This window comes from Drosophila erecta, unplaced genomic scaffold, assembly GCF_003286155.1.
Source record: "Drosophila erecta strain 14021-0224.00,06,07 unplaced genomic scaffold, DereRS2 tig00000000-arrow-pilon, whole genome shotgun sequence".
Lineage (NCBI taxonomy): Eukaryota > Metazoa > Arthropoda > Insecta > Diptera > Drosophilidae > Drosophila > Drosophila erecta.
The window spans coordinates 24,336,585-24,441,357 of record NW_020825194.1 but is presented as its reverse complement, the minus strand read 5'-3'; the positions used below and the strand labels follow the sequence as shown (position 1 = coordinate 24,441,357).

Below are 104,773 nucleotides of genomic sequence, written 5' to 3'. Positions count from 1 at the left end.
TGTTTCAATTAATATTATCTCTTAGATAAGATATTTAATACTTAGTCCTACGGTGATTTTGTCCATAGCCAAGTTTCAGAGGTCAAGTACACATTTACAAGTCAACCACTTCGTGTCCATATTTAATCTAAGCCAACTCCCGTGTGAAGCCCATATAATTACACTATTTTTGATGCTTATGGCTTTAGCCTTCGTTGTTGTCTTACGTCCGAGAACAACTCTAACTGCACTTTGATTGATTGATTGCCCCCGAGTCCAAGTACTTGTTGACTTAACAGCGTGTTTATGGCTGCGCCTGAGTCTTGAACCCATATGAACCCGCCACAAGCCAACCGCAAACACCACCGCCAACTCTGGCCGCTCCACCCACCGGGTTATGGAGTATTATGGAGTGTTTGGGAATCGGAGCTCATTGCCTAACCATAACGGTAATGGTGGACCAACAACCGGAGCGGCCCAAAACTTTGGGTCACCTCCGAGTGGCAGTCGGAGTTGGGGATCTCTTATAATAAAAATCAAAATACCGTCACGTAAACCGATAACAAGGCACAAGACCCGGCGACTGTGGCGGAATCGCAGTTACTGCCAAAACGCAATTAAGACCGACATTTTTATGGTGTTCAAACTATAAAATTCATATAATTAAATTGCAGTTATAACTTTAGCAGCAGCAACAAGAGCCACACCAGCAGCTACATGCAACACCAACATCTAGCGAAACTATCTTAAAGCTCGGATCAAAATCAAATCGCTTCCGAGAGTGAATAATTTTCTAAATGAGAGCATAAAGTGAAAAGCGAAAATCAATGGAATGACGGCTGAGAACAGAAACAAAAATTACGATCGTTGAGCGTTATCGAAAATTTGAAAGAAAAGGAAGAGCAAGATCACGAAGCAGCTAAGTCTGGTGTGTATGAATTGGGTGAGGATTGCGGAAGGATCTGTGGCACACTGGGATTCTTACTACCGATTTTCTAACTATGTATAGTGAATAATAGGGATAATAATTACTGACTCATATTGTTAGTTTTTTAAATGTATTGAACAGGAAAACATTGAACATGAATCGAGTTTAAGCAACAAAGTAAGCAAAATACTCCCTATCGTCACCCTCCCAAAAATATTTTTGGTGTTGGTGAGCAGGTGCAGCAGGTGTCAAAAGCTCCTTTTGCTCTTTTGCTCTCAGCACAGCGAGCTTTTCAAGCCGTCTTCTTGTTTTTGTTTCGCTCCCTCTCTCTCTCTCGACTTACGGTAGCGGGTTTTGTGCCGGTTGTTGTTGTTGTGCTTGCTGTTGCTTTGGAGTTGGTGTTTTCATTGATAAATCCCACGGCTTGAGAGAGTTAGGAAGAAACAAAACCACAGTCGCTTCCAAATCAGATGTCATGGTATTTATACATTTTTACCTCCATATAAATTTGACTATCCGACAAATATATTTGTATATTTATATCTGGGAGATATAAAATGTGTAATGGCAATTTAACGTTTTCCCAATTGCATTCACTTAAACAACAGCGTACTGATATACATATGTACAAACATAAATGATGAAAAACACATTATAAATTGCTAACATTTCCCTCCAGAAAAAATGTGAACACGAAAAAACATGATTATGAAGATATTGCGGCACTTCCTTTCTTATCTCTTCCTTTTCTTTTTCATTTTACATTGTTATTCTGCGATGGGTTGGTTTTCTCCCTTGGAAATTTCGCGAATAACATTTGGCCAACAGCTGAGCGATGTTACTCTCTCTTGCACTCACCAAATGTAACAGGTGCAGCGGCACAAGTGTCGATCGAAGCTTTGGCTCTCCCGTTGGTTAATGTTAACGAATGTAACTTAACATGGCAATAACAGAGCGAACCAAGGTAGTTCAGTTACCGCCTCGCACTCCACAGTCGATAAAAAGCTCTCGTGCGAGACAGACGTGCATAACGCAGTAGCGATTTTTTACTCGAGCCAAAACAAAATCCAAACCAACTGTAACTTTGGCGCGACTTTTCGCGAAGTGAACGAGCTGAAAGCCAAGCGAAATTAAATGTGAAAAACAAGTGTGCATGGCAGGCGGCAGAGAAAGAGAGAAATAAGGTGCATATGTGCAGCAAGTGTAACGATACCCAATACCCGGGCTAAAGCTGTAGCAAAAATAATAAAAAACACAAAAGAAACAACAACAAATAATACCCCTTAGTGGCCAGCAGCCATGTCTACGAAACTGGAGCAGCAGCACTCGAAGCCCATTCTGAGTCCAACTCGATCCCTGGACGAAGGTTTCGAAAGTGATCCGGATCGGGTTTCCACCGATTCGGAGCATCAGACAAGTGGAACCACTAACACCAGCACTTGCAACAACAGCAATGCAGCCATTACGGCCAGCAACAACAATGCCAGCAAGCTGGCGCAGCTTAGTTCGGCGGCCACTGGAGGCGCCACTAAGACGACGTCCGGAGCAACTGCATCCAGCCCTTCAATGGTGAACTCCGGAAATGTCAGGGGCGCACTCACTTTGGCCGCCCCCCAGCTGCAGAGGCGGGAGTTCTTTGCCAAGGATCAGGGGAAACTAAGGCTCCAGGCGCCCCCGCAACAGCCACGCCTCCAGTACCAAAAGCAACGACAACCCTTGGTTCCCAGTGCCGCCTCCAGTGCCCACAATCACCGGCTAACTGCGTCGATGCAGCAAGGATCTTCGGGATTGGGAAATAGCCTGGGCACCGGAACTGGAACTGCTAACTACCGGCGCGGACGTCGGCTCCACATGAATCCCCCTCGAAACGGCATTAGGTCCCATTCGGTGGACGCCATTTCGCGACACAATCGCCACGGCTACGATCCCAGCAGCCTAATCCTGAAGCACGACGGAAATGGCAATATAAGCAGCAGCAACGCCGGTGCCACCACCACCCGCATGCTCAACTACAAGTCGCCGGGCGGAGGTACTGCAGCCGGTGCCCCGGCAGCCGGACAGGCTTTACTCGTCCAGCCGATTTCTAGTGCCACCTTATCTCCACTCGTGGCAGCCGGCGTGGTCGATGTGGTCGAGGGCGGTGGCTCCTCGCCGGTCATCGCCTCGGCCACCCACAGCCTGTACACCTTCTATCCGGCGGAGGGGAATCTCCAGGTGTGGCAGACGGAGTGCGGCGACCTCACCTACAAGTCCTCCCGAAATATGCATCAACTCCACAAGGCGCCCGTGTGCTGGACGCAGTCCATTCCCAGGCAGGCCAGAAGGTGAGTGATCAGAAGCTTATTATTTTAATAGAAATAATTAGGGAATCGAGGACATGTTTCTGAATATTTCAGTATATTTATTAATTCAAAATTTTATTCAATTATAAGTTTGAGCATGTGCATATTTTTATACCAGTTATTCGTTATATTAAAATTGAAGCAAAGTGGGGCTAAAATATTATCTTAATACGTTTTCTCGCAAATAAATATTTCCTTTACTCTTATTAGGAATGTTACACGAAAATAATAATGCGATTTTAAATTTCCAATTATATCCAATTAGTTTAGGCATACCTTAAGAACATAATCCGTAAACTGAAAGATATTAAATATCAGTTATTCCACAATTGAGATATTGTAAATGTTTATTTCTCTTAATATTGTTTAATCTAAATCAGAAAGCCAGGAACAGCGAATTGTATGTCCTTCTTTAAAAGTAAAAATTTTGCTGGCTGTCTTCAAGTTTTCTAATTCCAAAGAAATTATTAAAGTATTATTTTTAGTTAGACGAGCTGCGCTTAAGTCTAGAGCTCAATAAATCGTTCGAAATGTAAGCTAATTAGTTAATGGTTCAGTTTTATTTTTGACCAAAAATGAAGTCAAATGCCATTTCATCTATAGCGCTCGGTCAGAGTGAAAGTCTTTTCAACAGCATCGGCAGCAACAACAACAAGCAGGCCCAGTTACACAGAGACAGGGAGTGAGAGAGAGATAAAATATTGGAGAAGAAAGAGAAAGAGGGCTGGGGCAGGCACATGTGTCATTTAACTTGGCCGCGGGGCAGGTTGCAGTGTTGCAAGTTGCTCTGTGGCAATTAAAATGCCATCGGAGACTAAAACTGCTTCACATTGATTACCCTCAGCACCGTCCCTTGGCACATTGTTAAATTTACCTTTACATAACTTACATTGCCCGGGGTTCGCCCGAAATGTGTGTGACCCCAAATTAAACGCAAATTGCACTCCAAAATTCAGGCACATAAAGTTTGCCAATTTCGCGCTTAACATTTCCCAAAGACATTTTAGGTTTTTGCCTAAATTTGGGTTGGGTTCGGTTTATTTTGTTCGCTTGAAGTCTGTTACAATTTTTGCTCACAAAATGTGTCTGAAATATTTAATAGCTGCGGCAATCGTTTAACTTTTATGACCATGCACAGATGTAGAAACGTCGAGGTTGAAGGGCGTGTCATTGGTTAGAAATGGCTAAATTGTTCCATTTTACAGATATTCGAGAAAATCCAAAGTTTAGTAAAGGCTTCTAATTTAAATGGGAATATCAAATAGGTTATTCCTTAATAAATGTGTATTTCAGGTCATTATTTCTGTCAATTTTCAATATAGTTGCTCGACTATTACTCAGATAGTGGGAGTGCAATGTACAAATGTCATAATTCTTTTGTTATATCTATAGAAATATTTGCATTCGAAATTAAGTTGAATTTAATCTTCAGAAAATACAAAATATTTTTGAAATTAATAGGCGGAACAGATTCGTGCGGCTTGTGGGCGTGGCCTAAATGTAGAAATTGACAAATCATTTAATAACATTAAAACAAGTATAAATATATGAAAAGTGGGGGCGTGAAAATTTCTAATGGTTTGAGGGCTTTAGTTCACGTGGCGATCTAAACGGCGATCTTCAACAGACTTGAGCAACGTAGGCGTCACTGAATCTGAAATTTCTAGCCCTTCTAGTTCCCGATATCTCCACATTCATACGGACAGGCAGACCGACATGACCAAATAAACTTGACTAGTGATCCTGATCAAAAATATATACTTTATAGACCCAGAAACGCTACCTTCTACCTGTTCATTATTTTCAATGTATCTTATATGCTCTTCTACTTTACAAGTAGTGGGCATAATTATTGAATGTCCAAGACTTATGTACTTTCTTCCTCAGTAAGCGAATATTTTTTGATATTAATACATAAGTAATAGGATGATTATTAATTTGTTGCCAAATGGGAAATATTTTGATTTTACTTTCAAATTTCATGTAACGCCTAAACGGTTTTTGATGTACAAATATCAGTCTCAGTTTCATTTGGGGCTTTTATTACATAAGCACACGCAAATATGTTTATTAAAAGCCTTTTACTTTGACTAAGCGCCGCCCACTCCAGAGCCGCAACTACATGCCCGAATGGTTGGTGAGGTACTCCACATAGACGCCGCTAAAAAATGGCAAACATTTCAATCAGCAGCAGCAGACATGCAAAGTGTATCAAATGCGAAAGAAAACTGCCAGCAGACTGCGCAAATGTTGATAAGACTCCCTAGGGGCATTCAACGGAAATGTGAACATTCAATCAAAAGGCTTAGGCAACGAACTTGATTAGTTCAACGCACTACAAGTTGGTTTTATTGGAAATTGTAATTTTCTGTGTAAGCGATTGTTATGCTTTCGGAGTTTTCTCCATTACGTCTGTTGTCGTTGCCGACTTGAGTTGAAGTTCGATTGATATCGCACTCGAAAACACAACTCACATCTCTGTTGCAAATCAAATTGCATGATGCGCAAATATTTCGGCTTCGACGGCTCCTCTAACACCACAAGCAACAATAAAAGTAAAAGTTTTTTATTTCGCATAGGTAAATTTATTTACATAGTTTTGGGTGAATTTTGCTCACCTCTTGGTCGTTTTTACAATGTGTCATTCCCGTGTACACTTTTGCTTTTCATAAGACATTAGTTGGTGCTTGTTTTTTGCCTTTTCTTGGATGCTGTGTGGGGATGGATGGATGGATGGGGATGTGTAGGTGTCCAAGATGCGAGCGTTTGAAAGTGTTTTTTATGTTGCTGTTTTTTTAACTCTTTGATGGGGTGTTGCCGAAGATATGATGTTTTTGCTTTCGGCGTGCGAAAGTTTTTTTGGCTGATGAGCATGGAGTAGCGCTGTTTGATGTCTGCCCGATAGTGCCAAACTTCCGCTTTATGCATATTATGAGAATTTACCACAAAATGTATTTGCATTCGAAATAAAGTTGGTGTTTGCATGCATGAAAGCATTTACAAATTGAACTGTAATTTTGATCGGGTTTGAAAGTAATAAACCTGAAAAGTCTTATATAATCTTAAATTAGAAGATTACTATGGCCCAAACTTATTTCGCACATAATAAAACTTACCTGAAAACATATAGCCTGCATATGAAGATTATAGAATATTTAAATTAATTACGAGTAAATCCAACGACTTAAAAACATGTTATAATGTTCATAAATATCATGGACAGAACCAATAATATAAGAGCCCTTGCCAAGGCTCGGTTTTTGTATGCAAATCTTTAATGACGCCATTAAGGAGCTCATTAATTTGTCACTTAACCATTAATGTGTGCCACTTGGGTCGTGATTCGGTAAACAAATGCCGCTAATTGCTCCTCATCAGCCAATCGGGAGATATCTAACTATAATTGCTCACTATTTTCCATGCCGGAGGTAAGGGCTAAGGTTTTCTTCTGATTCACATTACCTTGCTGCTAGATAATAAACTTGTTGATCGGCATTCACTTTGATTGCTCATCATTGAGCTCATAACTAGCGCCGAAATCGTCGGCAAATATGGTGCCTAATTAAAAGTAATAAAAGCTTAAATAGAACCAATGACGATCTTCCGTATTTGACTTATGAGCTGACTGCGTCTTCTTTTCGCTCGGTTATTTTTTGGCAAAGTAAATACAAATACGAAATTCATCTGTCAATATTTGTGGCGCAGATTGGAGATTTCTGTGAGCTGTGGGCCTAAAAATAGATCAAGTATTGTAGGAAGAGTCTCAAGAGGCAGCCAAATGAGACAAGCAAACTATTTTTTTCCGATTTACATAATGCTGAAATGGGGATTGTTGGGTCCGTCTGTTAAATTGTTGTGTTGACTTTAGGCCAAACACTGTCACACAAACACGAATGACTTAAACAACGAACTTGTCATTTATGCAATAGGATAACTCGCGGTGATTCATTTTCTTGGCTAATCTTTTAAAGGCTTTTCAAGCATTTTCAATGTCAAATTGCTTTGGATAATTGCTTTTTTAAAATACTTCTTTTTGTTGGCACCCACACTTGACAGCGTTGAAACACTTTCAATTTCGAAGCTTTGACGTCTGTTTTAGCACCATTTTTGGCCGAGTCATCAAGACAAAAGAACTATTAAATGGAGATCACATTTTTTGTGGAAACTTTAACTTGAGTGCCCCCACCACACTTCTAACCGCTTGTCGCTGTCAATGACATCAGACACTGTTGAAAATAAATAACCGAAACAAAAACCGAAAAGCAGCCGGAAATGCAGCGCAAAAACTTCCCAAGCCGCTGTGGGGTTTCTCGCTCAACTTCTGTTACATTTTTGCCATTTAGTATTTGCCACATTCGTAATTATGCGAAAATGAAAACCATTCGACCCGGTGAGTCACAGTCACCACCACCAGCGTCAGCTGTCGACACCTGCGGCCGCTTTGGGTCACAGGCCAACCATGTGAACCCACATGTGAACCCACATGTGTGTCGGCGAGAGTCGGGTTCAGTTCAAATGTTCAGCAGGGTCGGTAGCGAGCCGAATTGTAAAATGCAATAAAATTCGTGTGCTCTATGGCTGCGGCTTTTGTTCGAGTGCGAGTCATGGTAATTATCTCTGGCATATGGACAAATGAATTTTTCTACTGCCCCTTGGTATGCAAAACTAAATTATTTTATATGCATTTTTTTGGGCTTACACTAGACAGGGAAAGTCATCAATGTATTGAAATCGCCAACTGTGACTCTGGGGTTGAAGCGGATCCATGGGAATTCAGAAACAATATATAATTAGTCATTTCATTTTCTGCGAAATTACCTATACAAATATTACCATCAGCGATTCGCACAAAAAACATTTTTGGAAGCCCTTACACAATTTTTTTAAATATGGTAGTGATGAATCGGAATTCATATAATGTTTACTCAGTAAACTGTAATTATATTATAATGCTTTTTTTATATTCCATTTATTCATTCATTTATAACTTTGTTGGTTTGGTTGGAGATATGATCTAAATGAATTCATTCAAATTTCATTAGAACTTAAATAAGTTAAATAAAAAAAAGTTTGGAGAAAGATGCTCTCAAGATATAAAAGTCAATGCCACCAACAGAAGCAAGCCCAAGAAAACCGCAGAAACCTCACTTTTAATTTGAAAAGCAAAATGCAATTTAAGCAAGGCCAACGATTTTGATGAACCGCTGAGATGTTGGGCCTGAAGAAAGGCCCCAAGGAATAGAGATCCGGGCAAAAACTAGAGAACTTGGCAAATAAATACAATTTTAACACCTTTTGCTCCACATTCCACTCGGATAGTTCCGTTAGCCAGTTCTGGTATCAATTGTTATTATTATTAATTAGAAAAATATTTTGCTGCCAAGCCATCGCCGAATCCCAGGCCCACCCGTTTCAGAACCCAGTCTAGCCCAACCCAAGTCCAAACATCGCCTGACTGGAGTTATCGGAGCAGAGGCATCAAACCACAGGGAGCGTCAGCTCGCAGCCAGGCGAATAGTTACATATTTGGTCCAGAGTTTTGATTGGAACTCCTAGTGGCCGTGACATGCGAGCTTCGCCGCTTCGTGTCAGCAAATTAGAGAAATATTTTGTTCGCTCAGTAATTGGCAATTGATCCAGAGATCCCCCGGAACGTTTTGGAATGGAACCAGAAACGAAGCTTTACAAATTGCCGAGAAGCTCGTGGAGCACACGCCCCGAAAAATTCGTTGGCGAAATCAATAAACGTCTCATAAATTATGACCACCGATTCCAGTTTTAAGTGGAGAATCTCCGTAGGAAATTTGCATTTTCAAATTTCATAATTAGCATGACAAAGAGCTGATCAACAAAAAAAACATTTGGCTATTAAATTATATTTAGAAAATTATGATCGGCGATTCTTTTAATTTTCGCTTTCAGTAAAGAAAAAAACTAAGAACATTTAAATTCAATAAATTATGCAAGCTGCTGCTTAGAATTCAAGAAAACAATTTTAAAAACAAGCAAGCAAACATTTAAGAAATAACAAGCAGGAAACATTTACTACCCACACGTGTTCCTAAATTGTACTACAAATCGAAATCTACAAAGCAGCCATTTGGATAGTTATATAAATTACAATAATTTTGGCAACTTTCCTTTCCCTAATTTTCTGCGTGATGTTTTGTCGATGATTTAGCGAAATTCTTATAAATTCTGGTCAGGGACTTAATTTGTCAAACTCGCAAAATATGCTAATTAAAGACTTGCAGAAAACTTTTTATTTCGTTTTCGGTTGACTTTTTTTTGGTAAAAGCAGACAAATTTTGAAATATACGAAAATTGGAAATGATAATGAAATATGGAAATTAGTGTAAATCAGTTAAAAAAAACATATTTTTTATAAAAATGAAATCGGAATCGGTCGGTAAAGGTATCAAGAACTGATTGCATTAACATAGTTGCCTTCCAGTTTACTAAACAGCCCATTGAATTTAAGATAAGGTCAACAACGAATTTGTTTCTTTATATAGCAATCGTAACTATTTGAGAGCCTAGCAATTTCAGTAAAAATAATTACAGGCAACGGGCCACTTCATTGAACAAAGCGAATTCTCGAAGCCGAGGAACAAAGATATATAAAATAATCGTAAAAAAACAAACGAGTATCAAATTAAATTAAATAGTTATACAAATGTACCTTTATTTTTTTTTATTGATTTTGAGTGCGTGACAAAAATAATGAAAAGCAGACAAATGGGAACAAAGGGAAATAAATGTTAAAAACTATAAATTAGAGAGGAAACAATCTCCAGGTTCTGGACACCATTTTATGGTTGGTGCGGATTACGCAATGAGAAGCAGTGGAAAGAATGAAAGATGGGAAATTTCATCTTACAACTAATTTATGGAAACGGAAATACCAAAACAGAATCTGGAATTTGAAAGTTAGCCAAGTTCCTTGACTCGCCGACTGAGCGATCCCCTTTCAGATGAGTGCGTAGATCGGCTTAATTGTTTAGCAGCACTCAAAACTCGAATTTGTTTTGTCTTCCACTGTTTTTTTCACACGCTTGCGCTCCTCAAGAAGATCTTTAATAAAGTTGTTCGCCTTAAATTACTATAAACAATTCTAATTCAATTTCGGTGGCCCGGTCTTTGTTTACCCGGCTTTTGATGGATACATTCTTGGGTCTTTTGGCCACAGAGTAGCAAGAGTTTTTCTTGTCATGCAAATGAGCCAAGTGACAGCCCAAATGAGTCTGTTTGCTTTCGAGTGGGTGTAATGCTCGTCAGCAGTTTACGTTATTTTTTTATGTGGTTTTGGCCTAATTGGTTTGGCGATTTAATTGGATATGCTTTTGATTTCTGCATTAGTGGATATAGAAAGGCAAGTGACTAGCAGGCCTTCTTTTAATAAAATACAAATTTAAAAAATGTTTACAAGTAAAAATATTAAATACCAAAGTATAGAGGTTATTCAAATTTCACTTCTATTCACTTCTAATTAAATGAAATATTCCATTTAAGAAGAACCACTGAGACTGTTTAATTTTCCAGCCTATCAACTATTCTCCATCAACGTTAAGAAAGTACCAAAACCTTTTATAGAGTCACAGACGGCGATAAGACAGTTGCAGCCATGTAAGCCGTGTGCCTCATTTGTCTTGGAGCGGTTGTGGCTGCCGCTGGAGATCTTGCTCCTTGTGATGTTGCATACACCCTCACAGAAATGCACTGACAACGGGGACGGCATATTTTCAACACCTGCCTTGCCTCGACTTTGCCCGTCAACCTTTGTGCCACTTTGCCAGTTCCCAAAACTCACTTTTGTGTCATTGCAGCAGTTGCAGCGCTGATGCTGCTGCTGCGGCTGCTGCTGCTGTTGCTGTTGTTGTTCCTCTGGGAGATAAGCGCAAAAACTATTTGCCAGCAAATGGTGTCGTTGTCTCAGCTGCTGGGGATCTGAACCTCGGAACCTCGGAACCTCGGGGCCTCGGAAGAAGTAAGGCGGGGATGTCGGGAACGTGGGGAGCTGGGGAACTCTGCCTGCATGCATTAGAGCAAGTTGCAGGCAGTCAACAAATTAACTTGGCGAAGGAGAAGGAGAAGCCGCCAGGTCGGCTAAGGTAGACGCATCACTGGCTTTTCAGTTCCCCAGGCCCCCACCTCCTTGCAACCTCCTTGCCACCCCTTGTTGTGACTGCAAATATGCGAACTGCGCATCTTATTAAGAAAGAAAGTACTTTCTGTCAGGCAGCTGTTGTTCGTTGCCGCTGACTGTTTTCTACTATATACTCTGCCTAGATGTGATCTACTATTATTATACACTTTCTTGTTTAGCCAATCCGAAAAGCTCAAGCGGTACTGCTAATTATACAAATGGGGATGGTTTAGATAAAGCACAAAAAATCTAATTTACTAGTTAATAACATAAGTCATTTTGAAATCAAATTTTTAAATATTAATTGGAACCTTGGTATCCATTAATATATGCTAAATATGCATTGCTTATAAATGAGATTAATTTTTAAATTACCTTAGTTTTATATCTATTATAAATATAATTGAATACTTCCGATACTTTTGTACCTATTATAAGACTGAATTTAATATTTTTTGAGAAATTTTGCTAAAAAAATGATTTTAATTAGCCACTAAACTTAAATATTTGAGACAATAAAAGTGTATTTGAAATTCATCAATGGTAATTTTTCGAAATTTTTTCTATTATCATCCATACAATATAGCGTTTTTTTCATTCAGTTTGCATTTTCAAGTGCCGTGCGAACTTCAACTTGATGTCTCGTTGTTGTCGAGCCACACAAGATGACTTCCCCAGCCACAATCCAAGTCGAAGTTGCAGTCTTATTACAAATACCCAGCCTAGAGCCCAACTGGTCGGACTTGTTTACTGGGGTTTCCATTCGGAGTTTTTCTATCATAATTCCAAATGCATTTAAATTGGCCCGAAAAAAACTATAAGAGCTAAGAAACCACCAGGTTGCCCAACAAAATTTATTTGTACTTTTTCGCCGGTTGACTTAATTGTTGCTAATGCAATTAAATACGAATATTTTTGTTTTTCGTTGTATTTTTGTCACAGAGCGTAAATATTTTTTGTTTAGGTATGGTTTTTTGCTTTGGCTATTTCCTTAATTAAATTAATTGCAAGTAATAGTGAAGATATGTTGAGCATATGAACGGAATTTTCAGACTGTCAAACGTAACAGAAAAAACAAAAAATTTGTAAAAATATGCGATAAATATTTTGATTGTGGTAATAAATTTAATAAGTTTGGGCATACAGAAAAATAAAAAAGTTTGGAACTTGGTTTTAAATTTATATTTCTATTCTATCTTGAATACTAGGATAGTTACAAGTATTTGTATACCCTGTAACTTCAGATTTCAAACACTATAAATCCAGCAAAACTAGGGAAGATAAAGCGAGACCCGGAAAAGGTTCTTACAAAGTTATGATTCGTTTTATGTTTTCCTATGCTCGTTATAGAGTTATATAACCCGATAGCAATCATAATCACTGACCACACTCAATCCCAGAGCACCGTTCCAGACCCTAAACAAGATGATGGGATAAAAGAAAATACTCGTAGTATAAGAGTTAACTTTCCTCTCCACGAATCCAGACTTGATGTTAATGATGGCCGGGCGATGATGTAATTGGGTTTGAGCTCCTAATTAAGTCACGCAAAACTAAAGCTAATTTGCAGCCTTAGTTCTTCTTTGGCCACTGCTCCTACATACTTCTAATTGGGCTCAGAGTCAAAGTGATTATGCAAACAAGGAAGTAAACGACTTGAGTGCGTAAACAAAACTTTTACTTGGCTGCGGGCGCTATTCGTTGGCTTCCTTTCGACATAAAACGACGGAAACTGCCCAGAAGCACGGCCAAATTGAAAGTGGTAGGCAGTGGGGACTGCAACTGGGCCCAAACTGAAATTTGGAATAAGGTTTCTGATCACTTGCCAGCCACCTAATTGAAAACGAAAGCGCAAATAGGTAGCTGGAAAATGAAAAGTGCAAATGGTACGTAAAGTGCCATTGACAGCCATCGATAATCAAATGACAACAATGGAAACCCTTACCGCCGGCTCTTTCCTTCGCTTTTCTTTGCGCTTAACTAACACTCTTGATTTCCGCATCGGCGCCCTGTCCGCTTTTCATTTCGTTTTTCTTTACGTTTTCCATGTTCATTGGAGCGCCGCCGAGGTAAAGGGAAATCTTTGAGTTGGAGTGTTGACCACGTTTAATTAACAAGAGAAGTGCATAAAACAATCTGAAATGAAGTCAACTCAAATTGTATTCCGTTTAATTTAACAGACCCCTTTTATTTTAAAGCTGCTTTTATTTATGTACAGGTTTTCCGTCGGCCATAAAAGTTATGATTTCACCGATTTCTAAAAACCATAAATATTAAGTTTATGTCCTGGCATGTAGTTACAAGATTATTTTACCTAACCTTGATAAAGAAACATTTCAATGCAATCGTTTATTTAAAAAGACTCTTGTTTTACTTTCATTTGATGTAATGCGAAAAGAAAATTCCTCATAATATATCCCCTGGCTACTCTCTCTTTCATTGGTGATCTTGGCGATCGCCGCGGCAATAACGATAATTTCCAGTTGGAGAAAAATTGCAGCTCTGCTAATTTGCTGTAAATAAGCGACGCGAAAATAATATACAATTAATTGCTATTCCAGCTCGGATTCAAGTTGGCGGTCAGATACAGATGCAATGGCCGGTTGGGGCATTACATTGCTCTGGTATCCCATGATCATCCGCCACCGGCTTCAGCTCCCCGCTGTTTTTAGTTGGCAGATCGAACCCTCCGGAGGGGGCGATGGGCAACGCCCACACGCAAAGATTCTTCGAGGGCAATTTGGAGTTTGGGGCGCTCTGATCGGCAAATTATGAAGTGCCAAGGAAGCCATTTAAACGATTTAATGGCACCCTGCGTTTCTCCGCGTTTCCCGATGATCGTAAATAAACAGAACGTAAAAGAACAGAAAGCAGAGCAAAAGTAGAAGCAGCTCTCCCGCATTTGGGCCTTCCTCTGCAATGATGAAGCCCTCCTGGTGGTCGCTTGGATTAAATCCACATTGGTCGTGGACTGGTGGTTTTCCGAGGCAAATGAATTGATTATTGCTGGGCGAAATGCGACTGGGTGAAATGAATTCATTGGCTTGAGATACGTCAGTTTACCATTCGGTAAAGATCAGCAGGAGCCGCACCTGAAGATTCCATTCATGCGGTCTTCACTCTTGATTCAAGGTTTATTACCGCTTACTCACAGAGCTCCCTGCAGTTTTAAAATTATGTTCATCAATTCAAGACGCTCTTAGACAACAAAAATTTATTTTTGAAACAAAACTTGACCCCTAATGATTTTTGAGATAATCAACAAACATTTTACAAACTACTGGCTTTATTGTTTGCTTTAATCTTGCTTTTCGATATGCTTTATCAAATCTTTTGGTTTCTTAACATGTTTTTTGAATGTAGCAAATTTCTTAGAAACTATATAGGGAAAATCTTATTTAGGTTCATTAAATTTCCATTGCATGGCTGACTAACCAACCCAATTAGAATGTATTTTTCCGCTAAATTTCAAACAGAATTGAAACTCATTTACAAGCAGCAAACGGATTTCACTCAACAACTGAGATTTGCAGGGTCCGAGATCCAATGTGCAGTACCGAGCATCAGACAAAGGCAAAGATAAAAGTAAAACCAAATTGTTACCCTCGGTTCATTCATCACACTGCAGATTTGCAACAATGTTGGCTTGTAGCGGAAGTTGTAGAAGTATCTTGTAGTTTGCTGCGATCTAAGTGTGTTTGTAGTGCGCCTTTCTGGCAAATGACTTGGGAGATGAACTTGAAGCTCGGTTGAGATTGTGACTCGTGGCTACGTCGTCATCATTTGATTAATTTTTCTCTTTGTTGGAAAGTTTTCTTCATTTCATTTGCTTTGTTTTGTTTGTGATATTTTTGTTCATCTGTCTGCAGCGAAGTGAAATCTCCGGCTGGGCTGTGTTTCTCCAATTCCAATTCCGATTCCAATACCTATTCCAACCTAAGAAATTCAATTTTCCACAGGTCTCGGATCGGCTAGGGTCTTCAAAGTCACCTCCATCTCTGATTCCGATTCAGACCGCATGCCAAATCAATTGTGTCTCCTAAAAATAATCACAATAATTCGTTACTTCTTTTGTGTTTCAATTTCGGAGTGCGTCGCCGTCTTTTTCCCCAGGCATCTGTCTTTAGCTCCGAAGATTGTCAAGTGCTGGGCACGTACTATCAGATACTCTTGGCTTTCTTTTCATTTTCATCTTTTTCTCCCCAGTTCGCGTACTGGATTTTTTCTCCACGCTTGACCAAGTCGCTAATTACGCAAGCACATAGTTACCCGAGGCCCTGGTATCGAAATGAAAGCATCAATCCCATCCAGCAGATACAAGATGCTTGCTGCCAGATTCGTTTACAGCCAACTCGTTTAGCGCTCAATACGATCTTCCTATGCATATTAGTTATTAGGCCCGTCGTAATTGAATTAACACCAGTTTCGGGCCCGACTTTTCAGTCTTGACTCGAAAACTTTGTATCTTCTCAGCCGTTGTCCACGATCTCGATCTGTTTTTTTTCCGCGGATGACGCACGATGTTTGGCTCTGTGCCAAGTGCCATTCAAGTGCTAAAAACTTGCAATAAATTGTGAATAAATAACTTAAGTTAAATAAAATATTTGGTTAATTACGTACGGCTTTACGGGTGCATTTATATTGAGGTAAAATTTTCATAAATTTTCATACCATTTGCATACGAAAACTGGTGTCAGAGTTTTAAGCCATGTCAATGAACTAAACTTAATAGCTACTCCCTAAAGTAATTCCACTTTATTTTTAATAATTACATATACAACTTAATAGCACGTGTGGTTAATTTAACTAGTCGTTGATTACTCTTTTAAAGTCGCCAACAATTTCCCATTTCTAGATCTGGCATTAAACTCAATGCTGTGGGAAGCAAGACATAGCTTATTCACTTTATTGTTCCCTTAGTGATACAAATAAAGCCGACTACTTTTAAAGAATATTACACAATCAAATCGGTATCATTCAAAGGTCACTAAACACGTTGTAATTAAACTGCTATCAGAGCTAGACCACAATTCCCAAATTGTCCAAATGGCAATATAAATTAGTATAATAAAAGTTACAGGTTGCTCATCCATTTATCCATGCATCATTATGGCTTACCTAAGCATCCAGCATATATATGATGATAGCCCCAATTTAACTAACCGTTTAACGATCTTGCACATTTCCCCAGCCCGTCGAAACCCAATTTCGGCGGGTTGTATCTCTACCAGCAGTGGGCTACACTTGAGGGGGCGCCACTCGAATGCACGCAGTCTTATTACAGCAGATTTTCGATATTTTCGTTAGTGGCTCAGCAACAGCTTTAGCGGGAAATTGTTGCATGAAAAACAGCTGGATAACAACATCAACAAAACGGAGCCAAAGCCGAAATCCAGCAAACGAACGCGACGCGACGCTTCAACGCTCGTCAAACACTTCAATTACGAATTCAATTTGTTGCTCATTAAGCCGCTGAAATGTTTATCAACATTTTTGCTGCTACTTTTTGTTACTTTTGTTGTTATGCAATTGGCACGCGCTAAGGTCCAAAGGCAACAGCCAGCATTTTATGTTTTTGGGTTATTGTTTGCTCAAGCTATTTCCTGAGTATTAGTTTTTATTTTTGCTAGAAGCTAGGAAGGAAATCGAGTTGATGATTTAATTTAATGGAATCTACTTAAAATGCTTTTTTCCTTTGATGATGAAATAGTTATTGTGAGCTAATATTTAATTGGTATAAACAAACTTAAGAGCGCAACCGTTATGCATCCCGATATTTGCTTATGCAATACACTAATCTTAACAACTTGAAAATCCAGGGTATCAGCGTAACGGCTTCTTCTAACTTGGCCCTTTCGTTATTGTTTCACGGAAGGTTCGTTAAATTTTTCTGTGTGTGGAGATTGCATTTCCTTCACGTTACGTGTTGAGGTTGAGGGCACTTGAAGAGAAGTTTTACGATCACGATGATCATCACGCTGGCGATGATGACGATAGTGTGAAGGCTTTGCCATTGCCCTTTACCGTGTTGTATAACAGGGTAAAAGTTGCAGTGCCCCCCACCAGGAAACCTCCTCCCGCTTTCACCTCCCCCCATAAAATGAGACTTTTCCGGAGGCCATTGCAACCACGACTTAGGACTTGAGACTTCATATTGTGTTTCTCACGCACTTTAACACCATTTAGTTGATAACAATCGCAGAAACGTTGCGCGCCGCTCTTTCATTGCCGCCCATCGCCATATCCCTCCGCGTGCAACGCCACTCTTGCCACTTGCCACTGCCTTAACTCAACTGCAAGCCGAAGATGCTGTTTGGCTTTCCCAAATAAAAACGAGAAAAGGCCCCAGACATAAACAATTCAAGCCGCGATAAGCAAAGTCCACTTACAAACGGACCTGAACCTGAACCTGTGCACCCAACTGGTTGCCAGCCAAAAAACGGAAAAAGATGGATAAAAAAAACGGCAGGGAAAAAAGAAATGCACGTACCAAAAAATAGCAGGAAAAAGTACACATCGAAGGAGAAAGTAAACGTTAACGAAGCTGCCGCAAAACGTTGAAATGTTGCAAAGAAAGCAGTCGACGCCGACATAAAGGCTGAAAAGAAATATTCCTCATCTTTTTTCTCTCATTTTGAGCAAGTGCCTGAAGTTTTTGGCTTTCGAGGAATGATGAGCTTGTGTTGGGCTTGGTAATTTTCAGAGCAAAATGCGAAAGTCAAATGATCCTGATAAGATTATCAGAAAAGTGGAAAAAATTTACTTACTTCTCGGAGATAAGAGTTCACAGTAACTGAATTCAAGCTATTATTTTTTGGTGAAACTGGGGATAATAAAAATTAAAAAAATCGTATTTACATGCAGCTGTGCCAGTATTTGTAAAATGATATATTGTTTAATCTTTGCATTTTCTTTTAAAACGCCTAAATATTCATATGCTGATGTAGATAAACGATCCCTTATTAAACAAATTGAACTAACAAGTTGCGATAAGTCATAAAACGGATCTTAGCTGTACGTGAAACTTGCAAGCAAGTTTTCCCAGCCAAAACGATGAACTTCCGTTCAGTATGTAAATTTTATAAATTTCCCTGAACTCCAACAGATCCAGATCTACCCCCTTTCGTTCGTTTAACTCCATACAACTGTTACTGAAATTCCTCGCAAATGTGCTATGAAATCAATAAAGTATTCGAAGCATTTCAGGCAGCAGCTGGTGATGGTGCTGCTGCTGCTGCTGATTTTCCTGATGCTGCAGCATTCGCCGTTTCGACCACTTTGTAGCTGCCACTTGTTGCACCTTTCTCCTTTGCTCTGGCCCCGCAATTCGATACGAGCCGGGCGATGATAAATTTCTGCAACCATAACGGCCACATTCGAGTATGTGCCGCTATATATGCGATAGACAACACTACAAAAAATGCATCGAGTTTGATGAAATTGTAAGAAAAAAAACGCTTTGATTGCAAATTTGTAGAACAAGAAATGAAGGTGGCTTTGGCATGCTGAAGCTTATATATACACTTGCAGTAATTAGACATATACATGTAATTATAAAAAAAGTTTGTATCAAATAAGATTGGTTTATGATCAAAAACAAGAAAACTGGGATTTCTTGTCTTAGATTTTGTATTAAAATTCCGCCTGTTTCCATATGATATTTTCGTCCGATCTTATACAAAAAACACCGAACCATTTAAGAATAAAAATCACATCCATCGTTTTTCACAGTGTAACTACCCCCACTACGCCTGCCCAACTTGCAACTTATGCGCATAATTTTGACTTGATTTCATTTTTCTCGCATGCGATTTTTGTTTTTTTCTGCTATTCGTTTCGTCCAATTTGAAATTGAAATTCAAATGTGAATGCACCTGAATCTATGAAGGAATGGGGGATCAACGATCGATGGCCCAAGTTAGCCGCTGACCAGCTGGCTATTTATTACCTCACAGTGAATGCAAATTTCCCTGAACTACTCCCCCTCGTTGATTTCCCAACTTCTGGGGAGAAAGACAATAACAATTTCCTCCGAGTTTATCGACCTCAGCTAAGGTTGAGGCTCGACTGATCGGCACGAGATAATAGAGAAACATGGGGAAGTTCGTATGTAGCAGCAGACCCCCATCAGAAACCAGTCCAAAAATCCATTGACAAGGTCACTTCCGTCACATGCCGCCATACCGTGTCGTGGGTGGGTATTCACCTTTTTTGCCAGCCTTAATTGTTTGTCAAGGCGCTTTCGGCCGAGCACCAAACTGGGTCAAGACACGCGGAGACTGGCACCCAATTGAGAGGTAATGTGGCGGGGAGAGGACACCACATTGACCCTAGTTGGGATGAAGAGCGGCAGATACTTTTTCAAGTTTTCAAGTCTAGCTAACTGGAACATTTAGCTCGACTGCCTTGAGACCTTGCTAACGTTTGGCTAATGTTCGGAGACAATTGACAGGTGCCTTGAATTATATTTTTCCTATTTAATGGGCCTCTATGACAGCGCTCCAGTTAAGAGTAATAACGTGTGACTGTTTGGGGCTCGCTAACTGGATTACCGTACTAACTGTTCTAAATTATCAGATTACAGTAGATCTCAACGGATTATAGCTTTAAATAAAGAAATTTCAGAATTAGGGCTACAAGTTGGCTATGACCTTAAAATTGTTTAAAATATGTGTATAAGTTAAATTTACCCTTGAAGCATGTACTCATTTGATACTTTTCTATTACAGGTATGTACAACAATCTAAATGTTCCTAAAAGCCAAAGTCGGTAAGAAATATATAAATCGATATGGGATAAGGGAAATACCAATTCGTATTTGTCAGTAAATGTTTCAAAGTATCCTAAAAACAGAGCTTTTGTTTTCAGCCTCGGGAAATAAAAGAAAAACAAAAAGACCAGATCGACGAAAGAAATGTCATTTTCTTAATTACAAGCCATTTGCAGACACAATTGTATCTACCAGATACAAAGTTCATGAGATCATTTAACATTTTTTTGCGTTATCTTTTGTTTTCCGACATTGTTTTTTAATACTTTTACTGTCGATTCTGTTGAGGTCTACACACATTTTCGGGGAGAAGAAAACCCTTTAATTACAGGTTTTTTATCTTAGAGAGAGTGAAAGGGAGAGGCATATAATTAAAATTGGCAACTGCGGCTTATAGAAATCAAGAGTTTTTGTATTTCTCCCCATTGAAAATCTTTGACGCGGATGTACCGAGCCATCACATTGAACAATTACAAGACGACGTCTTTATAAGTACACCTAAAATATTCAGCAAAGAAGATCAGAAGAGAAATACCATAATAAATAAAACTTTCTCAAGTGCCGGCAGTCGATCAATTGAAACGCTCGACCGAGCAAAACGATTCAATGAAATAATTACAAAGCCAACCGCAAGACACATAGATACAGATGCCCATCCCCGCACTCCATTGCCCCCTGCAGTCTCCCACACTTTGCCACTCGATGTCGCACTAGCAATTTGGAAAGTAAAAGTCGTACTGTCAACGTATTTTTTGTGCGCGAGGTCCAACCTTCCTTCCATTCAATTGAAATCTCTGCCACAAACGATCGTTGTTTTTTTTTTTGTGTAGCCCGTGTACTTTTTTTGCTGCATGTGGATGAGTTGGCTGAGTGTTTGGGCTGGTGTGTCATGTAATCAAAAATCACTCGCACGGATCAGTCGATCAATTACTTTGCTCAATCATGCAGTCATGTGCGAAGACTGACATCTGAGGAAGGAACTCTGCCATGAGTGACAAACGAGTGGAGCCCTCGAGAGCTTTGGTAATACTTGTATATTTGTGGACTAGGAGGTTTCGTAATGCTTCAGATACTTTTTAAATTCTTTCTTGTAATGACGAATGCGTCAGATTTCTTTCGCTTCGCTATGAGGGAGTAAGTAATTAAGTAATAGCATTGAAGCCTCTTATAAAAGTTCTTCAAATAAATGAATTACATCATGTTGTAAACATTTTTCGAGTCTTGAAACACAGACAACTGCTAGTCTTCAAAATTACATTTATAAGTACAATTTCACAAATAAAAAACCACTTAGCCATGAAATACTTTTGCTAAGTAAATGTTTTTTATGAATATTTTCGGTTTTCGGCAATCGAATGCGATTATCAAAAGCACTTAATTGGCAATTAATTTTTGGCCGAGCTTGTGCTCGAAATCTCCAACCTGAAGCGTGGGACTCCCTGCTGAGATTGTTGGGTGTGGGGTGTATGGTGTGGAGCAGTGTCTTTAAGGTTCGGTCAGCCACTCGAGAGGGCTCACTTTCTTCTTTCTCTCTTTCATAGAGACTTGATGTGTGTGTGGTAATAAAATCTGATGAGTGGCACCCGCAATCCACTGCCAGCCGCGTCTCGCCCCCTTTCATCATCCTCATCATCATCTTCTGCATCGACATAAGCATCGCAATCGCCATGTGGCTAACACTTTCATTCGCCGTTGACAGAAGTCGTCAAGTGGTCAAGTGGGGGCACTCAAGTGAATGCAAGGGGGGAGTGGGGGGGCCGAAAACTTGTTGCTGCCTCGTTTGTTTGTTCATCAACGTCATCATCAGCGTCAGAGTCCCAGTATCCAAAAAGCTTGACTCGCCGCCGAGACACGAAGAAATTTCACTTTCAAAACTCACAATAATTCCGGGGGGTATTCATATATTTATGGCGCGGGTGCAGCCAGGAAACGCCAACTTGCAAGCGTAATTGTGTGGCAATTGTATTGAATTTGCATGCCTCGTTTTCCTCCATTGGCGTTTCGAAAATTGATGCTGATCTCGCTCTGTCCCGGTCTCTGTGGCTCTTTTGGTGATTTGTCGACAACATTTTTGCCGCTTAATTGGATTGTGGACGGATCTCTTTGTTGCTTTCTGGTAATCATAATACTTTACTTAAGTTTAATAATTGGCTGGGGCTTTTGTTTTCAATCGATAATCAGAAAATAGTGAAGTCAACTAGAGATCTTGAGCAGAGAAAATATATTAGGATGCTGATTTCCTGTGTATTACTGCCTACTGGTTTCTCTTCACTTTGTGATTTTACATAGACGATAAGGTTTTTATCATCGAACGAATTGGTTGGGTTAGCTAAGGAAAGTTGAATGGCCTAATAAAGGCGGTCTGTATAATTGATTTTGTATTAAAAATTCCTATTGAATGGATTTCCTAATTCAGTCGTTTTGTAAATCGATTTCTTGTAAGAAATAGTTTAAGTACAGCAAGCAGTCAGAATTTATTAGTAGCGAAGCTGAATATTGTTTACCACTTTCCCCTTGGCTCTAACACCATATATATTTAACACACACTTACCTAACCAATCAACTTAAGTCATGACTGTGGAGGCTGTCGTGAATTTCTATGATACCATTAGGGCAATCATACTATTAATTATCCAGCCTGATTTTGATCGCTTCTTTGCTATCTTAGTGCTGACCCGCAAATTCCCTCTCCAATTCAGGGCCACTCTACGCTGGCACTTTCCTTTCATATCCCTTTTCTCCATTCCCCAGCGGGCCATAAACAATTTAAGGTTTTTAGCAGCTTTTGCTTTTACTCGAGTCGTGCGCGAAACCGTGAACTATTTTATCCCCCGAATGAATGACTGCCTGAAAGACTGGCAGACTGACAGACTGCCGCGATGGACTGGGACTCTGCTGGAAAATTATATAGTTTTTCCTCCAGTTTTTGTTCGGTTTTCGTTTCGTTATTGTTGCCTTTCAAGTGAAACAAATAGAACATAACTTTTGCTTTCACCTTTTTCAAGGGGAGCCTCCACAGCAACGTCAGCAGCCACTCAACGACAATTCCGGGCAAAAATCTCCAGTATTTTCTTCCCTTTTTATATCTGTTGTTGTTGGAGGTGTATGCCAAAAGCGGACAGCGAAGTTGGCTTGTAATTGCGTTGGCCTGCACGGTGCGAAATCTTGAATATTGAAGTTTTGAAGCGTGTTTTAATTCGATCTTATTTCCCAGAAAAGATACGATTAACCAAAACATTTAAATGTTCAATCCATTCAACTATATCAGCTAAACAGTTGTTTTGTTTCTATCGAAACTAAATACATTTTTCGATAATCTTCTGCGGTTACTCCGCCCTGTTTCTCTCTCTGCACCCAACAATGGATGGAGGCGGAGTTGTTGTTGGCGGTGTTGCTGAAGTTTCTGTTGGCTGCTGCTGCCGTTGAAGTTGCGTTGGCGTCTGGCGCTCAATTTGCATGCCAACAGCAGCCAAGCGAAGAGCCGGAGGGACGCGGGGGGCGAAACAATTTGTTATTTGCCTTTTGCGGCTCGCGTTCTCTGCCATTTCAATTTTCGCAGGCGACAGGTGGCAGTTGGGAAGGTGGGAAGGTGGGTTGGTGGCCTGGTGGGCTGGTGGCTGGTGGCTGGTGGAAGATGGGTGCTGATCTGGGCCCAAGACCGAGCTAACCCAGTGACCAAATGAACCACATTCTGTCAGCCCTGCAACTGGGAACTACCTAGATGTGTCTGCGGCTGCTTAGATATTCTGAGCGCGGCTGCAGTTGAAACTCGCGCGCGCATCCAAATAGATTTGGAATGCTCGACGCATGGCAAATGGCAAATGGCAATGTTTGGGATCCCAATCCAAGAAAGTTTCTTTTGCTTCTCGGGCAGACTTTCGAAAAGAGAAGATTTGCTAATTTCGCTTGGGCAAGGGAATTTACGAGCTGTGCCAAGGCGCCTGACAGCTTGGAAAGTGCTGAGGAGGGCCAAAAAATTGGAAATTAGAAACCGCACAGCTCCACATGTGATTTCGCACAAAACGCATCTCAATGTCGCTTTAATTAGGCAAAGCAAATGATAATGCCAGCGAATGTCACGAACCACGAATCACAGGGGCTTTCGATCGATAGGACAACCTGGGGTTAACCTTTGCCCAATCTTCGTGCAAGCCATGTAAAGGTTAGAGGTCATGTGTTATGCGGCAGATCGCACACTCACATGTGAACTCTTTTTCTCTACCCTCCTGCAAGGGGCAATGACTAACTGTTATTTGCAACCGGTTATTAAGTTTATTAAGGTTTGCTTACCTTTGCCATAAGTGGATTTATTTTTGGAGCCCTAATAAATTTGAATAGGCGCGATTATAAAACAAAATTTGACAACCAATAAAATGCATATTATTTGCATTTATAATTAATGGCAACCCCATTAACATTATTAAAGTGTAATTTGAGCTCGGAAATACGTTTCCTATCGAGTTTTTGGATACTTATTCAGTCATATATTAAATCGTTGGCCCACTTCGGCTACTTATATTTACTCGCATGTCGTAACACTGCCACTATGTAAAAGTAGGATAATTTCGGCTTAAACTTATATCCCACAACGTATGCAAACCACCTCATCATCTCCACCATTTTCAACCATGTCAAGCAAGCATTCGAAAAAACGCTAATCTTATGCGAAATGTGAAGGTTAAAGCCAGCAACGAGCGATGGCAACTTTTGACTGATTCGCCGTTTTAACTAATTTTTAATTTACGTATTTATATCGAGAGCTTTAATTTACATCATTTTTTTTCGCTGACGAAGATATTTGTTTTCGAAAAGCAAACACGTTTCCAGATCGAAACGAACGGAAACTAGTTTCAGTACAATCTGCATTAAGCTTTTCGGGCAACTTGGCTTAACCTTAGGCAATTTATTACAGCCAGTTTGATGTTTTATATACAAGTTTGTGCAGATCTTTTACTTCAAGCTGCCCATTGATATCGATCAGACTCTAAATATTTATGAAATAGATTTTATGGTCTATTTTTTGTCCACTCAATATTTGGAGACTTGTTTAATGGCTAAATGAATGATTTGTGAGCAGCTTCATTTAAATAATTTTATTTGTGGGTGCAAGTTTCTTAAAGTTAGGAGGCGACAAATGTAAATAATGGACCAGAAAATAAAGTTGAAGTATAGTAATTAATAACATCATAGATAAGCATAGATGGGTCAACAAGTTGCAGGGAGGCAAGTTTTGATATGGTGCTTAGTATACTCTTACTTAAGAGATGCCCTAACCTTTTATTTTTTAATAATAAGGATCCTCTGTAAAACTTTCTCCTTCATACATCTAAATATAGCCCATAACTGATTTCTTTACATTACTCACTGTTACAGCATCCGTATTTACATGATGCGCTGTCACTAAATAAATTATTTAACACAGCCCGCAACAAAATCTCATTAAATGCACTAAAATGATTCGATTTACTTACTTTTTCTTGTCGGCTGAAGTCATAAATTTGTTGCTCATTAAATTGTTGTTTAATGGGTCTTAGCACGCGGCCCCTCACGTAATCGCAAATGACAAAAAACGTTTCAACAAAAGAGTTAACTAAAACTATCTTGAGTTGCAGCTCAACGAACTGTGACGAGACGGCCATAAAGAAAATGAGTTTAAAACCTCCTCGGCTTCGCTTCACCATATATGTTTTATGGACATTGAAGAGCGTTTCAAATTTGTGCAGTAGTGCGATTTGAACTTTAATAAAGATTTTTGCTTTTCCCTTGAGCCGTAATTAAAAACTGTTCACTTCAGCTCATACATCATTTCTGAGGATTTCTTAATTAAATGATGTAAACTGCGGGGAAAGTCGAGGAAAATGTCAATTGAGCTGGGGCTGCTTACTTCGTGACCCAAATTAAAAAATTAATTAAAGTGAACGCCCCAGCATGGTCTTGCCTCCTTTATTTTCTTCTTCATTCCTGGCCACTGGTCCACACCCACCCACATTTTACAAACTAACCGACTAACAATTGACCAGGTTTTCCCCCTTTCCATTCCGTTATTGGGTCTGGTCGATCGACTTGTGCTTGGGTTGGTCCCTGACCGCAAACATGGAGCGTTCCACGATCCCCAATCCTCGAACCCTGTCAGAACACAGCGCTGCCCCGGCAGTTATAATAATATTAAGCATACGCCACCTACAACAGCAAAACAGCAGAGAAAAATTGCAGCTCGAATCTGCCCGGGCCCTGGGTCAACTGCACTTTGCTGTGGCTCCACACAGCTCCTGCGCCAAAAAAGCAAGGCCCAAATAAAAATAAATAATAACAATATTTTTCAAACAACAAAAGAAATCAACAGGAGGAAAAGAAGCGCCCAGAGCAGAAAGCCAAGCTAACCGAAAAACCAAACCCATTTTAACCGTTAAGCACATTTGACTAAATCCGCTACACATGGGCGGCATCCACATTGCGGGGGATCCAGCGACAGTGGCGTCCGCGCAAGGGGGTAGTTAGGGGTGTTCCTCCCAAGAGTAGGCGATCGCTGCAGGAAATGTGCTCGAGCACATCGGAATGAACTGGTATCGTTTGGATGGCGGGGTTTCAGCCGATTCCCTCTAACTTCTTTTTTTCGGCGATAGCAGATCGCGGTACTAACAACCATAGATAACGAGAGTCAAGCCGGCTTTTGGGAGTAACTAGAGCCGCTGAATAAATACTCTTGCTAGGAATAACTAAAGGACATTGCTAAACCTAAACTGTTTTAAATCAAATAGAAACTAAGTAAAATACTTAAAAGTCGAAATTAGCAAAAACTAATAGGTTTACATTAGGTTTAACTAACAACACTTTAACAAGCGTATCAATTCTTTAAAACCATGATTGCTACCTGAAATCTGTTAGCAGTTTATTTTTAATCGTTTAAATGAAACAGTGTCCTTAATCTTTTAATACACAAAGTCAGTCAATTCAAAAGAAAGTTTATTTCCTAAGTTAAACTTCTTTGACTTTAGTATTGAACAAGTAATATATTAGTATTTAGTATTGACAAAGAGATCAAACTTCATTTTAGTCTGGTATTTGTCAACCAGCTTTCGGCATATAGTATCTGCGAAGCCAAATTCGATGCCATCTCCATTTCTGGGTTAGGGCATGCCGAAAGGTAGCCACTTGTTGCAGCAGGAAGCTGAAAGAGCCAGCCCACATGCACAATGCAATCGCACACACTCACTTACATACAGGCATACACACGTCGGCTGGCGGACCGAGTGAAAACAGTTAAGACAACAACAACAACTGCAAAACTGCAAAACTGCGAACTGCCAACTGGCAACTGGCAACAGGAAGACCTTAAACTTGGCCTCAAACGTCAGTGGCAGCGGCAACGTCGTGAAGTCAGTACACAATAACAAAACCAACAACATCGGTTACAACAAAATAAAAACAACTGCAACTGCCGCACAGTCAAACACACAATTCAATTTTATTTCATTTACTTTGTTGTTGGCTGCGGTTGCCATTCGCCAAAGAGCCTGCTGTGGGGCTTTTGGCCCAGCCTCAGCCTGGTGGATTCGCTATTGCCATTTCTGTGTGTGGGCTGCAGCTGCCCCGCCCCCCGGCTCGTTTGGATGGCTCGAATCGTTTGGATCGCTTTCCTGCACTCCACTCCGCTCCACCCCGCTCTGGCGTATTCCATTCCGCTCCTCGAGCGCCAGCAGCTCATGAATGGGAAGTCGTCGCAGCTTCTAACTCATTTTCCTGCCTCCAGTTGTTGAGGCTCTTTTTTTGGTATCTACTTATTTTTTGTTTTTGCGAATTGGCGTAAAAATGTTGTGAGAACAAATGGTTGTTAACTTTTGCACATATTTTTGTTAGCTCTTTGTCGCTCTTTTTTGTATCTCTTTGTTTTGTTGATTTTTAGTCTCTGGCCGTTGTTATTGTGGCTGTTGTTGTTGTTGGCGCGTTAAATTGCGTTTAACTGTTAAACTTTCCGCTGCCCCCGCTGAAAGTTCGTTGCCTAAGTTTTCCGTTTTGCGCGCGATTTTTATTGCCCATACGAAGTCAGTTTTATTTTATACCATTTTCGTTTGCACTCTTGAGGCTTATGAAATCCTGCCGTTGTTGTAATAATAATCATAAGTAAATATGTGGCTTGAGTTGAATGACTAACTGACTGAGTAAGATTGTAAAATTGTGTGTGCGTCTGTCTGAACAACGAAGTTGGCGTAACATGCCGTTAGTAAAAAGACTGCGAGCTGTCCCCTCAGTTTTTTACTTTAAAGTTTTAAAGTTTAGTGTTTATTGTTTTGGGTAGGGCGACAATTCGATTTACCGAAGGTTAGCCGAAAAATTATTATCACTTATGGCTCGGCCTGGGAATTATTAGTTTCCGTCTGGGATTGTGAAATATTAAATCTTTTTTTAATTGTTTGAATAAAATGCAAGTATACCAATTTCTTGAAATTTATAATTTGCTTAATTATTAAATTCTTGTTTTAGATATCAATATGGAATTTTTGTGATTTCATTTGTATGATTAACAGCTTTATTAAAAACATAGAAATAACGCTTCCTACTTTGCTTGACATATTGTCACCTCTGTCGTTCACACTTAAATATCAATACCCCATAAATAAAAGCGAAAACGAACACCATTCATAGTGTACATAAATGACTGCCTCCCCATAACCTTGAAAAAATCGCTTTAAAAACTGACAAGTCAAGTTTCCCAACCAAAAAATTTAAATATTATGACATTCAAAATGAGGAAACTAAATTCCATTCATTAGAAAGACAGACAACACCTAGTGAATTAAAATAGAAACAATCAGAATTGATTGTAGAATGTTCACTTTTGCGTATTTCTGTGTGCTAAGAAAACGTTAAAAATTCGAATGGTGTAAGATGAACGTCGCCGCGTTGAACAAATAAAGCAGAAGAAATCACACAGAAACTTGCTTTCATATGCAAAAGAAATCCATTTACTATTGCGAACAAAAACGAGTTGGGTTTAGTTGGCTGGGCTGGAACCAGATCTGTGAAGGTCAGCTCGTTTAGCACCTCTCCCCGATCTTGGTACCATCTTCTATGGACAAGATGGAGCCGGAGGAATAAAATGAAGTGGGACGGAATAAAATTAAATCAAAGTGCTGCCTCCACTTTGCTGGGTTGACAATTTTAATTGCGTGCCAAGTGCGGTGCTTATAAATCATTGGTGGTAGTAGAAATTTTTACGGCTTTTTCGGGTATCTTTTGCAATTAGCCGCTGAGCTAGCGTTTAATTTATATTATTAGGTGGCTTTTACAGTTATGTGCCGACTGATTTGTGACTGTCTCCTTTCCTTTCCTCGCCCAAGACTCATGGCCATTGTCAGCATTCAGCATGAGGAATCCAACATCTGCATCAGCGTCATCCTCTCCTCATCGTTCGTGGTGTTATTTTCCGGAGTAGGTTAATAGTGCCAAAACGTTGCAGCAACAACTACAATAAATGGCTGCTACAATGACTGCAGCATCAACAATCGGTGCCTCATTTATTTTTCTCTTTTCACCATTTTCCCTGGCTTTGTTTTTCGTCTGTGGCACCGTCAGTTGCACCCTTTCATTCTGTACAGAGTCATGGAATAACATTATTATCCCGAATTTTCCGCCGCACTCCCTTTCCAACGTGCCCATCCCCCGGAAGAAAATGGCATTTCCAAAGTGCTAGGAATATTTATGCAGCATTATTATTTATTTTATTGACAGGCAGACAGAAAGATTTTCCCTCGACTTTCCATACTCTCACCAACAGATGTAGAACTCTGATTTGTATTCCTTTACTACTGGCCATGCCTTGCCAAGCTCGATTTGTTGGCTTATATATGAAGCAAAAGTTAATATTGCATTCGTTGAAAATATCATTACGTAAAAATTAAAATTGTTTATTCTACTATGTTAGGAATATTAGTGTGAGATTTTATATTCAACACTCTGAAAATATGGTTTATTAAAATGGCAGTCTGCGGTATTCGATTCGAGTCTGATTTACTCTAGCCTATGACAGTCACCCATCCCAGGCAAATTGACTTCGATCCCCAGCTGGATGGATGCTTTGACTGCTCCGACAGCCCCGAATGCTGCTCCTGCTGCTGCCAAGTGGCAATAATTTCCCGACTTGCCCAAAAGTCGGACCCCAGAGAAGAGAGTACCGAAAGAAAACCTTTTACTTTGCGCTAATAAATTGCCATTAAACGACTTTGCCACATTGGCATTGCCACAATTGTTGCACCATAATTTCCCATCAAATTTTTCACACTCGTTTCGTTGGTTGGTTTTTGGCGCTGCGAGTGTTCGCGATAATCAAATATTTGACCTCTGTCGCAAATAAATTCCCAATGCAATCGCGGGCCAGGCCATGGAATCGAATCCAGTTGGCCAGAGCGGAGTTGACTAGAAACGTGAAAGCACATTGCCGGTTTGCCGGCATCCGTTGGATGCAGAACGCTGAACGCTGAACGTTGAACGCTGGCTGGCAAAACGTCGACGTTGCGTGTTAAACACAATTCAAAGTCTATAATTATTGTACAATTGCCAGCAGAACCAACAGGCCCAGCCAGGCTTGGCTCTGGCCAGATCCGAACTCCTGCTGCCGACCAAGTCGGAGGCTGGGATTGGGATTGGGATTTCGGATGGAGCTGAAGCTGAAGCTGAAGCTGAAGACGGGACACCAGCAGGCAGCAGGGAACATGAAAATTGTAGCGTGTAAGTTGCAGTGCGCAGGGAAGCAGAAGAGCCGAGCATTCCAGACACACATTCTAATTCCACATTCGCCTCGACTTTGGGTTTGACACACTGCTGGCAGCCACTGACTGTGTGCCAGAGATGCATTCGTGACACGAATTCAAATAATGCCATTTACAAAACGCATTCATTCGGATTTGGCTAGGCGTTATATATTTATATACTATTATATATACACTAGCAGCTGCCAGATATAGTATAGTATTTCCCATACCGATTTCCATACTGTTTTCAATTCCCAATGCGCTCCACACGTGACCACCACCAACGGCGGAGATGTTTATCTGAGTGAATCTGCCGCAGAAGCGCCTGAGAAGCGCGCTCCTCAGCTGCTGAGTCTGCTTCTGCTTTTAACAGTTAACTCTGCTCTGACTTTGGATCTTTTGACTTGCAATTAATGCACCAGACCTTACTATTGTTGCATTTCTGTTGGCATTACCTTTGCGCTGCAGTTTCGGGGAAGCGGAAGCGCTGCTCACGCCCACTTGTCAGTTGGCCAAATATTGGGGGCCAGGGGTGTTGGGGGCTCATGGCGGCGAGTGGGAGTGAGAGTGGGCGGTAGTGGCATTGGGGGGTGTTCTGTGAGCCAGGCACAAAGTCAGCCATCCAGGCATACAACCCGCCCCACGCACACACACACACGGCTAAGAACGGGGTAAGATAGCCGGTGATCTCCGGTGGAGATGGCGGCAATAGTTGAAAGTCTAATTGTAAACTGTTGTTCGCAGTTTCCTAACTGTTGCTTGTTAGGCGCTTGTTTATTAACAATTTAGCGCGGAGAATTCACAGGCAGCGCAGCACCCGAGGATTGGGTGGGAGGTGGAAATTGGGCGGATGCAGGTGAGAGAGATCTCCTTGTGGGCGTTACTTATCTCTCCGACCGAGACCACCGAAAAATTTATGCCCGACGCCGGAGCGAACTCCTCACATACTCGTAAAGTTCGTCAGTTTATGCACTGACCGCCTGACCTTCCCTGCCCCTTCATCACTGCCACATGCTTCTCCACGATCATAACTGTCACTATGTTCGAGGCACGAAAATGGGGCGTGTTGGGTGGCTCGGACTGTTTCTGGTGATGGAAGTTACGGGGGAGTGGATTAGATCACTGAGATCTGCAGGATGTGGGCATCGATGTGGGCGGGGAGGGCGGTACTGACGGTGTTGCAAATGGTCTTGGGGCATCGGTGAACGTAACGGAGGTTAACACATTATGATTTGGCTGTTATGGAGGGAGCTTTTGCCTGGAAAATATGAAAGCACGTGTGAAATATTAAAGTGCTTCTCAGAAGCAATAACTTTACCTATTTGGTTTGGGCATTTACAATAATTGATATAAATATCTTGTTATTAAACTTGATTACTTCGTAGTTTCCATGAGAAGGTATAAATATACTAATTGGGATGGACATTAATTTAATTAGAATTTAACAATCTGAAATATACCAAATGGCTTTTCCTAATATCAAAATTAAAAGAATAAGTAATCAACTTGATAGTTTCCATTTTTAATAAGGAATATTTTATGATAAAATTATATATAATGGAATCCCAAGAAGTATGATATATGGATAGGATTAACCATTTTTGACTACGCACTTATGGGAATGTCTACTCCTAGCCATTTCTCAAGTGCCACAATCCGCAGTTATCTTTTTCCCAGACAACTCAGCCAACTCAGTATAACTCATTGTAACTCCCTTTCTTCTCGTTTCAGGTAAGCTCTTGAAATCCCACTGCACGCTTGTTTGGGTTATTGGGTTATGTAAGTTGGGCCAACTACACAAGTAAGTTAAGCTAATGCAAATAATTGGACAGATCGGAGCGGACCAACGCCCTAGCCATAAAGCTCGGTGAAAACTGAAAAAACCAAAATTATAGCGAAAATCGTAACAATGGGGCACTGACCGTTGCACCCAATTTCGATTCGAAATGTAAACGATTTTCATTTTAGTGGACCGCTGCAGCGCGCTTGCATAAGTTTTGTATGCGCAATTCAGGCTAAATAAGCCAGCGGAATAATAACGGCCAGCATGGGTTAATGATGCGACATGTTAGCCAACGAAACACTGGCAAGCAGAGCAAACGAGACTAAAAAATGCGTCACGCTTACCGTTAGCATGCCAAGGAAAATCGCTCGGCAAAGGGGTGGAAAATGGGGTGGGCTGAGGTGGGGAAAAGTGGGGGCCTGAGCTGCCACGGAGAACGCACACGTATGGCAAACCCCTCCCTGGGGGGTCCAAATGCCAGCCTAGTAGCATCCCATCCCATCATGCATTTCCACTCCCCACGGATCGGCTTGGATTTTCCACCGCCATTTCCCCGCCGCCCAGCATGTGGTGCGCTCCCTTTTTTGGCAAATTTGGTGCAGTGGCAGCAAGGCAGCAAGGCAGAGCGGCAGCGCCTTTCACAAAATCTAATCAGCAGGCGAGGAGCGGTGGCAAGGGAAACGATCAGAGCAATTTACTCAACTGCAAAATTAGCAACGAAAAAATGGGGGAAATTAAGCTAGCCTAGCAGAATCGTATATTCCACCCTTCCAATTAGCATTAAACATTTTTAGGTAAATGCAGTGCAAAATCCTATTTTCTAAGAAATAAGACAAACACCAACTAAATAAGCCAAGATGAAAAACTGCATCTCAAAAGTTTTGCTAGTATTCCCCGCACTTTTAAGAAGTTCTCTGGCCTGGTTAAAAATCTTATTCTATTTAAATATGCCATTTAATTAGCTTAACGGTTACAAAGACCTTACCGAAGCAGTGGTACCCTAAGCTACTGTGTTAAAAACAGAGGAAAACTGGCTGCTCGACTTGACCAAGCCGGCAGTGGGCGTTGTGCCGCAAAGAGAGCGGCACGAGGGGCGGAAAATGGATAAAAGTCATCCAACATGGAAATCTTGTTACGCTCGCATCCATATCATTTTTCTGCCCCACAATTCTACTCTCGAATTCCCCAGGAAAATGGCAAACAGTAGGTGAGGAGGGGAGATATCCGCTTGCATGAGTAAATTTGATGCCATCTGTGTACAATTAGCTGTCAATATTGCGCATGCGCCACTTATGCAAAAGAAGGCGCCGATCTGCGTGGAGGCAGCTATAAGAGGATCGGTAATGGTGGTCAGGGTAAAAACAAAGCAAACAAAACTGACTGGCGACTGACTCATTTGGCCAAAAGATTTTGCAACACGCAGCACAAAGTCCACAGCAGCACACGCAACTTTGGCTGACCGCACACAGTGGTTCGAATTGGGAAAGTCATCAACTACATAGATGAATCAAACGAATGACAATACAAAATCTACAAATTTGGTTGAATACACTGAAGTTTTAATAATTTCAAAATTCATTGTTGATAACATTTTATTAACATGATATGTGTAAAATAAGCAGTTGGTTAAACCACTGTTCCCGCTGGCAAGACATCATTACTCACCTCAAATCGTCACCTCTGCTTCCCCGCAACTAAACCAAATTTATGCCTATTGACTCACACAAGTGGAGACAAGTGCAGCTCGAGTGCCAGACATTTTGCATAAAGACCCCACAGACATCCATATATATGGTTATATAGGTACGCCGGCCAGATCCGTGCCCAGAAAAGATTAGGCGGAGCTGCTAAATAAGTTTTTAAGTCGCTTGCTCCACATTTGGTGCGTTGGGCAATTCGAGAGGTGGATGAAAATCCCGCGGCAACGGCACTCGATGTGTGACACATATATGCAGTTGGAGCTGTTGCTGTAGCTGCACACTCAAAGAAAATTTAAAACAATTTATTCGACATTAGTTCCCATAGCTGAACCCCTGTGATTAAAGACAAACAGGTGGTTTGCCAAAGGCATAGGCACAAGAGCGCGTGAGTCACAGTTCTTTGTTGTCATGGGCTTTTATATTGTAGAATAATCGCTGGACAATGGGGCGTTCCCGTTCACCTCGGTTGCAGGTTGCAACTGTTACGGTCGCCAAAATTCGTGCAGCCTATGTGTCCCGGCAAGCGGCACGCGTTAGGCCAAAGTGAACGTGGCCCAAACCAGGCCCAAGTCCGTTTTCTCGGAAACCTCCCGAAGGCATTTCTCTCGGCTCTCAATGAAGGTAAATCAATGTAAAGTGTGTCAGCAGTGTGTGAGCATGTGTAAAAGTATGTGGCAACTGAATATGGTGCTGGCAATCGGGGTTCTTATAGATAAGGTCACTAGGAAAAACATAGAACCATTTTAATTTAATTAAATGGTAGAGTCTTAGTTTTACCCAAACTGTAAAGAACTTTAGATGGAAACATAGGCGGTTAATGTACAGAATTTAACAAATAGTGACTGAATTTATTATTGGAGAAAGAGTCGATTATCCGTTTTCAAAGCCTGCCCCATGCCAATAAATATCAGAGCCACCAATCTTGGCCAAGACCTTAATGAGAACAAAAGAGTTCTTGAGGCCCCAGGAAAAGCCAAATGGCCCCCACCTCTGGCCCGGCAATTTTCCAATTCACCGCCTTGACAAGAACACTGCCAAAGAGCACGCCTCCGCTGCTTGCCCCACCGAGATTTACAGTTGGGCGGTCTGATGAGTGGCAAATGTCTTAGCCCGGGTGGTCCGCCAAGTATCTTAAGTATCTCCGGCAAATTGTATGATCATAACTCAATAGCCGGCCTCATTAGGGCCCCAAAAAAGTAGGAAAACGCCAAGAACTCCACTGAACCGCAGACAGAACGCTCTAAGGAGTGAAGTGGCAAAGTTCCCTCGATGGCGGCGTCGTGTGCAACAGTAGCCTCAATTTGTTGAGCTTCCCCCGCAGCAGACACACACATGACCGGAGGTATATTAGAAGCATTCTAACTAATAGGCAAAACATTGTTAGGTTGCCTCTCATAAAATGGATCACAATTTCCCTCGTTTTGGGGCAGGTGGAGGAGCCAGGGGCTCCCAAAACACAACACAAACAGAAACCGCTGCCCACGAACCTCGCGTCACCGCCGATGGTCACGTCAAGCCGTGCGCGTAATGAGCGTTAAATTTGTGGCCCGCTTTCCATCGGCCACCTTCTGCCAGTTGTTTTTACTGATTTTTGTTGGCGGTTCTTTTTTGGGCAACTTCTAATCACCACAGAACACGCTTCATTATTGGTTAAATTAGTCACAAAACGGTATCCGAAGATGAGCTTTAATTATTGCAAAAACTACACAGAGAACAGCGATCACAGCTCGACGAACCGATGCCCTGGACTTATTTCCGAGAATAGATTGATACAGGTTGGCATTAGAGCCAAACTGTATAAAGCTACGGATCGTAGACGATCGTGTGGCTGCGGATGAGTTAAAGCCAACATTTTTAAAAGACGTTTAATAAGTGCCACAATCTAAATCTATCAAGTTAATGGTACCCTTCAGAAGTCTACAAATTCCTGAGAAAAAGCTCATTTAACGTTTATTTTGCGGGTTGATCTGCCTGGCTTGATTTTGTGGGGAATGTGGGTCAGAATAAATTATTAATGAAGTGAATTATAATGCTTCAATTGCAGGCCTGGGCTCACTTCGGCTCAACTCCAGTTTAGTTTTCCCAAGCCTTTCACTGCCTATCAATAAATTTCCGTCTGCGATGGCAGGCGGCGATAAAGACAAACGGCCTGCCAATATGAATTAGCTAAGCGAATTGGCCATTTGGCAACTTGGTAAACAACTTCCAGGAGAGAGCATCCGTCTGCCCCCTCCACTCCCCTTCTAGTATCATCATTATCATTAGCACAAGTTTGCGCCCAAGTAAAATGCTTGTAGGGCAGAGGGGCATTAGGAGGGGGCTGGCTAGAAACTGTAGCAGTTGATAAATGTTAATGGTGATAGCAATTTACTTTACAAGATAGGAATTCTGAATACTCTTTAAACTATAGCCCACTCACCTGCAGAGATTCAGTACAAATAATTATAAAAGTTAAAACGTGCAATTTTGTATAGATTTTTTAATGTAAGTCAATGTTCTTGAGATTAAGTTCTAATGAGATTAGCTGACCAGCTTGGAATTCGGTTCACAATTTATAATAAAAGATTGTATTGAATATTTAATATAATTCTTAAAAGGCTTGTTGTTACAAGTAAGATTACTAATTATTGTTTGAACATAAATTAGTAAACAATATTCCATACAATATTACATTTTGGCTATAACATTATTAAGCCGACATCCAGTTGACCAGAACTTCCTAAGAAGTTAGTGTATCCCGTTGAAATGGGCAATTGGCTTCCTGGCTAGCTGGAAAGGTTAGCAAAGTTCAGCGGCTATGCAGCGAAATTCCATTCATTGGCCATTGGAGAAAGAGAAAGACATGGAGGCTGGGAAGCTGGGAAGCTGGAGGAGCAGGAGCGCGAAGAGGCGGGGGAGGAGCAGGAGGGTCTCATTGACGATGTTGTCGTCTCGTCTGCGACTGAAACCGTGGCTTGTGCTTTGGCTTTTCAACACGCTTGGCCAATAAATTGTGGCCAGCACTTGTTGTTACGCTTTTAACGGTTCGGATTCGGATTCGGGTTCGACTTGGAGTTGGAGATGGAGATGGGAGCTGGGAGCTGGGAGCTGGAGTCGGATTCAGGTTCATGTCCAGCTACGGCTTCAGCCCCTCTCACTTTACATTCCTTTTGGCATTGGCCGTGCGGCTGCTGAATGAGAGTTTGGCCAGATCTATTTTTGCTTAACAACAAAATATTTCTCTTGTACAAATTTTTTACAGGAAACTGAAACTGCTTAACCATTAAAGGCTGCCTCTGAATTCCAAAAACCGAAAAAAAAGAGAAACATTTTGCTGCTTGTTTTTTTGCGAGCAACAATAGATTTGGCTCATTCGATTAGACTTGATTTAGCCGGGAAGGGGCTGGGCTGGATCAAAAGATTTAGTTTTCAGCTTTTCCATGGAATTTCCGCTCCATTCGTGATGCTTTTTCTGCTGGCCGGGTCTTTTCTCTGGCGGCTCTCTGCCGTTTTTCCCATTTCGATAGCATCGCATTGTCATGGTCAGCTACCGGGGAAAAAGTTGTAATTTTTTCTATTATTTTATTGGGTCCAATCGGAATTTGTCAAATCATCAGGTGGCGCGTAAGAGACGGCCCAGTGATTTGCATAAACCTTTTCAGCAGAACCAGCCAGATAGTTAGATGCCTTTGTGCCCTGGGCTTTTGTGGGCTATTAGCCTAGAAACCACAGATCTGGCCATTCAGCATCCAACACACATCGTCTTGACCCGTCCGCACTGATGATGTTCATCTTTTTTGGCAGCTTTGAGTCTTGGTTTGTTCGGCTAATTGCCCCGATTGGCCCTCGCCCCGCGGGCCTGCAACTTTGTGCTAATCACTTTAGCATTTGCAACTGCTTTTTGACCCGATTTTCCACTGCCATCGCTTCACAGTTGGCAACCGTTTTGTTTATTTGTAATTATTTTTGTTTATTTCTTGCTGGTTCTTTGCTAGGTCTTGAAGCAAGTATCATATACAGTTTTAGAGGCGTTGCGTGTGGGTAACGATGGGTGATCTATGCAAGTATCCAAATGTGCATTTTGATTGCCTAATAGTCACGCCACAAGTTCTGGCAACCAGAATCTACTCACATTTCTACTCGGCTCTTCGATTGGCCTTGTTAGATATGCAAATTTAATTTTTTTTGCATTGACGAAAGGGTGTTTAAAATAACAACAGTTTATTTGAACAATTTTCTTATGGTTTCATTTAGTTATTATTTTTTTTGTGCTTCTCACAGATATAGATAGTCCCCGTCAGTGTGTAAGAATAATGAAATCATAGCTCCATTGAAATGTAAATATATTACTGAACACAGCTCACATAAACGTTGTCATTAACAATCAGGCGCCTTGCGGTCTGGCATTTTATAATAAATTGCGCAAAAGGTGAGCAGCTAAGCAAATATTAATGTCGGCTTTAAAATCGAGTCACATCAGCTAGTTGGTGCAAACGTGATTCACCATTAGTGCTGAATCAAACGACTTTTCAATTAACTCTAAAAAATCATTTCTTCCTAACATTTTCAATTCAATACAGTGATAAATTATATTTTTTACATTTAACTTTATTTTCCTTTAAAACTACTAGTTACCTACGTGTACCTACCATTTTAGATTTGCATTAAGACTACAAAAGGAATAGAAGGACTACAAAAAGGAATAAAACAAGCTGTTTTAAATACAGAGCTCTCTTGGATTTAATTTTGAGCATGCCAGACCTTCACTAGAAAAAGTTATTAGACTGTTCTTATATTTACAATTTCAGCAGATAAAATCTTAAAGTCCATTTTTAGGTCGTAAGATATATCTATACTTTTGAAACTGTAGGCATACGAACAGGGCTATAAAGTGTGCAAATATTTTTCTAGCAAACTATCAGTTTAACTTCTTTATTGTGGGGTTTCCACAGCTTGAAGACGTGGCTATTTATGTTTAGCCAACTTAAAAAAAATTTGTCTTTGCATATACATTGACAACTATGCAAAGTCTGTCTTTACCACAGTACCACACTACCTGTACTTGGACTAACCCTGACTTTACTCTTCATTGCACTTTTGGCATTGAGTTGTTGCCGTTGCCGTATTCGTTGTTATTGCCACTGCCGACGACGAGTTGCAAGTTGTGTCTATAAAAAAAGAAACCTGCAACTTGGTCAAAGTGTCGCCCTGACATGTTTTTGCAAAAGACGCTTGGTAGGAGGAAGGCGAGGAGCAAGAAAAAACACTTTCCGTCTTAACGCAGAGCTAAAAACCACAAAGTGTCTTTGGGAAAGGCAGTCAGTCTGAATCGGAGAATTGGAGACTCGGGAACTCGGAGTCAAGTCAGTCCATGACATGTTTGGACTTTCTGAGCAGGAAGCCAACCAACGGCAAGTGGCATTGTGTCTCCTCTGTCGCGTCGTCGTTTGTGCCACAGGTTGCACCTATGCACTGCCGTGGGCACCTAGGCACCTTCTTGGGCTGCACTGCAAGAAAGTCTTAAAACCATTTATTGAGACAAAATCCTCTCAAGAGTGGTCTACTAAAGCTTTAGCTAGTGAACTTGTTTAGTTAACCGATTAGTTAGTTAACCGATTAAAACCAAGATGTTACGAATTGCCCATTTACCTGCTCACTACTCTGAAATCAATTTCTTTCCGTGTAGAGAGGGTCCGCTCCAAGGGTAGACAAGAACACTTGAGTGCCTCTGCAGAAAAGTTTTGAGGGCATCGCAACATACTGGTCGCAGTCTGGGTCTAACCCATCTGCAGTTTGTATTTATAGCCTCCTCTCTGGGATCTCAGTTGGTCAAGTGGGCAGCAGAATTGAGTCAGTGTGACAAACAATAATAACTCCCTTATTCGGCTGGGAAGCCCCATAAAAGTTGCCAACTAACCTTGCAAGTGGGGCACACTTTTATGACTGTCCGTCGCAGCTAATTTCATGCAAATTATCCATCTGAATGGATAAACTCTCTTGTGGGCGCTGTACACTTGCATAATTAAAAGTTTCGACAAAAGTTCCCAAACAAATTGGAGCAATTTCGGTTGCTAGATCTGCTTGTAATACACGGTCTCAAGGCACAAAAAACAAAACTATTTGCTTATTCCTCTTGTTTTCGTTCACATTGCGAAACCTCAACTTGAAATGATAAACGAGAGGGACACGCCCCGCTAACGAGTTACAAGCGGCGGAACAGAGTTAGTTTTGCTATTTCTTTGTGAAACATTTAAACAATTGTCTTGTTGGGTGTCTCTAATTGATAGTGTCGTGATTTGGCTTGTGCTGCAGTCGGAATCTGGTTTGCTTCAGTTGAAAAGAAGCCAAAAGAGACGGGAGTTAATAAATAAAGGCGTTGCCGCTGTTGGGAAATGCAAACAAAAGTTTATAAATTATAATTGGAATCGGGCGATTTTCAAACATAACGAAAAAGACTGTGCCAAGTTAGTCACACTAATTACCATCAACAGTTACTCAATTCTTAAGCTGGCTAAATAGTCAATAAGGAAATACATATTTTATACAAGCTTTACTGGAAGATCCACTAGACTCTATATATAACGCAATAAAGAAGATAAAAAGCATTAAATTTACCCAGATGGTAGGTCATCAGCTGCTGCCTGATGCAAATATCGACCATTGCCACAGCAGGCAAATAATCATTCCTGTCTTAATTGATCATAACTCAAGAAGAGAACCTCGCGCTGCAGGTTGACACCTTTCACACTGCCAACGGCAATTGCGTCGACAGTAAAAAGCTTAATAATTGCTTAAGAAATGTCAAGTGGCTAATAAAATACACCCACCCACGCAAAGTGGCTAGCTGAAGAGTCAGCACAATCGGATAAAGTCGGATGGGGAAAGGGGACTTGCTTGACTCGTAAACAAAGCAGAAATTGTCAAAAGGCATAAAAGCTAATTGGTTTTTATAGACTTTTGATTTTTCACCATGAATTTTCATTAGACATGAGAAGAGCTTCCTTAAGTTGCGACTTCCGCATGAACGTATAAAACTATTGACAACTGTCATGCCCTCCCCATCTACATCTAAATCATTGCCAGCGCCTTTGTTGAACTTTCAATTTCGCTGCCGCGCATTTATTTTTTATTTTCTTTCCTTGTACAAATATAATTATGAGCAAAGTGCCTTCAAAACTTTTACTTCTTCCGCTTTCGTTTGACGTTCGAGATGCAACTGTCCAGATATTCATATATTCAGCACAAAACTGGAAACACTCGAGAATGGTGCGATCAACTCGACTGCATCTCAAAATTGCTTTGAGTGTATCCGTTTTTGTTTTTCGGGGTGTGAGGCTGAGACTTTATTTTGAAAAGTGTTAACCACTTGCGGAAGTTGTTATGATGCACTCTTCGATGCTTTTTAATAGCAGTTAGCTGACATAAAGAAAAGTATTTTTAACTACTCGCTGTTGGTCAATCACTGCCACAGGAAAGGCTTTTCATAACCGCTCTGAAATTAAGTGCTGCAGAGAGGCCTTGACTTATATGATTCGATCTTAGGTTTTTGTTTAGACTTGTCATGTTGAAATCTTGAGGTCTTTAACCTAGCTTTTCGATATTAAAGTTAGCTGTTTTGAAATGTAAAGTTTTTAACGTTTGGCTAATTAACTTTTAATTAGGATAATACTTGCACATCTATTGTAATTATCACATTTCGAACTGAAAAACTCCAGCAATTTAGCAAAAATCTATTGCAATCTCTTTGATGACCTCTCCATTAGGTATCGGTAATCTGCTTTAAAAGGCTTCTGCCGCACTTATCTCTAATTTGGGTTAATCTATGCCCCAAAAGAACCATCCATAAGAGCCCGAATAGCCATTGCCACTCGCCCGTCGCTTACCTAATCAACTTTTTTCTCGACAAAGAAATCCTGCCCCATCTCAGGTCGCTTATCTATGCATCTTCAGGCACTGAACAGTAGCCAACTGCCCGAGCTGCAGCATAGGCTCTATGAAGACAAGACTCTTTCGCCGGCGAAGCCTTTTAACGGCATCTAGCACCTGGAAAATTGCCAGCGCTTTGGGGTCAGTAATTAATTCACATCAACCTGCTGTACGACGCCACGGATCCCGACTTTTGGACAATTGGCCAATTCATGCGCTTTAATTACTTCATAAAAGAGTTGCTGCCTTTGACGTCCGATGGTTGCTGGGTGCCCTTAGCTTCAAAGAGTACACTTGCAGAAAAAAGTATGATGTAATATGGGACTTCAGGTGATGATTTATAATGTAATAAATTCGAACTTATTCGAGTTACTTTTCCTTTAAATTGAAAGCAATTGGATCAACTTGCTAGCATACAAAGCTAGAATAATTGATTAGAAGTAGTGATTAAGAACTGCATTCTCAAACTAAAAATTTGATTTTGACATTTTAAAATTCGCCTAACATTTTTAATGTAATATTAAGCAATACATATTTATCAGTGTAGGAAGTAACTGTTTTCCCTTGCTTACAGCCGTTGCTCTTAGAATTTTTGCGCGCCTTTTGTGTTTCCTTTTTACTGCGCTTTGATCGCTGCTTTTTGTTGTTGTAGAGGTAGTTAGTTTTTGTTTTCTTGCTGATCTTCTGTAGTGCTAACCTTAAGGTTTTTTTGTAGACTTTTTTGGAATTTTGTTTTGCTCGCCACACTGCTTTTTGATCACTATTGTGGGCAATCACAATGGTTTAAGTGCTTACTTTTCAAGGTTCGATCAACTTTTTTGCCGATTCGCAAAGAGAGTGAAAATCGGAATATGAGTGAGTTTAGTTCTCTTACCCAGCAATTGGAGTGTAAAACGAGATTGAGTGCTGTCCACGCTTCAATTCCGCAGCACTACGAAAACTGCATTACTCTGCTGGTGTTAATCACTCATTTATCACTTTGCATCAACAACGCCTTCAAGCACCTGGAAACTTTGTTATTCCAAATTTATTAAGATGAAGCTCTATTTATGTAGCTTTCTCCAGTTATGATTCATTGCGCTTATGTGTATTGTTCCATGGAAATTTTTACCTTTCCCATTTCCAATTGAATTGAACATTATTTAATAAAATTAAATTAAAATGTATTATATTTTTGTGTCATATTTACAATACTTTTTAGATCAATGCTTAGACTTAAGCAACGAACCTGAAAATGTTACTTTCTTGGATCACCATAAAGACTTTAATTTAAATTTTAGATGTTCTATTGCTTTCATAGAATTTTAAGAGAAAGAAAATTAAAAAGGTAGAAGAAATTTGTAGAATCTAACAAAACAAAGCGAAAGAAATGGAAAAACACCGTGGAGAACAGAATCTGCTGTCTGGCGAAACAATTTGTAAATTGCTTCCGACAGCAAATTCAATAATAATAACAGCGCCGGCAGCAACTGCGGCAACTGAGGCAACTAATAGTAACTTTCAATCATTCATCATCGATTTCAATAAACAATTTCAATGGTCGGGGCGGAGAGGCGCACAGTAGACGAGGCGGAGTGGGGATTACTCGTACTCCCCTCGAAAGAGCTTTGAACGTGTGAAAGATTTGCCCCACCTCATGTTACCCCTGCCCTTCGGCCTCCGGGATTCTTCTATGCCTTCACTTCTTCGGGGCGATGACTGGCCAAACAAACAGAGATCCATTTGGGCTTTATGATGACCATCTTCTATTCCTTCGGCCACTGTAATTGGAAATTCTCGCCGCTTACAAGTTGCGAAGTCGCAAATGGATATTTAACGAGTGAGCACGAATGTCTTTTGGCACTTGCAGCCTTGACATTTCGCGTCGTTTTTCGCAAAATAAAAGGGAGAACGCCCATGCTGAATATTAGAATATTTCGAGAAGCGATCAAAACGTGTTTCGATTCGATGCGAATGCCAAAAGTCGAGCCACATGATGCGATACATATTTTTATATAGACATTATTTGTGCCCGAGCGGCAGAATAACAGTCAGCGATCTGACAGAACCAGTCAATGCTAATAACAAGTCGGTTAAAGTATGCCAAATAAATTATATTACCAAATAAGCAGGCCAAAACAAAATTGAAGTAAAGCGAAATTTTGTTCGCTTCCTATGAAGCTAAAGTGACTTTAACATGTGGTTTCCAGTTTTGAATGCTTAAAATATGGTAATTATTATTTCTGTTTAAAAGCTTACAAATTCATTTTACAAATTTGTGTGTAATTTTTTTCTTTTTTGCTATTACGCCTTTAATTGGAAAAACTTTAAAGCTGAAACTAATTACATATCCCTGTTTGATGAGCATTCAAATCATTAAAACAGTTACTATCCATTTACTTAAGCGAATTTGTGTACATCAAGCCTGGCGGCTGTAAGTGCACCATATTAAAACACCTTTGCCTCTAGAAATTTCTCCATGGGATCTGTGCAACTTGCGACACTTTCCATACCAACTTCCTCCGACTCTGCTAGATTATTTTTGTGCCGTATGCTAAGCAAAAGACTCAGGCAACGAACTGGAGGCTGGCACTTGCCTCACTTCGCGTTCTGCACCGCCTTTGGCTGTTGCGGATAATTGTGGCATAAAAATTGCTTTTCATTTGCCCCAAAATAAAGCAATTGTTGGACCCATGGACAAGAGGGGAAGGGAAAGGGGAGGAAAGCCATGCGGATGTGAAACTGAGCATGTGCGGCGCTTCTTTTGTTTTCTTTCCTTTCGTTATTATATATTTTCTTTTTGCCATTTTCTGGGCAGCTGCTTAACATACCACACAAGCAGAAAGCTGGGGGAAGCTCCAGACGGGCCGCATAAAGAAGATGCAACTGCAACAGTAAAAATATGTAATTATGTTGGAAGACAGCCGGCAGCTGCCTTAGATCCGCAGCTCTTTCTATGCTGTATCTATGCTCTACAGCTGGTAGCATATTTATAGTATTTCTGGTTTGAAAATGTGTAAATTAAACAACTAGTTTTTTCCGGTTTTTTGTGTTTATTTATGAAAAAATATAATGGTATCTAGAAACATAATTATATTTGAAATTGAATTTCATAACATTTCCTGTTAAGCCATTTATTTTAAAAAAATAAAAGTAGCAAAAGTTTTTTTTTAATTTTAAAAAATATTATTAATAAGAACTTAAGTTCTTAGAGAACTGTGTTATACTTCTGCAGTTTATCCCACTTCCATCCATAAACTTGTGTGTCCCCTCTTCGTTCAAAGTCTTACGATTTTTATGGCTATGCCTTGCTTTTATTTGGATTTATTATGCAATTTGCTTGCTTTTTGCTCCTCTATTGATTCCGTTTGATGGTTTTATGTCGAGAGCATTTGACAAATTATTATGCCAGACATTTGCCTAATGCTTAGCATCGACGAAGCGCGTTGTTTGGCAATCTTGTGAGTACTTGGCCAGAGAAACTTGTTTGGCCATTTGTCAAAAGTTTGACAACTTCGTGACATCAAAATTGAAATATTTGTTTGCATGCACCGATGCTGTGAGATTGCCACATCAAATTAACTTCCAATCGGTATCAATTTCATTGATCTGGCAATTAAATTGCCTCAGCCAAAAATCACACAATTCAGCTGGCCAAAACCGAAATCTCCTTGCGCTTCTCCTTCGATTGGGTTTAAATTTATGCGCTCGCTGAACTTGAACACAGTCGCCGAGCCGCATATCTATAAGTTAAAGGGGGAAGCAAACAAACAACTTGGGCAAGCCAAAATCAGCTATGATTTATTAATTTAACCGGTCTGATCCCCATCAAACCACTTCCTCCTCCACTTCCCCCCTTAAAAGACAGGCGATGAGAATTGGGTCAGAATTAGCAACTCTTTAAGCCAATTTGGATGCGTTTTAATAGCGGGGACAGGGGTGGGAGGTGCATGGAAACTAAGTTATGGGATTAGACAAGTGCTGACGGGCACCAAATTATCTAAAAGAATGCGTTATTGTGAAAAATATACCTCAGATTTTGATCTGCATAAAAATGAATACATTAGCTAACTAAAATGAAATTGAAATCACAAGATAGAAGAGTGCCAATGAAAAGTAGAATGTACCAAATTTAGGAGGTTTATGGTACACCATATTGCCAGAGTGAAAATCTGTTTCAAAAGCCGAACATATTGCTGCGAAAATATCATTTTAGGCATTTCTTAATAACGAAATGAGCAAAGGGGCACACTAATTAAAATTCTTCAGTTTGAAGTGGATCAAAATGCATTCCCGCTGCAACAACTAAGGAGACTATTTTCGTACTTTCCCCTGACATTGCTACAAATACCTTAAAAATAAAAATACCTCAAAACAAAAACACAACGAAAAAACCCCCGTCAACTGTAAATTGTGAGAAAAATGGCGAGCAATTTTCTCACACACTTGCAGATACAGACAGCCGTCATATGTTGATGGGCCAGACAATATGAAGATGTTTATAATATTATAATTAATTATGATTTTCTGAATGCTTCAAAGCCTCAAAGTCAAAGCAAAGTTCAATGCCAAAGCGAAAACAAACACAGACCAAAACAAAAGCCACCGACCAAAATACATTTTGAATGCAACTCCCTGCTTAATTATATACACATAAACCGCAGCCCAAGCAAAATAATAAAAAAAAGAACAATGGCCGCAGAAAAGATGAACAAAATTGTAAAACGAAACCCGAAGATAATTCACACGGTTCGAGCACTTGAGCAAAGGGCATGATAAAGCGAGCAATGAATCCAATAAAATCCTCTGAAAGCTTAGCAAACAAATTTAATGAATGTAATTAAGATTTTGAGCTGCGACTGCGCTCCGACCCACATAGCTATTTTGTTTAGCAGCTGATCGAAATCGCCCTAAAGCCGATAAAGCAAATCGCCGATAATGAAAAGCAACTTTCGGCTTAGAAACTTATAATTGACTTGTATTCTAAGACGATTAGGCAACTACAATGTCATTTTAAGCATGACTTTATTCGGAAGTTCAAACGCAAGGCAATATTATGCTAATTCGGACTAGTTACGATCTAAGTACAAAAGTTGCACTCGAATTGCACTGTAAGGGCAAGCGTGCCTGAGATTGACATCAAGCAAGCGAATTATATTGCCAAAATAATTGCTACAATTAACTCAACAATGTCGAATGCCGAATCTATCGTAAAAAGCGCAGAAAATCTCCGAACCAGGCGTCATTAAGCCAAAAAGCAAGCGGCAATTATATCTTAATGCCTTCAAAATAAATACCTTACAAAAAAGGTTTGTTCTAAATAAAATACTCTTGGAAATCTCTAGTTTTTACATATCAATCACATAAAATTTCGTTGCTTATTTGTTTCCTAAATTAAAGTAAAAAAGGCAACTTCTCCTTTTTATGCTGAAATATCACTTCAACCAAATAACTTTCATTTCCGATTCAAGGGATCGATCGTGCGTCTTCAGTATGTGGAAAAATAACCAATGAATTTGTTATACAATTATGTAAATATTTGCTTCTCATGAACCCAATTACAGAGATCCCTTCAAAACTAGATGAACCACGCCACTTGAATCCCAAGTGGCAGTTACCCATTTTTGTTTTTGGCTTCACTTTCGGCTTACAGTGGATATACCCCTTCAGTGCTCGAGCACTGGGATCTCCTTACTGGCGTATTGATGTCTCATCTGGCATTCATTTTTCATCACACTTTATTTGCCCAACCATTTCAGTTCGCAGCAAAACAATTATCTCGAAAAAAATCGAGGCTGCTGTGTGTAAACTCATTTGCATATATATTTTTGCACGACAGCACAAATAATAAAAACCTTATAAATATATAGATATATATAAACTAAAGTAGCCCAAAGCGAGCTAGTCTCATAAACAAATTGATTAGCGTCTTTAGCGTTGCACCAAGAGCAGCCCCAAACCAACAAAGCCCACTCGGCACACAAATAAACGCTGATGGATGAATAAATTGCTTCGATTTGATAGCGGAAAATGGCTGTTGCCAACCACTGGGATCCAAATCTGGGCATCATCCTTCCAAAGAGTTCGCAGTTGTATGCGACCTGATGGACACACCTCTATACATGGGGTGATCTCTTCACACCCGGCACGTGTATGGCTAGCTTCAGCTCTAAGAAAAATAAATCAATTAGCGTGCTGAGTAATATCACCGCCCAGCCCTTGCCAATCTTCTACTTCCATCCAGGTGGCGATAACAAGATGGGAATGTGTGTTGTTGTTGTTCAACTTGAAGTTGAAGTGGCATTTTTTAGCGGTCGTAAAGAAGCGTAACTATAATAAATATTGTTCATTTTTAAATAAACCTCTTCTTTTTACTTATTGCATTCATTCTTAAGTTAAGGTATTAAAGGTATTTTCGCTTTCTATCTGGACACTAAAAAAAACCAAAATATATCTAGTCGTATGAAAAAGTCTAATTTTGCACTTTTACTTGTATTTCAGATACATAACTCCGGCAGCAGCCGCTAATGCAACAGCAACCTCATCAACCTCAGCGGCAGGAGGCGTGGGCGGCACCAATCTGGCTGTTTATCCCACGGCCACCGCCCAGGTGTATCGCTCGAACAACGGTCTGGATGTTCTGGACTGTGCTGGACTGGAGCACCACGGCACGGCCACCACTTCCGGACACTCAGGCAGCGGCTTCTCCCAGCGCCTCAGGGAACTGGCCGCCTCCGCCGGACTGCTCTCCCTGAAGCCCCGCCAGCCCCTCAAGCCGGTGATCAAGACGCGTGGCTCCCCCGGACCGGAGTTTCCCAAGAAGGTCACCTTTAGTGCCTTCGCCACCGTGCAGGTGGTGTGAGGGGCGTGAACAGTGGGTCTAGCATCTGTAGCATCTGTGCAGGCACAGAGCAAGGTGAGATAAAAGCCATTAAACAACAAAATGTTAATATAAAGTATAGAATGTGAAAGCCTTGACTAGAAATTTAAGAGAATATTTTTTTGAGTATTTCATAAATCATTTGACATTAATAAAAATAAATAATAAACTTTACAAAAAAACGAAAACATTTAAGCAAACAATGTATATAAACATTTAAAAAAAAACTGTAAACTCAAACGCATCTATATTTTGATTTAATATAGTTGCTAATTTCATATAATTGTTTTTGTTTTTATTTGCTGAATTTTGTATTAATTCTTTATATTTTCTTTTCTTTTCAGTTTCGTCTTGCACTTGTTAACGATTATTTGTTGTTGTTTTTATATTTGTTGCTGTTGTTAAATGTTTAGCCAAACTATGGGAACCATATACGGAGAAAAATTCCTTAAAATAAAAAAAACATAATAAATTGTTGTGCCATGTCTGTGGCTTGAAATAAAAATTAAAACCATATAGAAATGACTAACACACCCCATAGCTGAAGAAAATACCTCAAGGATCCAAAATATCTACCCTCCTTTTTCTAATCTTATCTGCTTTTCTGTACATTTTACTTTGGTAGACTGATAATGCAATGCCTTTTCTATAGTTCCTTCACCCTCCACTAAAACAGTATTTTCCATACTTCCTCATCTTTCGAAAACTTCTTCCTCACCAACACACCCGAATATAACTGTAAAATATAACGACTGCAAGCGCAGAAATTCTAAATATTTACTATTAAACTGTAAATATGTATGAATTTTTGCTCATAACATTTAAACAGCAAATATAGTCATAAATATATGTATTCATGTAATATGTAAGTCTGTTTTGTGTATGTGTGTATATATATAAACCATGATTTTGCATTGATAATTATATAGACAATGAGAAACGATTTTCAAATCCACACAAATTTTAAGCGAAATTGCTGTATATTGTATTTAAAGTATAATAAAATGTATTTATATAAGCCTAATATTATGCATGATAAATAAAATACGATTAAAACCAAACAAACTATTGTCTTTTAGTTGGAAAATAAAAACAAGGAAATCTTGTAATAGGGGATCATCTACATGAGAATGTTGTTTTTTTTATGATCCACTGAATTTGACAAGTTTTTGCTCGGAAAATGCTTCAAAAAAAAGTTCCTCAAAGCTAAGTATAGCTTTCAAATGCGTTTTATTATTCTCGAGGAAAGGGCAATATGCAAAATAATTAAGGGACTTGCTCAATTCATTTCAATTATTAAGTTGGATTTCCCGCCAAAATATAACAGTCTTTTTAAATCGCTGTTGGCACACAGTTTCCATGCGAACTGTTAGTGTGAATTGTAGACGAATAGTGCTGACAAATTAGCTAACAGCGCCCAGGGCTAACATGTCTTGACAGCTATCGATATATTCCCACTCAATGAATTCATATAATTATTAGATAAATAATATTGGTTTTGCTTACAAATTAAATGGCAATCGGGATGACGGTTATTAAACGGCTTTTATATTATTTACTTATATTAGCGATAGGGACGAAGGGAAGAACGTACATTATTCTTCTTCTGTGCGATCCTATCGATATTCCATTGCAAAGGTCTGGCAACACTAAACACATCGTTTCTCGCTTATCGATATTTTCCCGCCACTCCCGCTTCAATCAGCGTCCAGCCCTGGTCACAAAATAATTTTACCAAACTGAAGAACAACACGGCGTAATTATAATCAATTACAATGTCCGAATCACCGTGTAAGTTATCGTATTAACTCATTTAAACATCTTCCTTAACGGAATAATATATGTCCAGGTGAACCGCGCGCCAAGCGCCAGAGAGTAGACAAAAATGGTAGGTTCGCCGCCATGGAGCGACTGCGTCAGCTGAAGGGAACCAAGAACAAATGCCAAGTGGAAGACCAGGTGGACGACGTATACGATGTGGTTGACGAGCGGGAATACGCCAAGAGGGCGCAGGAGAAGTACGGTGACGATTGGATCGAAGAGGGTAAGTAAGGGGGTATCTACGTGGTCGATCAAACCGCATGCTCTGAACTGAATTATTTATAATTATAAATTTCGATTTCCAGACGGTACTGGTTACGCAGAGGATCTTCGGGATTTCTTCGAGGACGAAGATGAGTACTCCGATGGTGAGGCGGATCGAAAGCACTCTAAAAAGAAGAAGGGTGTTGCTCCCAACAGCAAAAAGAGACCACGGGAGGCTGAAAAAGCAGTAACAGGAAAAGCGTCCATCAAGAATCTATTCAGCAATGCAGTGCCCAAAAAGATGGACGTGAAGAACAGTGTAAAAGATGATGATATCCTGGCTGATATCTTGGGAGAAATCAAGGAAGAGCCTGCGGCGCCATCAGAAAAGGCGGAAAAAGTAATTGCCCCAGCTAAAGTAGCAGTTACCTCGCGTAAATTCGATGCCGCTGCTGCCAAGGAATACATGAATAGTTTTCTGAACAACATCAAAGTTCAGGAGCAGGAACGTAAGAAAGCGGAGGCCAGTAGCGATAACGAGATGCTGGATCGCATCCTGAAGCCCAAGGCAGCAGTTCCAAACACAAAGGTCGCCTTTTTCTCCAGTCCGACAATCAAAAAAGAGCCGGCGCCGGAAAAGACACCTGCCAAAAAAGCAACCGAAGATGCTTTCTCCGACAATGAAATGGATTTCAGCTGCCTGGATGACGATGAAAATCAGTTCGATGTGGAGAAGACGCAGCTCGAGGAGAAGGTTTTCCCAACGAAAACAACAGCTGTGAAGAAATCCCAAGCTAAAGTCGCCGGGAACGCATCGCCCAAAAAGGAAACAGGTGGTTCCCCAAAGGAATCGGAATCGGAGGACATAAGCAGGCTGCTGAACAATTGGGAGTCCATATGCCAAATGGACGATGACTTTGAAAAATCCGTGCTCACCACGGAGCAGGAATCGACAATCTCCTCCGATCAACAGCTGCGTTTCTGGTACTGGGAGGCCTATGAAGATCCAGTAAAGATGCCCGGCGAGGTCTTCCTCTTCGGGCGGACCGCCGATGGAAAGTCCGTCTGTCTCCGGGTACAGAACATCAACCGTGTGCTCTATCTGCTACCCCGCCAATTCGTGAGTGTTATCCTGAAAATTTAATTAAATCCTCATGTAAAATGTTTTTTGCAAACATATTCTTTAGCTCTTAGACCCCATTTCGAAGGAGCCCACCAAGCAAAAGGTCACAGTCGCAGACATATACAAGGAGTTTGACAGCGAGGTGGCAAACCAACTTAAGCTGGAATTCTTTCGATCCCGCAAGGTCACCAAGAGCTTTGCCCATCACTCCATCGGTATTGAGGTTCCGCAAACTTGCGATTACTTGGAGGTGCACTACGATGGCAAGAAACCACTGCCCAATTTGTCGGCTAACAAGAAATACAACTCCATAGCACATATATTCGGTGCCACCACCAATGCACTCGAAAGATTCCTCCTAGATCGGAAAATCAAGGGGCCCTGTTGGCTGCAGGTGACTGGATTTAAGGTGAACCCCGCTCCCATGAGTTGGTGCAACACCGAAGTCACACTGACAGAGCCCAAAAATGTTGAGTTGGTACAAGATAAGGGAAAACCAGCGCCTCCACCGCCACTTACATTACTAGCGCTTAATGTTCGCACCTCAATGAATCCCAAAACATCGAGAAACGAGATATGCATGATTTCGATGCTGACCCACAATCGTTTTCATATCGACCGTCCTGCTCCTCAGCCCGCTTTCAATCGACACATGTGCGCTTTGACCCGTCCGGCGGTGGTCAGTTGGCCTCTGGATTTGAACTTTGAGATGGCAAAGTATAAGTCCACCACAGTGCACAAACATGACTCAGAAAGAGCCCTATTAAGCTGGTTCTTAGCTCAGTACCAGAAAATAGATGCAGACCTCATAGTAACCTTTGATTCCATGGATTGTCAACTAAACGTGATAACCGATCAAATTGTAGCCCTGAAGATTCCTCAATGGTCCCGCATGGGGCGTCTTAGGCTGAGCCAATCGTTTGGCAAGCGTTTGCTGGAACATTTTGTCGGCAGAATGGTTTGTGATGTAAAGCGGTCTGCCGAGGAGTGTATAAGAGCCAGATCCTATGATCTGCAAACGCTATGCAAGCAAGTTCTGAAGCTTAAGGAATCCGAGAGAATGGAAGTGAATGCAGATGATCTCCTGGAGATGTATGAGAAAGGAGAGAGCATCACTAAGCTCATATCGCTCACCATGCAGGACAATTCATATTTGCTAAGGCTGATGAGTGAGCTCAACATCATGCCGTTGGCGTTACAAATCACCAATATTTGCGGCAATACCATGACCAGGACCCTTCAAGGAGGTCGTTCTGAACGGAATGAGTTTCTATTGCTACATGCTTTCCACGAGAAGAACTACATAGTGCCGGATAAAAAGCCAGTTTCCAAGCGCAGTGCTGCGGGAGATTCGGAGGCCACGTTGTCAGGTGCAGATGCGACGTTGCAAACCAAAAAGAAGGCAGCCTATGCCGGTGGATTGGTGTTGGAGCCCATGCGAGGTCTCTACGAAAAGTACGTTCTCCTTATGGATTTCAACTCCCTGTACCCCAGCATAATACAGGAGTACAACATATGCTTCACCACTGTCCAACAGCCCGTGGATGCAGATGAGTTGCCCACTCTACCGGATTCCAAAACGGAAGCTGGAATACTACCCCTCCAACTAAAACGTTTGGTGGAGTCGCGGAAAGAGGTGAAAAAGCTAATGGCAGCGCCAGACCTTTCGCCGGAACTGCAGATGCAGTACCACATTAGGCAGATGGCCCTGAAGCTAACTGCTAACTCCATGTACGGTTGCTTGGGTTTCGCCCACTCCCGGTTCTTTGCCCAACACTTGGCTGCTTTGGTCACCCACAAAGGCAGAGAAATCCTCACAAGCACACAACAGCTGGTGCAAAAGTTGAACTATGACGTGGTTTATGGAGATACAGATTCCCTGATGATAAATACCAATATAACGGACTACGATCAGGTCTACAAGATTGGTCACAGCATTAAGCAGAGTGTAAATAAGCTGTATAAGCAGCTGGAACTGGATATCGATGGAGTATTTGGCTGTTTGCTCTTGCTGAAGAAAAAGAAGTATGCCGCTGTCAAGTTGAGCAAGGATTCCAAGGGAAACCTGAGGCGTGAACAGGAGCACAAGGGCCTGGATATAGTTCGTCGGGATTGGTCTCAGCTAGCTGTAATGGTGGGAAAAGCCGTTCTCGATGAAGTGCTGTCGGAGAAGCCTTTGGAAGAAAAACTGGATGCAGTGCATGCCCAGCTAGAGAAGATCAAAAATCAAATCGCAGAGGGTGTAGTACCGCTGCCACTGTTTGTCATCACCAAGCAGCTAACTCGGACTCCCCAGGAATATGCCAATAGTGCTTCATTACCCCACGTCCAGGTGGCCCTTCGGATGAATCGAGAGCGTAATAGGCGCTACAAAAAGGGCGATATGGTGGACTATGTGATCTGTTTGGATGGCACCACAAATGCCGCCATGCAGAGGGCGTACCACTTGGATGAGCTCAAGACCAGCGAGGATAAGAAGCTGCAGCTGGACACGAATTACTACCTGGGACACCAGATCCATCCGGTAGTCACGCGAATGGTGGAGGTGCTAGAGGGAACCGACGCGAGTCGCATCGCCGAGTGTCTGGGCATGGATCCAACCAAGTTCCGTCAGAACGCTCAGAGGTATTTACCAATATATTAGTCCATACAAACTCGAACCTAACTAACATTTCGTTTATATAGAACCCAGCGAGAGACCACCGAGCAGTCGGAGGGCGAGTCCCTCCTCAAGACGACGCTCCAGTTGTACCGCCTGTGCGAACCGTTCCGCTTCCAGTGCGTTACCTGTAAGACGGAGCAGCTGATGGCGACTGCTTACCGACCAGGACCAAGCAACTCCCACATAGCCGTGCTCCAGCAATGCGCAAATTCCGAGTGCCAAACAGCACCGATTCAGTACCTGGCCAGCGTCCGCAATCGGCTGCAGCTTTCCATGCGGCAGTATGTGCAACGATTTTATAAAAACTGGCTGGTCTGCGATCACCCCGATTGCAACTTCAACACCCGCACACACTCCTTGAGGATGAAGTCGCACCGCCCGCTGTGCCAAAAGTGCAGGAGCGGCAGCTTACTGCGGCAGTACTCGGAGCGGGACCTGTACAATCAGCTCTGCTACCTGCGATTCATGTTCGACCTCGGAAAGCAAACGCTGCAGCAAAAACGTGAGTAAATCCAAGCATTTATAAACGTTTCCACAAAAATTAAAACCATATTTTGGGTAAATATGTAAGGAACAAGAGAACGCTGAATTTAATAGTGGGAGTATGAGGGAAAAGTTCCAACGTTTGTTTAGAAAGACACCCATTAAAATAAAAACACAATTGAAAAGAATTGGGCGTGACGGCTTTGAGCGGTTTGAAGTTGTTAGAGTGGGCGTAGCTAAAGTATTTGTGGCATCCCGGTATTACAAAATAATGAAGGTATCTGCATCCTTCATCTCTGGCATTTATAGTTTCCGTGATCTGAACGGGAATGGAAAATTTTGAATACAGTGCTAAAAATGCAACTTTACCATTTACCATTTGCTCGCATCCGTACATTCTTATACAATTTTGGTTTAAATATTTATTATTACACATACAAATGCATACAAGTACTTCCCTTAAGATTAATAGCATTAAGTGTCACGGCACTTGATATCCTGAACCTATTTCAACTCTAGATTAATAATGAAATTATATTTCTTCATATTATTTAGCCACCCTCACCCCGGAGCTGGAGCAGGCCTATCAACTCCTATACGAAACGGTGGACCAGCAGCTGCAGAGCTCCTCCTACGTGATCATCTCGCTAAGCAAGCTCTTCGCCCGCTCCCTGGCTCAGATGGCCCTGCAACCGTCCGTGGCGCTGCCCCCGAACGAATCAATCCCGAGTGCTTTGGCAGACGTCGTCTAAGTGTTTAATTAACTAGCCTTTGTTATAAGTTCCATAAAAATACTACAAAACAGATGCAGATGTGGTTAACTAGATGAGGTCACGCGGCGAGGAACTTCTCGAGGGGAAAGTGCCGGAAGGACTCGTTGAATATATCGGTAAATGCCGTGCTGACCAACTCGTTAATCATCGGCTTGATGAAGGGCAATCCCAGCTGCCACATGCTGTTGATGACTCCATCGGCCAGTTGGTTGAGGGGCTGTCCCTGCAGCAAGTTCTCAATGTGCAGCTCCATTCCGCCGATGCGGTCCACCTCCACATGGACTTTGATGAGCGAACCCGGACCCCCGATGCGACGAACGCTGGTGGTTTGACTGAGGAAGGAAATAAAGTGAGCGATAGTTTGTCATCTTGGCGGCAGTGGAGGCAATTTGTAAGCCAAAGCTTTCAACAATACTGGTGCTTGCAACACAGCTTGGGAAATACTTTCATGCAACGCGGTGCCCACCTGTAATCATAGAGGGTGAGGTTCCAGTGGCCTCTTCTGTTCATCTCAGTGCCCAGCATCTTGGCGGCGAACTCGTACTGCCCCTCCAAACTTTTGTCGGGGAAATACTGCGTGTAGACGATGCGTCGGTCCTCTGGATCGGCATGGAACTTGGTCACCTCGGATCGCGACCATCCGTACTCGGATACATTGCGCAATATCAGACGAAAGCTGCCCAGACCCTGTGAATCACCCCGCCGCAGCTCAACATAGCCACAGTAGTGCGGGTCAAAGGGCTTGATGTTGTAGTCGGGTACACCTGAAAGAGTTGCCCCATGATTGCTCGCCCGTAATTCAGATCTCACTCACCTGTTGTGAAGTAGGCCCTCAGGTCGTTGAACACCTGCCTCATGCACTCGTTGAAATCCTCGTCCACCCTGTGGCAGCGACCCAGCAAGTGCTTCAGATCCGCATCCACATCGATCTGGCTGGACGCGTTCGCCAAGTGAGTGGCAAAGGCAATAATCCCCACCAGGTAAACCAGTAGTCTAGCACAGTTTGAGGGCCACTGTTGCGACATGCTCGTCTTAGTTTAACGGCAACTGTTTGTTTAACAGAACTGTTTGTCGACTGTTAATTTCAAAGGTAAATGTACGTTGGGTTTTTATTGCGTTTATTGTTTTAAGTAAATTGACTTTGCGCGCGTGAAGGGCCACCGGTATTTGTTGTTTGAAGTGTCCTTTTCTATTGATTCGTATATTAATTATTTTTGCTATTGATTGATCAACGTGTTACAGTACTTTTTAGGTTCCTTAGCTTCAGTTAAATTTCAAGAAGGAACATGATACGAATTAGGCAATAAAATGAATGGCTTCAAAAATTATTGAATCTTCATAAACGAGGAAAGTGTCTATTATTTAATAATTTCTCTTAAAATACAAAAATTATTGTATTTAATATACAGTCTTTCAAGATACTTTGCGTTCTCTGATAATATTGCTACAATTGTCATCCGAATTTAATATTTGCATGCGATTCAAAAGACTTCCCTATTATAATAATTGCCATCGTAAAGACTTCTCCTAGCACCAAAAATAAAAGACACTTCTCATGGCAAGCCATTCAAACAGCCTCATCTTCAAGTAATTCGTTTTGTAATCTTTTTGTTCCCCGCCTGCACTTGACCCCTTTAACTTAAGCTCACCGATTATTACTGGTCTTAGTACTACAGCAAATAGATAGCGTGAAAAGAAAACTACAAACATGACAAAATCGTGCGGTGGTAACAGTGGTGAACGAAAGACTTCGACAAGACACAAACTTGGGGGTGCGAACAACTTTTATTTCCACTTAGAGGCAACCAGTCATGCAACACGATAGCAACAACGTATGATAATATTTGGCAATTGTTCAGTTTGGCGGTTGCATTTGCAACCAAATTGACCAACGGTCAGTTATTCAACAAAACAAGTTACCTAGCTACCAAGTATAGTTCAGTTTTGGAACTCCAGAGCTTTAGTTTCACTCCGAAGCTATTTACTTCTTCTTGTTCCGAATATACTGTAGCCAAATATGAAATTCTGGAACTCGTACGCAAAGGCGCGCAAATACTCGCGAATAATAATAGCTTTACAGTTATTTGCGCCGAATACGCGACGTGAATCTGGCGAGCTCCCGTAGCCAACTGAACCACTCCAAGACCGAGGAAACCCGAGAAAAAGAGCTTCCACCAAAAGTGGCAACAGCAGCCAAATGAGCCATAATAAAAAGCCACAAAAATAGCAGGAAAATGTTTGAAAGCCGCGGTGTGGCCGGGTACAAAATTGTGCTTTGTCAACTCGGCTTAGAGTTTGACACCCCCAAGTCGCGTTTCCTCATGTTCAACTTACGAAAATGAACAAAACGGTCGTAAATAGCCACCAGAAATCATTCATAAATTCCTTTAGAAATGCGTAGAAGTATTTAACTCAGCGCGATGCGACCTATCGGATACCCATTGCTTAGCAAGCTATTATAGAGATTATGTCATATAAATTTAAATCAACTTTAAAGTTTAGTAATGTACCACAAACAATTTACATACAAAAGAAATTATTTTGAAATTTAATAACATATAATGCATCTTAATATTTAATTAGTTAATATTTCTTAAGCTACAACAAAGAGTTGAACGATCTGGGAAATGAATATTTCCTTCGCCCGTCGTTTCCAAACAATAACCCATCATTGCTGGGCGAAAAGTGATCTGAATTTAATTAGGCAATGTTTATTAGGCAAGCCCATGTCCGACAATGGTTTTTTTTTCAAGTATCGCATCAAGTACTCACCACCAGCTCTCAAGTTCATGAAATTGAATAAATCAAGCGACGTGATTGACAATCAAAACGATTGACGACAAGCTGCCGGTGAGCGAGAAGAAGATTATGTGGACTGTTTTTTGGCAAATGGATCTCACAAGGTTGCAGCTTCAGATGTTATGGCTGATTGCAATTTAATGAAAGGACAAGGTCGCTCTTACAGAAATTCAAAACTGGGCTGAAATATACGCCAGCACTTTGTAGTACCTTAAGTGCGATAACAAATGGTGTGCGTAAACTGGAAATTCTGCTTTAATTTTGCTTGAAATGACTTCATTTTATTTCAATTATAGCCTTTACCACAATTTTTGTATTTTATTCTGTAACATTAACATGGCCGTGGGAAGCATTTTGTTAGTTCTTTATTATTAATTAATAATCATTATTAATAATAAACATTCTTTGAAGAGAGAAAATATAACTACAGAAGTAAAAACACATTTTAATTTAAAATTAAAAACAAAAAACAAATGCTCGTAAGAAAGCATTTACGGTGCTTTTATTATATTTTTGACAATTCTTAAGTCCAAAAGAAACTTGTATACTAATTTTCCAACTTTTCAATAATTTATCTTGTAAAGTTAATGTAATAATACCAAGTCAACAATTTTACACATTTATTACAATTAGCATGTTAACATGTTCTTATTGGAGTGCAGTATTTTCCATGGTGGTAGCGAATCGGTATTTTTCCCCTGCGCACAGAAGGTCATATTGTGCGGTTGCTGGTTTGTTTATAGTTATTTGGCCGCCAATTTCTCGTTAACTGTGGCTATAACCAGCAATAATGGAGGTGGAATTCAGCAAGGAGAACTTTCTGCTGCCGGAGTTGAAGTACGAGTGTGAGTAGCTCTTCGATTTGCATGAGACCCACCTGTTGCTAAATATTTCATCACATGCGTTGCAGACCTGGATCACACGGCGGATGTTCAGTGAGTAAGACAGCAACAACCACAACAACAATAACAAAGCTGCCCGTTGACCATGTGCAGTAGGGTGGTTCGCTATTTGTTGCTGAAAAATACGGATGATCTTATAGCGCAATTCTTATAAGCGCGTTTGTATAGGAATGCGAGATATGTTATGTGTTAGAACAATATTCTAATGACTTTGGTCAAACATTCTAGAAAAGGAAATTATTTTTCATACATATGCCAGGAAAAGAATAATACAGAAGATAGTGCAAATAGGAATTCGAGATATGGCAAACATTCTAAAAAAGGAAATTTTTTTCATACATATGCCAGCAGAAAAATAATATAGAAGCCAAAGAATAGTAACTTTCAAAGGTATCTTATGAAAGGCTTTTAAATTAGTTTTATAGTCTTGGATACGAGTTTGTTCAGAAAATGCAAATGATGTTTGAGCATTTGGAAAAATTGAAGACAGTGTATGAGTCATACCTTATCAAAGATTATGAATAATGGAAATCTTTATTTGGTTGTCTTTTATACTAGCACTCAGTTTTAAACATGTTTTTTAGGCGGCAAGTTTTTTCAGATAACCCTACATCATCCGCAGTTCTTTATTTCAATCAAAGCTTATTTCTTATATTAGAAGATTATGAATATTAATACTACTTCACTGCAAGGCAACAGTTTTTGTTATAAACATATTCTTAGTTTGACCGCATGTTAAGGGAAACAGTCGATTATTCTGATGGCTCCCCTCCCACTTAACAGAATCCACGGATGGGGATCGTCGCTGAAAGAGGCGTTTGAACAATGCGGAGTGGCCATGTTCGGATATATGACCGAACTGGATTACGTGTCCGTGGAGCAGTGCTTTGAAATCGAAGCCCAAGGAGATGATCTGGAGGGCTTACTCTTTCACTTTCTGGACGAGCTGCTGTTCCTGTTCTCCGCGGAACCGTATCTGGTGTGCAAGAAGCTGGAGATCACCAAATTCGATATGGAAACCTTCGAGATTTCCTGCCGCTGTTACGGGGAACCATTTGAGCTGGGAAAACATCCGCAGGGCACCGAGGTGAAGGCAATCACATACTCGGCCATGCAAATCGTTCAGGACGCGGAGGCCAGCAACTACGAGGTGTTTGTGATAATTGACATTTGAGCCAGCAGCGATCGCCGGGAATTAAATGTGACTGTTCTGTTTCAACCCCTTTGCCTGTCTCCATTAATCATAAGTGAAATGCCAAAAAACGATATAAAAACCGCTGCATAAGCCCCGAAAAATTTGCAATCTCTCGTGCTGCGACTGCATCCCTTGTCGATGAGGATGACTTATCAAGAAACCACTCGATTGTGCGGCTGCAAATGCAATTAGGACTGGCTTCCTTCTCACCGGTCTGATTCCGGAATCAAGAGTTACCCTTTTGCCTCCGAATTTTTTGTGTACTATTCACTTTTTTGCCCACGGCTTTGTGAATTGGCAACGTGTTGAATTCCCAGACAAGCGCCGAATTTGTTGTCCTTTCCCAGGCCCAGTTCAATGCACTTTTTATTTGGCAGCCTTCGGGAGTTGCTGAGGCGTTGGGTTTCATTAAGGACTTTGGTTGTCCTTCTTTTTGGGGAGTCATGTCGAATGCAGCAATTAGGAATGCACGTCAAGGCCATAGTCTAAAAGCTATGAATAGCTGATTGGTTTTTAAAAGCAAGTCACTGCTTAAATTATCAATGATACGGGGCCTACAAACGACACAAACTTACTTTTGTTATTTTGATAACTTACAATGTTGATAACAAGAAGTACAATAAAATTCGTTCCAAACTGTGATAAATATTTAGAACAAGTAAAATAACCAATCGTTAATTTCAAATCACAATCCCACGACGAAATCAACAAGTATTTTTATATTTTTAATAAAAAAAAAAACAGATTTCCTTTGAATAACGCGCTTTTTTCAAATTTCGCCGAAAATCGGTATTATTAGGATGATTTTCGCGTGAGCACAGATTATTTAGTGGCCGATGAGCGAAGTCAGCTGGTAACACCGAGCGATTTGTTTTGAAACAGCTGACCGTGCCGTCAAAACCCAAAAAGTAAACAACAAAAAAAACATTTGCCGGGCAACGTCGCCCAACATATGGGCTTGTGTAGCTGTGTGGGTGTGTGCGTGCGAGAGTAGCGGGATTATTCCTTGGAACATCGAGCGTACGGCGAACTGCAAAATATACGCTTTTGCAGCTGATTGATATTAAAAAAGCAACGCTGCGACACGACGAGCGATACGAAAGAGCGTGCGAAAGAACAAACAAAGTATGAAGGCAAATAGCCCGCGCACACACACGCACACACAAACGGCCAGTTGCTCGATTCGCTTTTAGCTTTTAGCTTTTCGAGTACGCCGAAGTGGAAGTGGCTGAAGAAAACCTGGTAAAAGTACCATCTCTGCTTACAAGACGACAGTTATTCGCGGTGATATTATATTCGGCGGAAAGTGGGTGGCGCAAACGTCAGTCGCCCGCCTGCTGTTGCTTTCCAATTCGCCCCGCCAATTCGCCGCACCGCTCATTCTTTCTGCAGCCACCAATTGTCATGGTGTTAAAGTGAAGAGGAAGCAGAAGCCCGTGAGCACATTGTGCGCTAGTTGTTGCCGTTTTACGCCCAGAAATCGGGAAGATATCGCCCTGCAAGCCCTACCAATCGACAGGTGACGTTCTCACCTGCAATTTGCGATCAAAAACAGAAAGCTAACCCAAGGGGAACCCAGTGAAAACGTGGCCGAAAAATCCATACGAAGGCGGAATGGAAAAAATGTGGTAGGTAGTACTAGAAGTAGAGAATGTGACATGTGTGTGTGCTTGGTTGTGTGTGTGGGGTGCTGCGTTGGGCATTTTCTTTATAACAGCGAAACAAAAAACAACTGTTTTCGGGCGTGCGCCCCCAACTGCCGGCTAAAAAGTACATATGCAAAAAATTGCATGCCGGGCCAGCTGACACAGCAGCTGCATTAAGAAGAAGACGTCGTGTTAGGTGAAGGGGCGCGGGGTGGAGCATCTTGGGGAAAAGGCAAGATGATAATGCGCACTTTATATAATTGCAGCTACCTGTGAGCCATCTCTAATGTTTCGTGCTTCTATCTGTATGCGTATGGGTGTGTGTGTGTGTGGATGTGTGGGTGTGAGGGTGTATGGGTGGGAGGCAAATGGCTAACGGATTCCTGTCAGATTCCAATTCATGGGATCTCTGCGCTGACGTCACTCCAATTCCATTTGCATCATTTCAATTTGATTTACCTCAAGTGTAAAGTCGAGCTGCAGACTACAGTGAGCCCCCCAAAAGCCAGAAAAAAGTCAATCATATAGGTATTACTACCTATCGAATTTAAAATGAGTTTTACAGTATAATTTGTAGTTATCGGTTCAATTATTTCACTTCAAAACGATAATATTCTATAAATGTTGGAGTTTTATCCATATTTTCCTGTTTCCAAATATTTGTTGTATTCACAATCGTGGTGTTTATAAAAATGTAAAATGTGACTTCCTACTCTTATGATTATTTCTTAGCATCATTAACTTTATCGTTTACATAAATAAACACAACGCTGATTTAAAAAGAGAACGCGATAGCCGAGTTCCCAGACTATCAGATACCCATTAATCAACTATTGGGAGTGCGAGGAATACATAAATTTTACATTCTCAAAATAAAATAGATTTATAGGCGTTAGAATGGCTGTGGTCAAAATGTATTTGGCATATCAAAAAAATTTTCATATAATTGAATAAATTAAAGGTCGGAAACAATTTCTTCCACTAGTAACTTACTTTTCAACGAATATATCCTTTTACTCTACAATAAGCGGGTTTAAAAATAGCTTGTTTGTTGATTCGTATTACTTTTCTGATAGCCCCAATAAAGTTCCCACTTGTGGAAGACCACTATATATTTGATATTTATATGTTGGCGTGTTGCATGTCCCGAGAATTAATGTTAGCCCCTGGGGAATCGAAATCATTGATTAGATTTCAAATTGGAGCAGCAAAGCTCGTTGAAGCGTTGCCAGATTGCCCATAAGGGATGCTGTGACTGTGCACGCGATCATCTCAGATTGGGGCAGAGACTACGACAGAGGGTGTGGTCTTTATAGTGCCGTATAGTGATGGAATTACCGTCTAAAAGCTGGCGCATGATAGCTGCATACCCTTATCGGCGTATCAATTAACCCAGATATGGACACACGGAGCTTGTTTCGGGCTCGATAAGATCGAGGTTCCAACACTCTCCGTCAGATCCAGGCGTAGGAATCACAAGAACTGCAGGGAAGAATCGCAATCGTCTTGGGTCAGCTTTTGGCGACGTCATAGTTTGATGACCTCCACTCGGCCCGCACACCCAAATACACACCAACACTCGAGCAATTATGCACGTCCGTGTGCACACGCTACATCAGGGCAATGGCGAACGTCGAAGTCGACGCTGTCTCATGGCTTTTTGCCCCATCTCCATGTATTGGGCGACGATATTTCTCGAGTCTGCAGTTTTTTCTTTTCCCATTTTTATACATTTTATTTTGTATTTGGTTACTTTGGATTCGCTTGGCCTTCGGGCGCAGACTTGGTCTCTTGGTCGGGTCTTTTGTGAACCAGTTGCTCTAAGCGCCTCTGTTACCTGTTCGCCCCTGTTTGGTATACACATCGTTTCGTACTGCCACAGTATGCACCAAATCCGATACATCATTACGGAAGCGGTGATTTGTACATTGCGTTCTGTTTTCCCCATGTCGCCAGGGAAATTTTAAATCTTTCAATAAGTGCAATTGCAGCACTGACAGCTTTGATTTGAGGTCGTTATTTTATCTCTTGCTGCGATGATAAGGCCTTCGAAAATTGTGAAATTTGGGTCATTCTTAGTTTCATTAAGTGGAGCAATGATTTTTTTTTATTACAGCATTGCATTTTTAGTTCCTTATACGATTGTTCACTTTTCACTTTGGCATTCAAACCCTGCCCTTTTTAAGTTGGATTGCTGAATTGAATACAGTTGGGACATAGATCTCAAGATAAATCCAGTGCGGGTTACATTAATTTATCTGTAAACCATTTTTATTCGATTACTGACAATAAGACAGCAACTTTTGATAACCTTTATAAAAGCGGAAAAATCGTTCTTAGGCTATAAGTGCTTAACATTAATTTCCTGTACGCATTGATAAGCTTAAGAAGCTAACTATATAAACCCAATTTTCGGACCGTCTGGCAACTCAGACATAAAGCTCATTAGGTGGCTTATTCAATCAGCTCAAAAAATATCACGCACACTCGCTTTAACATCAAATAAAACTTGTGCACTTGCTCCAAGCAATATATACCCAGATTTCGGATGATATATTAAACACTTGAATTCCATTTTTATTACCACTGACTGACCACTTTGGGTCATCACTAGCCCGCCGATCGTATCGTGTTTGTTTTTATCATATGCTGCCTTCTTTTTTTGTTTTTATTACCTCGAGTGACTGTGTGTGTATTAAGTTGTTGTTGCACTTTTATAACACACCAAAAGGGGGCCACATGAGGAGGCATGCCCGAAACACACACGCTCGCACACCCGCTGGCACAAAATACTTAAGCGAAACGAGTTAAAAGCGATTTCATTAATATGTTTTTGTTGCCGATTCCCTCCGAATGACGTGTTGTTAGTGTGCTGGCCGCTGCTGTGGCTGCTCACTTTTTTATTGTTTTTTAATCTCTGCCCTTGCCCTATGATACCCTCGCTTTAATTAGACCGGGAAATTGTTGCTTAGGATATTTCGTGGTCTATTGTTGCGTATGGGGTCAATTCATCACTTCAATTGTCAGTTGCTTACTAGATAAAAATATATAAAATAAAAATAATATAATTTCTTAACAAATTCCTTTACCTACAAATACAGTAATACCACCATTGCATAAAATTGTTACAGTGAAATCACTTTATTATAAAAAATATCGCCGTCATGTATACTTTAACGTTATTTATACTGCTTCCTATCTCGGAAATTCTTTAAATATAAATACTTATCTCCAATATAATTTTATGTCCAACAGAAAAGAGGGTATTAAGAATCGTTGTTGCCAACTCGGCTAGCATCTTAATTTTTTCGTGTTCTCTGCTTTGTTGTTGATTTTTTTTGTCAGTGCTGTTAGCTGGTTTCTGTTGGGCTTTTGGTTGCCTGGCTATTTTTAAAAATTTTGTGCGAAAGCAAAAAAAAGTCAAATTAAAGAGCGAAGTAAAAGAAAGGAAAAGACGAGGCAACGCGAAGTCGGCGCAGTAGCATCAGCAATTGTTGTTGCTGCTGTTACTGTTGCTGCTGCGTTGGCCGCATAAAAAATGTGGAATATGGAATTTCTCTGCGCGGCCCCACATTTACCCACACAGGCGCACCAGAATCACACACAGATACGCAATCCGAGTCGCGACTTTTTGACTTTTTGTGAGCGAGGGGGGAAAAAGAGAAATGGATAGGAGGGAAGCACAGATTCAGATACATTTGCATCTCTTTTGGTATCTGAATGAGAATAGATGCGAAGCAGTCAAATTAAACTTAACATAGTGAATATTTCAAATATCTTTTCAACTGTTGGAACCAAATGTAACCAAAACAACAATACATGTATTTAATCATTGATAACTTTTTAAACATCTTAAAAAAAAACAAGAGCGTTTAAATAAATTCATTTTTTTCATTACCTATACAGATATTCAATTCCATGAGTAGTATGTAACATGTGAATCGAAGCATTTCCGACCCTTTAAAATAAAACTATATATTCATGATCACGATCTCTAGCCACTTCTATCTGTCCGTATGAAAGTTGGGATCTCGGGAACTATAAGAGCTAGAAAGTTAAGACAAAGCATGCTGATTTTAGTGACGGCTACGTTATGCAAGTTTGTTTCAGAACGTTGCCAAACCCACAAACCGCCAAATTGCTGTAGACTTGTTGGACAACATAATTTGTGAATACAAGATTGGTTTAAGTGTATTGTGCTACACTCAGAATTCTGGATATGCTTAATACGATCTGGGCTTCTAAGAGTATGCTTTAGCGTGCCCTGGACCATAGTTTAACTTATGGTTATAATAATTAAGGACTGTCTAGTTCTGTGGGGGAATCCGCTCCGTATCCACTTCCGCGCATGACAACTCATTTATTGTTGGGTGACGCCGTCACTTGATGAAAGCTGCAAAAACGGCAAAAGGAACCATCCATTCTCGAATTCGGATTCAATTAGGTCACATTGGCGTCGTGGCAACTTTTTCATCTCCGCAAATTCGCTTTTTCACTCCCTTTTCGCAAAAGATTTCATCCGTCTGCCTCTTATCTTCAACTCGTGTTTTTTTTTATTTCGCAAAGCAACTTTGCACTTCATTGATAAAATGATTAATCGTTATGATTATGGGGGTTTGAGAGGGAGAATTCACATACCTAAATGTACTGAACAAATTTGTAAAGGGTATGATACTAAACCAATGTGATACAACTTATAGAAACGAATTAGATTTATGTAAATTAATAGTTTAAATTAGTCAGGCTTCAATTTTAGTTATGTGTGTATGTCACCAAGAGGGCGACGCGTACAAGCGGATGTTTAAAGAATTCCCTTTTGGGGCATAATGCGGATTTGATAACCAATTTCGGCCTGGTATAATTTTGTGGATAGAGTATTATTGCATTATGTTTGGGATTCTACACTCGGTATTATGAGGGAATGCTAAACGCAAGTATAAGGGAATTCGGAAATTGCTAAGAAAGCATTCATATATTTGATTGATCTCACGTAATATTTTCATTCTCATTAAATGCTATTAATGTAATAGTATGCAACAAAGAATTAGCCAATTTGTAAAAACAACTAATCCCTCGACTAAAAGTTTCCTTCGTTTATTCAATCATTTGTATAGATTACAATTTCACCCAATGATTTATGCCTGATCACCCAAGAATGAAAAATTCCCATGCCGCGATCGTCAAGCCTTGCCACCCTAGACATAAAAAAAGGCTCACCCTAATCATAATTCCGGTCCAATATTTATACGACATGAAAAATGCAACCCTAGATAATTACACGAAATTGATTTGATTTGATTATGCCATAATGCAGAGCGATCGAGCAGCTGCCCCTGGATATGCACTAATTGCCTAATGCATTTGGAATTATGCGAAGGTAAAAGCATTTCACCCCAGGATCCTAAGAAATCACGAAAGAAACAAGGAACCCACGATCGAGTGAAAGGAAAACTTTGTGAAAATCGATAACGAATGCAATTTATGGGACACGGGGCGATCCTCGAGATACAGCTGCATCACCCAGGACAAAGAAAGTGTGAGTGAAGGACCTCGGCCATTGAGACAATTGCAAAAGTCGCTGGGAGTGGTAATACTAGCAGTAATAGTTGTTCTCCTTTCCAACGGGAAAGGAAGAATGGCAGCTGCCGAATACAAAGGCAAGGTAACTCTGGAGACATTTTGCATCATCTCCTGAATGAAAAGGGAAGCGGACATGCATCTTTGGTCCTCCTTCCCAGCCGCAGCGTCCACCTCCTCCTCCTACTTTTTGTTTGCCTGTGGGATGATCTTTTATAATCCCCGGCATACCGGGATCTCCGTGTACGTGCTCATAATTTATGCTCCGGCATCAGCTTCAATCGCACTCAGATACAGATACAGACACAGATACACACCTGCTCAGCCTCTTCGTTAGCTGTTCCTGTTCTAGGACAGCTGCGCTGCTTGAATTTGTCGATTTTTTGTTTTATAATTAAGCGCCGTCTTCAAACTGTTAGGACGCTTCTTACTCTAGACCTTCGACAATTTGTTCCTTTTGTGTGGATTAACAGGTGGTTTGCTGAACAGTTGCGCTGAGGAAGCCTCTGCAGTCCTGATATGTGTAATGGCTTCCTAAGTGTAATGTTTTAGGACTTCCTCACATTATAAAGGGGTAGCGAACATGTATTTTTGACAAATCGGGTGGACTCTTGCTCCTTTTTAAAGGATAACATAATTCAGTTAACTAAATGTGTAGCACTTTTAGTTAATATAACTCACTATTTGACGTTGACAAAATATACAACCCTATACGTATAATTTCGATCTGCAATGATTTTTCGTGATGATCAGCAACGGGATTGCTATTCCATTCCAGTTCCCTGTTTCCCCTGATTTCATCTTGTTACTAATTTATATTGCCATGTTCCTGGTTGTTTATGGCCTCGCGGCTAAATCGACACACGTTTCGCATTGCCCGATTAGATTATATGGGCCGTATTATCCACACCCATGCCGTATGGTTTATTCCACATCCACGCCGAGGAATGCCAATCCAAGTGCGATCGTACGCACAGTCGGCAGCATCGGTTGGCTATCTACCCCATACTCCCCATACTACCCCGCCCCTATCCCCATCCCCATTCCCATCCTCATCCATATGCACATCAACGGCATCGGCCATATCCTTTCCCTCACCTCCGACGCAGAAGTCGCAAAGTTCAAAGTCAAATGGCTATTTTTACGGCTGCGCTGTTGTTTTGGTTCTTCGCTTCTTGGTGTTCTTTTTGCCACTGCCGATCTTCTTTTTCTGAGGATCTCGTTGGATGCTCTTCGAATGGAATAAATCTGGTCCGGTGGAAGAACTTCTGAATTTTTTAAGAACACTACACCAGTAGTGTATTATCCTATTGAGGATTGTTGTAAAGTATTTAAGTATTTAAAATTTTGTTAAAATCCTGTAAGGACTTCATTTCCAATGCTCGGTTGTTTTGGCAGTTTGTTTCGGAGTCATATCAACTGCAATTTAGTTATGGAAGTTATTCCATATCTATTCAATAAGCTAAAACCACTTTAGCAATTTAATCCCTAAGACTGTCTACTTAGGTGGCAAAACTTTATTGATATATCATTTGAAAAGAGGACCAAGGACTAAAGCTACAAATGTAGTAAGAAGAGGGCATTATTTTTAGAACACTTCTCCCAGAATGTTTCATAACAGTTTTTCGGAATCCGACTTTATGTAGAGTGTGTCAAAAGTTCGGGGCGTTCTTCTCGCATTCCCGTTTTATTTTTTGTTTATTTTCTTGCACTCTCCTCTGCTCCTCCGTCCGGTTGCTGCGCTTTATGTATTTAATTTGCCAGAGAGCCGTTGGCTCTCTTTCGCGGCTTCCTCTTGCACAGCTACTCATCTACTTGCTCCACTCGTTGTCGCCGTTTGTCGTTTATCTACTGTGCTCTGTAATTGCGGTTTCGCCGCATTTTTGTATAATGGAATTTCGAGTCTGCTCTTCGAGTCCGAGACCCGTACTCCCCATACCTTTCTCCCCCGATCCAACTTCCTTCCTTCAAGGGTTATTTACTTTGTTTACGTGATAATGCAACAAACCATTTTATTCGTGGAAACCCCATTAGTTAGACGTACAGTGAAGAAATAGGGTTCTGAATCTACAGGAACTGCCAATTTGATCTTTAATAGAAAGGGCACATCTTACAAAAGTTCTTAACATTTTAGGGCCTAAAAAGGAACATGCATACTTACGATAGGGAAAAATTGTAATTTTTGAATTTTAGTAATCTGCTTAAACTAATTAATGTAATTTTTTCAAGTTAGTAAGCCATACACATTTCAAAATAAAAAATATTATACAACTTAATTGCTGGGACAATTGTGCATTATTACAATTGAAGGTGGTGGAATGTTCTCTTTAAAGGGACTGCACTGTATTAAGCTGGTAAAAGACAGCATATTCTATTTTCATATCTGTTTACACTTTTCCCCTTTAATTATAGTTCTAAATCACTTTTGGTAGTCATGTAATTAGTGCGATACTACAAAAGATTTGAATTAGCTTCTAAGGGGAAGGGGTGGGTGTGGTTTTTTCAACGTCATCAGGCCGTAGCCACAACAATTAAAAACGCATTAGGTTCTCGCCCACCCGTCTCTTCCCCTTCCCCCATCTCCCAATCGCCCACGTTGTTTATGCTTTTTCGTTTGCTGATTAGAGCTAAGAAAAACATTATTTGCCGCATTTGCTGGTGTATTAGAGGTGGAAGAAGAAGACCACAGCTTGCCACAGGCATGCAAAAATGTTCAACGAGCACAAAACCCGTTTCGCAATGAGAAAGGGAGGGGAAGATGAGTAAGGGGTGGGCGGGAGCGAAGTGGAGCTACACAGGAGGTTGGACAACATGCCACATCATTGTTGTTGTCTGCCCCACTTGGGGTCTCGTTTCACATCTCTCTTTCCTTCTCTATTTCCCTCTCTGTCTCCGCACATGATTAGCGCTACAACAACACGAATTGCGAGAGCAGGAGGAAAACGAATCGTTGCAAATGAAAATAAAATTTACAAATTCCATTCATGAAATTTCGCTGCGTCGACGTCCACGCCAAGCTCCACTTCACACAGACACACTGGCACACATACATGTGTGGAGCTGAATCCAGCGCGAGAGAAAGAGAGAGCGCGAGAGGCTGAAGATGCAGATTCTGCCTCCTCTCCACCGGGCTCCATCTCGTTGTCCTGCTCCCCCATCCCCCGTCTCTCTTCCTTTTGCGTTCGTGTGAGGGCTCTGTGTGCATTTGTCTGCGTGTGGCGCTCGCTCTGCTGTGGCACTTGTGTTGGTGTTGCCCGCTTTGCCATTGCAAATACCCTGTATTTGACGGGGTATATGGATGCGGGAGTTCTATAGTACATCGAAATATCTTTAGACTTGTGTTTTGTATTCCACGTTTTTTGTAGAATCACATAAACTTCTTTAATAGTCATTATGAAAACGGTTTTGCTCATGTACATAATCACTAGAAACGAAATTGTAGCCTACATCTAGGGGTTTTGAGGGTTTCTTTTTTATCAATGTTATAAGAGTGCTGTGGTTTTTTAATTTACTTATTTCAAAATGGTTTAATTGTTTTATTAATTTATAGCAATAAAACATATCCTTTTAAAAACTTTGTACACGGTATGCAATAGTTCAGTTGGATATCCTTAGATTTGAATTCCAATTCCTTGTTTTTCTATTTGATGCTCTCGCCGGATGTTTTGTTGTTGCAGCTGATAGGGTTGCTGTTGTTTTTGCTGGCCGACGGGCTTAGCGTCTGACCGTTTCATCTGCCGGCTTACTTCTTGCTGTGCGGCTCACCAACCCACTTCCCCCTCTCTATCTCCCTCGCACTCCAGTTCGTCTGGTGGGGTCTTAAGAAGAAGACTGCGTCTGCGTCTGTTTCTCTGATTCTTCATTCCGATTCTGGGTCTAGAGTTGTGGGGCTGCGTGAGTGCAACTTTGTTGTCGCCACCTCCTGCCACTCCCCCAACTCCCGGCCACACCCCGCCCCCCTCCTCAACCCCTTTTTGTCGTCTGTCTGGGCAATTACAGGCGAAATACGTTGCGGTTGCAATTTTACACACATTTTTATGCGCTCTGGTTTATTATGCGGGTGATGCAGTGCGCCCCCAACTTTTCGTAACTCCTTTTTCCTCCTTTTTTTGCCGCAGCCCATAATGTTCATCCGTTTCCTTTGGCCCGTTGAAAATGCAACTCATATGCTTTGTTATTTTTACACATTTACATATATGTATAAGATGACGAAGGAGTAAGGGCATTCCACACAAAATTATAAAAGTATTTTATGGGACTAAAAAGATAATTATATGATTTAATTCTCAGTTTAATGTTGGGTAACAACAGATTTCGAGGAAATAACAATGTAGTTGAATTTTTTAAAATTACTTGTTGCTTTAAGGAACATGTTTGAATGCGCATACGCTTAGTTGATTACCCACTCTTAAACATGTTATATTGAAAAATATTAGTCATTTGCAATATTTTCGATGTTTTATGTTTTTCTCTGTGCAGAAGACATTGCAACGTCATCATCTGTCGTTTTATTTCTTGATATTGTTGTTGTCGCTGCTCGGCTGGCGTTTATTTATTACAAGAGAGGCGGCAGACGTGTCTACCCCTCCAAGTCCCCACTTTCCCCTTGCACCTCCAACTTGGTCCAGCATGGGGCTCAATTTTCAAACGATTTCAATGGAATTCTCAATGTGAGTGCAAACGAAGGAGTAAAGGATGCTGAGTGGTGGAGAAGCTTCGTCCAAGGAGCAGGGGATGTATGTCTAAAGAGCCAGACACGCATCTTTGTCTGCTCCTTGCATCTTTACACTGAGCGAAAAGCATTGGGTGCATGAAACACTGTATTTTTGTGGAATGATGCTTAAATCCTATCCATGCTTGAATCCTCAAAATTTGCATTATATTTAAAAGTCTTTATAGGTTATGAATTGTCTGGTATAATGAGCTTTGCATTATTCTAAACTATTTCAAATATATTTTTGTTGTGTTTACTGTGTGCTGCACGTTTGCTTTATGGGGCAACTTCCCTCGAGACGGCGCATATTTTGCTGTATCGTTTTTAATTTGGATAAATATTTATTTATTATTATTTATTGAAACATTATTTACTGTTCGCTTTATAGGTAAATATGTTTAAAATAAATAATTTGGCAAATGCCCAAGTATCAACAATCAATATAAATATTATTTTTAAGCTAAATTATTGGGCCTACTTTCAAGTTCTTCATTTGTTTAAAAGGTATCTGTATTTCGAATCCCTCCCTCGAATAAATTAATTTCCCACTCCAATATTTTTGTACTGTTTTGTTTTGTTGTTGTTTTGAATGTAGCCGCCGTTGGCGGTGGCCCCCCCCTTTCCCCTTTCTGGTTAAAATTCTCGGCCCCTGAATCTCAGCCCTCTTGTCTCGAATGCTGGTTGTTATGGCCGATTGTTGTTGTTGTTTTGGGATGTTGTTTACGTTTTTGTGATGCCCTTTTGGAGTTGGCCGCCCAGCACCAGCGAGAAACATCAACAAAAACAGCAGCAACAGCATTGAAAGCTGGTGAATGCTATCGTACAGAACTGGTTACGCGATTGGTTACCTTTCATTATATAGCAATTTATCGGTCGTGTGTGTGCAATATATGCAAAGCATACAGTTTGGGCCTTAGATAAGGCCATTCTCCGCGTGCTAACTTAACAAGTGCTGCCATTTTCGGTCTTGCCTTCTTTTCCTGGCTTATCCTGCGCCTCATCTTTGGGTTTCCACTCAAGTTTATTGCGGTTTCTGCTTTTGCACTGCCTCTTCCTTCTTGTTTCCCTTTTTTACAGCTATTGTTGCATTTGTCACATTTCTGCGGTTGCTCTTGGTCGCTCGAAACGCTCTATCTAAAATACTCTTTAATTTTTGCAAAGTAAAGAAAATATACAAAAACCGCGCAACACGGCGTATGCGTAATATTTTAATATATATTATAATCTGTGAAACATTCTTTTTTGAGTTGAACTGCTTAACTGTAAGTTCTTACAAGTAATTAAGAACGTATTTATCCATACAATTAAATACTTTTTTGTTTATAACCAGAGTGTTAAATTATTCGATGGTCAACAGAAGCTTGTTTTTCACAATTCTTGTGCGAATTCCTTTTTCCCAGCAGGACACACGTTTCGAGTGGTGACCGCAAATAAAAAACATCAACAAAAATAATGAATTCCTTCTTTGGCTTTAACCCCAAATTGGCTTAACTTCATTTATTTCATTGCAATGCAGTCACCATTGGGGTTGGGGCCACAAACGGGTTAAGATAACAAAAACGGGCGAAATTTTTCACTTTTGCGGTTTGTCAAGGGGGATTTAGGGAGTGAAGGGGTGGTAGGGGTGGTAGGGGTGGTAGGGCACCCTTTTGGCCAAGTCGCGAGCCACAGTTAATCGCCTGAGCTTCTTGGCCAGCTAAGCCTGACAAACTGACACCCTTTGAGGGGGGCAGAGGGGCTGGAAGTTCCACTGCTTATAAAGATTCTTTACATTGCCCACATATATAAGGATTCTTGGCAGAGAGGCGGGAGTCGGCTATAATCCTAGCAAAACGGTACCAGTGGTAGGGACGGCTTGGTAAGTCACTTCTGACTGAATATTATTCTGCATAGTTAAATTACTATGAGTATGTACTCATAAAATAGGTTTTGTATATACTATATATACTATAAATTTGGTGTGAGTTATGTTTGACTAAACTTAATCTAAGTATACACGTATATTTCTAAAAAAGAAAAATAAAATAGAAATAGAATGATTTTTTCGGCAATAAAGAAATAGTATACCCGAGCAGTAGGTGCATAAAGACAACTTTCACTTGTGTAGATTTAGGTATGTATATATAAGTATATAAAAATGCTCAAAATAAAAATAAAATTCTGTGGGGCGGTCACGCAGTTTCGGAAGTTTGGGCATGTGGACGCGCTCGAATCGCAGGGAGTGGAGAAACCTTGGGATCGGGTCTGATCAATATTCCGCAATATAATTTCGTGGCCAGTTGGCTGCCACGATCTCGTGGCTTTCGGCAATCCAAGCTCTTGAGCATCCATCGCCAGCACAGACACAAAATGTTGCAGGAGGCCGCTGAAATTACATCAAATTATGCTGAAATGCGAGCTAAATATGCGGCGGCGAATTTCGTTTTCGAGGCTACATAATTCGTTCAACTCTAAAAACTGCATACCCATTGTGCGCTTATCGCCCGGGCAGCCTCAGCATCTCTACGCGTAGTTTCTCTGGGCTCGGCTGCCTCAGTTTTCGGAGCATGTGCAGCAAGGAAGCACGAATGCCGTGCCACAGACCCGGGACTGTGTATTGGGCATGAAATATTTTTAACGCTCCAATGGAGGAAGCGTCAGCGCTCACACAGTCACACGGAATATATTTTATTGCATTTTAATGTGCCACTGAAATGGGATTTAATTGGCATTGTTGCGGTGCACATCGTGGCAACAACGGCTGCACATTGATTCCAATTTGTGTTCACATGTGGAACCCTCGGAACCTAGTACCCCACTTGACTTCCCCAACTAACCGCAAATATGGCTTTTGTTGATAAACCAAATGAGCACTGTGGCACTATCTGCCCTCGACAGGCTTCATTCTCAGCTAGTCTAGCTCCGAACTTGGCAATTTGTGGTACTTAATTACTAATCTGCTTGCGTTTTTGGTGAGTAATGTCTGACATATAGAATTTTCTCTGAAGTTGGGTAATCCACAAAAATAACTTCACATAATTAGTTATTCAAAAATAACTAGATCGCAACATTTTTATCGTCGTTTGTATAAAATTACATTGAATGTTAACTGAGCTGTATTCCGTTTTGTCGTTTGATTAAAAGCGTAAAAGTTATCTGTTGGTTCAATAGTCATATTTGTTTATCAAATTACTCATTTTGATTACTCATTAGTCCGTCTAAAACGTTTCTCCAAGAACTGAACTATAGTGAAACGTATTACTTGTCATAACCAATTCATGTTGGTTGGAAACTCGACGCTACTGCTTCATCGATCTGGCCGCGATCTGGTCCCACGGTTGGCCAAGACTAGACTTTGGACTAGACGCGCTCAGCTGGCTCCGCTGGTGAAGATCTGGATCGGGGTCTGGCTGGTGTCTGGTCGGGTTGTGTGGCGCTCCATTGGTCCCTTGGTCCCTTTTGCTGTGGGACGGATTTGCCTTAATTAAATTCATTCTCACAGTGTGTGCAACATGTGGCCGAGTGAAGCGCTGGAAGTTCGGAGTCGCAGTCGCCAGCGGAATGCAGCAGAGGAGTGCTTGGAGTCTTCTGGCCGCAGTCTCCCGCTTCGATTCCTGCCATCTATTGCGTAGTCACTCCTCCTGCCCCTCCCCTTTGGACCGGGGTCTGGTTTTATTTCTTACCTACACTCGCTCGGGCCCTTTAAACTCTTGCGACTTTGGCTGGGCCTCCTGGCCTTAGCCCCCGTTCTTGGTCGTCAGCAGCAAATCAGGTTTCGCCTGCCTCCGCTGACAGACGCATAAATCGCTAAAGTTCTTTAAATGCCAGCCAGCGAGGAGAAGAACTCTTCAGCAAAAAGTTATAAATGTTTCTCATATTTTTAACACCAAAACCATGGCGATCCAAATCGGGATCTGACAGAGGTTGGATCTCGTTTCTGCTCCTCAAGTCCTCTGTTTGATTTGACAACTTTGTTGGCATTGCCTGTGCGCTGTTTGTTCATTTGTGTTTGCCTCCGAGCCCTTCCAAGTTTCTGCTCTAAATCGGAGCAGATAGCTTTAGCCCGATTTGTTGATTTAGGTTAGGGCCCCTGGCCAAAGGAGGGATGTGTTTTCCCAGCCTCGCATTCTCGTAGATTGATGTAGAATAAACGTGACAATGCATCCACAAACACATGGTTAGAAGATTTTTAAGAAGTTTCAAGAATGTAGCTACGGGTTCGTTAAACTTATTTTATATGTGTGTAGGTACCGGAGAAATCATATTTATTTTAACCAAACTATCATACTTTTCGTGCAGATCGTTTCTTTTCATCATTGAATTATTGGTAAGTTATTATACATTTATATAATATATCGTCATTTGGGTAGTTATTTACATGACTGTATAAAATGAAACGTCGATTAACAGACTTGTTCAAAAAAATATAATTAGGGCATTAGCGTCATCAAAGGGAACCCAGCTCTACAGATCAGATAATCCCATGTTCCTATTTGTAGTTCCCCGGACAAATCGTTTGTGTAAACAAATTATTTAAGCTAAATTGTATGCAAATAAAATTTCCTCACTTCGATCTGCACTTAACCCATGGTGAACCCTTTGCGGGTTCAATCGTCCCAAGGAACCGGAGTCCACTCAACCGTGGACAAGTCGACAGCCAACAACTTTGAAGGACCACAAACAACCGGGCAAACAAAGCCAGGGAACGAGTTAACCCCGAAACGAAATAAGGCGAAACAAACTGGCGGACAGACTCGCGGACAAACATCAAAAGACAAACTTGTAAGTCCGCCGGTGGGCAAGGATCGGCGGATGGTTATTTCAGTATTTCTGTACACCGCCAAATGTCACACGGTTCACAGGAACTGGTTATCTCCTCTTTCTCCTATCTTCATATTAAGCTTACAAATCAATTTGAATTTCCCCACTGGGATGATGATTCCAACAAAAAATAGTTTTCACGGATTTGTTTGACATTCACTTGACACGCTGCTGCCCGCCAAATGCATAAATTTAAATTTTAGTAGGGACAAACGGGCCCGGGGCGAAAATGTTGTCCCGAAACCAAATGCTAATTAATCCCACGGCTTTTCGGAAAGGGACTTAATTCCGCTCTGATGATTTTCACACACGGGCCGTCCGGTTTTCTACCTGGCCCTGATCCTCACCTCTAACCCGCTCTGATTTCCGATTTTCCAATTCTAGGCATGTAATTGCACATTGCATCAGGCATCCCTCCCCATTACTTTGTAGGTAGGCGGCCAACTGTCGCCTTATCCCGGTCTCGCACATAATCTGTATTGATTTCGCACAGTTTCGCCGCTTTCGGGCCAGGATGTTTACCAAGATTTTTCAGGATTTTCTTGACACGCGCGACGTATCCCGAACTGCCCCAGGCAGCCCTAGCACGGCCTCAAAGAAAAACAAGAGCAGAAATAGCATGGAAAATAAAAATAATAGTGACAGCTGTTACTGCGCCGGCGCAACATACCTCTACAAGGGGACCAACTGATTAGTTGTAACCGGCAACCCTCGCCTCTCCATTGCACCCCCTGCCTCCGGCTGGCTCTGCTCTAATTTACAATACCATTTTATTTTTATTGACCCCTTTACCCTCGTCGAGAGCTCGACAGCTTGCCCAGAAGTTTGACACGTTCGGAGCGAATCATCCGACCTTAGATCAACAACCTCGAAAGCATCCTTGTTTTCATTGCCCACTGATCCTTCTCTTAGGGAACGGGTCCGGACTGCATTAATTTATTTAAAAATCCTTGAATTTCTGGCACATCTGTAGTAAAGCAGAATTTAATCGTTCAAAGATCAAAGATGGGAACACGAAATAGTTGAGCTATATTTCACTTAAATTTATTAAACTTAACCTCAATTTAATTTGACAACTAGTACTATCCTATTATGAACTGCACCCGGACGAATAGTTTTGAGGCTTCTAATCCTTCCCTTGGAAGGGTGTTTGCTTGTTCGGCTTGCCAGCTGCCCTCGCTCTACTTTTCCACTATTTTTTTGCACACACCGAAAAGAGGAATGAAAAGCGGTTCACCCTATTCCCACTGCTGGCTGGCAATTCCCGGCTAGGGGTTGCATCTCCCCCCTCCCGCTGACTGCTTTAGTTTAGTTTAATTATTGGCTCAGTGCCGTGAGCGGAGCAGCCCTCGATTTGTCGGTGGTGCTGCTGGTGGTCACCCTCCTCGGCGAGAAGGGGCCATCGACTTTGCGTGGCTATGTGGCCCGGCACATGTCAATGCCTGTAGTGGACTTTGGCTCTAACCAGCTCCCCTCGAAATGTGCGCCCTTGCAGCACACTGGTTCTAAACTGGTGGATGTTCCGGCTAATCTTAAACGAGGAATCTTAAATTTCGGTTGGTGGTGATCCTCTGCAGTTGATTGGAGTCGAGAGCTGCTCCAAGTGTTGCTAGTTCCCTAAATTATTCATGTAATCTTCCAATCGGAATTACTAGGAAGGTATGACTGTATCTTATTCACGAGACTGTATCTTATCTTATCAATAATCCTATTGTGTGATCTTATTAATCAATTAATCAATGACTTACTTATACAAACTATAAATTGGGTTCCTTTAAAGAAATCTTGTTTATCATTTCTGCATGTCACATTAAAATTTGAATTTTCAAACTCAAACCCAAATGCCCCACTGTGCAACCATGCTGGCTTTTGAGCCAAGTTCCCCATCGTACGTCTGCTTCGCAGCAGCAACCACTTTCCGCTTCCTGTTGCAGTTGCAGGAAGCCCTGAAAGAACAACAGAGAGAGCCGAAAACAGTAGGTCCATTCTAATACTAGATCCTTAGGGCGAAGTATCACAAGAGAACTTCTGTTGCATTTCGGCAGCAACAATTACAGAGTGAAAATAAATGGGGTGAGGTGTAATACCATGCAACATGCAACATCTACAGAGCAACCAGAAGGGACCTCTGCCTTTGTGGAGAGTAGAAGACTCGAATACTCTTGCATGGTATTATGAAATTAATTATTATTTATGAGTAGTAAGCAATTACCCTATATAGATAAATAGCAAAACAAAATTACAAGTTTTTAAATTACTGCTCTGTAGGGGCTGACTGAAAATCTTGTAAAATGTTATATTTCATTTGGTTATGAGAAGTGCTTGCTTTCCAATTTTGTGTATCAAGTATTTACTTCGTTTTAAACAGTACTACTTCTCCACTTGGCGTTGCAAGGAAAAGTGTCCTGCATTACCCCTGGGCCTAACAAACCCTCTCAGCAACCGGGACACACGTAAGTGCCCCACAAGACCCTATCAAGAAGGCAAAAAGCGCGACATTTGCAGGCTGCACCCCACGGCGCACCCCTCGCCCATGTTCCACCCCTGGTTCGTTCCACTTTCCTACATTCCAGCAGCGGGAACTGTCTGAAGTGGATGGTGGAAACCGAGGTGGGGAGTGGAAGATGTTGGTTGCTATGGAGGGGTGCTCGAACTACTGCTACTTACTACTATTTTTTTGGTTTTCCTTTTAAGGGTGCTTCTTCCACACCTTCTTTTGCGCAAGAAAAGCGAACCAGGTGTAAAAGTGCGTGTGCGCTACCTTTTGCTTCTCTGCTTCTTTTCCACCTCTCGTTCTTCTCCTTTCCACTTCTTCGTATTTTGCCTATATTGTTTCCTGGTGGGACATCTGCCGCACCATTTGATTTCGTTTGGATTTGGCTTACTTCCGTTCGGGATTTCTTTTCTGCTGGGAAGGAAGAAGCAGCTCCCACGCCCGGTATCCACTTGGAGCCCAATACCCCCATTGTCCCTTCCAGGCTAATTGCACTCTCTTTCTCCCTCCTTCGGACAGTGTCCTTTCCTGATCTTGTCCTGTGTTCCGCTCTCGCTTCGTAGGAAACGCAACAACAAAAGGCGCAAGAGATTTACTGATCGGCAAATTTCCAGGAATTCCGTGAATGGGAAAAACAAAAGCGCAGCGCACACAGAGAGAAAAAGAGAGAAGGAACTCGAGTGGAAAGAGCGGTCTAAGATCCTCTACCTATCTTGTGCGTGCACTGAAAGAAATCGTATACCACGTTTCCGGATTAAGAAAATGAGTTATGGGTCATTACTTGAAAAAGACTAATTAATAAAGCAAATGCCTTGGAAAAAAGCGACGTTTAAAAGTTGTAGTTAGTTTAAGTTTAATTTGGTTTAGGATGTAAAATTAATTTTATATTTTAAACTACACTTTTTAGCTCAGTGCCCTCAACCTGAACCTGAATCTCAACCTGGGACATTTGAGGCCGCCGCTACTCTTATGAATGTACTTGGTACTTGGCCCGAAGGTTTCTGAACAGGCAACGGCAGCTTTTGTTGCCGTACCGCTCCGCGTATTCCCGTCCCGGTCGCACTCCTTGTTATGCCGGCAGCTCCTCTCGTTATTGTTACTTAAAATAGCTGAAATGAACGAAAGCAGAAAACGTGAGGCGAGCATATCCCAAATTTGAAAACCGGTGTAGCCTGAGCCGCAACCTCAGACTCAGCCTCAGGTTCAGATTCAGGTCCAAGTCCCGGCCCAGACCAGACCAGATCTTCTCAGATCAGATGGGCCAAAGGTAGTCCAGGTAGCCACCTCTCTATCTCTTTCGCCTCGTTCTTTCTCCTGTCTCTATGCTTAATGATCCCAACTCCAATCGGTTCTTATTACTAAAAAGTGAGGATATTCAGAACTCAACCGGTGGAAGTAATTACAATGCTAGTAATAGATCAGCAGCTGTTGAATAGTCAGATACACAATTCTCCTACCAATAAACTATTAGTTACATTAAAGAAATATCAGCTTAATCCAGAAATCCAAAAGTATCTTTTGTAGTTTTGTAGAAGAAGCTAGTGGGAAGCTAGTAGAAAATTGCTCAAAAAACCATATGAATCCGATGAAAATAAAAAATACTTTGTTATTAAATTCATATACACTTAAACTTATTTTAAGTTGGTAAACATCGTACTTCATCTATTCAACAGATGTTTGAGTAGCTGAAATGGATCCTGAAGCGACACCAATTGATCGATCGTATGTTCCAGTACTCCTCATGGTTTTTCCAACTCGGAGCCTTTCCAGATCCACAAGAACCCCTCACCATTACAGTTCTTATACGATCCTCGGCCGAGGACGCTGCCCTGTAAGGATCGGCCTGACCCCTGAGAGACCGTCTGCCATCTGTAGGAATGTCTGTAAGATCCTTCGCTGCGTTCCCTTTTTCAACTATGCCAACTCCCCTTTTCTTGTTTGTGGCATGCGCTAAGAAGGTTGGTTTGCATTGGTGATTGGTGATTGTGTGTGTCAGCGGTAGTAAAAGCCGTAGAGCGACAGCTGCAAACTATTCTCCTCTTCCTTCCTCGATGGTTCATGCATATACATCGCAGCAATACGTCAGTCAGACCCTCTGTCAAACCTCATCGAACCCCCTGAGTGCAACACGAGCTCTTCTCTCTCTCCCGTTTGTATGGTTCCCTGCTCCTGCTGCTGCTCCTGCTCTCCGCTCACCTCTCGGCAGTGCAATGTCCTGGGCAGTCTGTACTATCCTTCAGGACCTGACAGTTATGGGATGTACAGTACAGGCATCGCAGCTCTGTGACTTTTATTGTCCGTGGGGTTCGCGTGGCCTCCCAAAAAGCACCTGGGGGAAAATTGGATCCCAGACGGCGACAACTCAATCTCCTGTTTCATAATCTTACTTCCGACGACGTCTGCGGAGACTTTCTTCCGCTCTCCCTTTTTGCAAAATCACCCGTAAACTGATTATATTTCAAAATTGATTGCTCACCCTTTTTTTGTCGGTGTTAGCTCCGTCATTTTTGACTAGCAAATGTAATAAAAATTGCAATTTTATTACCGGAATAATAATTACATTTTTGCGGAAAGTCTGCATATCTGTGTCTATCAACCGAATTGACTTAGCTCAATAGATATACCCTTCTTTTGTTAATTTGATAATCTTAAGATTTTAGATGCATATTTTTTTATGTTACATTCACCAATACATTTATTTAAAAAGCTTTCATAAACATAGTATTGTATGGGACCTAATAAGTTTTAAACGCTTAATTCATTCAGATCTCATGATGTGAAAATAAAATCGCCGAACTTTGATTGCTAATCTCAGAAGTCAGCGAATATTGAAGTGCGTTCTCTGTATAATTTATTTTTTGTGTGCAATCAGAAAAGGGACGTGTCCTGTTCACTCCCTGTTATTAAGTCAGTACCGATCGAGCGATCTTCTGCGATTTTTGTTCACCTCTTCTGCAACTCTGACTTCCGGTTGATTTGGACTTCTTTTGTTGGATTTGCATGACCATAAAAGCGTTATTCCTTCTTGGTCTTCAGTTGGCTTGTGTTGCTCTTAAGTTCTGGTGTCTGGGGTTCAATGGACCTAGACCTAGGCAAGCAATTAGCACCTGTCAACATCATTATCGCCAGAAGAGGCCATTTTCAGGTCGGACAACTTTTACTGGTAGTAAGTAAGTACGATAGGTAACTCTCCATGGTGATTCCCTCGGTGCTGCCTTCCCTTTCACACCGCAGCTTACTCCCTCCTTGCACAGAGAAAAATGCATTGGGTTATTTAAAAAATTATTATTATTTCCGACAATGCACACAAACATATTAAATTACCCCTTTTTAATATATGCAAGAAACAAAAGCTGTTATCATCTTGTAAATTCAAGGTACTGTTTCAAGAAGCTTTTGGATAAAGAGCTACCATTTTTTTGGGTACTATTAATTTTTTAGTTTATCAGGTTGATTTTTTAATTGGAATATGTCATTCTGAGATTTAACACGTTTTGCACAAACGTTATGTGGACTGCGCGAAGGCACATTTTTGGAATTATTATTTCTCCAAGTGCCGCCATCCAAGTTTCCTGCTTCGCGGCTTGCCTCCGTAGTTGGGTCATTTAGTCAATCAAGGATTTGGGAACAAAGGCTGGAAATCCCAGTCCAGACGCCTATTGTTTGATGTCCATGCCACCTCGGAGAAAAGCTCTCCGCACTCCGGTTCCCTCTGCTTCTCCGGAACGCAGCTCTCCCATTTGCTCCTTCCCGAGAGGTCTCTCCGATCCGAATGCATTATCCTCCCTTATGGCTTTGTTACCCTGCTGCATTCCTGCTCATGCGCCCCGTTACGAGCTCTCTCTCCGTTCTCCTGCCACTGGCACTCATGATCCCCTGCAATTGCATTCCTGTTTCGGGTTGCGGGCTCTCCGCTCTCTTTCTGCTTCTTTCTTTTCGCCCGGTTTTTCGGAATTTGTTTTGGCAAGAAAGAAGTACGCAACATTTACGAATCGAACGCAGCAGAAAGTGGAAGTGATCAGCGGATCTCCCTGATCTCTGGATCGCACATCGTTATACGCGCGTTGTTTGTTATTGCCTTGTTATCGCTGACAACATTATTCAAAATAATATCCCAACTCACCCAAGTGAACCCAAAAGAATGTATCTGCAAGATACGAAAAGTAAACGCCCGCTTGCAAAGTGCTGTGTTTTGTTATAACCCACAAACAAACATCACTACCAATGTTTCGGTTTCCGAGGATATTACTCAAAATGCATAAATCACGGTTGTAATACGAACGCATAAAAAATATTATAAAACCCAAAAAAATCAAACACCAAATTTTGTTTCTACCTTAAATCTATGCAATACTCATAATTCTTTCAAGTTTTCTGTTTGTTATTTGTTATTAAAAATCACACGTGTTAACGACAAGTTTTTCTTCAAAATCTCATTACTGTTTAAGTGTTTCTATTCCAAAAGTTTGTTCAAAATTGTTCTGAAACGTAATACGCAAGTTCTTAAAGTTATACACTATTATACACTATTCTTATATTACTTAACAAAAGCCAAATTCTTTTAAAGCAAAGTAACGCTTACTTATTTATTATACACTACTATTACATTTGAATTAAGTTTTTGTAATTACATTAGTATATGTCTAAATTATACAATCTTATAAAATTCAATTCGAAATTGCTGCCAAAAAAAACCCTTTGGATTATACAACAAAATTGTTCATCAAAGCTTCAATTGTGTAAGTATATCAAGAGTAAAAAAAGGAATGTTAAAAGCAAATATTTTTCTTTTATGGATATTATAAATTAACGTAATCTTTAAAATCGGACATCTATAAAGATGCTATGTGGAACAAATTTAAGCTAAGCCCCTTGGTTTTCCGGCCAAGTTTGTTTTATTTCTTACAACAGTCTGTTGGTGTTTCCACTTACATGTAAATGATAATTAAACATAAATAGGAATCCATTCTGTTGGTAGCAGTCTTGTGGCCTAGAGAGCGGAATACAGATAGACATCAAGAGAGAGGGAAGTTCATTGAACGTGGTTCGGTAGAATCGAGAACCCAAACTCAAACCGAAAACCGAGAATGTCTAACCATATATGAAAGTCGGTTGGTCGCTGTGTGCGCTTGCAGAGTATCTGTGAGTTTGTTGAGAAATCGCACTCACAGTTAGGGCGGACAGGTAGTCCACTTTAGGTATTCTCTCTTTGCCCCACATGGGGCTTCAGTCGGCGGAGGAAGTCGGTGCGGAGGGGCGGCGGAGGGGATCTGGTGGAGTCGCACGTCTCAATGTCGATCGTTGAGCAATGTGATTCGTAATTCGTAGTCACTGTTTTGCTTTTTGTACATTTCTGTGCACATGTGTATGAATAAAGTCAACTGATAGAGGGCATTAATGGAAAAAAAACTAAAGTCATTCCCATATTTACCTCATAAACGAAGGTTTGTTATTGTTCACAATTTAAACCGATCTAGTGAAGTGTATTAATTCAATACAGTACAAATAAATAAAAGATGACACGTGAAGCTTTAAGGTTAGATATTTCCAAAAGCCTTCCACTTAACTGATATTAATGCCCGAACGCAAGGTCTGTAAAATAATTAACCTTAAAATCAAATTTATTTCCAATTTCTGTGAAATCGGAAATGGATGCGGCGAAGCATTTAAGCTACTTCGCTATAGGGAAGAAAGGTGCTGCCGTCTGGGAAAATTCAAGGAGTGCAGAGACTTCTACACAACGACACATTCAATTTCGTGGAGAATCCAGGATGTGCCACAAGATGTTCAATAAATGTTCCTTGCAGGCAGCGGTTGAGGTAAAGAGAAAAATCTAAGAACCAGTACAGTGGAAAAAGTCTGGTTCAAGTTTAGTTTTGAATCAAAGAAAGTCTTGTAAAGAAATAATCAAAGATCAATCAGTATCAAGTATATTTTATGTTTTTCTGATAATTTTTTATGTTAAGACCACACAGTGATACTGCAGAGTTTTCTACATTGATCCCTAAAACTCCGGTCAGTAAACACTTTAGATCCTCCAAGTGTACTTCGAATGCTGCTGGCGCTGAATAAAAAACGCCACCCCTGCTCCGAAATTCTGACTGACATTCTGTCAAACAGGCGGCGACGTCGACGTCTACTTCAACATCGTCTCGTTCCACCTACCACCCTTCCCCTCGTCCCCCCGTCCACCCTGTGCACCTCCCCCTTTTTGTTTCACTTTTATTTTCAAATTTGAATATTGCGCCGTGGCCGGAGATTCTCAAGTAGTTTTCTTGTTGATTGCATTCCACGCCGGCGTCGTGGTTTCCTCTTGTGTTTCCCTGCTCCGCCGGCAACTCTCTTTCATTTCCCATATGTCTGGCCCTTCGTGCGGCAGAGGGCGTGGCGGTGGGGGCACAGTACTATAGTACTATATCCGATTTTTGCACCCCACTGAAGGCAAAGGGGTTGCTTCTGCGACGCTGATGAGCAAGGAATTGCAGGGAGCGAGTAGTGACGAGGTTATCGAGGAGCCTGATGAATGCCAGGCGCAGCTCTTCCAGGCTCTCAGACCTGAAATGCTGCCGGCCAAAGGCGTCTGTGCTGGAAATTAACCGAAATGGCTGATAAATGGCTGAGGGGCAAGTTGATAACTTTTTGAATGCTAGCCAGAAATGTGTAGAATTTAACTTATGTCCTTTTCGAATATACAATACAAAAATATACAATACAATACAAAAAAATACTACCAAACATGGGTTTCCTTGGCGTTTTGATACCGTGTAGTAGAGTATTAACGTCAACCTGCTCAGCCTTTGATATTTTCCTAGATTTCCAGTAATGAGCAAAACTGTAGCATACTTTCCAGGGAAACTAAATAAGTGTAATCATTACATGAATTCGTTTCAGGATTGCGACTTGTCGAATAACACATCTAATGATAATGCATGTTTAATACTCCAGATGTATTTATCTCTATTACCCTAAATTTATTCAGCTGCCTAGAAAATGCCTGTATTATTACCAAGGCTTCCTAGCAGAGTGATATTTAAATACAAATTCCTTAAATATATATTATTTTTTCCACGTAATCCAGGTGGTATAAAACCCTCTACCACCGCCCCAATTATTCCCACTCGTTGCAAAAGTGTGACAAGTGTCTAAGTCGAATTTTGGACTAAGAGTTCATTGATCCGGTCCAAAGGAGAAACATCTGCTCAAATATGTGCGCAGCGCTTGTGCTAGTCACATATCTATGGCACCACATTGTCTGCCACCCTACCTCCTTCTCGCCTCACCCACCCGCAAGAGTTTATGATATGACATACGGGAAAAAATCAAGCAAATTATGGTAAATACGCCTCTGGAAACTCACGCCCGCTTTCGGGTATCTGGAACGGACAGAAACGGATACAGAGACACTCACGAGCGGCTGGCAAACACAAAACACAAGAACACAAAAACAGAATAGCAGAAAAAAGAAGCCAGGCAGTCGCACACGCATTTCCAGTTAATTAAAAGTATTTATGACACTGCGCACATAAAATGTCTTCCAAAGTACAAAAGTCCACCCAAGGATCGTGGGAAGTTCCCGCCTGCTCTCCTCTATCTGGCAAGCGAATAAAAAAACCATCTTGCAGAAAATGGTCGGAAAAAATCAAGCATAGATATACTCTAATTGCATATGCCGGGTAAGGGGTGGGAAGGGGCAGGGGCTGGGGAAGGGGCAGGGGCCAAAGTTCCTCTCTTTCTGCGTCCGTGAGGGGTGATTCTCGTCCCTCTTCTTATTCTTATTCTTCCTCTTCTTCTTGTCTGCCGGTCTGGCTTATGGGAAATGCGAAAAAAATAACACTCACGGATCTGTGAGGGTCCTCATATCCCCACCCCACCCAAGAAACGCAAGGATAACAGCCTCGCATCCGCAAAAAATGAATCCCAAAAACTGCCCAAAAAGTTAATAGAAATCGAAAACTGGAAAGGAGATTACATTTCTGAGCTCGTGTAGTGGTGGTGGTGGGGTATATTTCCCAGTTTCTAGGTATGGGAAACACTGCGCAGATCGCCTGGCAAGTTGTACTGATTTACGAGATACATTTGTGTCCACAAAGCCAGGAATGCAAATGGCAGCAGGCATGAGCTGTAAATATTTAATCAGATTGATGTTAAAAAATGGTAACAAGGGAGCGATTTTGGGTTATTTATCAGTACAAACTTCGCATTATTCCACGATGAATGAGTTTTGTTTAGTTGGTACAAAGTGTTTTCGCATTATAGTGGTTAAATGGCGTTTTGGGGAAAAATAAATAATATGTGAATGGAAAGCAAAATGTTTGAACAAGTTTCCTTAATCAGGTCAGAGGCTCAGCAAATAGGTGAATTTGGTGCGATTTCACTCTTTAGTTTTTGTTTACTAGTGTAAACAAATACTAATTAAATAATAATTGCATTAAAAATTTGCAAGTTTTTAAAGTATGTGTATTTACGTGGTATGAAAGATATTATCAAGCTGATATTTTTATTTCCTTCAAACTCAGGCGGCTTTTTCATGATTTTCGTAGAAATGGATAGATTCATGTCCCATTTAATGGCTATTTCCGGCCTTAAAAAATGAACCCCTTGATGGTGGCGCTCTGAAAATCGGCAACGCTGCAGCGCTGCTGCAACTGCAACAATGTCGTCACTGCAACGCAATGCAACACTTGGCACACAACTGATAAAGATAAATAAGATGGGGAAGAGGATGGGAGAGGGGGGAGGGAAAGGTTCTCTGCCGGCGTCGCTGCCGATGTGGGTGCGGTAACAGCGACGTCGCCACTTCCGTCTGAGCGATTTTTAGCCGATTTGTAGCCGGCAAGCCGAAGAGAGCAAAAGGGATGGGGCCAACAGCAAAAGCCGCTCTCACCGAACATTCGAGTCTGGCTTCCACATGCCACATGGCAAGAGTAGGAAGAGGCGCCACTCAGATTCCACACTCTTGCGCTTTCGCTTTCCGCCCCCCTTCCCCTTCTCATCCGCTCTCGTGCTCAGCTGTTGCCGCTAATTCGCTGCAATTAGCGGGGTTCTCTCACTTTCAAGCCTTAGTTGCTATGAGCAACATTTTTGAATTTAAATTTTCAAATAAAAAGTAGAATATTAAAGTTAATATAAGGTAAAATAATAAGACAGTTTAAAATAGCCTTTATAGGCATTTAAAATTATTTAAATTTAGTGTATAACATGAATGAATGAACGAACCTATTAACCTATTAATTTTTTTTTATCATCAAAATCAAATGTATTTATTCATAGCAATAGTTGAATAGCCCAAAACATTAGTTCCCCTTTGATTTGACATCCTATCGTAATATCGAATAGCTATCGTTTGATCAGTTTTTCTCCATTTAACACACGATCCACTCTCTACCGCTCACTCTCTCGTGTCGCGAGCGCTCAGCTGCTGACGCCTCGAATTCGCCGCTACAAGAGACGCCGTCCGTTTTGTGGCTCGTTGCTTGTTCCGTCGATTCGCCGCGTTCAGTGTTGTTGTCGCGTCGTGACGCTGCTGTTGCCGCTGCCGCCCCCACACACATGTGCGAGCAGAAAATACGTTACGAGGGGAAAATCGACGGAAAAATCCGAAAAATAATATAAAATCTAACTGAAAAGAGTACAAGACTGAGGTATTGATAAGCTCATGTGGTTTAATACAATAATTAAGCACAAGTGGCCGGTATTAAATGTGCCATTACGACGGTTCTTACGTTTTCTCCGTCTGACGTAAGACGACTCCCTCTCTCTCTCTCCTCTCTCTCTCTCTCACCCTGTATCTCTCCGATTCTCTTTCTCCGCGTGTGGATTGCGTTTTGCCGGCGACGGCGACTCCAAAAAAGACACGGCACAACACACTTTGTGGCCCAAGTTCAGTTCGCTTTTCGTCGCCAGTCCGCAAAAATGTGAAAATGGAAAACTGAGGGGAAAACCGAAAAGCCGCAAAAGACTGCTACTGCAAGTAAAAGCTGCCAACCGCTGAGAAGCAATAGGAAATGCGCTGAAAAATCAAGAATAAAATAACAGAAAAGTGCGGGCGTGTAACAATTATGTGATATCTACAACAAATGCTCGAACTGCTGACGTCACGCACAGAATCGTAGAATATATAGAGAATAAAGAAGAGAAACGAAAACGTCGCGTAGTAAAGTTAAAAGTTCCCACACACACCGCCGTACTCACACACAAACAAACTGAGCAGCAGCACATTATACGTGGAATACGAAAAGTAACCGACGGAAAAGGCAAAACGCCCGCAAAAAACGAAATATTTGCAAATATGAAACGTGTGTGATATTCAAAAAGAGCAAGAAGAAGCAGGCGGCGGTGGAAAAAAAAAAAGCAGAGCAATTTGTTGTGGTTGCGTGTGATATATAGAAAGCAAGTAAAAACCGACAAAAATTCCATTTATAGGTGCGTATTCAAACAAGAAAAAGAACCAAAGGGAGTCTCCACCTCACCGATGATGATCAATTAATCATTCAATTTTGGGCTAAGCCCTCTAATAACCTCCAAAACTGATACGGTGAATAGCAGTCATTCGCTCACTCATTCAATCCCCCAACGCTCCACTTTTCAGAGATAACGAATCGAAAATTCGGAGTCCATCAGTTTTTATTTCTGTTTGCCCAAAGTCGGCGGCCATTTCTTTATGGCGCCCCCAGATTAACATTTTACTAGATGTTAAGACAACAGTGCAGGTAACAGTTTAGAGAACTCGTGGTTTCTCTTTGAAGATTAAGGCATAAATACATTTCAAGTAAAGTGTAATTCTGTAAGACCAGCCAGCACAAGATTAGTCACCTAAGTGAAGCTAAGTGAATTTTTTGTGTTGACGTGGAAACAGTGGAATGAAAATAAAAGCTGCACTGCAGAATGATTTCTACCCTTAAATTATCTGAAATGGAGCTCAACATCTATCATTTCACTGAAAGATACAATAGACCAATGTAATAATTAAATAATTTTGTGTTTCGTACATTATGTTTTTCTTTAATTCTTCAAATATCAGATCATTTCCCTTATTTGGGCGCTGTTCCATATTTTATGTGGCCTTGTATTTGGCTCTTACTTTTACCAATTTCGTCGGGCTAATTGGACTTGCATCAACAGTTTTCCGCTTTAATCTGTGCATGTACTTGGCGACTGCACCACATAGTGTGTGTACATTGTACATATGTGGCCCCTGTTATCAGGCCTTTTCAGTACACAATATTCATTGGCTCTAAATGCGTCATCGCGTAAATGGACGGCAAAGTGGAGTTTTGTACATTATGTATGTATTTTGGTGTGTGAAACGAGCAGGGGACTTCCCCGAAATTCTCCTTGCTTGCCGGCATTGAATTTCCACACCCACGCGATACTTTTCCCTTTCCCGGGTTTTCTTGTTTGCAGTTTTCTATGGGCGAAATATTTTGCGACGCATTTGGTGCTTCTCTCCCTGGACAAAAAGCCGCCCTCTCTTTCGCTCGTTCTCTTTTTCTCGACTCTGCCAGTTGGCAATTATTTTTGGCTTTCTCAAATGAAAAAAGCCAAGGCGAGGCTTATGGCTGTTTTATTTTATGTATATTACTTTATTTTATTTCTTTAAGTGTGCAATTAAGTGGCTGCCTTCTGCCTTGGGCCTTGAGGTTCATAGGAAAAAGCCAAGTGTAATTGACCAAATGAAATTAAGTTAATAGAGAAAATAAAACCGGCTAGAAAAAAAGCATCCATGTGGACTTTTTTTGTCAGCCCACAACAACAAGACGAGAGAAGTTCCATGTGGATTGCGTCTGTGAGTAACAGCTGTTATTCGGATTCAGGCCGGCTTTTACTCTCTCCTCTCTTTTCTCTAGCAGCATCCCATCCCGCACACACACACTCTGGCAGTCTCTATATCTCTCTCTCTCTCTTCCTCTTTCGCTGCCGCTTAATACACAAAATTCGTGTTCTTCCTCTTTTTCTGTCTTTTGATTCAGTTTTTTCCCTGTATTGCAATTGTTGTTGCCTAACACCTTGCCCACTCGCACATTATTTTATTGTATTTATTTCACTTGTCCCTGCCTTTTTACTGCGCATGCAAAATGATGTGCAAAAAGAAAGCGAAACTTTTTATTAGCTCGTGGTATCTGTGTGGGTGTCAGTGTGCATGCATGTATGTTTGCGTGTGCCTGCGCCTGTGCTAGGGTATGTGTGTGTGTTTGCATACATAACAATGTCCATAATTAATAGCCATGTAAATGCATGATCTTCATAATTAATAACGGTAAATTGGCATGTCGGAGAAATACAGTTATGCCTGCAAATTAAATGCCAGCCATCAGGTGCATTCGAATTGGGATTTTAACAGGAAATGTGCAGTGCAGTTATCAATTTAGCTAATATTTTATTAATAAGTGAATTGGTTCCATTTATTATTCGGGTAAAGAAATGCCTTTCATTTGAATGATAAAAAGTAAAGACCCGTTCATTTAACATTCTCTTCTTCACCTTGCGGCCGGTTTTTGTTGTTATACTAATTCGAAATTAACACGGTGAACGTTGAAGCAGAGCAGAGAAGAGGGAATGGAAGGGGAACGGAGGGAAAGGGAGAAGGAGAAGGAGGCAGCGCTATCAAAAGTCGCATTGCGTGCCCTGAGTCGCTTGGCTGCCTCCCTCCCCCTTCAAACACCCCTCCCCACCCCCTGACAACCCCCATCGGAATTATTTACCTGGCCACTACATAATGTGTACGTTGTATTTTCTAGCCTTTTCTTTATCAGTCATACAAATGTTGTACGGCAACGCGAAAGCAAACCAAAGAAAAGCTATTCTAGGTTTTATTGTAGCTCCGCTCTGTTGCGCCAATGCCGATTGAAAAACGTAGCGATAGGAAAAGAGAGGGAAACAATAAAAAATAAAGAAAAACTTGTTATTCCTTTGCCGTGTAGGCCACATTTTCCACGATTTTCCACTCGCCGCTTCGTATTTTCATGTTCATTTCCCTGTTTGCATAATGTTATTTTTCCCTCTTCGCTTCGCCTTGTGCTTCGCCTTCTGCTGCTAGATAAATGTATGCGGAGATGACTGACAAGTGCACTTAGAAGTTGATAATATACAGATAAAGATATATTATCTTCGATATACATGTGAAGTTTGTTTGGCTATTGTTTGGAGACACTTGAAAAATTTCTAATAAGTAAATAAATAGTTGTTACAAAATCATAAGTGATTTTATTAATGGTAATAGTACATTTACAAAAAAATGTAGTTTGGCGTAACACTATAAGCAATCTCCCACTGTTGATAAGATAGAGGTGTCCCTTCGTAACCCCTGTATAATAATAAATTGTAATGTAATGGTGCAATTTTATGGCCTCAAAAACCAGCATATCATATACCTTGAAGACCTAAAAATTAGGTGACTTAAAAAATGTAAGGCTTGATCTTAGTTCTGCGTTTTATTTGTTTGATCTCAAGGCTTGCGAGTCCGCCTTCCCGTTTTTTCTTGCTAAATTGTGTTGTTTTGGTAATTTTATACGTCCCACTGTAATTTTAGATGCAAAATATTTCGAGCTACTTGTTCGCATTTTGCGTGCCGATCAAAAGAAATTTAAATTGGAAATTTCAATCGGCGAGACCTACCTGGTTTTTTCGGTACCTCTCACCCCCTTCTCTCTCTCTTTCTCTCCACATGCGTCTTTTGTCTGGCCCACATGATTTTAGCATTTCTTTGGGAGGGAGAAAGAGAGAGAGTATACGATTTCCATGTATAGGAGTTGAATTACCTGAGCTCATTCGTCTGTAAGCAGATACCGTTTTTTAGCTTAAACACACAGGAACACATTAACACACGCTCCAAGAATCACTGCAAAGCTTTTGGCCAATGTACAAATGGTTGCGAAAAACGGAGGGGGATTAAGTTGCCGCCAACGCGACTGCAATTGAGTGGAACAGAGATAGCGGCATAGAGGGAAAGAGAGAGGAAAAGTGTATGTACATATAAAGGTTGTAATATTAAAAAATATTAATCAGCTAGATTTCCTAGGTACATACATATGTATATTCCTACTCTTAGCGAAATAATAAATCTCTAAGATAGGCAGTTTCTGTATTTAGTTGCCTTCATCTGGGTGAAATTTGAAAGGTGGTTTGCGAGCGCCAAGGCCACTGTGCAATGCCAATTTCGATGCTCTGTCTACCTGGCGCGTTTGCCATTCCAATTTTTAGCAAACTTCAGCAAATTCCATGCGATATTTTAGCGGTCTCTGGCTCACTTTACCTTATCATTCTTTGGGTGTTTTCTTGCCACTTTTAGAAAAATTATCAGCTCGCGGAGTTGTGTTTCTATCTATTTTGCTAAACTCATACCCGTCTGTTTGGCTAACAGTTTCTGTTATGCAAATTAACATTGCATGCAGGGCGAGCAGCGCTAATTGCCGTTCTTACCTGCCTGTTGTTATTTCGTCTTTTTTACGCTCATTTTAGCTTTTTAATTTGTTGTTGTCGTCTTCATTCATGCTCGCTTTAGCTGCGAATGGGGCCAGAATTCCCCTAATGAACCTAAAGTCGGGCTTGCAGAACAAGAGGTGACAGGTAGCAAACACTGCGAAAAACGGTTGTACACTTACATAGTGGGATTATATTGAATTGCCTTTAAATGTTTAAGATATGTATGACATTGCGCGAGAAATTTCATATCACTTTTAATAGAATTGTATTCCATATATCATAGAACTTATACCTAAGTTTCTTTCAGTGCTTAGACTGGCATTGTGCCAAAAGCGGTTAAAGCCAAGCGCGGCAATAACGTTATTTTCTTCTTTACCTGATGGTTTTTCTCGTTCCAATCTTTTGGCTTCTCTTTTGCGTTTCTTGCCTCTGCCTTGTGATTCTTCCACACACATATTGATTGTTTAATATTTTATGCCGAGTTTATTGACATTTTGTGCGCGAACCTAAGCGCGTCTTCTTCTTGGCACCAGAAATAGTTTCGGCATGCTTCAGAGCCAACAGTTTCCCCTTTTCCCTTCTTCTAACACTTGAATCCGGTTCGGTCGAGCTTGGCATTTTTTATTTTTAAGTTCCTGTATTTCAGATTTTTGCTTATCATCTGGTTTTTCGTGGTTAGTTGCCTTTCGAAACCGTAAAATATAGAATTTTTTGAGTAGATAGGCACGTATGAATATAATTGTATATAGTAAAAAAGAACTTTTTAGGAAAAACTATTTTAATTGTTGTGTCTAAGTGCAAAAGTATGTTTACGTGTCACAATCTTGCAAAATGTCCATGATTTCTATTTGGGAATCTAAATCAGAAGCGAAAAGCTCCATCAGTCGATTGCTATATATGTATGTACATATGTATGTATGACTCTTATGTAGTGTCTGTTATCAGGGAAGATGGCTGGTGTGGTTTTGGCCATAAAAATGACGTCGAAAAGTCACTTGGTTTTTACCGGTTTTCCGCTATGCTGCTCTCCTTTTCAGCCCCTTTTTTACTATAGTCGCGAAACTGTTTTCTTACGCCATTACCTTTCAATTCGTATTTGCATTACCACATACAAACATTCGCCCGTCCGCTTGTCAGTTGCGCATTTTAATTTGTTGTTTCGCCCGACTGGACAAAAATAAGAGACAGATCAAAAGTTTAATGTGCCAAATGCATAAAATATCGAGAAAGCAGGTCAATCTAGCTATAAATAAATCACACACACGCACACACACATGCAGATCGAGTTTAATATTTCTATTCCCTATTTGTTCTTTTGCAGATGTGAAGAATCCCTAGGTGCTAATGTAGTTGATAAGCGCAAGCAGCAAGAGAGAAGATAGAGAGCGATAAACAGAAACAGCCAGTACAATAAGTAAACCGTGGCGAGAGCTGGAAATTCCGACGGTGTGGCAACTTTTCGAAGGCAGTGCTTAAAAGTATGCTACAATATAGTGCCAGCGATTGCCGACTGAGGCGAACCTAACAGAATCGGCATACACATATAAAGAATATATACACGGAGCAAAGAGAGAGAGAGAGAGAGAGTAGGAGAGAGTGAGCGGGGGAGAGAGTAAGAGTCGGGCGGAGAATCGTTGAGGAATCACGGAAGAACCGGCAGCGAAATGTCCAAGTTCTTTGTGAATGTTGCCCCCATCAACAACAGTAACAGCAGCAGTAGCAGCCACACCACCACCAGCAGCAACAACCAGCGACACCAACAACACTATGCCGGGGGCGGGAAAACCGGCCACACGATGGTGGCCCGCAGACTCAACTACGACCTGCACGGCGGCACCGCCGGCGTCAACAACAACAACAACAAAATTGTGATCAAGAACGAGACCCTCGACTTGGACTACGATCACGGCCTGAGCAGCAGCGACAGCAACAGCAACGGGGGCGTGGCAGCCCACCTGCGGGATCATGTCTACATCAGTCTGGACAAGGGGCACAACACGGGGGCAGTGGCAACAGCAGCGGCGGCAACGACGGCCCACACGCAGCAGCAGCTGCAGCAACACCACCACCAAAATCAGCAGCAACGCAAGGCGACCGGCAAATCCAACGATATCACAAATTATTACAAGGTCAGTTGAGATCTGTTGCTAATAGCACACCAATGACAGAACATAATTGGTAGAAAATAAGGAAAATATATTTTAAATTTATGTAATGGCATTGATTTTAGTCAAAAACACCTGTTCATCGTCTAATTTCCAGGTCAAACGTCGGCCACACGCCGTCAGCGACGAGATCCACCCGAAGAAACAGGCCAAGCAGAGCGCCCACCACCAGACGGTGTATCAAAAGCACACGGCCAGCAGCACGCCCCAGCAGCTCCGGCACAGCCACCATCAGCTGCACCATGATGCGGACGCGGAGCTGGACGAGGATGTGGTGGAGCGGGTGGCCAAGCCGGCAGCGCATCACCCCTTTGCACTGCCGACGCCCAATCCACATTTGGCAGCGTCAGTGGCTAGCAGTTCTTCCAGTGGAGATCGCAATCGGGCGGACACCTCGCTGGGAATACTGACCAAAAAATTTGTGGATCTGCTGCAGGAGTCACCGGATGGCGTGGTGGATCTGAACGAGGCCTCCAATCGGTTGCACGTTCAGAAGCGGCGCATCTACGACATAACCAATGTCCTCGAAGGAATCAACATCCTGGAGAAGAAGTCGAAGAACAACATCCAGTGGCGCTGCGGGCAGTCAATGGTCAGCCAGGAGCGATCGCGGCGCATCGAAGCGGACTCGTTGCGGCTGGAGCAACAGGAGAACGAGCTGAACATGGCCATCGACCTGATGCGCGAAAACCTGGCTGAGATCTCCCAGGAGGTGGAGAACTCCGGCGGCATGGCCTACGTCACGCAGAACGACCTGCTCAACGTGGATCTCTTCAAAGATCAGATCGTTATCGTGATCAAGGCGCCGCCAGAGGCTAAGCTTGTGGTGAGTATTCCATTTGGGGCAACCAGAGGTGAAAGATAAACCATATAGACCGTGAAAAAACTAAAGTGGTTGTGGGTGACACCACACATTGAGGAATGCTGTGTTTTAGCAATCTTAATTTGAGAGCAATAGTAACACTTTTCGACGACTGACTTTCCTAATTAGAAGTAGTCGATCTACCCATCTTTAATTTCCGTACCAACGGCTCATAGCTCTGTGCAGTTCCTATATAAGTTCTCTACGTCAGAGCTTTTCCCAGCTTTTCTCTGCTTTTTTCTAGTCATCGGTGCTTCTTCTTAGCGTCTGCATGCCATTAAACGTGGCGCTTATTTATAGAAGCCCGTTGCGGCGGCAGACACGACAGGCGAAATGGAATCCCGACCAGCTCGCCATCCCTTCTGGCCACCTTCTTTTTGATATCAAGTAAATTTGTGGCCTCGTCCACCGAAGTTCTCCAACCGCCGTTGTTGCTGCTCGGTCTTCCTAGATGCCGCACTATTTATAAAAATATAGCAATGCTTAATGTATCCGCTCGCCTTGAACTGTTAAATGAACTTGCGCTCGCACTATTTTCTGTGCAGAAGGGAGCATTTGTGCTCATGGATTTCCTCTGATAGTTGGAACCTCCAGAGATCATCGTTTGCCATACAGAACTGCCAAAGTTTAAAAAGTTTATGTTCCAAGCCATCGGCCAACGCCAATAACCGATGGCCGAAATAACAAGAACGCAAAAGGGGGGGCTATAGAAAAATTAAATAAAATAAAGAAGACGACAGGGGGCGCGAACCAGCGAAAAGCAAAATATCATTTCTAAAAATACGCGTGCGGCAAAAAAACGCTGCTCATTCTGAGGCTCGCTTCATTTGTGTTTCTCTTTTGCTGCCGAGCGGTCGGCGACCGCTTAAAAATTTCAACCGCTCCCCTTCAACTTGAACGTTAGTTCCCCGTTTGCCATTTATCGGTATTTAATTATTGTATATATGTACGTACTTACATTTGGAATTTGGTTGGTAATCTGGTTTCGCTTGTTTTTTCTCAGCTGCCCAACACGAAATTGCCGCGCGAGATTTACGTTAAGGCGGAGAACAGCGGGGAGATCAACGTCTTCCTCTGCCATGACACCTCGCCGGAAAATTCGCCGATTGCGGCGGGCGCCGGCTACGTTGGAGCACCAGGAGCAGGATGCGTCCGAACGGCCACCTCCACTCGACTGCATCCGTTGACAAACCAGCGACTTAACGATCCGCTCTTCAACAATATCGATGCCATGAGCACCAAGGGATTAGGTGAGTTAATCAATCAAGGTTTAATTAAAAGGATATTCGTACCTTCTCTACTATCAATTTACTATTTATAGTCAGTTGTTAGTTGGTTGGGTAATCAACCAATTTATAAAGCCAGCTGTGACGAGGATGTGTTTATTAATTTCTTTGTTTTTTATTGTAGTTCAAATGCCCTACCGCTCGGCTCGCAACCTCAGCAAATCGATCGAGGAAGCCGCCAAGCAGTCCCAGCCTGAATATAATAACATTTGTGATATTGCGATGGCCCAGCAGCAGCAGCAGCAGCCACAGTTGCTGCAGCAGCCGGAGGAGGACGATGTGGACGCGGAGCTGAACCAGCTGGTTCCGACACTGACGAATCCTGTGGTACGGGCCCATCAGTTCCAGCAGCACCAGCAGCCCTCCATCCAGGAGCTGTTCAGCAGCTTAACAGAATCCTCGCCGCCAACGCCCACCAAGCGGCGTCGGCTGGCAGCAGCCGCAGCAATTGCCGCAGGCAGCGCAACAACAGCAACCACTACGCTTAATAGTCATAGCAACAGCAACCACAGCAATCATAGCAACCATAGCAGCAGCAACAGCAAACCCCAACCACCCACAATAGGCTACGGTAGCAGTCAGCGACGCAGCGATGTGCCCATGTATAATTGTGCAATGGAAGACGCAACCACAACATCTGCAGCGGCAGATGCGGCAGCTGCCACATCGCGATCGGCCGCAGCAAGCTCGCTGCAGATGCAATTCGCTGCCGTGGCGGAGAGCAACAACAGCAGCAGCGGCGGTGACGGCGGCTATGGCAGCATCGCTGGCGCTGGCGCCAACGCTGATCCCCATCAGCCATTCAGCCATGGCCGCAGCAGCCTGCCACCAGACGTTGCCGACTGCGATGCCAACAGCAACAGCAGTGTGTCACTGCAGGGTTTTGATGCTCTCTTCAACGACATTGGCTCGGACTGTAAGTACTTGAGCAGCTTGTTTTGTCCTTTGCTCTAAGAGCTTAAAGCAATAGTTGTACAGTATTGGCAAAGTTACATGCCTGGTGTTTAGTACTTTGCAACATGTGTAAATATCTTAAACCGATCATGCCTGCTATCGCTCGCCGCTCATTCATTCATGATAATTTCGCATCCGTTTGTAACTTGTAGTAACTATGTTAAAGATACGCAGCTCACAGCTCGCTGAGGAGCCTACGATGCATTTAGATCTCCATGAGGCGCACTTGCCAAGAACTTTCTCTGTGACCTGCGTGTACTGAAAAGCCGCATCACAGTCTGAGTTCTTGCTGAGCGCGGAATCCTCGAAGCAACATAAAGCGAAATCATGGGTATGGCACAAAGAACTTATACTTATTTCCAAATTTTCAATTTGTTTAATTTGTCACAACCTTTCGGCCAACGAGAATCAGTTCAAAATTGACAATTTGATTTTATATTCTTTTTCGTTTAATCAAAGTCCCTACTCATTTCAAAAAGAGCCAAACAAAAATCTTTTAAAAGGAGAGAAAGATAAATTTAAGTGATAGTGATATTTTTATCACTTTGAATACATTTTATTTAATATATGTAAATACATTTACAAAATGCAAATAACCCAACCCTTTATAACATTTATCATTGTGTTTCATCCGCCACTTTTACTTTCACACTGTGCTAACATCGAAATGGTAACCACTTACTAATAATATAAAATAATTGTGCATAAATGTATATATGTATATATATCGACATAAAACCCGCCGCCTCGTCAGCAATCGTCCTCGTGTCAAATTCATTTTGGAACTGAATTCTCGTGGGTCTGCACTGACAACACTGACCGCTCCAGGGCCAATTGTTCATTTTGAAATTGAAATTCTGTAGCACCATGAGATTCAGCTCTGGCGTGAATTTCAAACATGCATCCACAACATCTCTCGCTCTATCAGCTCTCTCCTTTTCTATGGCTGTCCAGATGAAATCGTCTATAACCCAATGTAAAATCATCTGCAGCCCAGACCAAAACTCCAGAAAATTGCCTGAACATCCAGTAATGTGTTGCATTCTTATTTACAGACTTCAGCAACGATATTGCCTTTGTTCCCATCGATCCGCCGGACGACAACGACTATCCGTATGCGCTGAACGCGAACGAGGGCATCGATCGGCTGTTTGACTTCGGTTCGGATGCCTATGGACCCTAAGAGGAGACGTCCACGAAACACAATCACACACACACACACACACATACATATGTCTACAAAATTGGGATTCTGGGGGTGTTTATAATTTTAAATTATATACAAATGGCAAAAAAAAAAAAAACAAAGCCAGCAAATTACAAATTATTAAATTATTTGATTGCAAATACCACAAACAACAAAAAATCCAAAAACAAAACACAAAAAAAGCGAATCAGCAAAACTTAATGAAACTAAGTTGTGTGTACAATTTTAAGCGTAAAAATATATACATTTAAATTTATAACCCAAACTAATTTAAGAGAAACAAAACGAAAACACAAAATTTACTTTACAAAAACTCAGCCTCACGAGAGAAATACGGAGAAGTCGTAGCAAGAAGAGCCACATTTTATAAGCAAATTTTAATTTTAGCCTTTAAACAAAGCAAAAAGAATCAGGAATACTATTTAAACGATTGGATAACACACAAAAAAGCGAATACTTCCCTCGTATCAAAACATCTTTTTGGGCTAGAACTGTCTGTAAATTAGTAAAAATAATACCAACACACACATAATTTTAAATTAGAAAACAAAATAGTTGTATAGCCAATCAACACTAAGCAACAACAAAAAACGAAAAACAATAAAAAGAAAATCAATTTCAAATTGTAAAAAAATATCGAAGACATTTCAAATTAATATGGAGCAGAAGAAGAGTTCACAAACCCCTGGGCACCAACAAGTTGCCTTTGGTTCACTCCAACTTCGATTCGCCCTTCCTGTTTTAGTGACGCATGCAACAGAATCCTCTTCTGCCATTCGTTTCATTTGCTTGGATTTATCGATTGATTTTTAATTATAATATTATTAAAGCTATAACTATGTATCATAATTTGTTATTGTTATAAAATTTAAACTGTAAACACACACATGGGCCCAATAGCAGTTTATTCATAGAAGCCAAATCATCCCACAAAACAAACAACCAACCACTTAACAGAGTCAACTACAAGTACATAAATAATTATTTAAACTCTCGCCTAGAAGTTATATATTTAACTAAACGATAGATAAAAGCAACAAACAAATGCAAATCATACAATTGTATAAAATCAATAAATAAACGAAGGAGAACCACAACAATCCGAAACCACTGTATAATTGTACGTTTAATTTTTATAAGAGAAAACACACTTGTTAGGTACTTTTCTTTCTTTCCAAAAACAAACATGAAAAAAGAGAAAATAAATATTAGAAAAACGAAGGAAACTTTAAAATAAACAAAATAAATTTTTAAAACCAAATGTGTCCTGCTTCAATGGAAAGGGATGTCTTTCAAACCATGTTAAATAAGGTGATGTTTGCTGAACAGCCCATGTTTAACAAGAAGTATTTATGGAAAACTTCATTTGTAACTACACAATGTTGTCTCGGCTCTTAAAAAATTGGTGCGCGTTCAGTCCTTAGTACATCATTTTTTGGCAGAACTGTAAAATTATATTGGCTTTCAATTTAATTTTAAATTATAATAAGTTAAGTATTACTATAGCTACTGGTTTGCTTTTCAAGCCTGAAACAAAAAAAAATCAATCCTTTTTTTAATTAATAATACTGCACGTCGTATATATCTCCTTTAATATTTTAATATCCATTCGAAGTATTTCTATACTTTTACCTATGATTACTTAGCAGATTTGTCGGAAAGCAGTTCAAGCATTATACTGCTTGCAATTTAGAAATTTAAGTTTGGCGGGCCATATTTAAACTTGAAATTCGATGTTTAGGGAGCGTTTTAGGGAGCATTCCAAATATTATGTAATCACCAATGCGTGGGTTCAAGGAGAGGCTCTTGACAATGATTAAGTGATCATTTTATAAGGATTAATTTTTTATTTAGTTGCTTTCGTATGCCAGCAGACCAATATAATTGAAACACATACCACAAATAGTTTATATGATTTAATACTGGGCTCTATGGCCTGCAAGAAATCGCTGTCCCTTAACAGCGCTGCTATAGGTGGCGCATTAGTAACAGCCGGACACTAACAGAGTTCGAAAGCGGGCAGACAACAGAGTTCAAAAACACCCGAACAGAGTTGGAAAACGCGCGATACCGAAAATCGCGTATACAACAAGGGTAACGGCTGGCAGTGTTTCACGCGATTTCGAAACGTTGAGATCGTTGCTGCGGCCGTCGGGAATCGGAATTGGAATTGTGAGTGTGTTCGCCGTGCGGAAAATCATCGCTGTCAAATAGAGGCCACAGTGGATTGCTGATATCTAATACTGTGCAAGGCTAAAATGTGTGCCCCAGCATTTGGTGAATGAAAAGTGCGAAAATACAAAATACAGAGGAATAGTGCGAGGTAGATGGAGTTCGAATAGAAGAAATTCCACGAAATACAAGTGCGGGCCATTCTCGTGTGCTGGCGAGAGTACGGCATGTCCGGGTGTATGAGTAAAATTCACGGTAAATAAATAAATAAAATTTGTGTACACACACACACACGCACACACGCGCGCCCTTTATTTATATATACACAGCATGTTGTGAAGTTGCGGCGCAAAAAGAAAGCACGCGAATAAAACATAAGAAAATTTAATTACGCCTGCGTCTGGGAAAGTGCGTCGTTCTATTTTGAAATCGATACCAAAATAAAATACAAATAGAAAAAAAAAAAACAAAAAATAGGTGACACAACAACAACTATAACAACAATGCACGACAACAACAACGTTGCAAAGGGGTATGTAACAAAAACAACAAATAATACTAAAATGAATAATAGTAGTGAGAACGTAACTAGGAGAATACTCGACTGAAATTACTACGCAGCAGCAATTTATGCCAAGTTGTTTTTGCTCTCCTCCTCTCCTCTCTCCGCCCGGTTTCTCTTGTTCCTTTTGTTGTTGTTCCATATCTATCATATCTTGGGCTGTTGTTGTTCTTCTTCTTCGCACACCGCTTTACGTCTCCGTTTTGTGAATGAGCGGGCACCAACATTGTGCTCTTTCTCTCTCTGGCGCGCAGAGAGCGGCTGCGCGAAGAGAGGCGGAAAAGAAATGAAAGAATTTCGATTGCTGCCGGTTTTTGTTTTATTATTGTTGTTGTTTTGCTGTTTTTTTTTTATCGTGCACGCATTTTGAAAAGTGGTACAAATATGTTTTGCATTAAATAAATCCAGCACTAAAATACAAATTAACATTATTGCTAATATGTGTAGTACAACAGTACTATTACTAAAAGTTGTATCTTTATTGTCCTTGGTAAATTTTAAGATATGCATTTGTATATCTAAATACTCAACTATTCGTGCTATTTAAGTTTGTATATTACCTTGTCTGTTTTGTGTATACATATGTACATATAAAAAATGTTATTAAATATTTACAACACTGTCTTAACGTCATTCTAATGCATAATGTATATTTTTCCTTAAAAGGCTCTTTTCTAATCGACCGCCCTTACTTTGTTAATTTCTCCCTTTTTAGTACCGACTGCAAAATGCAATCTTTTATTCAATATTTTATTAATAAATTTGTGCTTACTACTCACTTGTTGATTTGT

General features: G+C 41.1%; 5 protein-coding genes across 15 annotated transcripts; 4 read left to right on the top strand and 1 right to left on the bottom strand.

Annotated features, from left to right (window-relative positions):
- The first annotated feature begins 1,897 nt into the window (after positions 1-1,897).
- LOC6553407 lies at positions 1,898-50,184 on the top strand. Its single transcript, XM_001979224.3, has 3 exons — positions 1,898-3,231; positions 48,782-49,196; positions 49,505-50,184. Exons 1-2 carry the CDS (start codon positions 2,207-2,209, stop codon positions 49,140-49,142), a joined length of 1,386 nt encoding a protein of 461 aa, XP_001979260.1. The 5' UTR covers positions 1,898-2,206; the 3' UTR covers positions 49,143-49,196; positions 49,505-50,184.
- A 653-nt stretch (positions 50,185-50,837) lies between these two features.
- Positions 50,838-56,259, top strand: LOC6553408 (DNA polymerase alpha catalytic subunit). The gene is made up of 6 exons (XM_001979225.3): positions 50,838-50,951; positions 51,010-51,204; positions 51,287-52,305; positions 52,373-54,933; positions 54,994-55,472; positions 56,009-56,259. The coding sequence occupies exons 1-6, from the start codon at positions 50,936-50,938 to the stop codon at positions 56,203-56,205; spliced, it is 4,467 nt and encodes a 1,488-aa protein (XP_001979261.1). The 5' UTR covers positions 50,838-50,935; the 3' UTR covers positions 56,206-56,259.
- Positions 56,232-58,367, bottom strand: LOC6553409 (circadian clock-controlled protein). Of its 5 annotated transcripts, none has more exons than XM_026983742.1 (4): positions 58,147-58,367; positions 57,041-57,487; positions 56,693-56,990; positions 56,232-56,558 (listed from the first exon to the last, which is right to left on the bottom strand). In XM_026983742.1, exons 2-4 carry the CDS (start codon positions 57,249-57,251, stop codon positions 56,285-56,287), a joined length of 783 nt encoding a protein of 260 aa, XP_026839543.1. In that variant the 5' UTR covers positions 57,252-57,487; positions 58,147-58,367; the 3' UTR covers positions 56,232-56,284. The 5 variants fall into 5 exon arrangements, with proteins under 5 accessions (XP_026839543.1, XP_026839544.1, XP_001979262.1 ...); XM_026983743.1 differs by having other exon boundaries at positions 57,041-57,415; XM_001979226.3 differs by having other exon boundaries at positions 57,041-57,301.
- A 1,324-nt stretch (positions 58,368-59,691) lies between these two features.
- On the top strand, positions 59,692-61,223 carry LOC6553410 (protein archease-like). The gene is made up of 3 exons (XM_001979227.3): positions 59,692-59,870; positions 59,936-59,960; positions 60,711-61,223. The coding sequence occupies exons 1-3, from the start codon at positions 59,816-59,818 to the stop codon at positions 61,099-61,101; spliced, it is 471 nt and encodes a 156-aa protein (XP_001979263.1). The 5' UTR covers positions 59,692-59,815; the 3' UTR covers positions 61,102-61,223.
- Positions 61,224-61,983: 760 nt separating this feature from the next.
- LOC6553411 (transcription factor E2f1) lies at positions 61,984-102,355 on the top strand. 7 transcript variants are annotated; one of them, XM_015154136.2, is made up of 7 exons: positions 61,984-62,750; positions 77,338-77,365; positions 96,096-96,903; positions 97,037-97,765; positions 98,805-99,051; positions 99,212-100,003; positions 101,097-101,361. In XM_015154136.2, exons 3-7 carry the CDS (start codon positions 96,439-96,441, stop codon positions 101,222-101,224), a joined length of 2,361 nt encoding a protein of 786 aa, XP_015009622.1. In that variant the 5' UTR covers positions 61,984-62,750; positions 77,338-77,365; positions 96,096-96,438; the 3' UTR covers positions 101,225-101,361. The 7 variants fall into 7 exon arrangements, with proteins under 7 accessions (XP_015009622.1, XP_026831759.1, XP_026831762.1 ...); XM_026975958.1 differs by lacking the exon at positions 77,338-77,365 and having other exon boundaries at positions 61,987-62,750; XM_026975961.1 differs by lacking the exons at positions 61,984-62,750; positions 77,338-77,365 and adding an exon at positions 84,299-85,092 and having other exon boundaries at positions 101,097-102,355.
- The last annotated feature ends 2,418 nt before the right edge of the window (positions 102,356-104,773 follow it).

Coding starts and splice junctions, on each gene's coding strand:
- LOC6553411 (XM_026975961.1), top strand. CDS start 96,439: ATGTCCAAGTTCTTTGTGAATGTTGCCCCCATCAACAACAGTAACAGC. Junction 96,904..97,036: donor ATATCACAAATTATTACAAG/GTCAGTTGAGAT, acceptor TCTAATTTCCAG/GTCAAACGTCGGCCACACGC. Junction 99,052..99,211: donor CATGAGCACCAAGGGATTAG/GTGAGTTAATCA, acceptor TTTTTATTGTAG/TTCAAATGCCCTACCGCTCG.
- LOC6553410 (XM_001979227.3), top strand. CDS start 59,816: ATGGAGGTGGAATTCAGCAAGGAGAACTTTCTGCTGCCGGAGTTGAAG. Junction 59,871..59,935: donor GCCGGAGTTGAAGTACGAGT/GTGAGTAGCTCT, acceptor CATGCGTTGCAG/ACCTGGATCACACGGCGGAT. Junction 59,961..60,710: donor GATCACACGGCGGATGTTCA/GTGAGTAAGACA, acceptor CCCACTTAACAG/AATCCACGGATGGGGATCGT.
- LOC6553408 (XM_001979225.3), top strand. Junction 52,306..52,372: donor ATCTGCTACCCCGCCAATTC/GTGAGTGTTATC, acceptor CATATTCTTTAG/CTCTTAGACCCCATTTCGAA. Junction 55,473..56,008: donor GCAAACGCTGCAGCAAAAAC/GTGAGTAAATCC, acceptor CATATTATTTAG/CCACCCTCACCCCGGAGCTG.
- LOC6553407 (XM_001979224.3), top strand. CDS start 2,207: ATGTCTACGAAACTGGAGCAGCAGCACTCGAAGCCCATTCTGAGTCCA. Junction 3,232..48,781: donor ATTCCCAGGCAGGCCAGAAG/GTGAGTGATCAG, acceptor CTTGTATTTCAG/ATACATAACTCCGGCAGCAG.
- LOC6553409 (XM_026983742.1), bottom strand. CDS start 57,251: ATGTCGCAACAGTGGCCCTCAAACTGTGCTAGACTACTGGTTTACCTG. Junction 56,991..57,040: donor GAGGGCCTACTTCACAACAG/GTGAGTGAGATC, acceptor CAACTCTTTCAG/GTGTACCCGACTACAACATC. Junction 56,559..56,692: donor CTCACCCTCTATGATTACAG/GTGGGCACCGCG, acceptor TTCCTTCCTCAG/TCAAACCACCAGCGTTCGTC.